At 55.0% G+C, this 107,524-nt stretch overlaps 2 protein-coding genes across 5 annotated transcripts; one reads left to right on the plus strand and one right to left on the minus strand.

Moving 5' to 3' along the window:
• The first annotated feature begins 15,325 nt into the window (after positions 1-15,325).
• CYTH3 (cytohesin 3) lies at positions 15,326-45,905 on the plus strand. Of its 2 annotated transcripts, XM_055135339.1 has the most exons (13): positions 15,326-15,481; positions 36,325-36,407; positions 37,100-37,164; positions 37,281-37,347; positions 40,674-40,792; positions 41,694-41,774; positions 41,886-41,998; positions 42,066-42,214; positions 42,316-42,427; positions 43,107-43,183; positions 43,263-43,334; positions 43,443-43,597; positions 43,957-45,905. In XM_055135339.1, the coding sequence occupies exons 1-13, from the start codon at positions 15,439-15,441 to the stop codon at positions 44,027-44,029; spliced, it is 1,209 nt and encodes a 402-aa protein (XP_054991314.1). In that variant the 5' UTR covers positions 15,326-15,438; the 3' UTR covers positions 44,030-45,905. The 2 variants fall into 2 exon arrangements, with proteins under 2 accessions (XP_054991314.1, XP_054991315.1); XM_055135340.1 differs by lacking the exon at positions 15,326-15,481 and having other exon boundaries at positions 36,327-36,407; positions 37,102-37,164.
• Positions 45,906-45,985: 80 nt separating this feature from the next.
• On the minus strand, positions 45,986-84,465 carry USP42 (ubiquitin specific peptidase 42). 3 transcript variants are annotated; one of them, XM_055135327.1, is made up of 19 exons: positions 84,321-84,465; positions 83,091-83,180; positions 80,074-80,323; positions 75,399-75,599; positions 66,874-66,984; positions 63,387-63,489; positions 62,373-62,440; positions 61,691-61,761; positions 59,905-59,987; positions 57,760-57,871; positions 56,957-57,097; positions 56,688-56,788; positions 55,918-56,071; positions 54,014-54,712; positions 53,829-53,923; positions 49,369-50,706; positions 47,872-48,098; positions 47,226-47,268; positions 45,986-46,970 (listed from the first exon to the last, which is right to left on the minus strand). In XM_055135327.1, the coding sequence occupies exons 3-18, from the start codon at positions 80,312-80,314 to the stop codon at positions 47,261-47,263; spliced, it is 3,753 nt and encodes a 1,250-aa protein (XP_054991302.1). In that variant the 5' UTR covers positions 80,315-80,323; positions 83,091-83,180; positions 84,321-84,465; the 3' UTR covers positions 45,986-46,970; positions 47,226-47,260. The 3 variants fall into 3 exon arrangements, with proteins under 3 accessions (XP_054991302.1, XP_054991299.1, XP_054991301.1); XM_055135324.1 differs by having other exon boundaries at positions 47,872-48,152; positions 84,321-84,464; XM_055135326.1 differs by lacking the exon at positions 83,091-83,180 and having other exon boundaries at positions 47,872-48,152; positions 84,321-84,461.
• Positions 84,466-107,524: the final 23,059 nt, after the last annotated feature.

Raw genomic sequence — 107,524 nt, forward strand, 5'->3', positions numbered from 1 at the left:
CACGCCCATATCTGGAGCTTGTCTCTCAGGGACATTCTTTCTCCTTGAATTCCTTGGTGTGACACCTAGCAGACTCTGTGCTCTTTCTAACGTCACAAAATCTCACCTAATGAGCCACAGTCACTTTTTTATTATTGTTATTTGTTTGGTTTTTGGGTCACACCTGGCAATGCTCAGGACTTACTCTTGGTTCTTCACTCAGGGATCACTCCTGGCGGGGCTCGGGGGCCATATGGGGTCCCGGGGAATGTAACCTGGGCTGGCTGCATGCAAGGCAAGTGCCCTCCCCGCTGTCCTATCGCTCCAGCCCCGCCGCTGTCCCTTCTGTTAGCTCCTGGTCCCGACTGCAGCGCCGGGATCGAAGGCCGCCTCCGGTGCCGGAGTCCGAGCTCGCCCCGTGGAGCCCTCTCCAGGCCGAAATAGTTTCTTAGCGTTCCAAGGAGTCCAGCGCCATAAAATACACATCGGAAAGAACTGTTGAACATTTTTGATGAGGGGCCAGAAAGCTAGCTCAAGGGGCTGGGTGCATGTTTGACTACAGAAGGCCTGGGTTCAGCCCGGGGCACTGCCAGGTGTGGCCCATAAATTAAAAGGTTTGTGGGGTGTGTGTGTGTGTGTGTGTGTGTGTGTGTGTGTGTGTGTGTATGTGAACGTGTGTGTTTATGTGTGTCTGTGTCTGTGTGTTTTGAGACACACCCAGTGGTGCTTGAGGCTTACTCCCTTAAAAACATTTTTTGGGGTCACACCTGTTTGTGCTCAGGGATCACTCCTGGGGCTCTGGGGAACTCTATGTGGTGCTGGGAATCGAACCCGGGTCAGCGCGTCCGAGGCAAGCAGTCTACCTGCTGTACTATCTTCCCAGCCCCTCCAACAATTTTAGATGAAAGCAGGTTTTTTTTCTTCCTATTATTTTAGTGAAGCAAGATAGTTTTTACTGAATGAAACTAGGATATGAGAAGAGAGAAGGAGGGAGAGGAAATACGTGTTTAGAGCAGAACATGGGCTTCTCCAGAGAAGCTTCTCCAGAGGGGCCGGGCGGGGAGCGGGGCTGGAGAGACAGTACAGTAGAGGGGGTGTTTGCCTTGCACACGGCCGACCCGTTTTTTTTTTTTTTTTTCTTTTTGTGTCACACCTGGCGACGCACAGGGGTTACTCCTGGCTCTGCACTCAGGAATTACTCCTGGCGGTGCTCAGGGGACCATATGGGATGCTGGGGATCGAACCCAGGTCAGCCGCATGCAAGGTAAACCCATACCCACTGTGCTATCGCTCCAGCCCCCGACCCGGGTTTGATCCCATACGGTCCCCCAAGCACCGCCAGGAGTAATTTCTGAATGCAGAACCAGGAGTAGCCCCTGAGCATTGCTGGGTGTGGCCCCAAAAGCAAGTAAGTAAATAAATAAATAAAAATTTAAAAAATAATAATAAAAACAAAGCTCCCGGAAGAGAGCTATGCAGAATCTTGCATGGCAGAGCCTAGCAAGCTACCCGTGGCGTATTCCATATGCTAAAAACAGTAACAACAATGGGCCTCATTCCCCTGACCCCGAATGCAACAGAGATGAATGAAACATTACTGGCGCCTGCTCGAGCAAATCGATGGGCAGCAGGATGACAGTGATACAGCGAATAATAAGAGGCGGGGAGCGAGGCTCTGGCCTGCAGGTTTACAGGCGACGGTGGCCTGGCCATGCGGGAACCTTCTGGCCTGCGGTCTTGGTTTTCCTCTCTCCTCCTCCCTTGGCCACTGTTGGTGCCACCATAGAGGTCCCACATGTGACCCCCCCGACCCTTCAGAGTTCTCGCTTGTTCCGTTCGCCCCTCGCCTCCCCGCGCCCTTCCTCCTCTGGCCCCTCTGCCGCGTCCTCACACTCATGAGCTCGCACGTCCCCCCATGCTCACCCTCCCCCCTTCTCGTCTGTGTGGTGGTGGCATTACTGGGCCCCTCGCACCCCAGCCTCGCAGGGCGGTGGTGGGTTTCTGCTCTGTCGAGGGCGCCCCTCTTAGTGCTGGGTGTGACCCCCAAACAAAAACAAAAAGAAGAAACAATCGGGCGGGCACAGCACAGCCCCCGAAGCTTCATCCTCTGGAGAAATTCGAACTCGGGGGAAATGAGAACCAGCCCTTCGCCTGCCTGACCCCAGGCCGCGGCCCTGAGCCTGGACAGAAGTGTGAGAGCACTTGGGGCCTTTTTTTGGAGGGGAGGGAGGCACACCCAGTGATGCTCAGGGCTTACTCTTGGCTCTGCATCAGGATCACTCCTGGCAGTGCTTGGGGGGCAACATGGGGTGCTGGGGATCAAACTTGGGTGAGTGTGTGCAAGGCAAATCCCCCCCCCCATTGTCTGATCGACCCGGCCCCTCTGGGGGCCTTTTATGCCCCTCTGGAAACAGAACAGTAGTTTGTTTACTTTGCCAGTCCGAGTCCCCCTGCCTGATGGTGCTGAGAACCCTGGGTACTGGCCTGTCCTTGAGTCAGACCCTGCTTGCACGGTGGAGGGCGAGTGTCCTTCCCTGTACTTCCTGGCTGCATCCGAAGCTGCTGGCTAGAGGCCTCAGGGTCCTGCCCCAGAGGCTACCCAAACCGCTGCCCTGCCCAGAGTCCCTTCCTAAGTGCCAAGCAAGATAGAACTCAGGTAAGACAGAAGGGAAGAAACTCTGAATTTCTGGCAGATCCTCCCAAAGCCCGTTGTTGCTCGGTTTTGGTGGCTCCTGGGCCTCGTGACGCTCCACCACACCAGGAATCAGAAATCCTCAGGGCTCAACCTCACCCCTCTGTGAGAGGCAGTGAAACGTCTATTAAATTAAGGGAATCAAAAGTCTTCCTAGGGGCTGGAGCCATAGCACAGCGGGTAGGGCGTTTGCCTTGCACTCGGCCGACCCGGGTTCGATCCCCAGCACCCCATATGGTTCCCTGAGCACCGCCAGGAGTAATTCCTGAGTGCAGAGCCAGGAGTAACCCCTGTGCATTGCTGGGTGTGACCCAAAAAGCAAAAAAAGAAAAAAAAAGTCTTCCTAGGGGCCAGAGAGAGAGTACAGTGTGTAGGGCACTTGCCTTGCCTGCGGCCGACCTGGGTTCAATCTCCGGCACCCCATATGGACTGAGTCCTGCCAGGAGTGACCCCTGAGCACCACTGGGTGTACTCCCACTCCCAGTCATCTTTGGGGTTTGGAGAAACAGCTCAAAGCACTGGAGCAGCAACTTAGCATGCCGGGGTCCGGGTTCCAACCCTGGTACTGCACGGTACTGCACCTTTGAATGGCCTCCAGCACAAAGACGGGTGTAGCCTTGGACATCACAAGGTGTGGCCCCCAAACAAAAACCAATAAGAAAGTCTTTTGTCCTGTAGCTATGACATTTTTTTTTCCCCTCTGAAGTTTTGCATTAAACACGGCTCTGGGAGCTGGGTCAGCCTTCCGAGGTAAGGTTCTTGTATGAAGCTGAAAATTCTTCTGTTGAAAGGCACTTCCTTCTGCTGTGTTATCACCTTCCTGGTTTTGTCTGCTCTCACCCAGATTGCCGCCGTATTTCTTGGCCCCTCTCATGTTCTTATGAAAATCTCAAACACAGACCCTTTGTTCGAAGGCGCAGGTCCCCAGTGCTCTGACGTGCTGGGCGTCCGACAAAGAATGTTTTGCTGCGAAAAATATTCCAATGTCTCTCGGCCGACTGTATCACGCTCTGGTTCTCAGATCATGGTGGCATATTTTATTTAGAGAGCATTTTGGTTTCTTGAAGCTCATCTTAGGAGACATTTGGTTTTTGCCAAGAATGTGCCTGCTCCCTTACACATCCGCGATATTTATAACATTCATAAAAGGAGTTATTAGCAAGAGCAAAAATGTGGCTGTGTGTCTTCCAAGTTGTCGGGGAGTTGAGGGAAGGGGCATGGACTCAGCCCAGCCTGCTGGCCGGTCGGGAGCTGGACAAGCCAGTGCTGCAGTCCCAGTAATTTTGTTCTTCGAGGGCGAGTTTGTAATTTGTGTGCATTGGTGGGTGTTTGTTCTTTTTTTTTTTCTTTTTGGGTCACACCCAGCGATGCTCAGGGGTTGCTCCTGGCTCTGTGCTTAGGAATCACTCCTGGCGGTGCTTGGGAGACCCTATGGGATGCTGGGGATCGAACCCGGGTTGGCTTCGTGCAAGGCAAACACCCTCCCCACTGTGCTGTTGCTCCTGCGCGGTTGTTTGTTTAGCTTTGGTTCTCGTCTTGGTGGGGCTACACCCAGCGCTGTTTTAGGGCTCACCCCTGCCCTGTGTTGGGGCCCATCTGGGGTGCCCCGTGCAAAGCAACTGCCCTACCTGCTGGCCTGTCTCTCTGGCCACTGATTTAATTTTTTTTTTTGTTATGTTTCCCCTGCTCTGGTTTGGGGGCTACTCCGGCAGTGCCCAGGAGGCCAAACAGTGGCCCTCAGGCCTCCACATGCAAAGCACCGCCCAGACCTTTGAGCCGGGTCTGGCCAGAGGAAAACTGCAGAAATTGTGGACGAGCCTGTTTTAATTACATTAATCAGCATTGTTGATCTGGAAAGTGCTCAGCGAGTCGGGCTGTGGGGCGTCACCTCCCAGCCCTCCTCAGCACAGCTGCTTGTGCCTGGCACAGCATGGGCCACTCCAGTGGTGTTTGGGGGCCCCTGAGGTACTCGGGGACCCAACCCAAGGTCTCTCACCTGCAGAGCATGTGCCTTCGAGCCCTCCCCCAGCCCGAGCGCTGAAATGAAAGGGGAGGGCGCTTGCGTGTGTGCGGTGGCCAGGACCCATCCGCTCCCTGAGCCCGGCAGAGTGGTGCTGAGTGCGGGCCAAGCGTTACCCCTGAGAACTGCCAGGTGTGGCCCCAAAATCAAAAAAAAGAAAAAAAGAAGATAAAAATAAAGATGATCTTTCGATGCCGGGGTGCCTGCTTTGGGCTGAGGTGCACAGGCTCCAGTGGTGGTGCTCGCTGGGTGGGCTCCGTGCTCACAGTGCTCATCAGCGATCAACCTTCCTAGCTGTGGTGCCAGAAACTGTTTTTCAGCTGTGCTTGCTAGGAGCTGCGCCCTTTTGGTGGTGCTTACACACACCTGGCTGTGGTGTGCTGGGGTTCACAGACCGCGGAGCTGCCAGTATTGAACTTGGCACATGTGGAGTGCCAGGGGCTCAAACTCATGACCATATGCTCAGAAGGTAGAAGCTCTAAACCCCATGCTCTTTCCTAAAACCCACATCAGTGCTGGGGGGTGGGTTCGGAGAAGGGAAAGTTCCAGGTGAAAGGGTGTGACCCTGACCAGCTTCTTGGTATTCTGTGACTGTCCTCTGTCATGTGAGGCTGACGGTCTCTGCTCCAGGGAACCCTCCCTGTTTTCCGTTTTGCTGATTGAGTTTCTGGTGAGATTGGCTTTTTGTCCACACTTATGTGACTTTTATTAGCATCATTGTCGTAATGGTTTCCCTTGGTTAGTACAGTATTTTCTAATTTTTTTTTTGGTGCCACACCCGGCGATGCTCCAGGGTTACTCCTGGCTCTGCACTAAGGAGTCACTCTTTCGGGTGCTCAGGGGACCACGCGGGATGGCAGGGATCTCACCGAGGTCAGTCATGTATAAGACAAATGCCAGGGGCTAGAGCGATAGCACAGCGGGTAGGGCGTTTGCCTTGCACGTGGCCGACCCGGGTTCGAATCCCAGCATCCCATATGGTCCCCTGAGCACCGCCAGGGGTAATTCCTGAGTGAAGAGCCAGGAGTAACCCCTGTGCATCGCCAGGTGTGACCCAAAAACAAACAAACAAAAAAAAAAGACAAATGCCATATCCGCGGTACTATTTCTTCAGCTCCGGAGTATTGTCTAAATTAAATCCCAGAGGAGGAGCTGGTAGTCCATAGCACATAGGATTACTCTGGGGATACTGATTTCCCACCTAGAAAATGTTGGAATGGGGGCCAGAAGGAAATCCAGTGGTCAATGCACATGCTTTCTGTACGGCAGACCTGAGTTTGATCGCTGGCACCACCTGGTCTCCTGAGCGCCGCTGGGTGCTCTGGTTTCCCTGGCACCGCAGGCCACCAGTAGCCCTGACCTCTGGCCTGTGCTCTGGACCATCAGCCTGATTGGGGAGAGGTTCCCGGGCCTCCTGGGGAAAAAGAAAACAACAGCCTGGGGATGGATGATGAGCTGGTTGGACTTAGGTCGGAAGCGTCCCTCGCTGGCCGGTGCTGGCCCTGTGGCCGCGTGCTGCTGGGCCTTTCCCTTTTCCTCCCCGGGGCTGGCCCCCATCGCTGGCCTCTTCGCCCGGATTCTGTTTTGGTTTTGTTTGGGGGCCACATATGGTGGTACTCCTGGCTCTGTAAGAGGAGCAAGACCTGCATCACATGTTGTGCGACTCTGGGAAGACACAGAGGGGGCTGCCGGGAGCAGAGGGGAGCCTAAGGGGCAGGGGGCTCCTTTCGGGGGGCTGGCTGGCCGCTGCCCAGCACAGTGAGTGGCTGCGTGCCTGAGTTGCTCACTCTCACACTGTGCTCTGTGGTGCCAGGGGCCAAACCCAGGGCCTCCCGGGTGTGAGGAGAGGGCTAGAGGCTCCTGGTCCCCCACGGGCCCGGGATGAGGAGGCCAGCAGGCCCAGGGCTCTGGACATGGCATCGGCCTCCCTGAGCCACCTCTGGAGGAGAACAGACTGTCTTCAGGATCGGGGTGAAGAGGGGCCGGAGCCCAGGCACAGCAGGGATCGCGCTGGCCGTGCACACGGCTGACCTAGGCTCGTTCCCCGGCACCCCACATGGTCCCCAAGAAGTGACCCCTAGAGTCGCGCAACATGTGATGCAGGTCTTGCTCCTCTTACAGAGCGAATGTCCCAGGCCCCTCTGCAAAGCACATCAGCCCCTTGTTCCTTTTTATAGCTGAAGCACAAGTGAAGCACAAGTGCATGTGTGGGCACATGTAGACACACATACACACAGAGGCACAGACATACTCAGACACACAGAGACACGTGCACACACAGACAGACACAGAGACAGACACACACACGGACACACAGAGACATGTACACACACATACACAGACACACATACAGAGATATACACAGACAGACACGCAGATACACACAGATACACACAGACACATAGATACACACAAAGACACACAGACACACACAGAGACATACACAGACATACATAGACAGAGAGACACAGAGACATACACAGACATACACACATAGAGACACACATATACAGACACAGTCTCAGACACAGAGACACACAGAGCCATGTACACGCATACACACATGCATACACAGACACACACATACACGCACAGACAGACACAGAGACACACATAGATACACACAGACACATAGACACATACATGCACAGACCCAGACACACAAACATACAGACATGCACACACAGACACATGGCATGCACACGCACACACACGCACATACAAACACACAGACACACGTATGCACACACACGCCAAACTGGCTGTGGACGGGCCTTCGGGATATCCTGGTTTCAGTGGCGTCCCATTCTTTGTTGTTGTTGTTTGTTTTGGGGCCACACTTGGTGGTCCTCAGGGCTTCCTCCTGGCTCTGTGCTCAGGGGTCACACTTGGCAGGGTCCTGGGTTGCCAGAGATGGAAGACAGCCCGACACCGTGTAAGCCGGTGCCCTGCCCGCCTGCTGCTGCCCTGCCCAAGCTGCCTTCCTCTCTTGGGGTCCCCCCTAGTGATCCGGGCCCCTCCCCTGGTCAGTGATTGGCCCCCAGATGCAGTGCTGCATGGGGGCCCCACCAAGCCACCCTGTGGCGCTGTGGGACTCATTGCAGGTCTGCACCCAGCCCCCCAGCACCTCCCTGGACCCCGTTTCCCCCACCTGGTTAGGTCCTGTCTACTGAGGGCGGGAGAACTGCGTCCCTTGGTCATTCTGCTGAATGATTTTGGGGGCCACCCCTGGCAGTGCTCAGGGCTTATTCCCAGCTCTTCACTCAGAGGTCACTCCTGGTGGGGCTCAGGGGACCGTGTGGGATGTTGGGAATCAAACCCGCATGGCCACATGCAGGGCAGATGCCCTCCTGCCCCTTGGGCCCCTCGGATCACTGTTTCTGGAATGGGCCAGTCCACCCCGTCCCTCATGTCAGCTCCGGAGTCTCTCTGGCACGGCGTCAGGGGAGGAGCGGAGGAGCAGAGACACAGTCCTGGGTGCAGGCGCTTGCCTTGCTTGCAGCCAACTGGGTGCCCTGAGTCCATCAGGAGTGAGCCCTGAGCACAGAGCCAGGAGTAAGTCCTGAGAAAAGGCAGAAGTGAGCCCTGAGCATGCCCAGGAGTGAGCCCTGAGCACAGAGTCAGGAGTCAGCCTTGAGCACAGAATCAGGAGTCAGCCCTGAGCACAGAGCTGGGAGTCAGCCCTGAGTACTGCTGGGTGTGGCCCACCCTCAGGTGACTCTGGCTGTGGGTTCTGGACAGGGCAGTGGGCTGAAGGGCGAGGGTGGACAGGTCCCGGCAGAGTAGCCAGCAGGTCCTGGCGGGGGGCGAAGCTGCATAGCAGTGCCCGAACCCTTTTTATGTATTTGCTTTTGGCAACACCTGGTGGGTGTTCAAGGGTCACACCCCGGGTGCTGGGATTCGAATCATCATCGCCACCCGACAGCACTGTAACCTCTATTCTCTTGCTCTGGCCCCAAACTGCATACTTGAAAGTGGTTAAAAAAATTCCACAAATTCCTGGATGTTTATTTTGCTACAAAATATTCACACAAGGAGTAAAATCAACCCTTTGAAATGGTGGTTTGGCCACAGAAAGAGCATTTGTGATGGGGGGGCCACTCTCCTCTCATGAGCCCCCAAACATTTTCATCACCCTGGAGGGAAACTGAGACCCTTCAAGCCATCCGTGCTCCGCCCTGGCCTGCTCTCTGCCCTCCGCCTGACACTGTGGCCCAGCGAGTGTGTTTGGGGCTGCGTCGGCTCTGCGCTTGGGGACAGCCCTGTCTGGTTTTCCTCTGGTCAGGGCAGGCGTGTCCCCTCCTCGGTCCTTGTGACTCACTCGGCCTCCCGGTGGGGTGTGAGGGTTTGGGGCCCGCCCTGGTGCGGGAGGGGCCCCGGGGCTGGCAGCTGCCCTTCCTGCCCCGAGACCCTGCTGGGCAGCATGTGTCAGAGTCCTGTGGGAGGCAGGGTGCAATTAGGGAGACCAGGAAGGGCCAGGCTGGCTGGGGCTCCAAGGCCCAGGTCTCTGCCCCTCCTCAGGCCTGTGCCGGGGTGGGGAGGCGGGGTAGGCCGGCGCTTCCCGAAGGCTGCAGCGGCCTCAGCTCTGCCCGGTCATACCCCAGGCTCGGTGCTGCTGGGGGACCCTGTGGCACTGCCAGGGTCAGGGTCTCTGGGCCATCTCTCTGGCCCGGGGGTCCCCATATTCTTTATTTTGTTTTGTTCTGTTTTGGGCCACTCCCAGCAGTGCTCAGGGCTGACTCCTGGCTCTGCACTCAGGAATCACTCCTGGCAGCTCAGGGTTCCAGGGATGGAACCCAGGTCTCCTTGCATGCAAGGCAAGCGCCCTCCCCGCTGTGCGGTCGCTCCTGCTCCTATTTATTTGTTTATGTTTGAGCCACACCTGGCGATGCTCTGGGCTGACTCCTGACTCTGTGCTCAGGGATCACCCCTAGTGGGTTTGGGGATCGGACCCGGGTCAGTCTCCTGCAAGGCAAGTGCCCGCCCTGCTGCCTTATTACTCCGCCCCTAGACGCCTGTTTTACGGTGACTTTGAGTCCTTGGTGGATTTACTGGCTGCCTGGGCCTGACCAGGCACCTGCGTCATGGGGAAGGAAACGCCCCTCCCCCTCAGCTGTCACTCCCCGCCTGACCCCGGAGAGCCCATCCTGGTGTGAACTTGGACCCCGCATCAGGGGAGGGGGCCTGGGCAGGGCCTTCCTAGTAGCCCCAGGACACTGGGATGCTTCCCCCGCCCCGTCTGTGTTTCCACAGTCTTGGGGTGCCTTCGTGAGCGAATGAAGCGCCCCCCCCCGCCCCGTCCTGCCGTGTGGTCCCCCTGCCCGTGCTGGTGCTGTTGGCCCCAGGACCCCCGGTCTCGGAGAGAAAAGGGTGGGTGGGGTGCTGTGCTGGGCGCTGGGTGCATGTGGGATGCCTGGGTGTAAGACCAGCCCCGCATGGACCTTGACACTGAGCCAGAAAAGTAGCCCCAGCACCACCGGGGGTGGCCCCAAAACAGAAGGAAAAAAAAAAGGAACGAGGCCAGGCACAGCCTGATTCCCGACGGCTTTGCTGCTGTGTTTGTGCTCCGGCCGGAGGAGCAGTGCTGGGGGTCCCAGCGCCCGCTGCCCCAGCCCCCGCCTGCCTGGCAGAGCCAGGGAGAATCTGGCTTGCACTGAGACAGTCTTGTCCTTGCTCCCAGTGCCATCTGGAGCTCATCGTTCTTGCGCAAGCCTGCCTGGGAGGGACCCCCGCCAACCCCCTGTTCAGGTACCCCCCCCAGCAGACTCCAGAGAGACTGGGTTCCCAGGGCTGCAGTGGCAGATCACCCCGATGGCGTCGGAAACCTCCAAATCTGAAGCCAGAGTCCTGGTCCAGGTGGTAGCTGGATGCCTCTGTGGGACACCCCTCCTCCTCCGTCCCTCCCCCCACCCCCCCTGCCTAAGGGGCCCAGCCTGTCTCCTGGCAACTGCAGAGACCCTACTTCTGGGGGAGATAGCTCAGGGGGCTTATTTGCCGCTTTGGTTGCTACTGATACCACTTAGATCCCTGAGCCCTGGTACCGCTGGGTCTCTGGAGCATCACTGGGCACAGCCATGGGGGCCCCTAACATCACCGGGTACAATCCTCGAGGCCCCCCAGCACTCCCAGGGATCCCCGGAACCTTGCATTGGATCCAGTTGGCTGAGAACTCAGGACAGGGCTCCAACCTCTGAGCACCCCTTTATTATTATGAAATAAAATGAAAACAGAGACATGTACACAGCACTTCCACTGTCCGTATTCTCAAGACTTTCCCTCCTGTTTTGTTTTGGGGTCACACCTGGCGATGCTCAGGGCTGACTCCTGGCTCTGCACTTAGAAATCACTGCTAGCCATGCTGGGCGGAATGGGGGAATTTGGGGTGCTGGGGGTGGAACCAGGGTAGCCCCCTCCCCTGCTCTGCCTCCAGCCCCCTTTTCCTTCTTTCCCTTCACTCTCTCCTGTGCCTCGTCCGCTGTGGAATTCTTTGGTTTATCGCGCGGGGATTCACTCTGCTTCTCGACTCTGCAGGTTCGTGTCACTGGCAGGTGGGGGACATTTCAGACTTTGGGCAGGGTCCCCTTTGCCCTCCTCTGCCCCTGGACACAGGCAGGTCAGCTCTCTGGCAGGGCGTGCTGTGCACCCTCTGAGTGAGAGGGGATGGCGTCTGTCTGCCTCGGGCTCGTGGGCCCCTTTTGGCATGGAGCCTCCTTCTGTTCCTAAAAGCTCTGACGCCACGTGCCCTGCTCGCTTCTCCTTCGAAGCCGCCAATCCCGGCCTGTGAGATCCTTCGGCTCGGTAGAAAGTGCTCGGAGGCCCTGTGCTCAGTGGCGTTTGCAGAGGCCCTCCTGCCTTTCCCCTGACACTGCGGGTGTCCTTCCCTTGCCCACCCCATGTGATGCCCCTCTCCTGAACCTCTGGAGTCGTTCTGCGGTGCAGTATTGGCATTTGCCTGTCTCACCTGCAGCAAAGTTGGGCACTGTCTCCGGTTCCTGCCAGGTGAGTACAAACCCAGCTTCTTGGGGCCCGAGTGATAGTACAGTGGGTTTAATCCCTGACTTCCCATAGGGTCCCCCGAGCACTGCCAGGAGTGGTTCCTAAGCGCAGAGCCAGGACTTATCCCTGAGCACAGCTGGGTGTGACCCAAAAAGTCAAAAAACACCCCCAACCCCCCAAAACCCAAACCCAGCTTCTGGCTGTGGCACCATGGGCTGGGGGAGCGCACCTCGTCTGTGTGTGGGGGACGGCTCAGCTCCCCTCCATGTCTGCTGCCACACCTGTGGAGAGGGCTTGGGTGTTCATTCTGCTCTCCAGCTGTCACCACTGATGGGACAGGGGGCGGGTACTGCTGTGGGGGACAAAGTCCTCCTGGACGAGTGGGGGTTGGGATGTGTCTGAAACTGTCCCTTGGTGCTAAGATGCTAAGAGCGCACTTTCTTCTATTTTTTAGTTTCTGGGCCATGTCCAGCAGTGCTCAGGGCTCACTCCTGTAGGGCCTCGGGGTACTGGGGATTGGACTCGGGGTAGTCACGTGCAAAGCAAGCACCCTAAGCACTGCACTATTGCTCTGGGCCCTCACATTTTCCTTCCAGAGGCCCCTACCCCTGAAGTTTGCCATTGTCACCCACCCACTGTCCTTTTCATGGCCCCTCTCCTTTTCTCATGGCCTTGATCAAAATCTGGGGCAGTGCCTGTCCCTGGGTCAATTTGAAAAGACCCTTAAGTAAAAAATGAAAAACAAATTTGTTTTTGTTTTTGGGTCATATCCAGCAGTGTTGAAGCATTACTCATTGCTCTGCACTCAGGGATCACTCTGGCAGCGCTCAGGGGACCCTATGGGGTGCCAGGGATCGAACCTGGGTCGGCTGCATACAAGGCAAACACCCTGCTGGCTGTGCTATCGCTCCAGTCCCTCGACATTTCTTTGTTTTGTTTTTAGTAGGTCAGGGACATACTGAACAAATGAAGACCCAGATAAAATAGTATTGGCTCTTAGTACTGAGACAGCTTGTGGGCTGACCACGGAGTCTCACTGCTAGGCCTGGTCCACTGATGAGTACAGGCTCGTGTGACGGAGACGTGTGCAGGGCCCCTCAGCCTCAGAGCAGCGGCACCAGGCCGGGATGATGTTAGTTGTGCGGGATGCAGGGGGGAGCCAGCTGCAGCCGAGGATCAAAGGGCAGAGGCCGCTGCAGAGGCGCGGTGGGGGCGGGTGCCCTGGACCCTGCCGCAGCCCAGTGAAAGCTAATCTAGCACAGATCATCTGTAGCCCAGTGAGATGACTTCCTTCCTTGATAAAATTAGATTTGGGAAAACATGACTTTCCTTTCAGGACGGGGAGCTGACAGCGAGCTGGCCGGCCCCTAGCTGACACTGTGCATTCGAGTTGCTCCCACAGGCGGGTCTGGAGGCCCCCAGCTCTCTGGGGGAGCTAGGGGATGGGGCCTCAGGGTCTGGGGCCCTCTGGGCTGAAGGGGAGACGTGCCACCTGTCTCTCAGCTGCCTCTCCCGGCTCTCTGGGGAGCAATACACAAAGCGGGTGTCTATGCGGTGTGTGTTTGTTCTTGATTTGTCTGCAGGGTTTCTGCCACAGGCTGAGAAGTGGGTGTCCACGTTTCTGTACCCCCTAATTTCTTGGTCCAGCAGCAGTGAAGACTATGGGTTGCTCCTTCGATGGAAGGAATTCCAGTGACAGTCCTGGTCTGAATGAGGCGACGAGGCACCAAAAATACACGGGCTAGAACAGCAAACACCCCAGGAAAGTTCTCAAGAATGACATTTCTTTTTCTTTTATTTTTTTTGCAGGGTGTGTGGGGGCTGACTCCTGGCACTGTGCTCAGTGATCACTCCTGGCAGGGCTCAGAGGACCATATGGGATGCTGGGGATTGAACCGGATCAGGCCGTGTGCAAGGCAAACGCCCTCCCCACTGTGCTATCGTCTGGCCCCACAAGAGTGACATTCCACTCAACCTCAGTGCTGGCGGCGTTGTCACAGTGCTTTGAGGATCTGGGAGGGAGGGGGTTGGTGTCTATCGTTTTAGTGTCGGACCCCCAGCACCCGAGACAGGCCCTGATCTAACAGCGTCTGCCTCTGTCCTGTCCTCTAACCCTGCCCCAGGGCCTGAACCAAGGTTTTGGATTTATTTTTATCACTTATAAAATCATCAACATCAACATCCAAGTAAACACACACCAGCTAGACAGAGCCAGAACCCATCCTGATGGACCAGGCCAGTTCATGTCCCGCTGTGGCAGGCCAGTCCTTGTGGGAGCAGAGATAAATTACTCTGGTGGCATGAGAGGGGCTGGGAGGCATACCCCCAACATGTGAGTTTCCCCCACAAGGCTTTTGAGTCTCCCAGCTCACGGTTCAGGTGCAGGGGTGCTGTCCTGAAGCCTTCAGCTCTGCCCTCGATCCCTCCAGATATTTGCAGTTTGTGTCAAAATAGAGGCCTAGACTAAAGTGTTGGGGGAGATAGAATCTATAGCCTGCAAATAACTAGGCTTGCTTTGTCCGGGCGGAAATGAGTTTAGGAGGAAAAGCCAAAGCCCCCTCAGGGTGAGTCTAATACCTGTGGAATCCGAAGTGAAGGCTCAGAAGCCTCAGAGCTGCATCTGCGCTCAGAGCTCGGTGCCAACATCACCACGTACAGAATATGCCACCATCTTTCCCAGCACCTTTCTCAGTAAGATGCTGTTATCGCGTGCTGACCAGACACAGAACCCACGTCAGGAAGCAGGGCCTGTGGTCTGGGACTCAGATCTCCCAGAGGTCCCTGTTGGCTACATGCGTGCAACATGGGACCTGCCATCCAGGAGCTGCACCGCACCCCCCCCACCCGCCCTCTTCCTTGAGACTCAACCCCAGGGTTGGGTGTTTATTGCTGGAAATTACGAGGAGGTCAAACTCTTTGGAGTCACCCCACAACCTTTGGCAGCGAGGTGAAACGCATCTGCCGTGATAGATGACAGCGGAAGAGCCTTTTGATTCAATAGGCCTTCGGCAAATAGAAAACAGTTGCTGGAAAATTATATTAGAGATGAATAATCTCCTCCATTACAATGTTTCCTTTTCTTTAATGCAATTTGGTTCCAGCCAAATGAACAGAAAGGCCTGGGTGGGGCCTGGCGGTCGGTGGTGGGGGGTGTTACTGGAAGCAGCGGGGTGAGAAGTCTGGGGTGGGCACGGGAGGAGGCCCGCGCCCAGGGCCCCGGCCGTGCCCACGGGAAATTGAATTCCGGGCCCCGCCTGCCCCGTGAATCCAGGGCAGCTGGCAGCCGTCCAGCGCGGGCATGTGAGGCCAGGCGAGGCCGGCCAGGCCGGCCGACCGCCCCAGGTGTGTGGCTGGGGCTCCGCTGCATCCGTCGGGGCGCGGCGCGCGGGCCGGAGGAAGCGGCGATTCTCGGGGTGCGGGGGACCCGACTCGGGAGCGACCCAAGCCCGGGGCGCACGTGCCGGCAGCGCGCTCGCGTCTGGGGGTCGCAGCGACCGGGTGCGGCCCCCGCGGACCCAGCGCACTCCGGCCCCGCCCGGCGCAGGCGGCGGCCTGGGGCGGGGCCCGCGGCGGCCCCGCCCACCCCACGCGGGGCGGGGCCCGGACACGTGACGCGCGCCCCGCCCGGCGGCGGCGGAGGCCCCGGGCCCGAGCCGCGCGCGCTGCAGGAGCCGCGGCGCTCGGTGCTCCCGGCCGCGGCGCTCGGTGCTCCCCGCCGGCCCCGGGCTGCCGGCCGCGGCGCGACCCCGACATGGACGACGGCGGCGGCGGCGAGGGCGGCGAGGGCGGCGGCGGTGAGTGCGGCCGGAGGTGTGGCCGGTCCCGCGGCGGCCTGGGGCGGAGGGTCGCGGGCGGCGCCGGACCCGAGCGGGCAGCTGGCGGCGGGCTCCGGGGTCTCGGGCGGCCCGGGTGGGCTCCGCGGGCTCCGGCACGCCGGGGCCGGCCGACCCCGCCCGGTCTCCGAGCGCGTCCACGCCCTCCGCGGCCCCGCGGGTGGGCGACCTTCCCTGGGGTGCGGCGGGCGAAGTTGGCCCCGCGGGCTGGTCCGGGCGGCCGCGGGCAGGACCCGAGGAGGGTCTCTGGGCAGCAGATCGGGGCTGGGGGCACCCGGCGAGGGTCTCTGGGCAGCGGGTCGCGGCTGGGGGGTCGCGGTCCCGGGGCCGAGGGTCGGGCGGGTGCGGCGCCCCCAGCCCGGCTGGGCAGGGGCCGGGGAGACAGGGCCCCCCGAAGTTGAGGCTCCGCGCTCTCGCCCTCTCCTTTTTGCTGACAGTCCGAATCAGACCCCCTTGAAATAAGGAGCGATTTTGGGGGAAAAAAATCTTAATTACAGGCTGCGAGAGCAGCTGCCTGTCGGCGGCGGCCTCGGGCGGGCGAGTGGCTGTCGGAGGCGCCTCTGGAATCTAAGTGCAGGGCCGGGCCGGACCCAGCGCCCCGCCGGCCTGCGCCCTCCGTGGCCGTGGCCGTGGTGAATTGGCCGGTCCCAGTGGGCCAGGGGGTGAGGTCGCGGGGGGCGTGCTGTTGGTGAAGGGGCGCAGCCGGCGCTGTAGTGTGTGTATGTGTGTGTGTGTGTGCGCGCGCGTGCATGTGTGTGCATGTGTGTATGTGTGCGCGTGTGTCTGTCAGACCCAGGGGTGCGGGCACTGGATTCTCAGGGACACCCGCCTTCGGCTGGCACAGCCCGGGCCCTCCCGCCGCTGCACTTTTTTCTTTTCTTTCTGCAAGTAGGGACAATGGACGGTGGCTGGGTTCAGTGCTGGGCGCTGGGGCTAGGGTGCTGGTTGGGCAGTTTTGTTTGGGAGTTGCTTCCTGCTTTTCTCTCTGGGGTGGATGTGGGAGACTCCAAGGCGAACCCAGGTCTGGAGAGAGCAGAGAGGCGGCCAGTGTTCCCCGGCGCATCAACAAAGGCGGAGATGAAGGAGCAAAAGTCTTGGAACTTTCTTTGAGCTATTAATATCTCTTCTGGGAATGGTTTTGAAATGTGTCTTCTGAGGGCAGATGTGCACTGCACGTCTGTAGAGAACATGGGAAACGCGGTGCCTGGCCCAGGGGGTGGGAGGGGAATTATGCTACAGCCCTTAAAGGGGAATTCTCCGACCTCTGGGAGCGGGTCCTGAGAACAGCAGGTGTGGCCCCTCCAGAACCAGACAGAAACGCAAACAGATCATTCTTCTTCTTCTTCTTCTTCTTCTTTTTTTTGTCACACCTGGCAATGTTCAGAGATTGTTCCTGGCTCTGCACTCAGGAATCATGCTTGGACCCTATGGGATGCTGGGGATCGAACCCGGGTCTGCCGTGTGCAAGGCAAACACGCTACCCATTGTACTATCACTCTGGCCCCCAAACACATTATTCTTAAACTTTATGATCCAAACAGTGAAGAACTCTTTGGATAGTGAGAAATAATGTGGTTTTCACTTAGTCTCTTTCTCTTCTTTCTTCCTGCGGGTGTTGGGAATAATCCAGCCCAGGGCTTTACCCACTCGAGCTCACGCTGCAGCAGAGCCACTCCCTGAGGTTTTCTTTTTGTGTGTTAAATTGTTTTCCTTTTGGGCTACACTGGTGGTGCTCAGGGCTTACCCCTGGCTCTGCCCTCAGGAATCACTGCTGGTTTGGGGGACCATCCGGAGTGCCGGGCTGCATGTAAGACCAGTGCCCTCCCTGCTGTCCTGTCACGCTGACAGCCGGGTCTTTTCTTAGTTTATGGAATGATTGTGTGTTGATGTAAAATTGAAAAGAAGAAAAGAAGAAAATCTTTAAAAACTGTTCTGGGCTGGGAGGTCAGAGCGAGAGTCCAGTGGGTAGGGCATTTGCTTTGTATGCAGACAACGTGGGTATCCCCAGCATCCCATATGGTCCCCTGAACACCCCAGGAGTAATTCCTAAGTGCAGGGGCAGGTGTAACCCCTGTCATCCCGTTGCTCATTGATTTGCTCGAGCGGGCACCAGTAATGTCTCCATTTTGAGACTTGTTACTGTTTTTGGCATATCGAATACACCACAGGTAGCTTGCCAGGCTCTGCCGTGCAGGCAAGATACTCTTGGGAGCTTGCTGGGCTCTCCGAGAGGGGCAGAGGGTAACCCCTGAGCACTGTCAAAAAATAAAAACAAACAAGCAAACAAAAAAAACACAACCCTAAAAACTGTTTCAGGCCAGGCGATAGCACGGAAAGCAGAGTGCTGCCCTGCACGCCTGCCAGTGACCCCCTGGCATCTCTGGTGACCTCCATAACTAAACCAAGTAAAATAATAAAAACGCCCTACCGTGAAGAGGTATGATTTTTTTAAATTAAATTAAATTTTTTTTGAGGTATGATTTTTTTTTTCTTTTGGTCTTTGGGCCCCACATGTCATGCTCAGGGCTTTTTCCCAGTTCAAGGATTGTTCCTCATGGGGCTCAGGGGACCATATGGGGGGCTGGGGATCATACCCGAATTTATCAGTGTCTATATATAAAACACCCAGCGTTGCCCAGGGCTTACTCCTGGCTCTGCACTCAGGAATCTCTCCTGGCAGTGCTTGGGGGATCATAAGGAGTGCCGGGGATCGAACCCAGGTCAGCTGCGTGCAAGGCCCTCCCCACTGTCCTAGCACTCCAGCCCCTCTCACTGTATAAATATTGTTGTGCAGGGCAAGTGTCTTAACTTCCCTATTAACAATCCAGCCCCATGGTTGCTTTTGTGTATGTTGGGGGGGGGCGGAGGGGTCTCCCTAGCAGTGGTGGTGGCCACCAGGGCCGCACTGCCGTGCTCGGGAGCCATGTGGGACCGGGGGGCCCCAGGCCAAGTGCCCGCCTGCCGCTCTCTCCCCAGGCTGGCTGGGACTGTGAAGGTCGATTAAAATCCTCCCTGGCGTCTGTGCCGGGGATCGGACCCGCAACTGCACTGAGCATGTGCTCTGCCACTGAGGCACAGGCCCGGCCAAAAGCTTCTTCCCTGGCGTGTAGAATACACTTATAAATATGTTTGGCAGCCGTAGAGTTTTATTTTTAAATAAATTAAATCCTTTCTCCATTTTGAAGCTAGTCGTTATGCAATGATCGGTGTCTCAGTTTGACGTGCTCGTGCTGAGCTCCTGGCCGTTTGTCCGTCACCCTGCGGTTGTGGTGGGAGCAGCGGGCCTCCTGGTGTGAAGCCCGAGCTCTCCCTGGCCGTCACCCACTCCCCTTGAGACAGACTTCCTACACGGGGGAGTGGGGTGTCGGGCCAGAATGATAGGACAGCGGGAGGGCGCTTGCTTGCCTGTCACACATCCAGTCCAGGTTTGATCCTTGGCATCCCTGAGCACCACCAGGGGGGGATTCCTGAATGCAGAGACAGGAGGAACCCCTAAGCCTTGCCAGGTGTATCTGAAACAGTCCCCTCAAAGAAAGGGGGGTCTCAGAGAGATAAGGCAGGTGCTTGCTGTATGGAGCCAATCTTGGTGGATCTGGCACCACCAAGAGGGACTCCTGAGTATGTAGTCTGTGGCGGGGAGTAGCCCTGAGCACCTCCAGGTGAGGCCCGATCCCTGCCCCCTAAGAACTAGCTTTGTGCTGGGGCTCTGTGGCAGTGTGCGTACCTCCTCGGGGACCCCGGGATCCGTGCCTGGCACCGTGCCATCCCCCCGAGTGGTCCCCGCCACAAGTACCCGCTGGGTGTGGCCTGGCCACCCCCACCTCGGACGGAAACGCTTTGCATTAAAGCTCCTGTTTCTAGCCCCGGCCTTTGAGACGGGGTGACCGGTGGCCAGCTGTGAAGCATAACTTTTTGGGTGTATTTTTAGAGCTGAGTCCCGAACTTTGGAGTGGAAGTGGCCGTGAGTTTCAGCTTGTTTACAAGACACAGTAAATAATCTGTTGGAGCAGGAGTTACAGCGGAGGCCGGAGATAACGGAGCAGCTCTTCGTGCTCGGCAGCTGGGGCGCGGCCAGGGCGCTGCAGCACGGGGGAGGGTGTTTGCTCCCCGTGCACCCGTAGTGGTTCCTGAGTGCAGAGCCAGGGGACGCTGCTGGCTGTGCTCCTCAATGCTGGCGCTGCTCGGGGGAGGCTGGGGAGCACCTGGGAGTGTTCCCCCAGCACCTCTCAACAGGGTTTGAAGACGGTTCTTACTGGGGGTTCTGGGTTCGGGCCTTTCTCGATCCTCCCAGGCTCAGCAGAGGGAGCACTGGCAGCGGGGGCCCATGGCTGCCCTCTCTGGGCGCTGCCCCCCACGTCGTACCCCTGCTTGGTGGGTGAGCGTCTGTCCGGCCACAGCTACCCAGTCACCCTCTGTCTCCCCGTGCTCTGCTGGGCGCGTGTCTGTTCCCTGCTGGGGGGGTGGGATGGTGCCCCTCAGTATGTGTTGGGCCGAGCCTTCCCCGCCAAGCTCCTGCACCTCCCTCTGCAGTCTGAACCTTCTGTGGCCCCAGGCGCCCCTTGGCCTGACTTCCAGGCGCGGTCCCCTCTCCACCCGTGCTTCTGAAGGCAGCCGCACTGCCGCCACCTTCCCTCAGCCCTGGCTTCTCGCAGGGACTCAGGTCACAGTGCAAATGGCTACTTTTTAAAAAATTTAAAAGTTAACAATTTGGGTTATTCCTGGCAGTGCTTGGGGGACCACATGGGATGCTGGGAATAGAACCCCAGTCAGCCGTGTCAAGTCAGTCTTAAGGAAATGGGGCTTTTAAAACCGCGAGGGTGTGAGTACTTGGACGCCATTTTCTGGGAGGGGATCTTTTGAGCGCTGGCCACCCGTCTGTCCATCCCTGTGGGCGCCAGCTCTGCCCAGGCCTCAGTGGAAGGTGTGTGACCTTGGCCGGGTGGGCCCAGGGGTGCTGGGAGTGAGGGGGGTGTTGCGGTAAGGGATCGGGGTCCCTAGAGGGCTTGTTCAGTCACAGCAAACAGAAGGTGCCTGCATGCTGCTGCCCTGCTTGGTCCTTGTTTGGGTTTGGTCTGGGCCACACAGGTACCGCTCAGGGCTGACTCTGCCTCTGCTCCCAGGGCACCGTGTGTGGGGCCAGGATCACCTTCACCCTTGTTCAGTCTATCCAGCCTCCTTAAAGAGACTGAGGAAGCCCGCGTGAGAGTGGGATTCTCCGAAGGCTGGACCAGCCCGAGTTCCCTGGCTGAGGGGAGAGGAACGAGCCCGCAACGCTTTTAGGGCAGCACTCTCGCTTTCTCAGACATGAGGAAAGTTGATTCCGGCTGCTCCATGCTGCTTCCACCTTGAGGAAACCAGAGGGCTGGGGAGGAAACACCCTTTTTTGCATTTGTTTTTAGGTTTTGTTTTTTTTTGGGGGGGGTCACACCTGGCGATGCACAGGGGTTGCTCCTGGTTCTGCATTCAGGAATTACTCCTGGCGGTGCTCGGGGGACCATATGGACCATATGGGATGCTGGGAATCGAACTCTGGTCGGCCACGTGCAAGGCAAACGGCCTACCCGCTGTACTATCACTCCAGCCCCTGGGTTTGTTTTTAGGGTCACACCTAAAAACTCTGGTGCTTGGGGATCACTTTTTGTTTCTTTTTGGGTCACACCCAGTGATGCTCAGGGGTTACTCCTGGCTCATATACTCAGGAATTACTCCTGGTGGTGCTGGGGGACCCTATGGGATGCCGGGGGTCGAACCTGGGTCGGCTGTGTGCAAGGCAAATGCCCTCCCTACTATGCTATCGCTCCAGTCCCTCAGGGATCACTCTTTTTTTTTTGGGGGGGGGTCACACCCAGGGATGCTCTAGGGTTACTCCTGGCTCTGCACTCAGGAATTACTCCTGGCGGTGCTCAGGGGACCATATGGGATGCTGGGAATCGAACTCAGATCAGCCGCGTGCAAGGCAAACGCCCTCCCGGCTGTGCTACTGCTCCAGCCCCTCAGGGATCACTCTTGACGGTGTTTGGGGCAACAGAAAAGTAAAGAAGGGAAGCATGTGGGCTGCCCCCAACCACCCCAGTGGGGTGTGGGCCCATGAGGCTGTGCGTGTGCGTTTGAGGGAGTCGGGCGTGGGGTGCTCAGGCTGCAAGGGACAGAGAGGCCTAGAGCGCCGGAGGCGGGTGGGGTGGGGGGAGTCAGGAAGGCCAGGAAGGGGCTGAGGGGTCCTGGCCCGGCGGCCTCCCAGCCACGGGACGCCACGGGGAGTGGAGATGGAGCCTGTGTTCTCGGACGCTGAGCCCCCTGCCCCTGGCGGGGCTTCCTCCTGCCCCGGGCCCCCCTCCCCATCTTCCTGCCCCGCCTGCACCTGCCCTCCCTGCCTGTGTTCTCACCTTAGGGTGCGGGGCTGGGGGTATGAGGCTGAGGGCGGGTGGCCCTGTGCTGGGGCTGCCCCCTTGGCCTGCCGGCCCCTCTCCCTGCCCTGCCCTGCCCGGGCCGGTGGCACTTGCTGGCCCAGCTGTTTCCCACAGTCCATTGGTCTCTCTTACCTGCTTCACTTGGATTTTACATTGTTGTCACAGGTGGGGGCCGAAGTGGGCTCCTGGGGCCGCAGGGGGGCTGCGGGTGGACAGTGGGCTTCCCTCTCCGCTGACTCGGAGCCCCCGGAGCGCCGACACGTGCTGCCAGCACCATGGGGGGCCAGGCTCCCCGAAACCAAGTGGGCTTGGCCACGGCGTGGCCGAGGAAGTGGGCCTGTGGGCACGGGGTGATGGCTGGGTGTCTGGCTGGCTGGAGTGAGAAGGGGGGGCCCTGGGAGGTGCGGTCGGGGAGACTTGTGAGGGTTTATTCATTTTCTGGGCAGGGGGCACTCTGCGCTCTGCCTGGCCTGTTCCCATCTGCGTCCATCTGTGTGACATGTCCCAGGTGTCTGCGGCCAGAGAAATTGGCAGGCAGAAGGTCTGGCTCTGGCCTTGCCCATCCCGTGCACCCCTCCACTTTCTTCTCTCCGACCTATGCCGGCCGTTTCTCGCCAGGTTCCGCTCAGCCCGCCCGTCTGGCAGGTTCTGCGTCTGGGCCGTTTGTCCTCTCAGCATTCTCTGTGCTGTGAGGAAACAGTTTTGTTTTGGGGCCACACCTGCAGTGCTCAGGGATGACTCCTCTCTCTGTGCTCAGGGGCCATATGGGGTACTGGGGATCGAACCTGGGTCCACCACGTGCAGAGCACGTGCCCTCCCCACTGTTCTCCCACCCTGGCCCCAAGGATGGGGCTCTTGAGCCCCAGCTTTAGTCCTTGTGCCACTGTGGCACCACAGGGTGTGGCCCCCTCACCCTTAGGAGACAGCTCTTGGGGGCCTTGCTGAAAGCTGGGGTGTTCCCCAGGGCCTCCTTGCCAGCCCCTAGAAGGCTTTCGTGTCCTGCTGCCGAGGCCCCGTCTTGGCTTGTGTCTGTGACCTCCGGTGTCTCCTGAGCGTCAGCGAGTGTCTCGGGGAAGGGGGAGCCTCGGAGCTCGTCCCCGCTGCCTGCTTCCTGCCTGGCCCTTGGCAGAGGTGCTCTGCAGCGCAGAGCCCGACTGGGCTGTGAGGTGGAACTTTTTCACCCCCAGCTATTCCGAGGCGATGATGGGAAAGGAGGGGGCTGCAGGTCTCCGGGGGCTGGTGCTTGGAGATGCACCTGGAGGCAGCGGGCAGGGGTGAGGGGGAGCGGGGAGTGGGGAAGGAGGCTTGGCCTCTGGGGCCCAGGAAGAACAGGCCACGGTCAGGGGCCCTGCGGGTGGCACTCGGGCAGGCTGGCAGAGCAGGCCATGCGGAGCAGGGGATCAGACTCAGGGTCTCATGCGCCAGGCCTGGGCCCGGCCCCACTGAAAAGCCAGGAGAGAAATGGAAGGGGAAAGAGGTTTCCTCCTGCTCCCTCGGAAGCCGCTTCAGGTCTGCGGCACGTGAGCTGAGTGCTCCTTCCTGGTCACTGGTCTGTCCGACTCTTGGCTGGCAGGACAAGCGAGGACAGACCTGGGTGCGTGGGCAGGAGTCACTGGGGGATCTGCCTCCCAGAACCCCGGGAGCAGGGGACAGGAACTGCCCGGCCCCTCCCTGGCCCTCTGGAGTCCGCAGCCGCTTTTCAGCCTTTTTCGACGGCTCCTGTGCTCTGGACGGAGGCCGCCGGCCTGCCTGTGCAGCGCCTGTTTCCCCGCCGCCCTGCTCAGGTCCAGATGTTTGGCAGCGCCAGGCAGCGCCAGGCCGCGCCTTCCTGCGGCCCTGACTCACTGCATGGGAACCTGCGCGCTGGCGTTTACCCTGGACGGCGGCGCTTCCTCTCCCGTGGACAGCCTGAGGGACACGCGCTGGCGATGGGTCCCTGCAGGCAGCACAGGGCCGAGCTAGCTGGTCGCTAGGAAGTTGAAAACAATCTTGTTTTCATTTTCAAGTGAACATCTGGGTTGCATTTACTCTGCTACATTCTGGAGCTTCTTTCAAACCACAGTTTGGTAACGTGGGGGTCCAGAGGGACGGGGCTGTGTCTGCAGCTGCCTCGGCTGGGGTGGCCCAGAGACCGCCAGCGATGGCCAATGTTTCTTTCTTTCTTTTTATAGAATGTAACTTTTTTTTTTCAAAATATAACTTTTGAAGCAATCCCTTGAATATATTTATTTGTCAGTGGCTTCAGGGGCCACATCAGGCCCTTGGCAGGGGTTGCTCTGGTGCTGTGGGGGTCATTGGCCGTGCTGGGGGCCCAGTCACCCCCATGTGCAGCCTGTGCCCCAGCCCTCTGAGGGGTCTCCTGGCCTTTGAAGAAAGAATTTACTGTGTTTGGGGACACTCTTAGGGCTGACTCCTGGCTCTGTCTCAGAGATCACTCCCACCGGGGCCCCGGGGGCCAGATGGGGTGCCGGAGATGGGATCCAGGTCAGCTGCGTGCAAGGGACGCACCCTCCCCTCTGGACTAATGCTCCGACCATAACCTCTTTAATTAATTAATTAATTAATTTATTGCTTTTTGGGTCACACCCAGCGATGCTCAGGGGTCACTCCTGGCTCTGCACTCAGGAATTACTCCTGGTGGTGCTTGAGGGACCATATGGGATGCTGGGAATGGAACCCGGGTCGACTGCGTGCAAGGCAAACGCCCTCCCCACTGTGCTGTCGCTCCAGCCCCAACCCTTGATTTTAAACCAAGAATGTCGATGCTGGGGGTGTGGGGACCGGCCTGACAGGCGTTGTCTGTTGCCTCAGAGGCTGTAGCCATCACGCTCACTCCCTGGAAGGACCCGGGGGTCCAGATACAGGTCCACGGACCGGGTCCTTTTTGGACATGAGCTGTGTCACTGTGTAGGGGATGGCAGTGCTCGGAGAAGCCGGCCAGCGTGAAGCAGCCCCTTTGCCATGGGGGGTGCCCTTGGCACTGCCCCCAATGTGTGGGCGGGCTGGCTGGGGCTGCTGGTGGGCGCCCTGCCCCCGCCCTCCTTGCCCTCTTCTGGCCTTGCAGGACACTGAATGGCCTCCTTGTTTATTACCATCGGGGGTGCCGGCAGCTGGGCTCTGGGTCAGCTCAGGCAGCTTGGTCCTGGGGTCCCACCTGGGGGCAGAGGCTCTGGGGGACAGGTGGAAGGGGACCGTCCTGGTCTGAAAGCAGAGCAGCTGCATTTGGTGACCCCGACGGCTCTGGGCGAGCATCTCCTCTTCCCGCAGAGTCCGGGAGAGGCGGGGTGGGGGGAGCCAGTTGTCCCCTTTGGGGCTTCATGACGCTCTGTCCGTGGTTGCAGTGGACCCACAGCTGGGGCAGGCCTGGCACTGCACACTTTCCCACGCTGGCCCCGGTCATCAGCGGCTGCCTTTCCTGCACAGAGGTCGCGGGGGTGGGGGGGTGGGTCACGATGCTCTTGGGCCTCCCACTGCCCAGAGGCCTGGCTCGTGGTTGCTCAGGCGCCTCCGTCCCCCAGGGCATGTTTGGTCTATGCTCCCGCTCCTGTGAGTGTGGGGCCGAGTCCCCTGCCAGCAGCCGGCTCCGTCTCCTCACAAGTGTCCGGGTCGGGCTGGACCTGCAGAGCATGGCTCAGCCCCCTGCCCCCCAGTCTAGAATGAGGGAGATGTGCGCCTGCCCTCTGCCCGGCCCTGCTGCTCCGTCCCCGGCCGGCGCTGGCTTCTGTAAGCGTCTCCTAGTGCCACCAAGCCTGGCTGGGGACGCAGCCAAGGGCCCGCTCGGGGACTCCCATCTGCTCCGTCCCTCTCCTCTGGGCTGAGGTTGGGGTGTAGGACGGGCCCTGGGACAGTCCCTCGCTTTGGAGAGGCCTTGGAGGGGGCCAGGAGTGGATGTTGGGTAACTGGCTCCTCACCCCGCAGTTAAGTCGGGTCTCAGTTGGGGGCCAAGGGGTCTGTGTACTGCACGGCCGCACGGGACCCCTACCCTGGGCTTTGGTGTCAGGGCGGGAGGGTGTTTGCCTCAGTGTTGGGGGCGGGGCAGGGGGTATCTGTCCTCAGTGTCAAGGCGGGGGGTGTTTGTCCTCAGTGTCAGGGGGTGGGGGGCTGTCTGTCCTCAATGTCAGGATGGACATTGAGCTGGACTCTGGGCCCCTCTGCCCTTTCTCTGGGGACCCATGGTGGGGTGGGCCGGTGCCCTGGGCCTGTGGGGGTGCCGCAGAGTGGAGGGCATTTCTGGTCATTGTCTGTGAGACCCCAGGCCCACACCGGCTCATGGAAGTAGGGCCCGTGTCTCACCAGGACCCCTCGGGTCTGTCTGGGCCCCCTGGAGCCCCTGGGTCACCATGTTGCTTGGGACTCCAGCGTCTCGTCTCTGCAAAGGACTTTATTCTGTGGAGATTGTGTTTGTTTTTGCTTTGGGGCTCACTCGTGGCCCGGTTCTGGGGCTTCTGTGACAATGGTCCAGCCTGGATCTCCCTTTGGCATGACCCCAGTGACCCACTGACATTTAGAACTCCTCAGCAACTGGCAAGCCCATTTCTTTGTTTTGTCGGTTTGGGGTCACTTCCGCCCTGCGCTTTTGGGGGGGGCATGCTCGATTGGCCCATGAGGTTCCCTCCGGTATTATGTGGCTCCGCAGCGGGCAGCCCCGGTGTGGGGTGGCGGGGGCCTTCCAGGGCGGTGCCTGGCTGGCGTGTTCGCTTTGCTGCACACCCGTGAATGTGGCCTGTTGGCTCCGGTCCCACTTGCTGTTCTACTTCTCAGGGGGGTGCCCGGGAGCCTGGCGCCACCTGAAGCCTGTCAGGCCGCCTACTGTGGAGGCTGAGGGCGTCCGGCTCCGCAGAACCCGGTGCCTGGCTCCTGTCCTCACGCAGGGCTGGACCGGGAGCCGAGGCTCGCGCTGAAACGTTCCCTGAGACAGATGGATCTCCGGCCTGGCCAGCAGATACCGGTGCCGGGGGTTCCGGCGGGGACTGAGCCTTCCTCTCCTCCACGGGCCAAAGCCCCGGGGTCCCAGGGTGCATAAGGCCGTGCTCTGCCCTGCACCCTGCCATCGCCCGCCCAGGTTGGCTCTCAGGCCCCTGCCACCAGGGCTGACTGTTGATGCTGGGACTTCCGGTGATGGCCTCACACACGCATTGTTTGGCGTTTCGAGAAAGGAAAGGGCAGGGTGGGAAAAAGAAAATGACACTCCGCACGCCAGAAGGCATTTGAGACAGCCTCGGCTGCTCGCCGTGACTCACCCTTCCAGCATGGCGTGTCCCCTGGGCTCTGTGTGTATGCGTGTGTGCGCGCATACATGTGTGTGGTGTGCATATGTGCGCTTGTATGTGGCCATGTGAGCTGGGGGATAGGGAGGCCCTCTGGTGGTGTGAGCTGGAGATGGGGGTGAGGAGGGGTCGCTCTGTTCGGCTCTCTTCAGCCCTGCAGTCCTGGTGTCTGGTCATGCATCCATGCGTGCCTGTCCCTGGCTGCTGGCCCTGCCGCATGCATGTCCTCTGACTGGCTCTCTGAGGATCCGGGAGCCCGTCGTCGTCCTGCGGCGGGACCGGAAGCCCTGTGGCTTTCCCATCCTCGTGTGTCTCCCACGGTTTGTCTTCCTCTTTCCTGGCTCAGATTCCCTCTAATTGCAGCCAGGCATCCCGTCTGGGCCCGCGTGGGTGCGGCTCCGGCCCCCGGGCCCTCCTCAGATGGGGTTTCACGGCAGCTTTCCCGGGATCCCCTGGCGCTATTTTTAGGCTTCCTGGTCTGACACCCGGAACTGGCGTGGGGCTCTGTGGCAGGGGCACGCGTGTGGCTTTGGGGGCGGCTTCTTCCCATGGTGCCAAGGAGGGCGCACACAGCTCAGAGGTCCATTGCATTGCTATGTTATTGGTTCACGGGGGTCTTCCCAGCGTTGCTCAGGGCTCGGGATCCACTCCCAGTGGGCACTGCATGCTCCCGGTCATCCTGTTCTTGGACTTGGTGCTGCTGCCTGGAACTGGGGGGCCTGGGGACACGGGGACTAACTGTGCCAGGCACGGAATCCACTCGGCCTCACCGTCATTCCCCAGAGCCAATCCTGGCCTGGGCAGTGGGGTCGAGGCTCTCAGCTGCCCCGGCTGGGCGTGGAGGGAAGGAGCCGCCTGTTCTTTCAGAGGCCAAGGCTCAGGGTCCTGCCAGTCCCCTGAGGATGCTGTAGCCCTGGAGCTGAGCCACTGTCACTCCCTCCTGCCGCTGGAGTGTGCCGATGGCCTGAGCAGAAGCCACCCTGGGCCCACTGTCCGCCCTGGACCCTCTTTCACGACAGCCGTGCCTGCAGGGCCCGTGTGAGGGGCCGACACCAGGGGCTTCGCTTGCCACTGGCCCGTGGCTGCATCTCTGGCATCTCTGGCCTGTGGGTCTTGCTGGCACGGAGAGATGGCGGGTTTGGGCAGGACGGTTGCCCCCGTGCTATGGCAGCTCCTGCCCCCTGTCTGTGGCTGCTCTGCTTCCGCCGAGGTTCTCAGGGAGTCGGACCCACTGGTCCTTGTCAGGAGCCCCCAGCACGCTGTGGGAGGAGGGCACACGGCCCCTGAACCCCTAGATCCCAGCTGTGAGTGGTCCCCCATTCCTGCCACAGAAGCACCCTTGGGGAAGGGACAGAGCTGGACAAACTTACGGACAGAGCGCGGTTGGCGGCGGGGGGAGGGAGGCAAGTGCTCTCTGCCGAGCCCAGAATCTCCTGGCACTGGGTCCAGCATCAGAGGCCCGTCCCTGTCACTGGGGTGACAGGAAAGAGGTGACAAGCCATGTCATGGCGCCACGTGGACGAGGAGACCCCAGGGCTGGCGTTGGCCCTGAGCCCTGCTCAAGGACATGCTGTTTGCTGCCCTGCGTGTGGAGTGGGGGCAGAGCAACCCCGGGTTCTGGGGGGATGGCCCCCTGGGTAGAGCCTTTGTGGCCGGAGGTCGCCCCTCTGGGGTGGGCTGAACTGGATGGGGGCGGAGCCACTTGGGATCTGTGGGGGCAGAGAAGGACATTGCCCGGAAGTGGGGCCACCCTGGCGTGGGAGGTGCTACCCCCACCCCCGGCATCCGCTCGCTGCCTTCCAGCTGGAGCCCGAGAAGCGGCCAAGCCTAAGGAGAGCCAGCTGCTCCGCCCCGCCCCGCCCCCGTCCCCGTCCCGACTTGTTCCCATCCCCATCCCCAGCCCCGGGACCTTAGTTCTGCTCAGCCCGACAGGGAAAGTGGCCTCACAGCACTGATAAGGGAGACCGCAGAGTCCACCCGGCTCCCACATGCGGCCTGTGGGCCATCCCTGGGGCCAGGTCCCATGGCCAGACCCCGTGGACACAGACAGGCTCTGCAGGTCGAGACAGCATCTGTGGACAGGCCCACGAGCGCTCCTCGGACTGTGCTGGGGTGGGCCGAGGACACACCAAGAGGAGGCTTGGGGAGCCCCCCGGGGCTGGAACCCCGCAGACTTCTGGCCCGTGGGATGCAGATGGGCAGGACAGGTCAGCTCTGTGCTCTTGGGGGTGCTCCGGAGACGGCCTTGCTCCCCCTGCAGGGGTCGGTGCCCCTGTAGAGATGCAGGGAGTTGGGCCATGCTGTCATACCTGTGGGGAGAGGACCCTAGTCAGAGGTTCTGGGAGAGAACACGGGGACCCGGGTGGGTGTCGGGCCCGGACCTGTGGCCAGGTGGTTCTGTAGGGGCCACAGTTGGGCTAGCACTGCCCGGCCCTCTGAGCGCCCTTGGCACCCACTGTCTGTGCCTCCTCTGGGCGTGCTGGGCTTCACCTACCCCTGTGCGCGGTTTCTTTTTTGGGTTTGAGGCCACATCTCAAGCCTTCTTGGCTCTGCACTCAGGGATCACTCCTGGGGAGCTTGGGGGGGGGGGCCCTGTGGGATGCTGGGGATGGAACCCGGGTTGGCCGTGTGCCAGGCAGATGCCCTCTCTGTGGTGCATTGGTTCGGCCCACCAGCGTGGCTGGAGTGGGTTGGAATAATCCTGGTGTAGGGAGGTTCCTTTTAAAGCCCTGAGGTTGGAACTGTTCATGCGATGTTGAACTTAGGGGTGATTTGGTCACCCCCCAAGTCTCGTGAGTGATCCCCAAGAGTACGGGCGCGCAGAAGGTGAGTTGGTGGCCGCCGCTGCCACTCTCGTTAGTCCGTCACCAGGTGGAAGCTGCTGGAACCGTGAGAGGAGGATGTGGGTGGATGTGGGTGTCGCTGCTACCAGGAGGAAAACAAAACCTGAACTTGATCCTGGATCAGGTTGGGGCAGGGGCAGGGGCAGGGCTGGGGGAGGAGTGGAGTGAGGCTGAGTTCAGTCTCCGTGGGCAGTGCTGAGTGGGACTGGGATCCCGATTAAGCAAGCCGAACCCGGGGCTTACAGTCTCCTTGTTGGGCCTCAGGAAGCCACATGCTCCCCCACCTTCCTGTCCGGACAGGTTCTCCTTGGGGCAGTGCTCGGACATTTTTGTGTGTGTGCTGTTTTTTGCTCTTTGGTTTACACCCAGTGATGCTCAGGGGTCACTCTTGGCTTTTGCACAGGAATTACTCCTGGCGTTGCTCGGGGACCATATGGGATGCAGGAACTTGAACCCAGGTCGGCCATGTGAAGAGAAATGCCCTCTCTGCTGTATTATCGCCCCAGCCCCAGTGCTCAGACTTTTAGACACAGAGATGAGGGGATGCAGCATTCCCAGACCTTATATTGTCTGGTGGGAGCAGAGCGGGGCCTGGTCCCTGACACATGCCCAGACCTGTGATCCCCACAGGCCCCTGAGGTCCCTGCCACTCCTAGATCTGTCACCAGGGGGCGCTGCTGAACTGGCCAGGGGCAGCCTGTGGGGCGGGGCTGGCGGGGCGGTGTCCTCATGTCCCCTCCTCCTGCAGCCAGAGGTGCTGCCCAGTGTCATTCAGCACAGTCTCGGGAGCTGGCCCAGGCGGCCAGTCGCCTCCTTCTTGGGCGTCTTGTTCATTTCCGGCCCTGGATCTTTGGAGTTTATCCCCTGGGTGTCAGAGTCCACGTAGTCCAGAGGCCACATAGTCCAGGCCAGGTAAGCGCCACCAGGGCTCCGAGCTCCACCCTCCTCGTGCCGTGTGTGGCCTCCGCGGCCCACAGGGACCAGCCGCTCCTGGGTGTCCGGGCGGCCTCTCCCGCTTCTGCCTGCGTTTTCCAGCCTCTCTTGTTTGCCTGGTCACCTGTGATCCTCAAGACCGCCGTCCAGGACCTGGGGTGGGGCTGGGGAGCCTCTCCCTGGGGTGGCCAAGCACCCGTGAGGTGCTCCTGGCCTGTCTGGCTTTTTTTTTTGCTTTTTGGGTCACACCCGGCGACGCACAGGTGTAACTCCTGGCTAATGCACTCAGGAATTACTCTTTGTGGTGCTCAGGGACTATATGGGATGCTGGGAATTGAACCCGGGTTGGCTGCGTGCAAGGCAAACGCCCTACCTGCTGTGCTATCACTCCAGCCCCTGTTTTTTTTTTTTTTCCATACCTGGCAGTGCTCAGGGCTTACCCCTGGCTTGGTACTCAGGAATCACTCCTGGCAGTGCTTGGGGGACACTACGGGGTGCCAGGTATTGATCCTGGATTGGTCACTTGCAAGGCAAACGCCCTCCTGGCTGTGCTGTTTCTGGCCCCCCGCCTAAGTCCTGAGCCCGGTTGCAGTGCTGTATTCCTGGGCAGCGTCTCTGTTGGGGTGAGGCTGATCGCGCCGCCTTCACGTGGTCCTGGGAATGAAGGAGCTGTTTCCGTGGGTTTCCAGTGCCTCTTCAGTTTTCCGAGATGACGCTGTCCCCTGGCTCTGCTGGATGTGTCCACCACCCAGACAGCGTCCAGGCTGCGGTGGGGAGGCGTTTCGTGGTGTGGCCCCCTCAGCTCCTCCCCTCCCCTTTTCTTGTGAGCACCGTAGAGTGTCTGTCCAAAGAGCCTGCGGGCGGAGACAGGCCTGGAGCCCCCCAGGCCTTGCTGCAACTACCAAAGGGCTTCAGCGGCTGGGAATCGGGTGGTCTTCCCTTCCCGCCCCAGGGGCCAGCAGTTCAGCCACTTGTCTGTGAGCTCCTGCCTTAGCCCTGGGTCTGAGTGACACAAGAGACTGGCCTCCTGGTCAGTGGAGCAGCCTTGCCCGTGGGGAGGGGCCCCTGGTTCTCCTGGACACGCCCCAAGTGGGCTGCTCCAGAGACACATGGTAGCTCTGGTCAGGGGTCCAGCCCTGGCCCTTGGCTGGAGGGTGTCCCAGGAGGTGAGGGGAGGGGCTCGTGACTCCTTCCTGTGTGGGGGGAGAATGTGCACGCATACTTCCACCCACACAGGGGGAGGAAAGTGGGGGCCTACTGCCTTCCCCTCCCCTCGCCTCTCCTTTCCCCTGTCCCTCCATCCTTTGCCCTGTTACCTTGGAAAGTGAACATCCCCAAGTTGCCAATCCCATGGGCCAATTTGCACAGACATGGACGGGACGTTCGGGTTGGCTGGTGTGAGACAGGGTTGTGTGGGCACGAGGGTTGGAGAGTTGGGGGCAAGACCCGGCCAGTGGCTCGCTCAGCTGCCCTGGGCCAGCACTCTGAACGTGCCCTGTCCCCCCCCCCCCCACACACACACAGGGTTGCTGGTGGCTTCGGGCTGAGGATCTCCAGACAGCCTCAGTCCCGCCTGAACCTTCTCACTCACTCACGCTGTGCTCAGTGGTGGTGGGGCCCGTGCACAGGTGCTGGGTACCCAGGGGCCTGGCCGGCCTGGCCTCTGATTGCCCCCGCACGGCCAGCAGCCTGAGACCTCTGTCTTTGTGTGACACCGAGACTCTGGGTGGCCTGTGGGTCAGTGGCCATGTTCTCTGCCGTCTCCGCTGCCCTTGCTGAAACTCAGTGCTGGGTGGGGAAGCTCCAGGGGCCACTGCCGGAGCTTCCCACTGTGCGCGTGCGTGCATGTGTGTGCAAGTATGCCTGTGTGCATGCATGTGCATGTGCCGTGTGTGCATGCATGTGTATGTGCCATGTGTGCATGTGGGTGGGTATGTGCGCGCACATGTGTGTGTGCATGCGTATGTGCATGCGTACGCATGTGTCTGTGTGTATTAGAGAGACAGAGACAGAGAGAGAGCAAGGGCACGAGCACACGTGGCCTTACAGCAAAGTGCCCTTTTTTTCAGGGGGCTGCAGCACGGCTGATTTTATTTTCATACAAAGGTACTCCTGTGGCAGGTGCGATGGGGCGGCAGAGAGGGCACTGACCTTGCACGGTCTGCTCGGGTTCCACCAGGTACCCCGGAGCCTCACCAGGAGTAGCCTTGAGCACTGCCGGGTGTGCCACTAAAGGAAAAATCAGCTAAAAACTTTGAGAAAATTATGCGGAGGAAAATCCCATCACCTGTCGCCTGCGCACATCTCTGGTTGGGTTTCTGTACCTAATGCTTTGTGTTCTGTCTGGGGGCTGCACCCGTCAGTGCTCGGGGCTGGTTTCAGGCTCAGTGCTCAGGAGTGGCCCCAACAGTGCTCAGGGGCCCTTCCATGGTGCCGGGATCGAAACAGGCCGGTGGGTGCCCTGTGCTCTCTGCACCATGGCGCTTGCTTTGGTTGTTAAAGCAATTAGAATTGAGATTTCCCTTCCCCGTTGTTCTCATCGTCCTCGCTCCAGGGCCTGGGGCGCACCGGGGCTGAGCCTTGGTCGGCTGTTGCGCTGCCCCCACCTGCTCTCTTGCTCAGGCCCCTGTTGTTACGGTTGTGGGGGGGCCACACTCCATGATGCTCAGGACTTGCTCTTGTCTCTGCGCTCAAGAATCATTCCTGGCAGTGCTTGGGGACCATGTGGGTTACCAGGGATGGAACCCGGGTCAAGCGCCCTTCATACTGTTGCTCCAGCCCCACCATTAGCAGTTTTGCTGTATAGTGACGCCTGCTGCACCCCCAGAGTGCCCAGATTGCCCCCTTGCCCAGGGCCTCCAGCCGCCTCCTCCCTCCCCGCCCCTCAGCTCTAGCTTCTTAGTGAAGATGGGGACAGTGATGGCAAGACTCGGGCTGCTCGGGTGTGGCCGCCTCGCTCCCTGCTTCCCCTGCCTTCCCCAGTGCCCGAGCCCACCTCCTGTCCCCATCCCTTGGTGCTTTGGCTGGACAGCTGGGGGACAGCTGTTTTCTCACTGGCCATGGAGTGCATGCAGGCTCCGGCCAGCTCCAAGGGAGGGCGGCCTGTTGCCCACGAGAGCGTCTCCTGTGGGGCCTTTGCCCACGCCGAGGGAAGGGCTGATGGGCACTCCTCCACACACAGGCCACGAGGGTTGAGGCAGAAAGTCCCTCCCCAGCATCCAGGGTTCCCTGTGCTCCCGACCAAGCCCTTGAGCCTTTCCACCTCGGCCTCGCCCAGCCCTGGAGGTGACAAGCCTGACCCCTTGTGCCCCCGTCACTTGGTGCCTGTCGATGGGTCCTTGGTGACAAACTCTCTGGAGGCACTGGGCGGCAGCACCCGGGGCCCCCCTCACAGTATGGGGTGCTCTGAGGCAAGTGCTCTGCCTGGAGGCCAGTGCTCTGGGAGCAGCCTGGCCTGTGCGCAGGGCAGCAGGGGTGCGGGCGTTAGGCCACTTCATGCCATGGCTGCAGGGGGCTCCTTGGGCCCCCCACGGCTTTCTCCCTCCCCATAACCACAGTTCCCACCAGCTCTGCAGTGAGTCACTCCCCCCAGGAACGTTTCTGGGGTTTTGGGGTCACACTTGGTGGTGCTCAGAGGCTGTCAGCTCAGTGCTCAGAGTGCCCAGCCCTGCTGCCCTGGCCTGGATCTCAGAGGACTCACGGCAAGCACCCCCCGAGCTTGGGCCTGTCTCGCTGCTCTCCGTGGCTGGGCAGGTCCCACTGTTGGCCCCGAGCTGAGGGGAGCGAGGAGTCGGCTGTGGGGGCGGGGGGTGCCTGTGAAACGCTGTCGCTGCAGTGTGAAGTGTGGCAGCTTCCAGAACAGTAAAAATAGAGTGCCCACGTGGTCGCCAGCTCCCTCCCTCAGCCTGTGCCCGGAGAGGCCAGCGTCTGTCCCGGCCAGCGGGCACATGAGGTTGGTGGGGCCCATCAGCTCTGTGTCTGGTCAGCATGTATCCAGTCAGCTTTGTGTCTGAGTCAGTTCTGTGTCCACTCAGCTCTGTGTCCACTCAGCTCTGTGTCTGGTCAGCCTGTGTCCTGCCAGCCTGTGTCCAGTCAGCCTTTGCCCAGTCAGGCTGTGTCTGGGTTGTCTCTGTGTCCAGTTAGCTCTGTGTCTGGTCAGCTCTATCCAGTCAGCTGTGTGTCCAGGTCAGCTTTATGTCCAGTGAGCTTTGTGTCCACTCAGTTCTGTGTCCGGCTGGCTCTGTGTCCACTCGGCTCTGTGTCCACTCAGCTCTGTGTCTGGGTCAGCCATGTCCTGTCAGCTCTGTGTCCAGTCAGCTCTGTGTTCAGGTCAGCTCTCTGTCTGGTCAGCTCTGTGTCCACTCAGCTCTCTGTCCGGGTCAGCTCTGTCCAATCAGCTCTGTGTCTGGTCGGTTCTATGTCTGGTCGACTGTGTCCAGTTGGCTCTGTGTCCATTCAACTCTGTGTTCAGTTGCTCATTTTCGGTCATCTGTGTCCAGTCGACTCAGTGCGGTCAGCCGTGTCTAGTCAGTTCTGTGTCTGGGTCAGCTCTATGTCCGATCAGCCCTGTTCAGTTGGCTGTATCCAGTTGCTCTCTTTTCGGTCATCTGTGTCCAGTCAGCTCTGCCTGGTCAGGTCTGTGGTCAGCTCTGTGTCCACGGCCTCGGGGGAACAGAGTTGTGTAAGTGCTGGTGCAGGAGTCGGCCCCTCACGCGGAGTTGGGGTTTGAGGGTATGGAAGGAGCCTGAGGAGGGAGCCCGCTGGGGACTCTCGTCCTGGCCGACCTGCACGTTGGCTGTATCTGGGCACATGGGAAATGCATGCACTGTCGCTGAGTGAGGACACGGTAGCCTTGCCTGGGCAGCGCTGCCAGCACCGAGACCGCGGGTGGTGTGAGGCAATCCTGGTGTTGGTGTGCGTAGCCGCCGTCACCCTGCAGACAGGGTGAGGCTGCGGGGCTCGCAGGGGCAGTAGGTCGAGGCCGCATCTCAGCCGCCGAGCCGGCCCCTGGCTCTGGGAGAGCACCCGTGAGGTGATGTCAGGGCTTCTTCAGAATCCATGAGTGGGCGAGATGGTTGGAGAAGGACAGACAGACAGCATTCTCTGCTTAGTGTCGTTTGGTGGTGGGAGAAATCCCAGCGATGTTGAAGCAAGTGGGCCTGTGGGTCTGCGCTGGGGTCCACAATGTCGCCACAGCCCCAGACCCTGGACCCTGAGCCTTCTCCGACCCGCCACTTCCTGTGTGCCCAGAGCCCAGGTCTGTGGGCTGACACTCGCTGGAGAGACGCCATGCGCTCCATCTAGAACATTCTGTGGCTGCGCCAGCCTGGCTCACAGGTCACCTTTTCTTCCAGTGCCCGAAGACCTGTCATTAGAAGAGAGAGAAGAACTTTTGGACATTCGTCGGAGGAAAAAGGAGCTTATTGATGACATTGAGGTAAGAGGGGCGCGCATTCTTGCTCTGGTCTGAAGGCCTGCACATGTGTGTGTGTGCGCACACACACATGTGTGCATGTGTATGCATGTGCCTGCATGTGTGCATGTATATATATGTGCATGAATGCGTGTGTGCGCACATGTGCCTATCATGCATATGTGTGTGCGTGTGCGCGTGTGCCATGTGCAGAGGCACCTGAGTCACAGAATGGAGAAGATGAGTGTCTGTGGACATTTTCGGGGACCTAGACCCCCGCTCTGTGGTCCCGGCACCTTCCTTGCAGGAGCTGTTCAAGTTGTGAAGGCGCTTCACTGACCACACTGGGCAGTATCACCCCAGGCCTCATGTCCTGGAGCAGGTGTCCAGACAGGTGGTCACTCCTTCCTCGGCAGGCCCCAGGGCCTCGGGTTTCCTGGCCTGCCCGCGTGGAGCCTTGGGGGAAATGCGTTGGACGGAGCGGCCCAGAGGGGGCCTGAGATATGGGGCCTGGTTTCCCTGCCTGACTCTGGCCAGGAGCGTGGGGCCGGCTTGGCACCTGCTCCGTGCTGGGGGACCGACATGGGGACATGGGCAGTCCGCCCTGCTTGGGGTGCCACTCCCTCTGGCAGCTCCTGTGGCTCCCGAGGGTGCCTGCGGCTTCCTCATGGCCCCTCCCTGCTGACGAGCCCTGAGCTCACGTGCTTCTCCCCCAGAGACTGAAGTACGAGATTGCGGAGGTGATGACGGAGATCGACAACCTGACTTCGGTGGAGGAGAGGTACAAGAGGGCAGAGGGCAGAGGGCACAGGGCTGGTGCTTGTCGGGGGTGGGAACGCTGCAGCCTTGCTGTCCTGTGAGCATGGAGGTGACAGTCCCGTTCACTTCACTGCACAGTAAAACATCCCAGAGGAACAAGCAGATCGCCATGGGCAGGAAGAAGTTCAACATGGACCCCAAAAAGGTAGGACGGTGCGGGGGTCACTGCTGGGGGTTGGTGGCTGGGCCTTTGGCCCTGGGCCCTCACTCCTGAGGTCATGTCAGGCTTTGTGAGTCAGGACTGTCCCTTTGAGTGGCCCCATGGTCCCCGGTGGTAGCCGGGCTGGGGCCTGCTGGGCATCGCTCTTCTTGGGTGGGGACAGCGGAGTGGGTCCAGGTTCGCTTTCTGGATTTCCTGGTCAGGGGGCCCTTGAGGACAAGTCAGAGGAGCCAGAGGCAGAAGCACCCACAGAGCTGGGGGAACCCGTGCTTGGAGGCACTGGCCAGACTGATGCGGGTTCCAGACACATGCACGCATCCCCCACAGACACACACAGACACACACACAGAGATACACACCACACACAGACATATACCCCCACAGACACACCACAGACACACACATCATAGACACCCCCCCATAGACACACACAGACACAGATACACAGACACACACCATAGACACACACCACATAGACACACACAGATACAGACACACACACAGACACACAGACACACAGAGACATGTATACTCCCCCCTACACAGACACATACACAGACACCTCCCTACAGACACACACGTATGCACGCATACCCTACACACACACACACACACACTTCCCCCCCACACACTACACACACACTTCCCCCACACACACTACACACACGTACTCCCCCCCACACTATACACATAGACACACACACACATACCCCCACAGACACACCTCACACACACAGACACACACCATGCTTCTGCCAGGCCTTTGGGGAGCCCCAAGTGTGCGTCTGCAGCTGGGTTGGGTTCAGATTCCTTCTGGATCTTCCATGGCTCAGTGCCACCCCATGACCTTGGGAAGAGTGGACAGTCGGGCCCAGGGCCTGTCCGTGCCCACCCCACCGCCCAGTGCCGAGTGCTGGGAGCATCCTCGGCCCCCTCATTCTCGCAGCATGAGTGCCTACTTGCCCCCCTCAACCCCCCGCTGCTGCTCGACTGTCAGGTGCGGGTTGTGCTGGGCCCTCCTCCCCATGTTTGCGGCCCTGCCCCTTGTGGCTATGCTGTCGCCGTCCTTGGGGTCCCAGCGGCAATCTCAGCGCTCACTCTGGGTGGTACCTGCAGGCCCTGTGTCGTGCTGGGAATCTGCCTTTCCTGCCACCCTCTCGCTCTGGCCACCAAAATTTTGGTCTTTGAGCTCAGTGACCTTTGGCCCCTCGAAGCATGGTGCTCGGGAGTCGCTCCCAGAGGTGCTGGGGGCCCTGCGCCTGCTGCTCTGGCTGGAACCTCGCATTGAGGCTCGGAACCCCTAAGGCCGCTCTAGGGTGGTTCTCCGGATTCCAATCTGCTGCAGAGCTTTGGGGTGTCCCCGACTCCAGCCCCCACGCAGGTTCCCCGAGGACTGCCAGGGAGCACAGGAACATTCTTTAGAACCTTCTAGGGCTTCCATTCCCACTCCTGTGTCAAGGCTGGGGACAGTGAGTCCAGGACACACCGTATCCGCAAACCCCCACCCTGTGAGTGGTGTGTTGGCGGACGGACGGACGGACAGACGGATGACAGACAGACGGGCGAAGGAGGCTCCGCAGACTGTTTGCGTTCCTCGCCCTTCAGTGATGCCTAAAATATCCCTGCTGGTTTTGCCCGGCAGCGTCCTTGCCGTTCTGTCGCTGATCAGAGCAGATGGCACCTGCCGTCAGCACGTGCATCCGCATGCGGGTGGCGGAGGCGCCTGTCTTGGCGCAGGCGGTGGCTTCACCCCCGCAGGGAGCCACCCCACTCCCTGAAGTGATCTGGGCTGCATGGCAGGGTTCTGCGCGTGCATGCATGATGCGTCCGTGTGTATGCTAGTGTGTGGTGTGTGTGCATGCATGCATGACGATGCATGATGTGTATGTGTGCACCTAAAGGGCACCTGTCCCATCTGACTCCCCTCTCACGACCCCCACATACCTGCTTGAGTTTGGGGACACCCTGTGAGCGAGTCGAGTCTTACACCCGCTTTCCCAGCATGCGCTCAGCAGACCTGCCTGGGAAACTGAGGCACCATGCCATGGGTCCTGCAGCCTCCAGGGCATCTCGGGCAGCTGACCTCTTGGTCAGGAACTCGGGGCTCCCCTGCCCGGCTTCCCAGGCAAGCAGTTTGCCTCAGGGCTTAAACACCAGCCGCCCCCCACACCCCCCGAACTCAGGGTCCAGGCTGGCACCGGGCGAGGGCGCTGCTGTGTCGTGGGCAGAGCTGTCTGCGTGTGGCCACGAGTCCAGGTGGCCGCACCCACTGCGGTTTCTTCCAGAAATAGACAGATTAGGGCCGTCAGACTCTTCGCTTGGGGGAGGACGTTTCCACTGATAGTCCAATATCCGGCGTGTGGGTTTCAGTTGGACCGTGTGAATTCACAAATTCAGACGTGCCTACTCCGCACGCGCCCTGCTGGCCATCAGCGCCGCCCCCTGCTGTCCAGGCTCCTTCCAGTTCTGCCTTCTTTGAGAATGTTCCAGAAGCACTCGTCACCTTCCTAGGGTGGATCTTCCCAGTCTGAGGGAATTGCCCTGCAGTCGCCCGTGGGTGTTCCCATGTTTGGGAGGAAACAGGACGGTTTAGAGGGTCGGGTCTGGATTCCCTCCCCAGGCCCACTGCGCCTCCGGCCGGACTGCCCACGCCTGAGGCCAGGTGGTCTCTCTGGGTAGGGCTGTTGGCTGCCCCTGGAAGTCTTCTGGGGGCTTCGATTGTGGGCAGTCTGGAGAGCCCCCCAACAGCTACCAGCACGGGCTCTCTGCAGGGGTGGGTGGCCAAGGGGGTCAGGCCGGTGCCTCTCTCACAGGATGGCTGTCAGGGCTCCAGTGGTCGGACCTGCAGCCCAGGTCAGAGGAAGGTCATTGTCAGAAGCCAGTGACTCCTCAGCGCCTCCCTGTAGACTTATGGCTGCCGTGGCCTGTGTCCAGGGCGGACCCTCTGCCCAGTGCGCCGTGTGGGAGGCCAGGAAGATGGTTCTTGGGTGAAGGCTGGGGAGGGCGTCGGCTCCCACACTGACCTGGGGGAGCCTGCCCTGAGGAGGAGTGCCGCGTGGCGGTGGGGTCTGGGACAGACCCCGAGACCCATAATTGCCCTGGTGTGGGGGGCCTGGGGTAGAACTTGAGACCCCTAACTCCCCTGCTGTTTGTGGGGGCGGTCTGGGGCAGACCCCGAAACCCCTAACTGTCCTGGTGTGTGTGGGAGTACTTGGGGGTGGACCCCAGACCCATAACTGCCCTGGTGTGTGTGGGGAATCTTGGGGACGGACCCTGAGACCCCCTAACTGCCTTCCCTGCCCACCTTCCAGGGGATCCAGTTCCTCATCGAGAATGACCTGCTGCAGACGGCCCCTGAGGACGTGGCCCAGTTCCTGTACAAAGGGGAAGGTCTCAACAAGACGGCCATCGGGGGCTACCTGGGGGAGAGGTGGGCAGGGCCTTGGGCTGGGGCATGGCCCCCCTGTTCCGGGAAACCCCGTCACCCCTCGTGATGCTGTACCTAGAACCCATCCCAAGCACTTCCGGGCTAGTGGGGCTGCGTGGGGTCCGGCAGAGGGACACTTGGCTCCCTTCCTGGGAGGGGCGTGTGCAGCTGCCCTGCCCCAGCCGTCAGAAGTGGAGAGGGCCTGAAGTTGGCGCCCCGCAGGGGGGCTGAGCCGGGCACCGGGCAAACCGAGAGGGGAGCAATGGCGGTCTTGGTGCAAACAGGGGTGCAGGGAGACTGGGGAACTTCTCTGTTCTCATATCGGTCTGGTTTGTGGAGGCCACTGTCACGTCCCAGCTGGTCCCTGCAGTGACCCTGACACTGTCTGCGCACTGGTCCTGGAGTCCAGCCTGCGGGGCGGAGGGTGTGGGTGCGGGATATGTGAATGTGTGTGAGTGGGCGCGGGGTGTGTGTGTGGGTGGGTGTGAATGGGCGTGGGGTGTGTGAATGTGTGTGAGTGGGCGCGGGGTGTGTGTGTGTCTGTGGGTGTGAATGGGCGTGGGGTGTGTGAATGCGTGTGTGAGTGGGCGCGGGGTGTGTATGGGGGGGTGTGAATGGGCATGGGGTGTGAGTGTGTGTGTGAGTGGATGAGGGGGGTATGAGTGCGTGAGTGTGTATGTGTGTGTAAGTGGCGTGGGGTGTGTGTGCGTGTGGATGTGAATGGGCCTGGGGTCTGTGTGCATGTGTGTGAGCGGACGAGGGGGGTGTGCGTGCATGTGTGTGTGTGGTGTGGTTGTGTGTGCATGTGTGTGTGTGTAGTGTGATGGGTGCGGAGTGTGTGCGTGTGTGTACGCCTCTGAGCGTCTGTCTCGGAGCTGACAGACCCTCCTTCCGTCCCTCTCAGGGACGAGTTCAACATTAAGGTGCTTCAGGCCTTCGTGGAGCTGCACGAATTCGCCGACCTGAACCTCGTCCAAGCTCTGAGGTGAGGGGGCTGGGGACCCCCCTACGCTCAGATGGAGCGTGGCAGCCTGGGGGCGGGAAGGAGGTCTCTGCGCACCTTCTGCCCAGCCCCCCACCGGCCCGCGTCCCGCAGACAGTTCCTGTGGAGCTTCCGGCTGCCTGGGGAGGCGCAGAAGATCGACCGCATGATGGAGACCTTCGCTGCCCGCTACTGCCTGTGCAACCCCGGGGTCTTCCAGTCCACAGGTGAGTGCCGCCCCCACGCCCGGCCCGCGCCCCCCTCCCCCGCCGCTGACGCCCCGCCCACCCGCAGACACGTGCTACGTGCTGTCGTTCGCCATCATCATGCTGAACACGAGCCTCCACAACCACAACGTGCGCGACAAGCCCACGGCCGAGCGCTTCGTCACCATGAACCGCGGCATCAACGAGGGCGGGGACCTCCCCGAGGAGCTGCTGCGGGTGAGCGGCGCGGTGGCCCCGTCCCTGGCCGCCCTCTCCCTGCCGCGGTCCCCGGCGTTCCCCCACGCACCCTCGCTTCCTCCCTCCCTCCCAAATTTCAGAATTTGTACGAGAGCATCAAGAATGAGCCGTTCAAGATCCCGGAGGACGACGGCAACGACCTGACGCACACCTTCTTCAACCCCGACCGCGAGGGCTGGCTGCTGAAGCTGGGTGAGGGCGCCCGGGCGCCTCCGGGAGGCGGGGCCGGCCGCCGGGCCCTCCCGCCCTTCCTGCAGCCCGTGTCTCCCCGCTGGCCCTTGGCCCAGTGTGCCCCCACGCTGACCCACGTCCCGTGTGCCCGGGACCCCAAGTGTGCCGCGGGATTGGGATTTGTTTGTTTTATTCTGAAAGTTCCGTCAGAATGTGGTCCTAGGCTCAGCGCCTCCCTGCCTGAGGCGTTTCCCTTTCTCTTCCACTTTCCAATAAACCTTTTCTCTATTTTGATTTCTGGCCCCCCGCGCGGCGGTGCTCAGGATCACTGCGGAGGGCTTGGGGGACACTGTGGGGTGCCCGAGACCAAACCTGGGCTGGCCACAGGCAAGGGAAGAGCTGCACCATGGATCCCGCCCCAGCTTTTTCCGTTTATAAAAATAAAATGGACGGTGCACTGCCGGGCGCGCCTGGCAGGACGGAGGTGGCTGCATGCCCTGCCGCCAGCCCTGGCCAGGGCGCACACACGCCATCCAGCTCAGTTCTCGCCTCCCTAAGCCGGTCTGGACCCCCGTGTGAGCTGGCCCCCTGGGCTCCCTGCACCCCCTTGACAGTTGGGGGGCCCGGACCGTGCCGAGTGCCTCCCCGAAGGAAGGGCTGCGGAGGCCCGGCCGGCTCAGCCCGAGCTCCTCTCCCGCAGGCGGGCGCGTGAAGACGTGGAAGCGGCGGTGGTTCATCCTCACTGACAACTGCCTCTACTACTTCGAGTACACCACGGTGTGTGGCGGGGCGGGTGGGCGCCATGGGGCCGAGGGGGCCTGCACGGGGCCGCGGACTGAGGCGCTTTTCTCTTTAGGACAAGGAGCCCCGGGGCATCATCCCACTGGAGAACCTCAGTATCCGGGAGGTGGAAGACCCCCGAAAGCCCGTAAGCAGGCGGCCCCTTCCACCCTTGCCGGTCTCCCCGCCTCCCAGGGAGGAGCGCGGGCCAAACCCCTTTCCCGGTGCAGGGTGACACCTTTTCTGTACACTCCAGAACTGCTTCGAGCTGTACAATCCAAGCCACAAAGGGCAGGTGATCAAAGCCTGTAAGACCGAGGCGGATGGGCGCGTGGTGGAGGGTAATCACGTGGTGTACCGCATCTCCGCCCCCAGCCCGGAGGAGAAGGACGAGTGGATGAAATCCATCAGGTGTGAGACCGCTAGGCGTGCGCATGTGCTGATTCCATGCGTCGAGTGCAGGGGTGCGCGTGTGGGCTGTGCGCGTGTGGGCTGTGCGCATTGGGTGCAGGGCTGCGTGCGCGTACAGGACTCGCGTTGGGTGCAGGGGTGCGTGCGTGCCGGCTGCCTGGGTTGGGTGCAGAGGTGCGTGGATGTGCCAGCTGCGTGCATTGGGTGCAGGGGTGGGTGTGCGTGCTAGCCCCGTGCGTTAGGTGCAGGCATCGTGTGTTGGGTACAGGGGTGCGTGCGTGTGCCGGCGCTTTCCTTGCGGGTGGGAGGAGCTTGGGGGTTGGGTTCCACCTCCGTAATTTGTGATCTCTGTTGGCCAGAGCGAGTATCAGTCGCGACCCCTTCTACGACATGTTGGCAACAAGGAAAAGGAGAATTGCCAACAAAAAATAGCATTCCCGGCCTGGACGGGTCAAATGGCAACCAAAGCCCCACAGCAAAAAGTGACTGCAGCGCCCTCCTGGGGCCGACGGGGACCACGACAGGAGCCACGACGGGGGCCATGACGGGGGCCCACGTATGCCTCTTCCAGAAGGTTCCGGGAGGCAAGAGCCCCGCTGCGCGCTAGGGTCCTGGGGAGCGGGCACCAGGGCCGCCGTGCCCAGACTTGACCTCCTGTCCACTGCGCGTGAGGAGGGGGCCGCCCGGCCCTTCTAGAAGCTTCCCCTGGTGCAGCACCCGCACGGGGCCGGGAAGGGATGCAAGCCGGCCGCGTGTGCGCGGGGACCACCTCGGCCCGGCGCGGGGGACCCTTCTAGAAGCCGCAGCTTCACGTCGCCACAGGAAAGGAAGTTTTTTATTCAGAATTTTTTTCTCAGATATATAGGATTATACCTTTTATATGCTTTTTATATTCTGAAATTATAATGAAAATACTTTCTAACAGTAGTATTTTTAGAACGGCAGCTATAAATTTAATTCCGGACACGCGCTCACTGTGCGCTGCGGCGGTGCCCACGTGTCGGCCTGGCCCGCGCCCCGGGTTCGGCGAGGGCGTGCATCGCGCCCCCTGGCGCCGCGCGGCGGAACAGCAGCCTCTGCTGCAGATTCTTCTGGCCAAACGTCAGGATTAGCCCGACCCGACAGCACCGTCCCCCCCCCCCCCCGCCCCCTAGCCTGCCCGGTGCTGCAGAGTGGACGTAGCTGGAAAGGGGCCATCTTTGGGGGGTCCTGCCCCGTGAGTGGGGAGGCGCAGGCTGGGGCGGCCATGAGGCACTCAGGGTCCCTTTCCTGTGGGGCACAGCCCGGCGCACGGGTGCTTGCACGTTTGCCAAAGGGAGGGAGGCCCCGGGCTGCTCGGCTCAAGGGAGCCCATGCAGGGCCAGGCCGACCCGCCGTGAGGTGCCTCTGGCTGCTTTCCTGGGAGCTTTATTCCGCCCCTGGCCCCTTACCCAGGTGGGCTCCGGGCGGGCTCTTCCCACAGAGCCGCCCGGCGCCACCTTGGAGTTGGGGGCTTTCCCCTCTGGAACCCCCGGGCAGAACGTCACGTTGACGCGCCCAGGGCTGGGCCCCTCTCTGCAGCAGATCCCCTTTCCGGCTCATTCCAAGCTTTCAAGCTTAAGGACTGCACTGATACCTCGAATTCTACTGTCCAGTTTTTAAGAAAGACGGTCAGCCGCAGGATGCCTGACCGGCTATATGCAACTCCGCCTCCAGCCTTCCAGGGACACCCCTCGGCACCCCTCTCTTCTCTACCCAGGTAGGCCCCGGGGATGCAGGGCTTCTGGTGCACGGTCTGGGTCAGTCCCAGAGACGATGCAGATGGCCACGGTGCTCACACGTTCCCTGCCATCGAGTCTTCCGTGATGCCACTGACTCCTGGTTTTGTTGTGACAGTATTAACATGACAGGCACACAGCCATCTCCCCCCCCCCCCCCAACGGCCCATGGGGTTTGTCACTGCCCTAGTGCTCTTGTCCGGCCACGTCTAAGCTCACTGCTCCATTCCTGACCCAACAAGCCCCGGAAATGGGGGTTAATGGGCGCCCCCTCCCAGGGAGCACCCAGAGGTCACATGGTGGTTTCTCATTGTCTTATTCCTAGAAAACCTTTTTACTTCCAGTAAGTCTAGTTTCCGTGTAAATAGAGTGTACATAGAGAGTGATTTCTGGGGAGTGTTATTCATGTATATATGCCCATAACTTGCATGACGGAATATCCTATATCTATTGCTATTTTATTGTAAAGTGAAGTCAGAGCGGAGGGCGTATGGCTGTCAAACTGCAAATACTGTGCTCATGAAATAAAAATCATATGCGTTGTTAAAGAACCAAGGCTCAAGCAGTCTTGCTTGGAAACAGCGCGTGGGTCCAGGAAGGGCTGGGGAGCAGCAGGAAGGAAGGACACAGGTGCATTTGCTGCCATTTATATTCTAGAGAAATTTTACATGCCGTCTATTTACAGTGGGGCAAGTGCTTTTTTAATCTTTAAAAAAACAAAGATCAAACTTTAGACATCTCTGAACAACACAAACTGTATAAACCATACAGATTATTCAGATACAAACTGTATCAAATACAGTTTTCCCCACTCCATCTCCTGATGCAGGACCCGTGAATATAAGTGTATCACAGTTTGATAGCATATCATATTAAAAATAAAATCACAGTATGATTCTGTCTGGAACTAGAAACTGACAACTCAGACTCCGATATCATAGTCAAGACAAGAGACGCCGTATAAAAGTGTTATGTAATAAAAACATACTGTAGGCTTTACAAAGAATGTCGGGATTATACATTCATAATGTAAATACTCATCATAACTGGTAAATTGATTGGAATAGTTCCACAAAGTTCAAAAACAGAACTTGTCTATAAAATACATCTTCAAATCTTGAATACAACTAAAATATGAAGCAAATTAGTTGCTAGTATCAGACATTACAGAAAACAGATTGCTCTCAAAAGTCTAGTTGAGAGCATGTGAATCTTTAAATAAGTCTTTAAATTAAATCTACACACTGTCAGTTTGTTTGTACTTTTAGTCATTCCATGCTTTGCCGGTCGGGCTGGCACCGGCTGTCTCACTGGGAGGACATGGAATTGGCGGGATCAACCTGAGTCTGTGATTAAGCAGCATTGAGGTGTCCTAGTCCAGGGCGTCACTCAGTGGGATTCTATACACGGACTTTACAACGGTCAGCAGTTGTAGAAAGTGTTCATCCATTTGGAATAAGGGCAATTAAGAAAAGGTAAAAACTAAAAAAAAAGTTCTCCATGGTAAAATCTGTACAGTATTTACTAAAGAAGCACCACGCAGATTTGAACAAAGTTATTTTCTATATTTATAATTTAAGCTGGGTTGGGGATGGCTTCTGTTGAACGTGTTGAACCTGAAAAGCAAGAGGGGCCGCATTAGTGCCCCAGTGCGGGGGTCCTGTGGGACCCGAGAGACATGGCCGGGCTCTCCCCCAGCCTGCTGCCTCCCCACTCAGGCCTAGCCGCCACGCCCCGTCACCTAAGCAGGCCCGACACGGAGGCAGATGAGCGGGGCGCCCCTTCTCCCAGACAGTGCCTGCACCCCCCCGAACGCCTTGTGTGTCCCTCTGTGTAGCTAGCCATAGAACAGGCAGTAGGAAACAGCTTACCATAACTAGTGAAAATTTTGTTTGAGGCCAAGTTTTCAGTCACCTGGAAAGTAAAAGATGAGGAAAGAGGTTTTAACGCAGGTTCTGCATGTGGGCAGGGCCGGGTGCTGCCTGTGGTGCTCGCCTCAGGAGAGCGCTGCCTCTCCCCTCCGAGTCTTACTGGAAACCGTGGAGTGGGGGCAGGACTGCCTGGGCCCCTCCCCAGACTGAAGCTCTCCTGGGGACCCTGCCTAGGACGCACCCACTTCCTCAGGCCCTCGCCTTGTTACCTGCCCCCGGGGCTGGGCAGGCCTAGAGCAGTGGGTGTCGAGGCCCCCCACACCCCTCTTCTCCGGAGATGCAGCAGCCTCAGCGGGTCCTGCTCAGCCTGACTCCTCGCCTGGTCCCCAGGGGCCAGGAGACTGGGGAGCAGCCCCTCCTGTGGCCCCCAGGGCAGGGCGACGGAACTCTCGCAGAAGTGGAGCCACACAGTCTGGTGCAGCCTGACGCCCCTAAATCCAGGCCACACTGAGTTTGGCCCTTTCTCAAAGTGCTCCAGTTTAAGGACAGAGAAGCCGCTGGGAAACCACAGGCCAGTGCTGGCGGCCAGTTCTGTGGGAGCAGGGCCCATCCCCGGGCTCCCCAACTCCCACCTCTGCCCTCTTACCCTGGCCACACTCGGACAGAGGACACCTGTCGGCCCTGCTCTCCAGCCGGAAGTGTTTGGTTTTCTCGAGGGCCAGGCCGTCAGCAGGGGGGAGCCCGTCCTCAGTTCTCCGGAAGAGGTGGGTGGGCTTGGGGCCGGAGGCCTGAGGGGGGTGCAGTCCCGAGCTCTGAGCAAAGTCCCCTGATCTCCTGGAGTGTCGCTTCTTTTTCTTCTTCTTCTTCTTGTGTCTGTGGAGGTCCGCGTCCGAGTAAGCGCCCGAGAGGTCGGAGTCTGGGGGGTGCCTGCAGGGGGAGTGGCCGGGGCTCAGACTGGAGAGGAAGTGGGTGCCAATCCCCATGGTAGGCCCTGGACCCACTGAGAATCTCGGGCCTGGGGGGCTGCCCGCTGCCTCAGGCTTAAGGGGAGCAGCTTGGGGCCCCATAATTGCATGCTGAGTCACACACAGCCCTCTGTGGCACCCAGGTCTTCTCAGACCAAATAGTGGGCAGGACTGGATGCGAGGGTGCAGGACTGGCCTGTCTCTGATCCCCAGCACCCCCACAAAGGCAGCAAAAGCAAACCTTCAATTAGATTTTGAACTGAGAATAGACAAAACAAGCAAAGACCAATGCCACCACTGTGTTACTGAATGTTGCATAGGTGAAGCTTGATTCATATTAGAACATTCAAGTCTGAGGTATCTTAGGGGATGGAACGATAGTCAGCAGGCAGGACGCTTGCCTTGCACAAGCTGGCCCTGGTTCAGTCCCTGACACCCCATTTGGTCCCCGGAGCACTGTCAGGAGTGATTCCTGAGTGCAGAGCCCGGAGTCAGCCCTGAGTATCACTGGGTGTGGCCAAGAAACTAGGGCATCTTGGCTCACATTATTCTAGACCCTGAGATTTGTATTATTTTGTGAACAGTCAGAAAGAAAATGGAATATAGAATGTATTCAATTGAAGACAATTCAGTAAATAAGCTACAACGTTTTGTTTGTTACGGGAAAGTTTTTTGGATCACACTGGCAGTGTGCGGTGTTACTCTTGGCAATGCTCAGCGGCCATATGGGATGCTGGCCAGTAAGAGGCTGGCCAAGCTGTCGTCGCTTCATTAGCTACGACTTCTGTGTGGAGGGAAAGGCCAATATGGCTGAGATGCCAAGGAGACCAGGCGGGGGCCTGACCAGGTGCGCCTGGGCAGCGCCCAAGAGGCGATGCTTTCAGCAGCTGTGTCATCAAGCACGTGGGAGCCTATGAGATGAGACACAGTCTTGAAACGGCTATAGTTTGCACATATGTAAAAGGAGTGCAATTGCCAAACTCAAAGAAAACCAAATCAGGGGCCGAAACCCCAGTACATCAGGGAGGGCGCTTGTCCTGCCCACAGCTGGCCCAGATTGGATCCTCAGCCTCCCATGTGGCCCCCTGAGCACTGCTGGGTGTGCACCCCAAACCAGAAAAACCAAAACCCTCATCCGAGCCTGGAGTCACCCCGTGGCCGGGCCCCGCCCACCTCACCTGGAGTCTCGGGCCCGGTGCTTGTCTTTGGATTTCTTTTTCTTCTTTGACTTTTTGTGCTTCTTCGCTTTGGGCTCTTCCAAAGGGCCCTTGGGTGCACTCCTCCAGGCGGGCTTTCCCCCATGCCCGTCCACGTTCTCGACGCTGTCGTGTCTCCGTTTCCGTGGCTTCGTGTTCTCCGGTCCACGGAAACGGCCTGAGAGGTCACAGCCGCCTTCGGCTCCAAGTGCCGTTTTCTCGTGGGAGTACTTCTCGGGGTACAGGGGGAGGCTGTGGGCCGGGCCGTGGTGCCGCTCCTTCTCGTAGGCCTTCCTGCCTTTGTAGTAGTCATAGGGCCGGCTGTGGTCGCGGGCCCCGGGGAAGGCCTTCCAGTCGCGTGCCTCCCGCGGCAGGTACAGGGCCGAGCGGCTGTGGTAGTGCCTGCACTTGCCCCACCGCGCCTGCTCGGGGTAGTACTTCTCCCGGCCCCACGCGTGTTCGCTCTCCGAGTGGTGGTGGCGGCTCCACTCCTGCTGGTGGCCGTACCTGCCCAGGGAGCGCCGCTCGCCCGGGCTGCCCCTGTCGCCATGGCTCCCGCTGCAGTGCTCGCGCCGGTGGCACTCCTGCTTGGCCCGCTCCCGCTCAGACAGGTGCCGCTTTTTGTGGTAATGGTCCTCCGTTTTGCTCCGGCTTTCCCGTGTGCGCTCCCCGCTGGAAGAAGCGTCTCTTCGGTTCCGGTAGTGGCCTCGGTCCACCTTCCGGAGGCTGCTGATCTTCTCCTTGCCTGGCGAGGGGCCCGGGACTCTGTGCCCCCCCTTGCTTTCCTCACCAGCCTCGCCGGGACTCGCTGACGGGCCCCCTTCCGTGGGGCCTTCCGCGGCCTTGTCTGCGGGCACTGCGGGCAGCCCCTCGGCGGCTGCTCCCACGTCCCGGCTGATGTGAACCAAGAGTTCGTGGGTGCCGTCGACCTCGGGGCGAGCCGAGGGGGCCGGGCTCAGCTCTCCCGCGGTGCTGCCTGGGGCTGGGGGCCGCTGTGGGCTGGCTGTGTCCGGGGAGGCCCTGCCCTGCTCCTCCGCAGTGCTCCCGGGGTCACCTGTGGGTGGGAGCTGACCGGCCTCGCAGACGGCTCTGTCGGCCTCCCCAGGGCTGGCGCAGGCCAGAGACTCGGCAGGCACGGCGGCCACGTTCTCGGACGCTTCTTTGGTGGAGGGGGCGCTGGGGTCGCAGGGCAGCAGAGCCGCCTTCAGGTGGCTGAGACCAGAGGCCGCCTCGGGGAGCTGCTGGCACGCGGGAGGAGGGCTGCCAGCCTCAAGGTCTGCGTAGGGGCCCCCCAGTGGGCTTTCTTCTGCTGGCGCGGGGCTGCAACGGCACCAGAGAGAAACCTGTCAGCCGGCGCTTGTGGCCAGTGGCCTCAGCCCCCCGCCAAGCCATGCCCACCTGCCTCTCTTTCGCGCCCACACCCACCATAGCACCCAACAGAGCCACCGGCTGTGGGTACGCACACACTTAGGTATTCGGGACCTCATGGAGCCCTTAGCCTTGGTGGGCAAACCTGATGGGGCAGTGCCCGGGCCTCGGCAGGGGGCCGTGGGCGGTGCCAGATTTGTACACTCCCACAGCCACGGCCAGTGCCCTGCCCTCCGTGCCAACTCTGGCCTTCATTCCAATAACTAAGTCACGTCCAAAAATTCAAATGAGCCTAAAGAACTTAGGAATTAAATTAATTCTTTAAAAATGTTAAATGATGACTTGAGACCCTTAGCTTTTCCTCTCGGTGCCTTTACTCCAGATTCCTCTTGTAACTCCAAAAAGACCCAGGTCACTTAAGACACGCTGAGGAATCTCTGAGGCTTTGGGAAAGTCTCAGCAGTGAGTGAACTTTGCCCCTGATTGCTGCAAAGCTTCTGCAGTGTGTTCACAGGCTTAACCAAAGCTGCCGGGACAGAGTCCAGAGCCACAGTGAACCCTAAGCTCTGAGCTGGCCAGTCGTGGCGACTATCGGGGTGGGGATAACAGTGGCACAGGAGAGCAGAGTTGGGGGACATGCAGTGGCCATGGAGAGCAGAGATGGGGGGACACGCAGTGGCTGTGGGACAGCAGGGACGGGGACACGTGGCCTCTTGGGAGAGCAGGACAGGGACACGCGGCCCCTGTGGGATAGCAGAGAGCACAGGCCAGCATGATGCTGAGGGTGGGGCTGCCTGGCCCCAGGACTGGCCCAGCCGTGGAGCACTTGCCTCGCGTGTCTGAAGCCCAGGGGTGTGTCCGAGGCACAGACAGGCAGAAAGGCGGGGCAGGGAAGCAGCGGGCATCCACCGCACTCACTCTGCCCCCTCTGAATCCGCACTGAATCAGTGCAGCATCTGCAAGAGCCATTGTGAAAGGGGGTGCAGATGGGGCTGCCGCAGAGGGCAGGGGACGGGGATGGCAGTGCTACAGCCTGCAGCCATGTGGCGAAATCTGTCACCCCCGTCTTCACACTCACTCACTCTTTCAAAATCACGACTGGGCACGCAGTGGCACGGAGCCTATCTGTGCTCTGGTCTTCCCTCCGCCGTGCCATCACTCCCTCTGCTCGTGCTTATTGGCGCGGCCGGCACACGGCCCTGACCCTGATAGACCAGGCAAAGCTCCACCAAAAACTCGGATCAGAGCCAGGAGACAGCAAAGAATCCGACCCCATGACTAAGGGGATCGGTCTGGGGGTGCTCGAGGCCCACGAGTCAGTGGGCGTAACAGGCCACACCGAATCCCAAGTGAAAGCCACAGGCTGCGTGGCCAAGGCCGTCGCCCGAGCGGCAGAGCTCGTGCCTTGCAGAGACAGGCTGAGGACTTGATCCCTGGAACCACCAGGTGTAAACCCCAAGGTCTTGGTTTTGTTCTTGGGCCATACCTGGCAGTGCTCGGGGAGCACTCCTGGCGAGGCTCGGAGAAACATAGGCGGTGCGGGGGTCAAGCCTGGGTCAGGAGTGTGCAGGCAAGGTGTCGCTGGTCCAAAGCCCCATTTTTAAAAACAAAAATCTCATGATCATACCAAGAGATGCTGAAAAAGCATTTGACAAGATTCTAATTATGATAAACCATACCAATAACCGGGGCCGAGAAGCAGTGCCACACGTTGAGCCCGAGTGCCTCTGGAAGTGGCCCTGCAGGCTCCCGAGCACTGAGTGGCTGAGAATCGCTGCAACACCCTCTAACCCACCCCGTCTCCTGAGCACCACCTGGGAGTCCAAAAACAGAAATGGCGGGGAGGGAGAGTGCCTATGACAAAATCAGTCAAAGGGATGTACCCATCCCGACAAAGGTCGGGCCTGTGATGCCCCAGGCTGCGGCCCTAGGTCGGAAATGGAGAACCGGGAATGAGATGCGATGACTGACTTGGGCCGGAGCCAGAGGACAGCAGGGAGGTGCTGCCCCGCCCATAGCCACCCCGGGTCTCATCCCTGGACAACACAGGGTCTCTTGGAGCCAACCCTGAGCACAGAGCCGGGAGCAAGCTGGGATGCCCAAAAACAAACGCTCCATCAGTGCCTTCCAATGATTTTGGGAGTGCCAACCAGAAATAGGAAAAAAATTAAGGTATCCAGATGGAAAATAAGAACTGTTGCTATATGTGGCTGACATAAAGGCTCCCCCAAAACTACTAGAAGTTGCAAATAAAAAAATTATCGAAAGAAACGAATCAGGAGTCAGGGAATCGGGCTGGAGCGATAGCACAGCGGGTAGGGCATTTGCCTTGCACGCGGCCGACCCAGGTTCGATTCCCAGCATCCCATGTGGTCCTCTGAGCACCACCGGGGTAATTGCTAAGTGCAGAGCCAGGAGTAACCCCTGTGCATCGCTGGGTGTGACCCAAAAAGCAAAAAAAAAAAAAAAAAAAAGCAAAAAAAAAATGAATCAATAAACACGATTGTAATTCTATACCCAATAAATTAGAGGAAATAAAAATCAGGGGGGGAAATCCCACTCACAATTTTATCAAGAAGAATAAACATGGGGCCAGAGCAATAGTACAGTTGGTAGGGCATTTGCCTTGCACATGGCCAACCTGAGTTCAATTCCCGGCATCCTATATGGTCCACCCAAGCACCACCAGGAGTAATTCCTGAGTGCAGAGCCAGGAGTAACCCAACCATAACTGGGTGTGACTCCCCCCCCAAAATAATATGTTACTAAACTAATAACAACTGTAAAAAAAAAATAAAAAAGAATAACTAAACCTTCTAGGGGCTGGAATGATAATACAGTGGTAGGAGATTTGCCTTGCATGCGGCTGACCTGGGTTCCATCCCTAGCATCCCATATGGTCCCCTGAGCACCATCAGGAGTTACTCCTGAGCACAGAGCCAGGAGTAAGGCCTGAGTATGGCTTGACATGGCCGCAAAACCAAAACCAAAACAGTTGTAAGACTTCCAGAGAGAGGCGCCCTGAGCCTTTGCTGTCCCGTCACGCAGGTGTGTGGGGATTCATTCTCATTTACCTTGATTCCTCTGCCGAGCCTTTCGCTTTGTTGCTGAGTTTGAAGGTCTCTAAGATCTTATCTTCCGGGAGAGGCGGCAACGGAGCGGGCATCAGCTGCAACAGAGACGATGGCGTTCTGCTCAGGGCTCCTGACTGCCAGCCAGGCAGGCGCCAGCCCCCAGCCCACCCGGCCCTGCTCCTCACCTTTCCAGGTAAACCATTTGCCTTAGCGAAGGGATTTTCTGTATGCAGCGGGGGCTGCCCTTGGCCTGTGGCGCCGTCCAATGAGGGCCCGTGTGCCGTGGGCTCGCCGTCTGCGCCGTCAGCACCGTTCAGCGCCGCAGGTTCTCGAAGCAGCTCGTGAGGAGCAGTCTCGCCACCTGCCGTGCCCTGTGTCACCCCCAGGCCGTTCTCCCTGCCGAGACCCTTGGCCTCCTCGTCAGACTCCTCAGATGACTCGGCCCCATAGGGGACCAGGACACTGGCGTGCAGCCTGGCCTTGCCGTTCACCACTGGTGCGGCGCAGGGCTCGCTCGGGGCGGGCGGCTTCGTGGCCTTGCTGGATGCCGCGGGGGCAGCGGTGCTCGAGGTAGACTGTATTGCAGAGGGGTTGGTGACGGTGGAGGATGGGGCGGGCTTGGCCGGGGTCTCCAGGGGGCTGCTCAGGAGGCCGGGCTGAGGTGGGCCTGGGCGCACAGGTAACTTGTTGTGAATACTGATGGTGATCTTCTGCTTCTTGGGGTGCTCTGGGAGAACCGAGGGCCTGCTGACCGACCAGTTCGGAACGGAAGTTGGAGCACCCACGGGAGCGGCCCGGTTGACGCTGGAATTCCCGTTAGGGCTCGACAGGGAGCTGCTGGGCGTCTCCTTAAGTGGGCCCGTCCCGTTCAGGTGCGGTGGGTTCTGGAAGGAGGAGCGGGTGGTGAAGGCCCTGCCACGTGGGCACCGGTCCCCTCTTACACCACCCTCCTGCCATAGGGCAACTAACCAATAAACAGGGGTGACTGGCTCTGTCACTACCCCAAAACTAAATAACTAAATTCTTTTTTTTTTTTTTTTTGCTTTTTTGGGTCGCACCTGGCGATGCACAGGGATTACTCCTGGCTCTGCACTCAGGAACCACCCCTGACAATGCTCAGGGGACCATATGGGATGCTGGGATTCAAACCCGGGTCAGCCGCGTGCAAGGCAAATGCCCTACCCGCTGTGCTATCGCTCCAGCCAAAACTAAATTCTTTTGAGTGCTTTGGGGCCACGTGTTAGTACTTGGGGCTCTGTGCTCTGGATTTACACTTGGCGGGGCTTGGGGAGGGTCGCCTGGGAGTTGGTGAGCAAACTCTGACGTGACGTGCTGCTCAGGCCGAACTAGCATCTCTCTACTTCCATCGGAAAGGAAGGAGAGAGCCACTGGGCAGAGCCTGGGATGTCCTCTGGGGAGGGCTGGGGTGGGGGTGGGGAGTGGTTCCCAGGATGTCAGCTCCAGGGGAAAGGGGGCCCCATGGGCAAAAATGGGAGAGGGTGCCAGGCCCTCATGCCTAGCCCTCCTGTCCCAGCTCTCCATCTCTATCTCCAGAAGCCCCTGCCCCACTGCTGGCCTTTCCTGGCGGTCTTGGGTGGGACCTGGGTGACAGTCGCCTTGCATTTGGCCTTCTCAGTATCTCCTGTTACATGTAACGGCCGCCATCTTGCCACCAGGTCTCAGTAAAAACCAACAAAGAAACCCCGGGAAAAACCAGTAAGCTGCTCCTCCCAGCATGCATGCTCCCACACCTTTTGACCCGGCACATCAGAACCCCTGGGGTGCCGGGCTCCCGGCTACCCGGCCCCGCACTGACAGGAGCCCGCTGCACTCAGACAGGCGGCTCTGCCGGGACCAGGCCCTGGGCTCAGCATACTGCGGGAGCAGGAACCCTAGTCCTGGTGAAAGGGGTCCTTGTGCCCAGGGTGACTCGAGTTGATGACACTTCTCCGTCAGACTGAGACTTCACACCAGTGCTCACAGCCAGGCATGGGCACAGCCGTTCCTGCCCTGGGGGGTGTTGGGGTCGGGAGACATGGGGCGCGACGGGCGGCACCAAGTGTCCCTGCTCCCGTCACTGTCCCCTCACCTTGATCATGTGCGAAGGCAGCTGCGGACCAATGAACCCGGCCGTGGCCTGCTTGCTGCTGACCACACGCTGGCTGATGACCGGTCGGGGCGAGGACTGGCCGGGGCTGTGGGGGGAGTGAGTGAGCTCACCTCCATTCTTCACATCATGTGACCTGGGGACAGAGACACGGCATGCAGGTTACCAGGATGATAGCAGAAGGGCAGAGCCAGCCCGGGGCCTCGCACACTGGGAGCTCGTCCCTGTCTGCGGCGATGGCACTCCCAGCTCCGGACATGGCCGTTACAGAGCCTACAGTGTCCCGCAGCCGCCCTGCCAAGGGCTTCCCAGCTCCAGTGAGGGGCTGCAGCTTGCTCGTCCTCCGTCTGCTCGGGCCTGCTCTGTCCTCAGAGACCCTGAACCGCAGGCTGCAGCCTGTGGATACCCCCCTCCCCAGGTCCTGCTGGCACTGCTGGGGGACTTCTCTGGTGATTCTTCATTTTCAGCCTGTGACAGCTGAGTGCCCCAGGTGCAGCCAGAACCGGGTGCAGCCAGAATGCAGCGGGACGGGAGGAAGGGCTGTGGCCGAGCAGGGGGCTGGGGCCTTCGCCCTCCCCTCAGTTCTCTGCCCCCTTCCCCATGTGTGTTCTTGCTACGAAAGGCTGGCAGGAAACCCAGCCAGCAGAATCCACACGTGGCTCTATCACCGAGGTGCTACCCTGTACATAGAATGGTCGATGAGCGGAGGGACAGTGGCAGGACCAGTGTCTGCAAACGTTTCCCAACAGTACCTGATATAGAACAGGACATATGCTTGCTGGCTGAGTACCGATCTGATGTCACTGGTGGAGACGATGGAGTCATTCATCTGATACCAGAGGCCATTGCTTGCCTAGAGAGTCAGTTGAAGATATATCAGAAGGGAGAACAATCCAGAGAAACGGAAGCAAAGTGAACTTTCACATTCTAAGAGCAAGTCCCCACCCCTCACCCCCGCCCCGGAGGCAGCGCTGCTGTCCAGGGCTGCAGTGGTGAGTGACAAGAGAACCTTGCAGCTTACTTTGATGTAGCAGAAGTAGTGGCCAGCGTGGCAGTTAAAGCCCGTGTGTACCAGTACTGCGTACAGGACATAAATGATGGGCTCCCCATTTGGCTGCGACATGTACGGTCGGATGTCCAGGTACTCGGGGTATTTCACATCCTAAGGAGAAGTGAGACAGGGAGGAAGAGCATCCTGAGAGCGCGGCCGACCCCGAGCAGCAGTGAGGGACCTGCAGAGCTTCCCGCTGTGCGGTCTGGAGTCAGTTCCAGGGCAAGCTGGCGTGTCCCTGCACCTCACGCCCATGCAGCCCCGTTTCCTCTCCCCCTACACAGAGGGCCGTTTGCACAGCGGGGCAGGCACCTCGTACACCACACGCTGGGCCCTTATTTTAAGGGGTGCTCAGGAGAGAGGCAGGGTGCAGTGCTCGGGGGCAGACTCAGGGCTCACCCGGGAGAGGCCTGTGCTCCCGGCCCCGGCTGTTAGAACCAGGGCCTGGGAGAGGGATCAAGGGCTGCAGCAGAACCTGTGTGTGGGGGGGGGCAACTGCACAGGCTGCTGAGGCAGAAGGCCTCTCTGGACGCAGCCTCACGTCCCCTCCCTGAGCACGAAGCAGAGACTGACTCGAGCCTCTCCAGGACATTCAGCAGCTGGGGGCTGAGGAAGCAGCGGCATCAGCACGCGCCCCCTGCAGCCTCCCAGGACGCCCTCTAGCACCAGGTGCTACGAGAAACTCGGGTAAAACCACGGTACAACTTGGTCCTCTGGGCTCTTATTAACTGCTACTGGAAAGGTGCGACATGAAAGCTTAGTATTGACGCTACCTTAGCAATTTTTCCACCAGTAAAATTGGCAAAGCGTTTCAGAGAAAGTGTGAGGACATTGGAGGACCTATGTATGGTGAACCTCTTGGAAGCTGGAACCATCTTCTTACACCTTAAAATGAACAGAAACAGGAGTAAGAGGCTTAGAAGCATGAGGTAATCTTTGTGTGTGCAGGTCTGTTGGTTCCTTTTGTTTGTGTTTAGGCTTTCCGACCCCGAGTCATTCTAACTGAAGGTTTTTTTTTATTATTATTATTTTTCTTTTTGGGTCACACCCGGCGATGCACAGGGGTTACTCCTGGCTCTGCACTCAGGAATTACTCCTGGCGGTGCTCAGGGGACCATATGGGATGCTGGGAATCGAATCCCGGTCGGCCACTTGCAAGGCAAACGCCGTACCTGCTGTGCTATTGCTCCAGCCCCTAACTGAAGTTTCTAAAGAAGGCCACTCGGGCCACGGATGCAGCTCCATGGTGGAGACCAGGCTGGGCGTGTGGGCCCTGGTCTAACCCCCCAGCACACACACATGGATGCTCCACAACAAACCCCATCTTTGTTCTTTTTGTTTTGTTTTGTGTTTGGACTTCATTCAGGGCTTACTGCAGGCTCTATATTCAAGTCTCACTCCTGGTGGGCTCAGGGGACAGTCTGTGGTGCTGGGGACAGGATGTGGGCCAGCCGTGTACCTCACTGCTGTACAATCTCTCTAGTCCCCTAACACCACCCTTTCAAATCAGAGAAACTATTAAAACTTTAGGGGGAAATTGCTCAATTAGCAGAAAAAGAGGATGCTAGGGAGACTGAAATGCCAAGCCCCATAGGTCACTGACAATTTTTAAATTAGGTTAATCAACATTTCTCTCACTTAAGAACAAACCAAAACTAAGGTCTACATGTTGGTCCAGTTCTGCAAGAGTCAAGTCCGACCCAATAGCACCACAGGAAGCCCGGGACCTCCGGGACTAACTCTGGCTCGGGGAGCCCCGAAACCAAGCAAGGGACAGACGTTTCACAGGGCTGAGCTCAGGTGGCGCATGGGGGAGACTCAGCCCCCAGTACTGGTTTCTGGAGACCACCAGGAGTGGCCCCCAAGCTAGGTAGGGCCCACAAACCAATATAGTCACATATATGTATAATTTATAATGATATGCACATTATATGTAATTACAAGAATATAATGAGTATAAATAATAAAAGATTATGAGACATATGTGTATTAAAAACTTTTTCCTATGCAATATTCTATATGGCGACAGACCTGGGGAACCAGACTAGAAAAGGAAAATCTACTTAAAATAGGTGAAACAGCACTTCTTTTTCTGAGGGGGGCCACTCTCAGCAGTGCTCAGGGTTAGTCCAATCACTCCTGGCAGCTTGGGGGACCATATGTGGTGTTGGGGATCGAAATAGGGTTGGCCACATGCAGGACAAGTGCCCTACTCACTGTCCTACCACTATCTCCAGAAGCTCTTATAAGGGCTCTTTCGGGGGTCAAAGATAGAGTGAAGCAGGTAAGGCGTTTCCCATCCCAGGCTCCATCCCCCTACTTTCCCCTGAACCCCACCAGGAGTAAGCCCTGAGTATAGCCAGAAGTGGCCCCAAATCCCAAATTAAATAAAACAGACTTCTGTCTCAACGTTAGGGGCCAGAGTGACAGTACAGCAGGCAGGGCTCTTGCCTTACACACAGCTGACCCAGGTTTGATCCCCAGCCTCCCAGGAGAGAGCCCTAAACACTGCCGGGTGTGGTCCAAAACCAAAACCAAACCAAAAATCAACATCATGAAGCAACATCATAAACAAAAAGAGCAGGTTCGACCCAGAGTCCTGGAGAGGCACATTCGAGAGATCTCTAAGGGTCTGGAGAAAGCGGCCCCACTCCAGCAGCACTCTTGAGTGACGCTGCTGGCCCCCTCCCCTCCCACCTCAGCCGTGTGGTGTCAGGGAGATGCTCCCACTCCCCCTCTGTGACGAAGCACCAAGTCCCTGTGGGTACGGAGGGCTCCGCATTAAGGAGCAGGAGCATTTAGGTCCATGGAGAACCAAGACCCAAGCACCCTCCCAGATGAGGCAGGAGATGAGGGTCACTGCCACACTCCAGCCTCCCACCCTGCAGCCCCCTCGGGCCCGCAGCCCCCCGTCCTACTTGCTGCACTTGTACGAATTCTCTCCGTCCAGCTGCTCTGGCTTCACAAACTGCTCCAGCGCCTTGTTCACACTCTGAGCGGCCTGGGAGAGAAGACGGGCAAGGCGGATGAGCACTCAGTGCCATGTGCCATGCCAGCATTATGGATAAGCGCAAGAACGGATTTTTACACAGAATACAACGTCCTACTGTGTTCACATTTACATGCATACACACCGAGTCACTTTCCCAACCTTTGAATTAAAAACCCAGGAGACGAGGGGCTGGAGGCAAGCACAGAGGAAACGCTGCCGCCTGGCAAGCAGGCAGCCCTGGCCCCATCCCTGGCACCACACAAGCACTGCTGGGTGGGGCCCAAACCTCTCCAACCACCCAGACAAAATGTCCAGCAGACCAAAGAGAACCAAGGCATGTCAGGTTCCTTGAAACATGATTATAATGTGCAGGGACCCGGAAACAGACTGAGTATCATCTGGAAGGATGCAGATCTGTAAACTGGTGAAACCACAGCTCACCACACAGCCACGGCACACACACATGCGTGCAAGGCCTACGCAGGACCCTATGGAAACAAAGTGGCCAAACAGACAAAAAGTGAAATTGATTTTGTAAACCTAAATGATACTATAGGAACTGCCTATATCACTGTTCCACTGTTTCTTCTTTTTAAAATAAAGTCTGTTATTACACTTGTGATCAGAAAAAAAAAAATACGTGGGCCAGAGAGAGAGCTCAAGAAGCCAAGCGTCTGCCCTGCACATAGAAGCCTGGGGTCGGTTTGGGGTCGGTCTCCAAGAGCACAAGTGCTCAAGCACCTCCAGGAGCAAGTCCGGAGCACAGAGCCAGGAGTGCCCCTTTCCCCAAGTAAAATCAAGACAAAAAACAACTGAGAACAACAAAACATTGGAAAATATAAGAACAAAGGTTTCTAAAGAAGGGGCCGGAGAGAGAGCATAGTGGGCAGGGCAGTTGCCAGGGAGCCCAGTGCAGTGCCGGGACTGAGGCTGAGCGTTGCTGGGTGTGGCCCAAATACCAGAGGGGAAAAATAAAGTTTCTAAAGAAAAAGCATCTAAGACTGATTCCTATAGCCAGAATCTAATTTTATTAAGGTCATGAAAAGGAAGCTTAAAGATTGTGCTGAGATATTTTATGGTGGCTAAACAAGCACTTCTTTCTTTTTGGGAGTTTTTTTTTTGCTTTTCTGGGTTTCACCTGGTGATGCACAGGGGTTACTCCTGGCTCTGCACTCAGGAATTACTCCTGGCGGTGCTCAGGGGACCATATGGGATGCTGGGAATCAAACCCAGGTCGGCCGCGTGCAAGGCAAACGCCCTCCCCGCTGTGCTATTGCTCCAGCCCCACAAGCACTTTTCTATTTATGTTGTTTTCTGGGGCCACACCCAACTCGGATGTTGCTGAGATGGCCCCTAGCGTGGCTTAGGGGGCCCTCTGGGGTGCGGGGATGGAGCCCGGTGAGCCACACGCAAGGCCAGCATCCCACCTGCATCCCGCCTGCCGCACCATTACTCGTCCCGCAGCACTGGAGAGTCTCGGGGTCAGGAATGTGCTCATTCAGGCCTCGTGTGACCTGGGTCCTGGGTCTGAGCCCAGCTCACCACCCTTCCTACCATGCCTAGTGCGAGCCCCACAATCTTAAACAGTTTTAGATAAAAAATAAAAATTTCCAATTCATGTTCTCCAACAAGTATATTCTAAACTACAAAATATGATCATATAAAATATGGATGATTCTTCAAACTTTAGCCCAAACAATCATCAAACTCACCTTTATCTCCAATGTTATGTCAAGGTACGGATCAAACGTATCTGAAACACCTTTGCAATTTAAACATTTGACTGTAATAAAAATAAAATGCAAAGATAAGCAAAATGCAGTCACTGTGGCAGCCCGACTAATGAAAATGACAAATACAAAATTACTGCTATCAGATTAAAAATAAAATTAAAACAAGGTACATTCTGCTCATATTGTATTGGGGAAAATATTAATAGTACACAGTGTTGGTGCAAGGTCATAAATTTGGCCCCACACACTGCTGGCAGGAATGTACGCTGGGATGGCCAGGTGGAAAGACAACACAGCAGAACAGCAGGACCCACTTTGATTCAGAAACTCTAAATACTTGCCCATATATATCAGAACATAAAGGAAAGTTACAGAATGTTCACTGAGGAACTGATGGCAATAAAAACAAACCAGAAAGCCCCCGAAGAGCCACCAGTTGAGAACTAAACTCAAAGGCCTATGGCCACCGAAAACCTGGGTGTGGAAATGCTAAAAGACTTCAAGTTTGAGGACGTGGACAGCATGTGGCCAGGACAACTTGATGGACAGAGGCACCCTAGGCAGGAGCCCTGGAGGGGAGGCCTGGAGAGCAGGGCCCCTGGCCATGCCGACCTTGAACCACACACCCTCTCACGTCATTAAGTGGGAAACCCACATTTACCTCTCGATCGCAGGTATCCACCAAATATCTGACAGACGAGTGTGGTAGCCTGGGTGTGTCTGTCTAACCTGAAAGACAGGCAAGCAGTGATAAGAGTCCAGCAGGAGTCAGGATGTTACGGACGCCAAATGCCTGCACGTCTCAAGGAATTTGCCCGGCACAGCCCCCGATAAAAGGCGCCCGAGTCTTACCCAGAGCAGGGAGTGAGGTGTCGGGGCAGTGGGGCAGTAGGCGGGGGTGTGGCCTGCAGCCGGAAGCGAGAGGAGGGGGAGAGGGCTGCATGGCTGGGCACACCTGGGAGTGCCAGAGCCTGCCCGATGCCCCTGCACTGCAGCAGGGCAGGCAGCAAGCAGGCCGGGGTAGGGAGACTGACCATCCATGTCGGGATGGCAGGAGGGTCAGGTCTGGTTATGTCTGCTTCCCGGATCTTCCTCTTAAGTTTGCATTTAGATTTTAGGGAAGAAATCTCAGGAAGTGTGAACTGACCAGGAGGAAGATTCAGGGAACAGAGATCTCAGAGAACAGAGATCTCGGAGGCTACTGGATGGAGAGAAGGCCAGGCATGGTCAGAAAGAAGATGGTCAGCTCCAAGTCTGGGGACAGGTGCTGACCTCGTGGTACCTAGATAATGAACAGGGTCATTCTATTCAACCTTCTTTGCAACCATGTTTGTAAGAATGTTGAGGGGAAAACAGCCAACCAACACAGAGCAAAATCCCACCTTGCAAGGATCCGGTGTCGCTCTCCAGCTATCTGCTTAAGTTAGCACTGACAGACCTAGCCCACAATGTCAAGTGAGGTCTAACTGTACTCAGGAACTAAACAATATCAACAGCATGTTTGTATCTATTTCTCTGACATCTACGATGAAATTCAAACGGCTAGACCATGTGAGGTTTTCCTCACTTTCAAATAATGCTGATCATTATTTGAAAAGAATGCCCGTCCAAAGCAGTGGGCGACGCGCAGCCAGGCCTGCAGGCTCCCTGTCCCGACCGGAGCCCCCGTGCTTACTTGTTGCTGCCGTTCAGGCAGGCTTTCTGCATAGCATCGACAGTGTACTGCAGGAATTCATGGGCATCTTCTTGGTTTCCAAAGCGGAAGTGCCTGGCTATCCCTGTAAAGACAACACTTTGTTACAGTGAGTGAGTCCAAGCCGCACCTCGGGCCACAGGGACGCTAGAACATGCCCGCTCTAGACGAAACAGCACTCAGACAAATGAGCTCCAGAACAGCCAGAACTGGGCTCTGGAGGTGACCAGGTGCCTACAGAGGCGCAGTCCCTGTGAGAGACAGAACAGCCTTGACTCTAAATTACACTGGAGTGGTTCCAAGGGCTGGATTTAATGCCTCAATAATATGCTCAACACATCTGAAATCTGGAGCTAGATTCCTCAGGACAACCCATGCAGATATAAATGCCCGAATCTCAATCATATCCAGACTGCCTGGGGATCATTCTCTGACACAGTATAACTTCCCCTTGTTCTGTTTTGTTGCCAAACCTGGCTGTGCTCAGGAGCTACTCCCTGGATCTGAACCCGGGCCTCATGCCTCCAAAGCCTGCTGTCCACCTTGCTCTCTCCAGCCCCCATTTTCTCTTCTTTCCTTGCTGGCAGTGCCCAGGATGGAGCCCGCGGCCACACACATCCAAGGTAAGCATCCTGCCTGGGCTCCTTCCCTGGCCCTCAGCACATCTTGTTTTAGTGTGGTAGGTTGGTATTTGGGATCAGATCTGGTGGTTCTTAGGAATTACTCCTGGCTCTGTGTCCAGGGATCACTCCTGCTGGGGCTTGGAGGACCATCTGTGGTGCCAGAGATGGAGCCCGGGTCAGCTGCATGCAAACAAGTGCCCTGCCATACTATTGCTCCAGCCCACAGCCCTACTCTGAATGGAATAAATGGTTTCAAGAGAAATGACATAAACACACAGAAATAAAATCTCCCTATCTCTTCTGGAAAAGTGCGTGTTCTCAGTTACCTCTTTTCCACTCTCCGCACATCTCTAAAGTTCTTTGAATAAAAAATATTTTGCTGGGGGCTTAAGCGATAGCACAGCAGGTAGGGTGTTTGCCTTGCATGCGGCCGACCCGGGTTTGATTCCCAGCATCCCATATGGTCCCCTGAGCACCGCCAGGGTAATTCCTGAGTGCAGAGCCAGGAGTAATCCCTGAGCATCGCCAGTGTGACCCAAAAAGCAAATGTACATATATATATATATATATATACATATGTATATATATATATATATATATATATGTATGTATGTTTTGCTTTGGGGCCGGAGCAATAGGAGAGTATGTAAGGCATTTGCCTTGCACATGGCAAACCTGGTTTCAATCCCTGGCACCTATCATGGTCCCCTGAACCTGCCAGGAGTGATCCTTAAGTGCAGAGCCAGGAGTCAGCCCTGAGTACCACCAAGTGTGGCCCAAAGACAAAAAACCATACTATTGCTTCACACACACGTAGTAAAATATTGTAATAACATACAAAAAATATGGTAAATATTTGCATATGTATAAATTTCAGCTTGAATCACTTGAAATCACCAATATTTTAATTATTCAGATCTAGAAACATGGCAGTATTATGATTCAACTGAATATAAGTGCTTGTTCATATGCATATGCAAACACTGAGCAAAGACATTTTCTTGAAGACCATCTGAGTTAGTAATCCCAGGCGGGGGAGATGCTCAAAGCCCTGGATGCATTCACTGCTGGGGACCATTCAGTGGGAATGACCCAACTCTGAGCTGGGTGTAGCGTGAGCACCACCAGCTGTGGCTCAAAAGCAAAAGATAAAGGAAAGGGGGAAAAATTAATCATATCCACAGTATTTAAAATTAATTATGGGGCTGGAACGATAGCACAGCAGGTAGGGCGTTTGCCTTGCATGCAGCTGACCCGGGTTCGATTCCCAGCATCCCATATGGTCCTCCGAGCACTTCCAGGAGTAATTCCTGAGTGCATGAGCCAGGAGTAACCCCTGTGCATCGCCGGGTGTGACCCAAAAAGCAAAATAATAATAATAATAATAATTAAATAAATTAATACCAGCTAAATTTTGCTAGAATCCAACAGTTTGAGTATGGGTTTTTTGTTTGTTTTTTTGTTTGACCAACCCAGTGGTGCTCAGGGCTTACTTCTGGCTCAGTGCTCAGGAATCACTTCTAGAGGGCCTGGGGGACCCTATGGGGTGCTGGGGGTGACCTATGTGCAAGACAAGTGCCCAACCTACGCTGTACTATTGCTGCGGCAGAGCCAGAGTGATAGTACAGTAGGTAAAGCATTTGCCTTGCATGCATACAACTCAGTTTCGATCCCAAGCACCACACAAGATCTCCAAAGCCCCACCCGGAGTGATCCATGAGTGCAGAGCCAGGAGCAAGCCCACAGCACCTCTGGGTGGGACCCTCTCAAAAAAGAAACAAGATTTCCAGCAGAGATAAGTCTCAAATATTAAAACATATGCCCTGGATGTACAAGTTTCTGGAATCAATCTCTGGCATTTTGTGGTCCCCTGAAGGTGTGACTATCTTCATCACAAAAAAAAAAAAAAAACACAACAAAAAAACAAAACCCTCACCACCACACACATACACACAAAAAAAAACAAACCCAAAATTCTTGCATTGTCTACTATAGTCTGCTAATAATGCCGAGGGCCAATATAACACCTCTTTAATCTTTAGCAGCTTTTTAAGCAAAAGGATTATAGTTTGTCACTCTATAATTATCCACCACTATAATTACCCAGCTAGATACCAGATTGAGGACATTTTTTTGCATGCGTTTTTTCATTTCAACTTCGTTCATTAAGATGATGCAGTTCATTGCAAACCACATGCAAAACATGTGTAAGAAAATTTCATGCAACATAACAGGATTACTACAATAGGAAATACTTTAAGTAATTTAAAACAGTACTAATTTTTCTTCAAGAGTATACTTAACTTTATTTTGGTAATTCCTGCTACTATGTATTCATTCACTGGCCTGAAACCAATTCAAGGCTATTTAAAGAAACCCGTGGGACAATATTGAAAGTTACTATTACTTGGTACACAAATTCAGTGTGGTAGGGGAGGGGTGACCGGGCCAGGGAGAGCGGTGGCGCTTGGGGGAACCCCGACCTAGAGTGAGCCCCACGCCAGCAGCGCCCCTGGAGCCTGCTGTCCTCAGGCCCAGACAGGCAGCCGTCACAGCCCGTCCAGCGCTGCTCATCAGTTACCAGTTATGTGACTAATAAATTGAGATTCAGAAAAAAGTTAATTGATTATGTGAAACTTACGTCTTTTCTATTATATGGTCATTGTGCTTTATGTTTCAAACTGTACACAGTAAATGTTTTCCTAAAAATTGATTATTAATCAAAGACATAAGCACTTAGGATAAGCTGCTTCTGTAGGACACAAGGGGCTCATCTTTTACCAGGTGGGCCATTAAGATCAATTAGCTAATAAATGCTCACGTAAACTCCTATCGCTGGTACTTACGCCGCATCTCATTAATGACGAACATGGGTTTGATAACGTCCCCGGGATTACTGAGTGCCTGGGTGATGTGCGCCTGCATTGTACACATCATGCAGAATCCTTCTGCATGGCCTGAAAGAGAACAGATGACAATTCTCCGAATTAGTTGTCTGTATGTCACCAAGAGAGAGCACATGCCTGAAGCAAGAGGACGGGCACCGTGCTGGCCACTCAACCCTGGACTTCTGTTTACTTTTAATTTTGCTAATAGACCCAAAAGATGAGTCCGCAGTGCATGCGCTTTCCGGGCAGGAGATGGGGGCAGAGCTAGCAATCTGCATGGTGCCAAGAGGTGTCAGTGGCTCACCCGAGCCGTGCTCTGTTTCACGCCAAAGCCTAGACTCGTGACCATTCTGTGGGAAAAGACACTTCCCCTTGTATTTCCCTGCTTCTGACAGGAAGAGATGCTCCCAGGAATCTACAAAAGGATAGCAGCTAAAGTGCTTGCTTTGCACACACCTGACCTGAGTCCAAGCCCGGCACCCCATGTGGTGCTCTGAGCCCCATCAGGAGTGATCCCAGGGTGCAGGGCTAGGAGGAAGCCCTGAGCACTGCCAGGTGTGGCCAAAAACAAACAAACAAAGATCGCTGAGACGCTGCCTGCCCAGCCCCTGCCAGAGAAGGTTCTCCTGGGCTTCCTGGTCAGTCACAGAAACAGGGATTCCAAGGCCAGAGAGGTGGCTCCTGACAATAGCCTTGCATAGCCTTGCATAGCGGAGGCAAGGGCTTGACTCCCAGAACCACATCATCCACTGAGCTGCCCCCAACACGGCCTAGTGTGGTTCCCCCCAACCCCACCTGAAAAGAGAATTCCAACGCTAACGTCACAGCACTACCTGCAGGAAAGCAAAAAAAAAGCATACCCAGATGTGTGCAAGACACTTTCTACAGGCACACATGGTAAGAAGGAATTCCTCAAAGAAAACCATCACTCTCGCTAATGACCTAAGGATGGAGTGGGAGGTGGAGGCGACACGGGAACTAAGAGCAGGCCTGGTTCAGCACCAGAAGACTCTCAGCCAGTTCCTGCTGTCAAAGGAAGAACGAAGACGGCACCAAAAAGACTGGGAAAGTTAAAACAAGTCTTTCCAGAGACACTGGGTATAGCGGGAAAAGCACAGTGAATCATGACCAGGAGACTCAATCTCAGAGAGAAGCTGAAGACAAAGTAATAGCAAAGATGCAAATGGAAGAGAAGGAAAAAGACAAGAAAAAATGAAGAAAGTCTAGAACAAAACAATTCCACTGGAAGGTGATTTTTTTCCCCTTTTTTGGGTCATGCCCAGTGATTCTCAGTGGTTACTCCTGGCCCTGCACTCATAAATTACTCCTGATGATACTCGGGGGACCATATGGGGTGCAGAGAATAGAACCTGGGACAGCTGCATACAAGGCAAACACCCTCCCTGCCATACTATCACTCCAGCCCTCTCCACTGCAAGGTCAAGTGGGCCAGGACAGCCGAGGGAACAGAGTCCAGGGTCAGGCCAGCATTGACACCGGGCACACTGGCTGGTGAGGGTGTAGGCTGGAATGACGGACCCATGAAACATAGGGTTGAGGTTTTTTTGGGTTTTGTTTGGTTTTGGGGCCAAACCAGGCAGTGCTCAGGACTTACTCCTGGCTCAGTGCTTAGGCATCATTCCTGACGAGCTAGGGGAACCATGTAAGATACACCACGTATTGAATCTGGTTGGTCGTGTGCAAGGCAAATGCCCTCCCCGCTGTCCTATCGCTGAACTTTAAATATGATTAACAATATTGTAAATCTCGGGAATCAGAGAGATAGTACAGCAGGAAAAGTGTTTGCCTTGCACTCGGTCAATGGATTCAAACCCAGGCACCCCATATGGCCCCATGAGCCCTGCCAGGAGGGATTCTTGAGCACAGAGCCAGGAAAAACTCCTAAATCCTGCCGGGTGTGGCCTAACAACAAAAGCAAAATGGGAGTGCCGGAGAGACAGAACAGTGGGTAAGGTGCTTGCCCTGTGTGCATCTGACCTGGATTCCATCCGATACCCAATACGGTCCCAGCACACTGCCAGGAGCGATCCCTGAGCACAGAGGCAGGAGCAAGCCCTGAGCACAGTTGGATGTGACCCAAAAACAAAACAAAAATATTGTAAATCTAGTACAACCCACATTGTGCTAGAACCAACCATAGATGTCCAAAAAGCTCAGAATGTACACATTTCTTTCTTCAAAATTACCTATATTAAGACAAATCAAGGTTATAGGGCGTTTGCCTTGCATACAGCCAACTCAGATTCGATCCCTGGCATCCCATATGGTCCCCTGATCACTGCCAGAAGTAATTGCAGAGTGCAGAGCCAAAAGTAACCCCTGACATCAACGGGTGTGACCAAAAAAGCCAATAAATAAATAATTAAGGCAAAACAAGGTGAAATGACCAAAACTCAATACGAAACAGTGAACTGGCTGGGGGCAAGTCCCTTTCACCAAGCTTCTGAGGAGAAACTAGACTAGGAAAGAGTGAAATGGAAGTTTCATTCTACTAAAGAAAAAAATGACAGCCAAGAATTCTTTACCCACCCAAATCAACATCATTCAAATATGACTTTTATAGGAATTTTTTCAAAAAGGCAATCATGTCTGGCCACCAGGCCCAAAGACCACGAATCTCAAGCAAGGGGACCAGTAGCAGAACAAGTGCTGGGAGAGACGGCGATCAGAGGGGAGGGACGCAGAGCCTGTGTGCGGGGGACACGTCTGGACGGCAGCAAAGACTGTGTTTAGATGCGTGTGATACAGTGACAGGCCGAGCACATGCCCCGTACGTGCCAAGTCCTGAGTCTGATCCCTGAGACCACGGGCTTCTTGCCTCCTGGGTGTGGCCCAGTGCCCCCAACCACTGAGCTAAGATTCAAGTGTCTGGTTTACACCACCATATCCAGAATCGCCAGGTGGCGCAGGCACCTCCTATGAGGAAAATAACTTTTTTAAAAAAGTATGATATGAGGGAGTTGGAGGGACAATACAGCTGGGAGGGCACTTGCCTGGCAGCAGCTGACCCAGGTTTATCCCCGGCATCACATATGGTCCCACAAGCACCCCAGGAGTAATTCCAAGTGCAGAGCCAGGAGTAACCCCTGAATGTTGTGGGCAGTGCCTTCAAAATGACAACAACAAAAACTATAAAACGATGGTGGGGTAATGGTAACCACAAAATTAAACTCTGGAGGAGAAAATGTTTTTTTGTTTGTTTGTTTGCTTTTTTGGGTCACATCCAGTAATACACAGGGGTTACTCCTGGCTCTGCACTCAGGAATTACTCCTGGCGGTGCTCGGGGGACCATATGGGATGCTGGGATTCGAACCCGGGTCGGCTGTATGCAAGGCAAACGCCCTACCTGCTGTGCTATTGCTCCAGCCCCTGGAGGAGAAAATTTTACAGGAAAAAAAAAAGAATAAAAGAATCACCAAGGGCGGGCCAGAGAAAGGGCTCAAGGGACTAGGGCACAGTCATGCTTTGTGTGCCAGAACTCAGGTCCCATCGCCAGCACCATGATTCCCTGGGTACCGCCAGAAACCACCCTGGAGCACTGCACCAGGAGTAGCCCCTAAACACTGCAGGGTGCACCCAACCCCTCAAAAAAAGAATCACCAGGGAAAGTGATCTATAAGACAGAAGCAAACAGGGAGAGGGGACACAGACACCCCCCCACACACATGAAAACATTAAACGAAGCCACTGGAAAGATGGACTGAACAGATATGCAGAGAAGCTTCCACTCCAAAGAGGACTCTCTGCTCTCCTGAGGCGCGCAGAATGCTCATGGACAGAGCAGAGCTGGGATACGCGCCTCCCGCTGCGAAGGGGCGGGATGTGACAAGGGTAGAGCACAGGCCATGGATAGGTGAGGCCCGGGCTTCACTCTCCAGCATGACATGGGCCCCCAAATACTGTTTTGACCCTGATGACCTCCCCCCACCACCAAATATTACCAGGAAAGGCCCTGATGGCCTGCCCTTATTTATTTTGCTTTTTGGGTCTTACCTGGCGATGCTCTGGGGTTACTCCTGGCTCTGCACTCAGGAATTACTCCTGATGGTGCTCGGGGGACCGTATGGGATGCTGGGGATCGAATCCAGGTCAGCCGTGTGCAAGGCACACACCCTCCCTGCTTTACTATCACTCCGGCCCCTGCCTGCCCTTATTTTTAAAGAAAAGACAAAAATCTTACTAGGTTCATCAAAGAGAAAATTGATAAGAAATCATCAGAAGCACGGGCTGGAAAGCGAGCAGAAGAGGCTGAGCGCAGGCTCTGCGGGCCACAGTGTCCCCAGTACTGCCTGGTCCTCCATGCTTGGGAATGACCCCAAGCACAAGCAGGGTTGGGCCCCAAACAAAAAGGAAATGAAATCAGAAATAAGAGTTCAAGGCCAGAGAGGTAGTACAGTGGGTAGGGCTCCCACCTGGCATGCAGCTGGCCCGGGCAGAATCCCCAGGATCCCATAGCATACCCCACACCGACCAGGAGTGACCTCTTAGTACAGAGCCACGAGTAACCCCCAAGCACTGCCAGGTGTGCCCCTCCAAAAAACAGAAAACAAAGCAAAAAGGGCCCAGAGAGAGAGTGCAGTAAGGGATGTGCCATGCATGTGGCAGACCCAAGTTCAATCCCCAACACCACTATGGTGGCCCCTGAGCTCCTCCAGGAGTGACCTGGGAGCACAACAGGGTGTGGCTCCAAAGCAAAACAAAAAATTACAAGTATAAGAAAGAAAGTTACAACAGAAAACTGATACAAAGAATCATAAAACACCTGATACAAAGAACCCTAAAACACTGCTATCCACACAGAGATGCAAACTGCGCAGCCTAGAGGAAAGGACATGTTTCTGTAATCATACACCCCTCCAACACGGAGCCCAGATGGAAGAGAAAGCTTGGAGCATCCTAAGCAACAGTAGCCAAAGCCCCTAAGGGTAGGAGCACAAGAGCCGCAGCCCTTGGCTCCACAGGCCGGAGCAAGAGTGCCCAAGGCCCCACAGGGCCCCAGCCACCAGGAGCCCGCACACAGCACAGGGCAGGGAGCGGCCTGAGGGCCCTGAGCACCACCCGCGGAACAAAGAGAAGCGACAAAGTCCAGCAGGGCCCAGAACACTGATGACTAAGTACTGGAAACCGTCTGAAGAATAATACCCATCTTGTTCAAACGCTTCTGAATTATCAGAGATAGAAAAACATTTCCGAACTCGGTCTATGAAGCCAGAATTATCAACCGACCAGAGTTGAACCCCCAGCACCACATGTGGCCCTTGGAACCCGCCAGGAATGATCCCTCAGGAGTGAATCTTGAGTGCAGCCAGGGTAACCCTGGGCAGTGCTGAAGGTAACAAAAGAGGTGGGGGGGAGAAAAAAAATGAAATGAGTTCAATAACATGTCAGGATACAGGGCCAGAGAGATAGTACAGTGGGTAGAGCGCTTGCCTTACACGTGTCAAACCCAGGCTCAATCCCCGGCACCTCATATGGTTCCCTGAGCCCCACCAGGAGTGACCCCTGAGCACAGAGCCAGGAGTCAGCTCTGAGTACCACAGAATGGAGCCCAAACAACCCCCTAAAAAGGTGCCAGGAAACATAAACCAACACATAAACTACTGTATTTTCAGATGCAAACTATGAGTTGGAAGAGGAGAAATTGAGAGAACAATCCCATTCATAACAACAGCCCAAACAGCAAGGGAAACAGTAGCAAGATTAAGAAGCAGGGGGGCTGGAGCAATAGCACAGCGGGTAGGGCGTTTGCCTTGCACTCGGCCGACCCCCCCGGGTTCGATTCCCAGCATCCCATATGGTCCCCTGAGCACCGCCAGGGGTAATTCCTGAGTGCAGAGCCAGGAGCAACCCCTGTGCATCGCCGGGTGTGACCCAAAAAGCAAAAAAAAAAAAAAAAGATTAAGAAGCAGGACATCACTGCTTCTTAATTAGGGAAATGCATGTCAAAAGGGCAGCGAGGGTCCAGAGAGGGTAGGGCTTGTTCTGCAGGCGGCCAACCCAGGTTCAGTCCCTGGCATCCCATGCCAGAAGTGATGCCTGAGCACAGGGGGGGTGGTAGGGGAGGACGGCGGCGTGACGAAAAACCACCCAACCGGTCTCTGTCAACAGATGGGGGATGGGGAAGGGGGGCCCCCCAACACCCCGGCAACCATGATAGATATGTGTGACCTGCATGGGTAATCCTAAACTGTCTGGGTGACTGAAAGAAAGCAGGCAATAGGAGAATGTGCACCGTATAATTCCACCTAAGTAATATTCTACAAAACATAAGCCAAAGTCACCTAGTGTGGACAGAAAGTGTATCAGTGGTGGTCGAAGCAGAGGGACGAGAGTGATTTCTAAAGAGCTCTGGCAAATTTCAAAGGAAGGATCAATATAATCACTTTGTTTCTTGGGCCACACCAGGATGTGTTCAGGGCTTACTCCTGGCTCTACACTCAATCACTCTTGGCAGGATCAGGGAATCACACAGGGTGCTGGGGATTGAACCTGGGTCGGCGCATGCAGGACAAATGCACTACTCTGTACTATCGTTCCAGCCCCAATATATTCACTTTCTTAAGTGTAACTGTTTCATAAGTGTACACAAATGTCAGAATGAATCACATTGTATATTTTAAATAAGTACAATTTATGGTATATCAATCAGGCTGGAAAAACAGAAACTGCCAATGGCGTAAGCTAGGCCCCTAATTCTGAACAGTGGCGCATCTGAATATTTTTGATTTGATTTTTGTTTTGTTCCTGGGCCACACTGGCCAGGCTCAGGGTTTACTTCTGAGTGATCGATCCTCAGGGATCACTCATAAGGGGTTTGAGGGACCATACATGCCACAGAAGATTGAACCAGGACTGCCACATGCAAGGCCAGCACCTTCCTCAAGTACTCATCTCCACCCCAATGGACTTCTCATCTTGCCATCCAGGTGCTACTGCTGTTTCTACTCACACCCTCCTCTCATTAAGCACAGAAGTGAGAAAAAGCTGTCTGTCGGGGCTGAGTCACGGGCTCAGAAAGGGAGAGAATATTGAAAACTACTTTTTTGTTTGTTTATTTTTTGGGGTTATACCTGGTGATGCTCAGGGGTTACTCCTGGCTCTGCACTTCAGGAATTACTCCTGGTGGTGTTTGGGGGACAATATGGGATGCTGGGGATCAAAGCTGGGTCAGCCACATGCAAGGCAAACGCCCTCCCCACTGTACTATTGCTCCAGTCCCTATAATTTAAAACTACTAGACATAAAAATAAATACCTCTAGGCAGAGAGATTCTAAGTAATTTTCCTGTTTTCTTTAAAATTCCTACTTTCCAAATTTTTTATAGGTATTATTTTCTTTCTGGGGAGAGTTTTATAGGAACCATAGTAAATTATCCATTAAATAAACAACTATTCAAAAATAAAACATGAGGCTGGTAATTACTAAATAGCATCTGAACACACATACATATGCACACATGCATGTATGCGCACGAGCGCGCGCGCGCACACACACACACACACACACAAAACCATTAATGACTCTTTCAATTGAAAACAGCTCTTTCTGCTGAAGGGAAAGTCCTTGATGGTTTTCCAGAGATGGGCCAGCAAGGCCCGCAGCCCCGGGAGGAGTCCAGCCACGGGGGCTACAAGGAGAGGCAGAGGGTTTTTTATTTTTCCTTTTTTTGGGTCACACCCAGCGATGCACAGGGGTTACTCCTGGCTCTGCACTCAGGAATTACTCCTGGCAGTGCTTGGGAAACCATATGGGGTGCTGGGAATTAAACCTGAGTTGGCCACGTAGAAGGTAAACGCCCTCCCCACTGTACTGTCACTCCGGCCCTTGGCAGAGGTTTTTGGTTTTTTTTTTTTAACTTTTCTCTTTTGGTATTTGGGTCAAAGTGGCGGTTCCCAGGGCTTACTCCTGGCTGTGTGCTCAGGGCGCACTTCTAGCCGGGCTCAGGGGACATATAGTGTGCAAAGCCAGCACACTCCCCATGTACTACCTCTCCAACCTCTGGGGCAGGAGCTCTTCATCCAGCGAGGCCCAAGACACTGGCCGGCAGCACCCGTCATTTCAGGGACCGTAGAAAGTCAGGAAGGGAGCTCAGAAATGCCAGATGCTGACAAAACATTTCTAAATAACTTCACAAATCGACTCAGGTACAAAACTGTATTGTTGATCTGTGGTCACGTCCTGTGTTGCTGAGGGTTTATTTTGGCTCTGCAGTCAGGAATCACTTCTGGGGATGCCGGGGACCGAACTCAGCAAGCGCCTGCCCCGGTGTACTACTCTAGCCCCTGAGGTATCAATTTCTTTTGTATGAGACTTGAATATAATTCCTCAGAGTCTGACTGCTGATTCAAAAGGATACACAAACTTCTCCATGATCCTAACAATCTTGGCTTAAGTCTTCTCTTTCGGCTCAAAGGGAAGGGGAAGGGGAGTGGTCGGCAGCCGCCGAGTGTGGGGCACTTACAGGTCTTGGAGTGTTCGTGCGAGAGCATGTAGTTGGCGAGGGGTGGCGTGTACGTCAGACACTGCAAGGCTGCATTGGCGAAGCAGGTATTGCCCAGGTTCTGGAGCCCGGCTCCGACTCTGTGGGTTTGCTGCCACTTAAGACAAATCTTCTCAGATGGGAAAAGAACTTTCTGTGGAGGAGCAATGCCATCACCTAGGGCTAGAGAAAGATGACAAGAGTTAAAAAAGAAAACCCGTGCATGTTTTTGAGGCTGACCTGCAACTCATCCAACGTGAATCTGATCAGAGCCCTAAAGATGATCACTAGAGGGGCTGGAGCGATAGCACAACGGGGGTAGGGTGTTTGCCTTGCATGCGGCCGACCTGGGTTTGATTCCCAGCATATCATATGGTCCTCTGAGCACCGCCAGGGGTAATTCCTGAGTGCAGAGCCAGGAGTAACTGCTGTGCATTGCTGGATGTGAGCCCCCCCCCCAAAAAAAAAAAGATGATCACTAGAGACCAGAGCGGGCAAGAAGGACAAGGCAGGACCCAGAAGGTGGGGTGCTAAGCCATCAGCTTCCCTGTTAAACAGACACAAGGACAAAAAGGTTCCAAGATGAAAGACACTTCAGGGTGTGCAGAAGAGTGCGCAGGGTGTGCAGGCGTGCTGTGGCGTGGCGGACATACCCTGCTCAGGACTGACCTCAGTTCCTCGTGGTGGTCTGAGCACCACCGGAGTGACCACCCCCACCCCCCAACACAAAGCCAGGTCTAGCCCCCTGAGCACTGCCAGACACGGTCAGGAAAATAAGTAAAAGATGCTATGTTTTTAACTTTTAGAATCCTTTGGTGATACAGAGATGTGGTGTATGTATATATCTAAATCATAAGATCCAAACGATAACTAAACTTAAGCATGTGTCTGCTGGGCCGGAGACTGAATGCTTGTGGTGGGCACTTGTGTTGCGGCTGACCCGGGTTCCATCCTGAGCACCACATATGGTCCCCTGAGCTCTACCAGGCGTGGCCCTAGTGTCCCTGGGGCAGAGTAATAGTAGAGCAGGTAGAGTGCCTGTTTGGCTCACAGTCCACCCAGGCTTCATCCGGCATCCCATCCAGTCCCTCACCCTCTCAGGAGGGATTCCTGCGTGCAAAGCTAGGACTAATCCTGAACATCGCTGGGTATGGCCCCCAAAAACAAAACAAATAGTCAAACCAAAAAATATCCCTGTGAAAAATGCAGGCTGTGAGATGGGGGCAGGAGGAAAGGGGACACTGGTGATGAGGTCCATGTTGGAACTCAACTGTGAATAACTCTGTAACCCACAATGTCTTTATAAGAAACAGAAAAGAAAGAAAAGCTTTTAAATAAAATGTAACAGAAAAAAACTTATTAATTCTTCAGCTAAACACCAAAACACTCATAAATGAACTCTGAAGTCATGGATTTTGGGAGTGGGGCACTAAGGAGCAAACAGGTAGAGACCACGGTCAGTGCGTGTGTGCTTGTATGTATGTATGAGTGTGTGCATATGTGCGTACACGCATATGAGAGTACACAGTACCAGATGGCAGGATTCACTGTCAAACTGTCGCCTTCATATCTCCCCTGTGCTGCTGGGACACACCTTTCCCCTACACCCCAAAAAAGGTTTGAAAAGAAAGAACACGCTCAAGAGAATGTATAGAAGCCAGTCCCTTCACCCAACACACATGCTTCTCCTGTGTGTGAACCCCACTCAGAGCCCTGCCATAAACTCCCTCCCTGCCCTTACATGCCATAAAAGCACCACACATGGGCCAGGGCGACAGTACAGCGGGAAGGGCATTTGCCTTGCATGTGACTGACCCAGGTTTAATCAATATGGTTTCCCAAGCACCGCCAGGAGTAATTCCTAAGCGCAGAGTCATGAGTAACCCCTGAGCATTGCTGGGGTGACCCAAAAAGAAAAAAAAAAGAGCACCACACTGAAGGGCCAGGAGGGTGTCACCCCTCTGCCATAGTGAGAAAACGGGCTTAAGGTTCAGGCTGTGGTGCCACCAGACACACTCCTAAGCACTGACCCTATGGTCTCAAGGACTTTTCCAGAGGGGCTGGAGAGATAGGACAGGGGTAAGTCACCTGCTCTGCAAGTAGCACCCTTGGTTCCATCCTGAGCACCCCATATAGTCCCCCAAGTACCACCAGGAGTGATCCCTAAGCATGGATCCAGGAGTAAGCCCTAAAAACCACTGGAAATGGCCCTATAACTCAAAAAATAGTTATAAAAAAGGTTCCTATTTTAATATGTATAAACTAGTGACGCTTATGCCAACAGAATTCAGGTGAAGCTCAACAACCACTTATTGGAGCCAGGGTGATAGTACAGCAGATGGAGCATCTGCCTGTGAGCAGGCAACCCGGGTTCGAACCCCGGCATCCTACAGGGTCCCCCAAGTATTGCCAAGAGTGATTCCTAAGTGCAGAGACAAGAGTAAACCCTAAGCATCCCTAGGGTGTGGTCCCAAAAAGAAAAAAAATAAAATAAAGAAAGAAACTAGTTATTTTGGAAAGTTCCAAATCAGGGTTTGCAGCGATAGTACAGTGGTAAGGCATTTCCCTGCATGTGGCTGACCTAAGTTCAATCCCTGGCACCCCAGATGGTCCCCTAAGTCCCACCAGGTAAGCCTGAGCAGGAGTAAGTCCTGAGCACCGCCAGGTGGGACCCTAAAACCAAAAAAAAAAAAAAAAAAAAAGGAAAGGAAAAGAAAAGTTCCAAATCATCCATGATTTTCTACTTAGCTGATATCAATGAGTATTTAATGTGAAAAAGGGTGCTTACATCTGGTGGAAAACAAGAGTGTAAAACCGGAACAAGGGCAACGAGTTTGTCAGTAGGGGGGACAAGAGCCCTGGAAAGTTCCCGTGGGGAACTCGCACCCAGCCCAGTGAGGCCTGGCGAGGACTCACCCTCAATGGTTAACAGTCAAGTGGTTTGTGCAGTCAGCAAAGCATGCACTCCCCACATCACAGCCACCCGACCCTGGCTTCCTCTGCTCTGCTCCAAGCAGGAGCTAACTCCATCCACCCTGGCTTCTCAAAGCCTCAGGATCCACATCTCAGAAGTACCCAGGAAAAGTGGCAAAGGCTGGGCTGGGAATGGCTTTGTGGGCTGGAGCGGTTCAAGACCCAGCACCACAAGGTCCCCAAGCTCATCCCCGAGTGCACCTCCACCACACAAAATGTCCGTGGTTTTTCTTGGCCACACCTGGAAATGCTCAGGGCTTACTCCTGGCTGTCTGGCTTACTCAGGAATCACTCTCAGTGGGATGCCAAGGAATGAACCTGGGTCAGCCATGTGCAAAGCGAGTGCCCTACCCACTGTACTATCCTTCTGCCCTCAGTGGCTTATTTTATCTGGGTGACTTGTAACAAATGTTACTGCTTTGATAGTTTCTTAAAATAAATTTTTGCATTTTGGGTCATATCCGGCAAAGCACAGGGGTTACTCCTGGCTTTGCACTCATGAATTACTCCTGGCAATGCTCAGAGGATCATATAGGATGCTAGAAATCAAACCCGGATTGGCCGCGTGCAAGGTAAATGCTCCAGCCCCCATCAGCCATCTTTCAACTAGCTATATAACTACAGATGATCTTAAATGGGCAAATAAAAAAACTACAACAGCAAACACTCACAAAAAAACTAGGTTGGAGAGAGAGTACAGCAGGCAGGTGCTTGCCTCGAGGTTAGGCTGCCAAACAAGCTTTATCCCTGACACCACACATGGTTCCCTGAGCATCCGAAGAATTAATCCCTGATTTTCACAGAGCCAAAAGTTAGCTCTGGGTATGGCAGGATGTGTCCCCAAGCAAAATCAACCCAAGCAGCATTCCTTGGGTCACAGAGATGGTGAGGTGGTTGAGGCACTTGCATGAGGCAGACCGTGGTTTGGTTCCAAGGACCACACGGTCCCTTCAAGCACAGCTAAACAAACCCTGGCCCCTCACAAAAAACACTGATCATAAGATAACCACCTGCAGGGCCAGAGAGATAGCTCCACAGGCTAAGTGCATGTTCTGCATGTGGCAAGCCCTGATTCGATCCCTGGCACTTCATGTTGTCCTCCGGCACTGCCAGGAGTGATCCCTGAGTGCAGAGCCAGGATAACCCCTGAGCATTACCGGATATGCCCTCCCCCCCAAAAAAAATCAGGAGACATACGGCAGGGGCGATATACAGAGGGTAGGGCATGTGCCTTGCACCTGCTGACCTGGGTTCAATTCCTGGCACCACATAGGGTACCCCCAACCCCATTAGGAGTGATTATGATCTCCAAGTGCAGAGCGAGAAGTAAGCCCTGAGAACCACTGGGTGTTAAGCCAAAAACAAAAAACAAAAACAAAAAAGGCCAGGAGGATAGTTGAGTGTGTCTTGGAAGATCATCTGCCTTGCATGTGTGAGTTCCTCAACTTAATCCCTGAAGCCAAGGTGGGGAGAGGGGATCAGAAAATACAGAAAACTACAAACTTTAGAGTAACTAGAAGACACCATGGTGATATTAATCGCCAAGATGCAGCAACAGAAGCTCATGAAACACTGTTGATGCCGCTGGTCACTCAGATGGCACCTCGTGTTGCAGAGAAGCCCTCGGAGGAACCGCAGACAGGAGTTCCTGCAGTAAGTCTGTCTCTTATGAAGTCTTACATACCTTGATCCTTCTGTGGTGATGGCTTTGATTTATCGGGTACAGATGAACTGGAATAAACTACAGCACCAGGTACTGGTCCTAAAGCAAGTGTGTGATTTGAGACATCATTTAAGGAAGACACAGCACCCCAGCTGGCAGAGCCTGCATCCATGTCTCCAGGTGAGACAGCCTCAGAACTGCCAGGCTGATTCTGATAGGCTGAGGGGTCTGAAGATTCAGAAGCTTTGTCAACTATGGTCATTGTTCAACTCTGCAAAAGACGGAAAGCACACATTTGTTCGGGAAGGTGAGAAAAGGAATTGGCTCGATATTATTGTCAGATTCTCAAGATCATTCTAGTCATTCATATTTTCAAGCAGTGACCCAAAATAAAACCAAGAGTGTTTTCTAACACTTTGCAATAATTTTATTACAAAACCTTCAGTGAGGTATTTGCTATAAACTTCTCATTCTATGTCAAGCCCACTATCAAATACTTTAGTTTTTACACTGGTACATTGATTAATATTGCCCCTCTAGTTCTAAGCAACTAGAATGTTAAAGCACTCAGATTCTGATTTTCTTTCTTTTTTTTTTTTTTTTTTGCTTTTTGGGTCACACTCAGCAATGCACAGGGGTTACTCCTGGCTCATGCACTCAGGAATTACTCCTGGTGGTGCTTGGGTGACCATATGGGATGCTGGGAATCGAACCCGGGTCGGCCGCGTACAAGGCAAACGCCCTACCCGCTGTGCTATCTCTCCAGCCCCCTCAGATTCTGATTTTCAACTCATACATAATTCCTTAGAGAGAATTTATCTTTAATTTTGAGTAAAAAGTGCAAAAAATGACATTAAACTTTCTTCTCCTATTGGAAGTTTCATCTCTGAAGTGCGCTTCTCTGAATGGGCACATTTCTGCGGTTTTTCAAATGAAAGTACTAAGCGGTTACTGGCATCAAATGAACATACATGTTCTAAAAGTACTTAATTATAAGTTTCTCGAAATCCTTTCCTAAACTCTTAGAAGGCTCACTAACTGAGCATTTTCACATGCTAGGCATTTCAATCTGACCCACTCTACCTTTATTCCCATAATGGACCTACGGGAAGAGATCAAAGGACTCGCGGGACCTGCTCAAGGGCCAGCCGGAGCGGCCATGCTGGCCCCATCAGAGTCCTCTGAGGAATGTGTCCAAAACCGCCCATGACTGTGGCTGGGCCACCTCCTCGAATACAGTTGGCCTGGGTTTATCCCCAGCATCCCATGTGCTCCCTGCCCCTAAATTACTCAGTGCCCACCACGTGGAGAAGCCACTGTGTCAGGGAAGCTCCAAGGCATGCCCACACACCCTGACACTTCTTGGCACCAGCTGACCTGGCAACGCTCCGCACAGTCCTAACCCCACTCCACATGCTGTCCCTGAGCTCTGATGCTTCTGGAATTCCGCCTTCTTCCATTCCTTCTACCTCCGACCAGTCTCCATTCCCACCGCTCAATTTAAATCCATTTCTGCAAAGAACTGAAGTGGCATGAAAGGTCATGCCAACCCTTTGCAAGCCCTCTGCAAGTAGGAGCCCCGAACCTGGTACCTGGCACTGCAAGCCCCCTACAGAACACTACCAGAGCACTGAGCAAAGAGTAGCTCCCAAGCAGAAGCCGGTATGTTCCCAAAGTCAGTCAGTCTGTCTCTCTCACACACAATTCATTCATACTTCTGGATCCTTTCCTAGACAACCCTTGCATCCGCTGAGCCCCTGGTCTCCATGCAGTCCGGCAGCCCTTCCACTTGTTGCTCTGCAGGATCCACCACCTGGCCAGGAGAAGCTTTCCCTACAGGCCTCAGCAGCTGGAGGGAGGAAGGAATTCTGGAGCTACAAAGGAACTTGGGTTTACTTTTAGGACCAATTTTTATATAGTCTCTCATTGGGTCCTTAGACAATTATCCATTAGGAATAACCTAAAAGGTGCTGCATTTAAAAAAATCTTTTTCAATTTAGTAAAAACACTGCTGGCACTGCATGCTCACATGTTTCATTTTGGGGGTGACACCCGCTATGCTCAGGGGACCATATAGTGTGCTAGGGATTGTTCAAGGCAAGCGTCCTCCCCACCATACTCTCTCTTCAAAAACGAAAGCTTTCGTTTGGGAAGAAAGCTTGAGCCATATTACCCAAATAAAGTTTATACTTCCCTCCTCTGATAGTCAAGAGAAAACACAGCACCCCAGCTGGGGGAGGATAAAAGGATAGAAACCCACCAAAATAGAGGAATAAGGAACCGTTAAAGGCTTCAGGGTAACCTTAAATCACAAAAACCTGATTTTCCCAAAATAAACATTCTTTCAGGACAATCATTAACAACTGACCAAATAAAACCATTTAACTGGTTCCAGTTACCTTTTTGGGGGGTGGGGGAGAGAATCTTAAGTGGAAAAAATAACAAGATACAGTATTAAAGTTTGGGAAAACAACCCAAAAAACCCATTCTTCATCTCTATAATCAAACCACTGAGTGTGCTTTATTTGCTTCCCCACCCCCAACCCCCCAGTGCCGGGATCAAACCTAGCTCGGACCACATCTCACCTGCATCCCTGCGTGGGCTCAGGACGCACCCAGGACCTAACTGCATTTGGAGAGAGACAGTGACCCGGAGGTCACAGCGTCACAGCGCTGTCTCTTCTCTCAGGCGTCTAAACAGCACTGTTGTTAACCTCGGGGCAGTTAGCCAAATACTTCAATGTAAATTAAAACTCCTTTCAACATCTTCTGGTGATATGTGGAAAAGTTACAAAAGCACGTTCAAAAAAGAAAGAACCCCAGCAGGGAAATCAGGGTTGGCTGGCTGTGCGTGGAGGAATGAGATGAACTGAGTTGACAAATGTCTCCTTTGCTTCAAGTACAATCTTTCATTCAAAAGTCTGAACACTCTCAGTCCCTCACACGGTGTCTCCCCCGAGACCAAACGCCGCACCGCACCGCACCATTCTTTTTCATATTTAGAAGAAAATCACTAAACACTGTGGTACTCCACATACCTTGAGGTTAAAAATAGCAAAACAAGTAAAAAAGTGTTACACTCTTTCTTCTTTATAAACAATGTAATCCGCGTTCTTGTAGCATCGCCACTTGGAAGAGAAAAAAAAGAAAAAGAAAAAGAAAGCCTTGAAAAAGAGACCACCTTTAAAAACAGAGGAAAAAAAACCAAAAAGACACTCCGTTGACTTTCGGGACTTTCAGAGCGGCCCAAACCACACCACCTGGGCTCCAACCTTTGCGGACCCGGGCGGCCCACTCCAATGACAGGGAAGAGAAAGTGAAACTGATCCCAAATAAAAACAATTAAGCGAAACTGATTATTCTTCTCCTCGGGTGCGCTTTGAATGAGCGCCGCGGGCAGGAGCGCGCCGCCGCCGCTCTGGAACTCGCGGCCCGGCCCCCAGGCCCGCGCGGCGCCCCCCGAGAGGGACCGCTCCCCGGGTCTTCTCTCTCCGCCCCCGGCGTGTCCCCCGTCCGCAGTCGGCCCCGCGGCCTCCCGGGCATGAAAGGGCCATTCAACAAAAGTCACCGCGCCGCATTCATGAGCGCGGGGTGAAAGTCCCCGATCGGAAAACTTCGCCCGCGCCCGCCCGCGCCCCCGCCCCCCGGCCCGGGACCCCGGCCACCGCGCCCGCCGCCCCCCGGCCGCGCCCCCCGGCCCGCCCCACCTCAGGCAGGTACGCCGCTCGGGCCCCGGCGCCGGCGGCCGGCGTGGGCGCTCGGACAGCGGGCGACGCGGCCGGGGGCGGGGGCCGGGCCCGCGCGGGCGCCCGGGGGGCTCCGGGGGGCGGGCGCGGCGGCCACGCGGGGGGCGGCGGGCACCGCGGCCCGGCACACGCCCACCCGGGCCGTCCCGGAGCCGCCCGGCCGGCCCGGCCCGCGGCCCGAGGGGGCGGGCGGGGGCCGGTGGGGGCGGGAGGCCGGTGTCCATGGCAACCCGGGGGGTCCGGCCTCCCCGCGCCGCCCCGCGCGCGCGCCGCCCGGCCGCCGCGGCCGCCGCCCCCTCCCCAGCGGCCTGGCCGGGCCGGGCGGGCGGCGGCGGGCCCCGGGCGCCGCGGGGTCCCCGGGCGGCCCCGGGCTGCGGAGGGGGCGGCGGGCGGGGGGCCGCGCCGGCCCCCGCCGGGCCGCGCCGGCTGCGGGGCGGCCGGGCCGGCGGCGGCCGAGGCGGGCGCGGCGCTCGGCGGGGCCCCGGCCGGCCGGCGGCGGGCGGGAGGGAGGCGGGCGCTTACCTGAGCCGGCTCGGCGCTCGCTCCATCCCCTTCGGCCGCCGCCGCCGCCGCCGCCGCCGCCGCCGCACACAGCCCAGCCGCCCGGCGGGGGACAATGACGTGCCTCCATCCGGGCACCCCCGCCGCCGCCTCCGGGTCAGCGCCGCGCCCGCAGCGCCCCGCCGGGCCGCCAGGGGGCGCGCCAGGGCCGCGCCCGCACGCGCCGCCGCCCAGGGGCCGTCGCGCAGAGGCGCGGGCGCAGCTAACGGGCCGGGCCCGCGCGGGAGGGGCCGGCGTCCCAGCGCCGCGGGCTCGGGCGGGCGCGCGCGTCACTGGAGCGCCGGGCGCCGACGCAAGCCGCGCGCTGATTGGCCGGGCCGTGGGGCCGAGGCCCCGCCCCGCCGGGCGCGCGGGCCGCGCCGCGTGTCTGCGCTCCAGCTGCTCCGGGCGCCTCCTCGGCCGCGCCGGGCCCGGGCCGGGTTCGGGAGCGCGGAGCATCTTCCTCCGGACCCGGCCTGCGCCCGGCTGGCCTCCGCCGGAGTGTCCGGCTCGCCAGCGTCCGTGAGCGTCTCCGGGGCGGCAGAAGGGCGCTGGCCGTGCCGTCTCCACTGCGGGCCGCCGGGAGAGCGGGTTTGAACCGCAGCGGCACCGCCACCCTCTCTCGTCCCGCTCAGAGGCCCCGCGGGCTTAAGGACCGCCCGCCGTCCCGCCCGCACGCTCCCAGCGGTCCACTGCCGCTGACCCCTTCTTCGGGACTCCGGAAAGGGCCTGCCTTGCCCAAGGGTTCCCCGCGAGGACCAACAGCCGCATCCGTCAGAGCCACCTGAGCATCGGACTCTTTCAAAACGCTGTGGCATCTAATGTCACATGCTGTTGACCAAATGTCCCCGCTTTTACTTATTTTTTTTTCGGGGGGGGGTTGTGCGGTTGCGGGGAGAGCCACCGCGTGCGGTTCAGGAACTACTCTGGGTTTGGTGCTCAGGGTCCGTTCCAGGCAGTGTTGGCAGAGGGGCGGGAGGGTGGTGTCCATGCCGTGCGGAGAATCAAATCCAGGTCTCCCGCATTCAGGGAATGTGCTTAGCCCGTGGAGCTCTCTCCGCCCCGTTCGGTCGCTTGGGCAGAAAAGGGAATTATAAACAAAACTTGGCCCAGCGGGAGGTGGCCGAGTGGTCAAGCGCTTGCCTTGCGTGCATGAGCCCTGAGTTGGACCCCCAGCATCACACCAAACCCCACCTGTTCCCTGGAGTTCTCCCCCCTAGCAATCCCGCAAGCTGCGCTCAGACCGTTGGGTTTGAGGGTGGAGGAGAAGCAAAACAGAACCAGAAATGCCTGGTTCTTCCGCACAGGGCTCCATCCTCGTGAGTGCGGCTTGTCCAAGACTGGGCTCTGCCCCCCGCGGGGAACAGCCGCGCGCCCCTGAGCTAAACGGCCTTCAGGAAGTCAGCGGATTCCTGGGGCTCTACCTCTCCCCAGGCGAGCGTAATCATAGAGCAGAAGACTGGCCACATAAACTGGCTTTTCCTCGCCCTCGGGGCACTTAGGGAGCCTGAGTGGGTGTGTCCGTGCCCCTCCCACTGTCCCAGCACCCGGGGCGCGCCCCGCCCCCAGCCCCCACTCCAACGGTCGGTCGTGAGTAGCCAAGAGTAGCTGAGCCTGATAACTCCCAGCTGCCCCCTTGCTTCAGACAGCTGTGGGCTGGCGGGGATGCCCTTGACGCCTTCTCACCGGGAAGGACCCGGGCTACCGTTGGGACCAGCTTGGTGCTCCTGACCGGCCTCGACGTGGACCCAAGGCCCCGCGTGGCACCGGCAGCAAAGTGCCTGTTCAGTGCGACCCAGCGCCTGGGTGACAGGGACAGCGAAATAATAAAAGAGCTGGGGAATCACAGCGGCATCGTTACGTCTGGGGGGTGGGTGTGCCTGGAAGAACTCCGGAAGAGTCTGAACAGGCCCCAGGGCACAGGTGGGCAGTGTGGAAGCTCCCACCTGGGAACCGGACGGGAAAAGGAGTCCCCATTGCGTCCTCCTAGGAATCCTTTTGGCTTGTCTCTTTTGCTCTGGGGGCGGTGCAGCCAGGGCTATTCAGGGATCACTCCTGGCAGTGCCGGGAGGCCCTGTGTGGTGCTGCAGATTAAACCAGGGTCAGCCACGCGCGAGGCCCTACCCACTGGGGGTGTCTCTCCTCCCAGCTGTGAGCAGAGCTGCACTGCAGGCCAGGCCCTCGCTGATCTTGGAGGTTTGGGGCGTTTCGCCGGGGCAGGTCTTCACACAGTTGGCCTCTGCTGGGGCGGAGCTCGCTCAGGATTGACCCCGCCCGCGGGCCTGTTACTATGGAGCTTCTGATCCAATCTGGTGGCCCGCAGTGCTACCCGCACAGGGCCAGTGCGGGTCAGAGCCCCACCGCTGGATATCTCCTCTCACCACAGCCTCCTGTATCAGAGGAGGGTCGGGGTGCAGGGTTTGCTGTGTGCACCCGTACTTGCTCCTCCACGGTAAATTTCTATAGTTCGGAAATCTAAATTGCAACCTGTTGCCCCAAAACGGGGTTTCTTACTTTGGGGCGGGCTTTCCTGCCTGGAGAGTCTGCCCCCGCCTTGCTCTGCAAGTATTTATCTATTTATTTATTTTGAGGTGGTGGTGGTGGTGGTTTGGGCCCAGGACTTGCTTCTGCCCCTGGTGGGGCTCAAGGGACCGCATATGGTGCTGGTGACCTACCCTGCCCCTGCCCTGGCTGCTGTACCAACTCCAGCACCTGGAAGCTTTGTTAATTGGGCTTCCAGACCAGAAGCTGCTTCAGTCCAAATTTTGGGACAGATTTGCTATGTTTGTAGATAGTGGGGAAAAAAAAACAGTCCTTCCTGCCCAGGTTTCCGGGCCTCATTCCACTAATTCCAGATCTTTCCTCTCAGTGGAGAGCAGGGGGCGGACACACCAGGGGTTTCTCCCAGCATGGTATTCGGGGAACCATGTGGAACTGGATCTTCAACCCAGGCCTCCAGCGTGAGAAGCTCCCTGAACTATCTCTTCTCTCAGTCCCAAAGTTTTTAAGGTTTAATAAAGCACAATTTATTGTGTTTTCTTCTGGTTTTGATTTTTGGTGTTCTATGAGAAACCAATGCCGGGAAGCAAATGTGTGCTTACTTGTGGCTATATTCCACAGTCGATATTCCAAGGGACCACAGGTGAAAAATGCATAAATGGGGGGGCCGGAGCAGTAATACAGGGGGTAGGGCATTTGCCTTGCACATGGCCGACCTGGGTTCGATCCCTGGCATCTCATATGATCCCCCAAGCCCTGTTAGGAATAATTCCTAAGTGTAGAGTCAGGAGTAACCCCTGAGCATTGCTGAGTGTGACCCAAAAAGAAAAAAAAAGCATAAATGGGCAGTTATGGCACAAGATTAGGGGGTCAACTTCTAGGATGGGGGTGCAGGAAGAAAACATTGGAAAGAGATTGTGAAACACCTGGCACACTGAGCACTGTCACAGGAGCAGTTCCTAAGCACAGAGGAAAAGACTGAGATTCAAAACAGAGAGAGACCAGTGCCAAATTATCTTGTGAACAAATAAAAACCTGCTCCTGTGTTTTCTCCTCGGAGCTATGTGGTTTTAGCTCTACTTGTGTTGTTTGTTTTGTTTTCGAGGCCACACCTGGTGGTGCTCAGGGCTTACTCCTGGCTCTGCACTCAGGGATCACCCCTGGGAAAGCAAGTGCCTTTCCTGCTGTATGGACCCTATGGTGTCCACCGGGTCAGATTTTACCAAGTGCCTTTTCTGTATACATTGACATGATTGTGAGGTTGGAGTTGTTTGTTTATTTCTCTCTTCAACCTACTTACGCGGCTTATTACACTGACAAATTGGTCCAATATTGAACCATACTGCATTCACTCACTGACCTCACAAATGAGAAAAAATATTACGTGGGGCCAAAGTGATAACACGGCAGCGAGGGCTCTTGCCTTATTCATGGCCAACCCAGGTTAGATACCCAGCACCCTATATGGTCTCCCGAGCACACCAGGAGTAACCTGTGAGCCCAGAACCAGGAGGAAGTCCTGAGCACCACTGGGTGTGCCACAAAAAAACAAAAACAAAAACTTACAACTTCGGGCCAGATAGTACAGCAGGTAAGCAGCTGACCGGACACCAGCACCCTGTAGGTTCCCCTGAGCTGCACCAGGAGTGATCCCTGAACACAGTTGGGTGGAGCCCAAAAGAACAATAAAAAAAGTACAACTTTAATGGGGGTAAGGTCTTAAGAAAAATCCCTGAAGTTCTATTATATTTTAAATAATAAGTTAGTGAAAGAAATAGATTTTTAAAGTGTAAAGGAGGGGCTGGAAGCTGTCTTCACCGCGGCAACTGGGAGGAGGGCGGGTGAGACCCCTCCCCGCCCCAAGAGAGCCCCGGCAGCCGAAAACCTCCAGTATTCAATCGCCACCTTGCTCACGGCCGCTCTCCACAGGCTTGGACGAGCCTCACCCATGAGGAATCTGCTGTAGAATCATTCTAAATTTTAGAATCCCTGGAGCACGCGGCTGCTATTGTGGTCACGCGACCTCTTGTAATCTACAGCACTGATGTACCAAGAGCAGCACGTCTGAGGGCGTAATGGCCCCAGGATGAAATACAATAATCTCCACACACTTTCCTCTAAGGAAACTTTATTGGACCATCTTTTAGCAGATTATTCATAACAAGCACTATAAAATTCATTGTTTCGGTTCTGCTTTGGGGGGGCACGGTTTGGGACGTGGGGTGGAAACATTTGAAATATGGTGGTGCGAAGTGCAATGGTGGTGGTATTGGTGTTCGAATATTAAGTGTAATGAATTTTTGTGAACAACTTTGTAAAAATAAAATAATTTTTTTTTTTAAAAAAAGAAGGGGCCAGAGTGATAGTACTGAGCAGGGCGGGCACTTGCCTTGCACGCAGCCAGCCTGGGTTCAAGTCCTGGCACCACATGGTCCTCCAAGCCCCACCAGGAGTGATCCCTGAGCGCAGAGCCGGGAGAAAGCCCTGAGCACAGCCAGGCGTGACCCAAAAAGCAAACAAGAAAGAGGAAGAGGTTAGGGAGATGGCTCAAAGGTGAGGCGGGTGCGTTGGCTTCAAGAGCCCAGTTCAGACCCTGCCACAGCCAGTAGCAACCCCCAAGAACTGTGACGGGAGAGACACTCAGATACTGCTGGGTGTGGCCAAAGGTAAGTTGGGAAAGTCATGTTAATAATTAATTGAAAATACATGATTGTCAGTATTTCCCTGGATCAAATAAAAAGATTTATACTGGGGCCAGAGCAATAGTACAGTGGATAGGGCATCTGCCTGCATACAGCCAACCCAGGTTTGATCCTCGGCATCCCATATGGTCTCTCAAGCCCCACCAGAAATGGTTCCTGAGCATTGCTTGCCCCCCCCACCAAAATACTTGTATTTTCCTATATACAGGAAATTAATTGTACTTGAAAGAATTTTAAAGTATAGCCCCCTTTAAAAATTTTTCTGGAAGTATTTGCGAAGGATTGGCATTAATTCTTCTAAAATATATGTTAAAAAAATAAAATATATGTTAGAGCACCCATATTGATAGTACAGTGGGTAGGGGCTTTGCTTTGCATGCAACTGACCCAGATTGAATCCCTGACATCCCATATGGTCCCCCAAACACCACCAGGAGTAATTCCTGAGTGCAGAGCCAGGAATAACCCCTGAGCACACAGCTGGAAGTAACCCTCAAAAAGCAGCAGCACCACATGTGGCCCCAAAACCAAAACCAAAGAATTATGTGCACAGGAAACCACCAATAACGGTATTGTAAATCACAGAACCGTAACAAAAAAATTTTTTAAGTAGAGCTACACAACTACCCCATGTGATGAAGGAAAGGCCTTCGACACCATACAACACAGTACGTAATTTAAAAAATACTCTCAAAAAACTACTCTCAACTCAGATTTAGTAATAAAGCACGTTTGTAGATAGAAAACCTGACCTGACCATTGATATGAGACTGATTTCTTTTTTTTTTTTTCTTTTTGGGTCACTCCTGGCGATGCACAGGGGTTACTCCTGGCTTTGCATTCAGGAATTACTCCTGGCGGTGTTCAGGGAACCATATGGGATGCTGGGAATCGAACCCGGGTTGGCCGCATGCAAGGCAAACGCCCTACCCGCTGTGCTATTGCTCCAGCCCCTGATTTCTTTTTTTGACCCTCTGCCACTGCTGTGCTTGGGCTAGTCTGCATAGCTGCAATCTTCCTCAACATTTTTTCTTCTTCCAAAAATTTTAATCTATGCTGCTTGTATAAACACTTAAGTGAGACAGTGCTGGAGAGAGTACTACAGGTAGGGTACTTGCCTTCACTGCTCAGTCCCTCGCACCCCATGGCCCAGAGTAAGCCCTTAATAACATCTGGCTCCCAAAAAACAACAAAGGAAGAAATGCAACGGAGTAAATATTATTAGTATCTAGAGTGTGATGTTTTTGCTATAGTTTTAGTTTTCAGTTAAAACTGAAAACTGAAAATTAAAAATAGAGCTCTAATTTTAAATTTTTATTTTATTTTATTATTATTATTAATTTATTTATTTATTGGCTTTTTTGGTCACACCCGGCGATGCTCAGGGCTGACTCCTGGCTCTGCACTCAGGAATCACTCCTGGCAGTGCTCGGGGGACCATATGGGATGCTGGGAATCGAACCCGGGTCAGCCGCATGCAAGGCAAACGCCCTACCCACTGTACTATCGCTCCAGCCCCAAATTTTTATTTTATTTTATTTTTTTGTTTATCTTTTTGGGTCACACCTGGCAATGGTCAATGGTGTGCAAGGCAAACACGCCACCCACTGTACTATCTCTCCGCAGGGCCCCCTCCACTGCCCCCCCCCACCCCGTTAATGGTTCTGTTATAGCACCAAGTGTCCTTACAAAGCCCCACATGGGACTGGAGCAATTGCCTTGCATGAAGCTGACCAGGGTTCAATCTCCAGCAACCCATATGGTCCCCTGAACACCGCTAGAAATCATTCCTGAGTGCAGAGCCAGGAATAAGCCCTGAGCACTGCTGGGTGTGCCCCCCAAAAAAAAGAGAAAAAAATCAAATCAAAATCCCTACCACAGAGCTGAAGAGAGAGGCCAATGGGCTTTGTGTGTGGAGCCCCTAGTTCCATCCCAGTATCACATGGTCCCTAAACAGATTCAGAAAGCAATCTGGTCATCAGGTATGGCCCCAAAACGAACAGACAAAAAAACCCAAACACACAAGGTCCCTGCCACCATGCCTACTTTGCAATCGTAGTGCCACACAGAATTGGTGAAATCAGTTTAAATGTCATGTTTACATGAGTTCTCAGTCCCCCACAGCAGAATAGTATTTACTGTAACAATGCTTGTTAACGAAGAATTTAGCCCTTGACTCTGCAGTTGAACACACAGCTAGCGAAAAGCGAGTAAAATTGCTTATTTTTTCTATCACTTGTTTGATTATCATGTTTGTGGTTCTGGGAGTGGAACCCAGGCCCTCCCTCCCTGCCCATACATGGAGCCTCAAGCGAACAACACTGAGGTTTTCTGCTTCCTTTGCAGTTAGTTTCGGGAGCTTGTCTGTTTCTAGCAGTTTGCTCATTCATAATATTCCTGTAGAACTCTTTCTTGGGGTGAAGTCCCCATTTTAATTTCTTTTTTTCATTGTTGTTTTGTTTTGGGGTCACACCTAGTGATGCTCAGGGGTTACTCCTGGACCTGAACTCAGGAATTCCTCCTGGTGGTGCTTGGGGACCCTATGGGATGCTGGGGACCTAAACTTGGCCAACCTCTTGCAAGACAAATGCCCTCCCTGCTGTACTATTGCTCTACCCCCCCACTTTAAATTTCTGGCTCTATTAATGGGCCTTTTTTTTCTGAGTTAATCTAAGTAAAAGCTTACCAGATTTATTAATCTTTAAAAAAAACCTAACTTCTGGTTTCATCGACTTCCTCTCTTCCCTTTCATTTTACTACTCTAAACTTTAGTTGATTTATTTTTTGATTTTTGGTTTTGGGCCACATCCAGCGACTGTACTTCAGGGCTCAGGGCTCACTTCTGAGGGGGCTCAGGGAAACATTTGTGGTGCTGGGTGCTGGGGACCAGGATTTAGAATATTGGAGCCCTGAAATGGAGTGCTGTCCTTGGGCAGATCTCCTAGAAAAATTCCCCCAGGAGGACACGCTTCACATCTGTTTATGTTCAACTAAACCCATACTTACGTTTATACTTAACTAAACTTTTTTATATTAATATTTGACCAACACCCTCAGATATGTAAATGTCTAATCCAACTAAAGAATGATTGTCTTCTAATATTTACTGGCTCCAAGCAATAAACACAGCAAGCTGAAGACCGTCGGAGCTCCCAGTCCAAGAAGCTGCCAGCCCCTGACCCTGTGCTCCTCGAAGTGACCCTGCCTTGGGTCTGTTCACCGGGGCTGGTCCCCAGCAGCTATGGGTCGGACCCAAGTGGGCCGTGTGCTTGGGAACAATGTGGAGTGCCAAGGATAGAACCCAGGCCTCCTGCATGCAAAGCAGTTCTGGCCTGTTAAACTTTTTTCCAGCCGCACAGTACATTTTCAAGAGTGAATAGATAAGAGTAAGTCACAAAATATATTAGAAAATACTTTGAGAGGGGTCAGAGTGATAGTACAGAGAGTAGAGCATGCAGCCGACCTAAGTTCAATCCTCAGCATCCCATGTGACCTCCCTGGCACTACCAGGAGTAATTTCTGAATTCAGAGCCAGGAGTAACCCCTGAGTATCACCAGGTATGACCCTCCCCTCAAAGAAGCCCCCCCCCCAAATACTTTGAGATAAAAGCAACATTTCTTTAATAAGGGCTGGGGAGAGTTCTAGGGCTGAGCAAATGTTGGCAGACAGGTTAGGTCTTGGCACTGCCAATTGGCCAGCACCACCAGGAACAACCCTGGAACACAGAGCCAGGAGTAACCCTGAGCAACACAGGTGTGACCCCAAACAAAAGTGTACTGTTTAATTTTTGTGTCTTTTTTTTCTTTTTTTGGGTTGTATCTGGTGATGCTCAGGGATTACTCCTGGCTCTGCACTCAGGAATTACTTCTGGTGGTGCTCAGAGGACCATATGGGATGCTGGGGATTGAACCCGGGTCGGCTGCCTGCAAGGCAAATGCCCTACCTGCTGTGCTATCACTCCAGTCCCTAACTTTTGTGTTTTATCCTTTTACATTTGGTTGGTTTTGTTTTGGAGCCACCCCAATTATACTCAGGGGTCACTTCTGGCTCTGCACTCAAATGGCTCCCAGGGGTGCTCAGAGGATCATAAAGGATGCCAGAGATCAAACTCAGATTCGTCAAGTGCAAGCACCCCACCCGCTGTCCTATTCCTCCCACCCAACACTTTGCCCATTTTCTAGCTTTCCTAGTTTCCCTGCACTGTATTCTTAACAGATGCTTTTTCTGATTGCATCCTGCCAAGAGTGTTGCAGCTTGTTTTATGGCCCAGTGTGTGTGTTGGGGGGGCGTGCTGGCCTGCCTGTGGTCCAGCAAGGGGGGGCATGCTGGCCTGCCTGTGGTCCAACATCGGGGGGGGCATGCTGGCCCATCTGTGGTCCAGTGAGGGGGAGGGGGCGTGCTGACTTGCCTGTGGTCCAGTGAGGGGGGGTGCGTGCTGGCCTGCCTCTGGTCCAGAGGGGGTGTGTGTGGTGACTTACCGTACAATCTCCTCTCCTAACTCCCCTCATTGCTCCAGTGACAGCTGGGACTGGGGCCTCCAGATGTTTCTCCGTTCATCTTGGTAGCTGTTCTGACGCTCTTTTGTTAGGTGGAGATGTGGTTTTTGTTGGTGGTGGTTGTTGTTATCGGTTGGTTGGTTTGGGTTTGGGAGGGCCACACTCAGCAGTGCCCAGAGACTCCTCCTGGCGTCCTGGCCCTGTGCTCAGGGGAGCAAAGCAGTGTTGGAGGGACTGGGACAAGCACCTCACCCCCTGTGCTATGTCTCCAGCCTTTGTTCATTGTTTCCGGTGTTTGTATTGCAGTGCTCACATACGCCAGGCAAGTGCTCTAGCACCAAGGTGTACTGTTGACTGGGTGTGGATTTGTTTATAATTATTGTAACTTCTCAATGGATTGCTCCTTTCCTCAATGTGTAATGCAACAATTCCTACTTTACAGGCTGAAGCTACAGTACAGCAGGGAGGAAACAGTCTTGCACACAGCGACCTGCATTTGATCCTTGGACCCACTGTCTATTAAGCACCCCCAGGAGTAATGCCTGAGTGCAGAGCCAGGAGAAACCACTGAGCATCACTAGGCATGGCAAAAAGACAAACAAAAAAAAAAAAACAATTCTTACTTAACATCTAACTTATATATTATAAATTAGCCAACTCGCTTTGCCTACTCTAATCATGTATCTCTCCAGCCTCTCTTTGTGTCTTGAAATGTAAAAATAAGTTGGGGCTGGAGAGAGAGCACAGCAGGTAGGCACTTGCCTTGCACGCAGCAGATCCAGAGTCAGGGGAGATTCCTGAGTGCAGAGCCAGGAGTAAGTCCTGAGCACCACCAGGTGTGGCACCAAACCCAATCTGAGTAAATAAACAAGTAAATAAAAACCATGTGCCCTCAATTGTTCTCTTTGTGTTAAGAAGAATAGCTTAAGAAATGTTCTGAGGGGAATAAAAAGAAAGAAAAATGTCTGAGCAGAGACTCTCAGCACACAAGAAGGGAAATAGAAAATAATGAATGAGGATCAGCTCGCTCTCCAGCCCGTGTTCCCCCTAAAACCGTCTCTATGTTCCTTTGCTGCCCTGTTCTCTCCTGAATACATCATCCCTCTTTCTCTCCTACTCACATAATTTTTTTTTATTTTATTGAATCACCGTGAGATACAGTTATAAAGCTTCATGTTTGAGTTTCAGTCTTACAATGATCAAACACCCATCCCTCCACCAGTGCACATTTTCTACCACCAATGTCCCCAGTATCCTCTTCCCCATCCCAACCCTCCCCCTGCCTCTATGGCAGACAATTTCCCCCATATTCTCTACTTTTGGGCATTATGGTTTGCAATATAGACACTGAGAGGCTATCACGTTTGGCCCTTTATCTACCTTCAGCACACATCTCCCATCCCAAACAATCCCTCCAACCCTCAATGACTTACTTAGTGATCCCTTCTCTGTCCCAGCTGCCTTCTCCCCCAGCTCATGAGGCAGGCTTCACATCTTTCTTTTTGCTTGTTTGTTTTTGGGTCACACCCAGCAGTGCTCAGGGGTTACTCTTGGCTCTGCACTCAGGAATCACTCTTGGCGGTGCTTGGGAACCATATGGGGTGCTGAGGATGAAATCCAGGTCAGCCGCGGGCAAGGCAAATGCTCTGTTCAGTATTTTATTGCTCCATGTGCAATAAAATAAGTTTCATCCTTCTAAATAAGTTTCAATAAAAGCTATGTTGCTTCACTTTAAAGAGAGAGAGAGAGAAACAGAAATAACTGTCCAAACTGAAATGAATCACGTGATCGCACATAACTGACACGGGCTTGCCGGTTGGGGAGCCTGGCTGAGTAATGAATAGACACCATGTGTCCCCAAATTAGACTCAAGCTGTGAGGAAATTGATTTCAAAGGATTTCTTTCATGAATGTAATAAATTGCTTGTAGGGTAAATATATAATACCTTTTAATTAAGTTACAAGTATAACATGATGAATCTCAAGAGGGTTCCCCCTAGAAAGTAGTAAAAAAAAAAATGATGTTTGAAATGCTTTGTAGGCAATAAACAGCATTAAATTATAAATCCAGTTATATGCTGAGTCTTTTCCACCTCCACAGAGTTCTCATTCGCAGCTTTCCAAGGAACATCGACTGAGCCTAGAGAGGGTATTCAGACAGGGATGAGAGACGGGGGGGGGGGGGGGGGGGGGGGAGGGGGGAGGGAGGGAGAGAAGGAGGGAGAGAGGGAGGGTGAGAAGGGAGAGAGGGGGAGAGAGAAGAGAGAGAAGGCTATCTCTCTCAGATATCTGCAGTTTGAGGCAGCTGATGGAATAGCTGTGAGCGGAGGGTCTTATCCAGGAAGAGAGGGTGGACCCTTACTTAGAGCTGGGCCCTTGCCGAGGAATGAAGCCTCAGGTGGGTGAGAGCTCCAGGGCTGAGTGCCTGGTCTACATCCGGAGGCCTGGGTTTGATTCCCAGTACCACAGGACTGCCAGCCCCCATTCCCGGCACTGACAGAAGTGACCCCTGAGCCAGGAGTAACACCTCAGCACCTCCTGGTTATGTCCCCCCCCAAAAAAAAATAAAATGAGGCGGATTGGATGAAATAGGACAGTGGGTAATGTATTCGCCTTGTGTGCATCCAACCTGGGTTTGACCCTGGACACCCCTCATGGTCCCATCTGAGCACAGAAGTGACCCTGAGCTCAGAGCCAGGAGTAACCCCTGAGCATCGCCAGGTGTGGCTCAAAAACAAAATGAAACAAGGTCCTTGGAGTGGGTCTTAATCCGAGGACGGTCTTGGGAAAAGGGTCCTGGGTACCTAGGTGCACAGTGCAGGGAATTAGCTGCCGGGCTGACCTCCACCCCAGGCCGGAATGACCAGGTTCTCCAGTGACAGAGGAGCAGAGTCACACAGCCCTAAGGCACAAGTCACAGCAGGTCGGGTGACCTGTGGGCTGGGCAGGGGAGTGTTCTGACAGGAGGAAATTCACGTTTGTTTTGTTTCGTTGTTTTGTTTTGTTTTATTTGCTTTTTGGGTCACATCTTGTGATACTCAGGGGTTACTCCTGGCTCTGCACTCAGGAATTACCTGTGCTCAGGGAACCATATGGGATGCTGGGAATTGAACCCAGATTTGGCCGCATGCAAGGCAAATGCCCTGCCAGCTGTGCTATCTCTCCAGCCCGTTTTGTTCCGTTTTGTTTTGCCTTTTGGGCCTCCTGTTCTCTGGGACCTCACGGTGCCCAGGGTCCACTCTGGGCCTCCCTCATGCAAAAAAAAAAAAAAGAAAAAGAAAAGAAAAATCTCCTCAACTCAATCATGTTTATTTTAAATTGTATGTAGTGAGTTATGTGTTTGTTTTTGTTCCACACCCACTCTGCTCTGGGATGACTCCTGGCTCTGTGCTCAGAGGTCATTCCTGGTGGGTTCCTGGGGCCATATGCAGTGCTGGGGACGAACCTGGGCTGGCCACACACAAAGCAAGTGCCTTATCCCTCTGCTACCCCTCTGGCCTCATGTCGTCATGTTTTGACCATTTAAGAGTGGTCGGGAGAGGAGGATGAGTACAGGGGTGAAGCCCCTCGATTTACATACAGCTGGGCGGAGCCTTGGAGAGGGCCAGGGGAACCCCTGAGCTCCTCTGGGTGTGGCCTAGGCCCTGCCACACACCCACCCAACCTTACCCTCTCCAAGTAAAAACTCTCTGTTTGGGGCTGCTGCTGTGGCTCAGAAGTAGAGCATTTGCCTTGTACGTGTGAGGTCCCGTGTACAATTTCTAAGCAAGCTAGTTGGCAGAACATCAAGCTTTCTTCCTTCTCGGAGAAGGAGGGGTCTGGGCCACTTTCGACTGTGCGCAGGACTTACTCCTGGCTCTGGGGTCATGAATCACTCCTGGCAGGGCTGGGGGGCGGGGAACACCACATGGGGTGTCAGGGATATGGTATATTCCGCCCCACAGTCCCTTCCTTTCTTGGTGGCAGGGGTGGGGCAGGCAGGAGACCTACAGCTGGTGATGCTCAGGGATTACTCCTGGTTCTGCTCTTAAGAATAATTCCTGGCAGTCCTGGGGGACCACATGGGATGGAGCCCTGCTGTACTATCGCTCTGCCCTCCCTTTTTTTAGGTCCCCAATTCCTAGTGATAGTGAAGGACTTTACAAACAACGCCTACCAGTTACCCCAAGTCTGTAGACGCAGCCCTGCCCCACCTACTCTCAGGGTTACACACAAATTAATATTTCCTCTGGCCCAAATCTGCTGGCCTGGGCCACCATCTTGTCCCAGGCCTGCTGGAATGTTTCTGGCCTGTTTACTTGGAACCATTCACTTCCCTTGCCTGCCTTCCCAGGGAAAGGTCTAGAAGGTTCCGGTTCAATGTTCCTTCCCTCCACTCTCTGGCTCTTGGCCCAAATCTGGTGCCCTCTGGGAGACCATTTCCAGTCTGCCCCCATCACTGGCTCTCCTTTTCTCCTGTCCTGCCCAGATCCGCCCCCCTGGGTTCAGGTAGCATGGAAAAAGGAAGCCAAGACACAGCTCACCAGGGTAAGTGGGAAAACACAAAACAACATGTGTCCTGAGAAAATCTTTCTGGTGAGGGAGATGCTGATGGCGGACAGGTGAGGGGACGCTTAGTTTCTGGGGTCAGTGGGCAAAGAAGAATCCAGTTGCTAGGAGCAAAAGGGAAAAGAGGAGGGCACCTGAGAGAATGCTCGGACCGCCTCTAGGTGGGAGCTTGCTCAGGGTTCTCTCCCCTGGTGTGGCTGGCTCCCTCCCTTGCCAGGCTGACACAGGGACCATGAGTATAGTTCTTTCCTGCAGAAGGAAGTCTATTGCTTTTTTTATTCTGTTTTGTTTTGGTTTGGGGCCACACCTGGTGGTGCTTGGGGCTTCTTCCCGGCTCTGTGCTCAGGGATCATTCCTGAGCGTGGGAACTCTGTGGGGTGCTGGGAATGAGTGCAAGGCAAGTGCCCTCCCAACTCTATTGTCCAGGTGCCCCCGCCAGTGTTTCAAACTCCCTCTCCCATATTCCACGGTCCTTTCCTGTCTCTTCAGCCCTCAGTCCTCAGTTCTGTCAATCACATCTCAGGGTTGTTTGCATTAGGGATTGTCTAATCCCTTTCTTCTTTCTTTTTTGTTCTTGTTTGCTGGCCATATCCCACTGAGCTCAAGGCTTCCTCCTGGCTCTGTGCATAGGCAGCGCTCCTGGTGGGCTCAAGGGATCTTATGGGATGTCGGAGTTTGAATCCAATCATCAGTGTGCAAGGCAAGTGGCCTGCTGTACTATTGCTCTGGTCCCTCCGATCCCGCTCTTTGTTTCTCCATACTCCATATATGAGAGAGATTATCTGGTATTTATCTCTTAGTTAGATGTTGCTGCTTTTTTTTTTTAAGTAAATAGATTTTATTTAGAGGTTTCTGAGGGAAGGAGGAAAGGATAAGTAGAGAGAGAACAGTAAGAATAATGCGCTCAAGAGAGAACGCGGGCTTCTCCAAGGGTGGAGGAAGCCTCTACACATAATCGAGCTTTAGACACAAAGGTATGAAAGCATGAAAGTACACATCTCAAGAGGGGAGATGCGGGCAACACATGTGCTCGGGCGACACATGTGCTCGGCCACGTGGGCGCAAGCAGCACATGGGCTCAGGCAGCATATGCGCCAGCTGTTGCTGTTGTTTTGGGGGCCATGTCCTGCTCAGGGTTGCTTCTGGCTTGGTGCTCGAGGGTTACTCCTGTGTTCTTGTGGAACCATATATGGTGCTGGGGATTGAGTCAATGTTGGCCGCATGCAAGAAAAGTGTCTTATTCCTGTATTATGCATGTAAGGCCACTCCCAGGCCACCGATGCATGTAAGTTACTAGCATGATGCTCTAGAGTGTCAGAATCAAAGGAAACATTACCCACAGGGTGTGCTTTATCATTCCCCACAGAATTTACCTCTTCTCAGGTCATGACAGTTTTCTGTTGCTAAAGTGATGGTTTTGTTTTAGCTTTTACTTGATTCATCTTAGGCTAGCCTGTAGAAGACATACATGTGAAAAGAAATGCACTAGGGTCAGAGCGATAGTACAGCAGGTAGGATGTTGCCTGGCATGCAGCGACCTTGGTTCAATTCTCAGCATCATATAGAGTCTCCAGAGCCTGCCAGGAGTGATCCCTGAGTGAGGAGCCAGGAGTAAGCCCCAAACTTCGACTGGTATGTCCCCCAAACAAACAAACAAAAAAACAAACAAAATCTCAGCAGAGCCAACTTATAGAGTCAGCTCTAGGATCTCTGGGCAGTAAAATCTGTTCTTTTGGCTCCCAGAATAGTTCTTTATTTAGCAATTGGGAATAGGAAGATACTAAGTAATGGAATTAATGATGCTGATCTTTTTCCATCAATATGTCCTTGTTTCTACTAAGAATCTTCTTTAAAGAGTCCAGCTGACTCATTGAAATGGAGACAGTACTTCTCTGAGCAGCAGAGTTCTTCACTTATGCGTGTAACTGAAGAACTTTGTTTCTATGCTTCCAGAGAACCAGTGCAGGATCCCTCAAGGACCACCTGGACCACCTTCCAGTGTCAGAGAGGGGCGGGTGGGGTATAAGGAGATCTCAGGAAGGTGCGCAGCAAGAGCCAGCAAAAATCCTGGGTGCGTGGGACAGTGTGGAAGCATCAGAACAGTGGCTGACTGGCAGGGTCTGCTGATACAGCTTGGGACAGGTGCACTAAACAAGCAGCTCTCTGGTCTGGAGACTGTCCTTTAAGGTCTCCTGAGCCAACAAGGAGTGATCACTGAGCACAAAGTCAGGAATAAGCCCTGAGCACTGCCGAGTTTGACTCCCACAACAAAACAAAACTCCCTGTTTCCAAATATTTCTTACTAGTTCCTAACTATTCATCATTCATTTTTGCAAATCCACGAGCTCCCAGAAAGAATCAGCCTCATAGGATAAAGGTGAAAACACTGCAGAGACATAGGCAGTGTTTAAGGCATGTGTCTTGCATCCTACCAACCCCAGTTCAATTCCTAGCACTGTATATGGTCCCCTGAGCACACCAAAGAAGAGCACTGAACACAGAGCCAGGAATAGTGCCTGAGCACCACAGTTTGGCCCCCAAACAAAAACTAAAACAAAAGTGAAAACATCAGCTTGCAACACAGTGGGTCATGAGGACTAAGGCCACTGAAAGCTCCTTTGGACCAAGTGCCTCTCCTTCACGATGCTTATGCCACAGTTCACCAACATCTACAAACGGCTTGGCAGCTGGGTACCAGTACTTTATCTTATAGTTAGGAAGGTGAGGTTGTGTAATGCTTCATGTTTCAGTACAAATCCACACATTTATTGAAGATCCCAAAATATTTATTTCTTTTTGTTGTTGATTTTTGGGTTGCACCAGGCTGACTCTGGGTCTTTCCTAATTGTGCTCAGGAGTGACCCCTGGTGGTCTCAGTGGGCTACACGTGGTAGTGGACTACACATGAGGTTTGACCCCAGGTCAGCCACAAGGAAGGTGCTTTAAATCTTGTACTATCTTGGGGTGGGGGGAGGGAAAGGGCTGGATCGATAGCACAGCAGTAGGGCGTTCGCCTTTCATGCTGTCGACCCGTGTTCAATTCCTTCGCTCCTTTCAGAGAGCCCGGCAAGCGTGTGGGTGCGATATGCCAAAAACGGTAACAGTAAATCTCACAATGAGAGATGTTACTGGTGCCAGCTCGAACAAATCAATGAGCAACGTGATGACAGTGACAGTGACAATCTTTGGGCTGAAGCAATAATACAGTGGGTAAGTTGTTTGCCTTGCACACAGCTGACTCAGGTTCATTCCCTGGTACCCCGTATGGTCTCCTGAACCAACCAGGAGTGATCTCTGAGTACAGAGCCAGGAGTAAGTCTTGAGCACTGCTGAGTTTGACCCCCACAACAAAACAAAACAAATTCCCTGTATCCAATATTTTTTGCTGATTCCTAACTACTCCATCATTTTCTCTGAATAAAGTAGAATTACCTGGGAATGTGGCCCAGTGGTGGAGCACATGTCTTTCATGTGTGAGGCCCTGTGTGTGATCTTAAGCACAGGGAAAAAAAAAAAAGAACTGAGATACCAGGAAACTAGGGGGAAAACTATAAGATAACTGTACCTGCTTTAAGAGGACCAGATGAGCAACGCGGCCCGGAAAATGCTCCAGACCCGAATTGGGGCCAGCAACACCGGAGAGCCGGATGGAGGAGGTGCAGCCAGCACACCTTCTCCAGATGGAGCCCTGGCAACACTGAGCAGCAACTAACACGGCTCTGGGATCCGGGACTGGGACACATCCGAGCTGCACGACCTTTTCTAAAACCTGAAAACATACAATCTTTAAATGGAAAATTAATTATCAAATGCTTCCTTAGTAGGGCTATCTTGTTCGGGGGTATAACTCCCACAACAATAGTGAGTTGTGTATTGAAATATGGAACGTGATCAAGGTAAAGAAAAAATGAAGTGAAATTCAGTTATACAGTTGGGGTGGGGGGCGGGGGCCGGGGGTATACTGGGGATTTTGGTGGTGGAATATGGGCACTGGTGAAGGGATCATGTTTGAATACGGTATAACTGAGACATAAACCTGAGAACTTTGTAACTTTCCACATGGTGATAAAAAAAAAAAAGAAAAGAATCCCCAAACACAGAGCCAAGTGTAGCACTGGAACACCACTGGATGCGGCCTCCAAAAATTCCAAAAATTATGTTGGTAAGGATAGAGTTAACGAAATACTCGAATAAATTAAGGATGAGAATATAAATTAACACACTGTTAACATTTCATCCAAAATTTTTTTTTTTTTTTTTTGCTTTTTGGGTCACACCCGGCAATGCACAGGGGTCATTCCTGGCTCATGCACTCAGGAATTAGTCCTGGCGGTGCTCAGGGGACCATATGGGGTGCTGGGATTCGAACCCGGGTCGGCCGTGTGCAAGGCAAACGCCCTACCCGCTGTGCTATCACTCCAGCCCCTCATCCAAAATTTTACTTTTACAAACTTAAACTGTGGAAGTTATAGGTTACAAAACAATTTATGTAATATTGTATATGATAATAAAGGTTTGAGAGAAAATAAAAATAAGAGGACCAGAAATCTGAAAAACTGAGGAGGAAAAGCAAATGCAGAAAAAAGCACAAAATAGCATAAAATAGCACAAACAATCCCCAAATAACTAATAAGTTGTATTTTCCCTAGGAACATGTGTAAAAGCTTACATAAATATATGAACTATGTTACATATGTTCATAAACACTTATGTATCCACACGTACACATGCTCGTATGTATTTACAGATAACATGTGAGAGGCATACAGAAATGTACAAACAAATATATACTAGGGGCTTGTTTTACTACTTGTATATATATGTTTACATAGCATATATATGTTTATACATAGACATAAACGATCCCACAGGAAATATAAAATAGTACTCGGAGTTTGTGCTTTTCAATGTCTATTGTTCTGCAACGCGTGTGTGCTTAAGTGCTTCTATTTGTGTGTCTGTGCGTCCCTTGCCCAGGTGTTGCATCCACAAGCCCCGCCCCTAGCCCCGCCCCGGCCCCGCCCCCAGCGGCGCCGACTGCTGCTTCAGGACCATTCTAGCAGGGCGTGAGCGCAGTGGTGCGCCTGCGCCGGACCAGCCTATCATTTCTCCAGGAAGGGTGAATGGGCGGGACATTGGTAGAACCCGCCCCTGAGAGCAGCGCGCGAGCAGCCGCCGCGCTTCTTCCGCCTGAGAGGCACCACTTCCGGGTTCGTTGCGAGCTCTTGGGTCGCATGCAGGATGCTGGCGCCTGCTACGTCGGATTGGGGGCGACTGAGCGAGGGCGGGCACAGGCACTGCCGACACCGCCAGCCAAGGGGTCGAACCCACTAATCTGTGATGGAGAGGCTCGAGGGATTTGGGTGGATTTAGGGTAAAATGGATCTTGATCCCAGTATTTAGAAATGGGAATTGTGGTCAGAAAATGTGCAATGTCTGTTTTCATTCTTTTTGGGTTTTGGGCCACACCTCGTGATGCGGCTCCTGGCTCTATGCTTAGGGATCACTCCTAGTGGGCTTCGGAGACTGTATGGGGTGCCGGGAATTGAGTCTAGGTAGGCAGCATGGAAAGCAGACACGTTACCCGCTGTACTATCACTCCTGCCCCAGAAAATATGCAATATCTTTGTAGCAAAATAAATTTTAGGGGCTGGAGCGATAGTACAGTGTGTAAAGTTGGTGATTGCGTGGGTTTGATTGCCTAGGGTCCCCCCAAATCCTTCCAGGAGCGATCTCTGAGCACACAGCCAGGAGTAAAGACCTGAGCACTGCTGGTTGTGGCCCAGAACCTAATAAATAAAGTTGAATGAGAGGTGAAGGTATAGGTATAAGGATTATGAAGATAAAAGCATTAAAATATTGGGGCTGTACTTGATGGAAAACAATATGGACATTCCTCAAAAAACTAGAAATAGAATTCCCATTTGACACAGCAACACCACCTTTGGAAATGTACCCTGGGGACCCTAAAATGCACAACAGAAATTCCATCTGCGCTGCTATGTTTATTGCAGCACTATTCACAATAGCCAGAATCTACAAACAACGTAAGTGCCTGAGAACACAACTTGATAGAGAAACTATGGTATGTCTACATAATGGAATACTACACAGCTGTTAGGAAAATATAGTCATGAAATCTGCTTATAAATGGATGAATATGTATCATGCTGAGTGAAATGAGTCAGAAGAAGAGGGACAGATATACAATGATCAACTCATTGATATGAAAAAACAGTACGAGGCTAATACCCAGGGAAAACGGGCCAGGAGGACTCGTCAATCGTTGGAAGCTTGCCCCAAGTGTGTGGGGGGCAAAGGGCAGTTAGGATAGAGAAGGGGGCCAGTATGACAATAATAGATAATAGTTTGAAATGATCACCCTGGATAAGAACTGAGTGTTGAAAGTAGGTAAATGGATATACATGATAATCCATCAGCGGGAGAGAGAGAGAGAGTGCCTGTCAGAGAGGCAGGGGTGCGGTGTGGGAGGGAAACTAGGAACATTATGGTGGTAAATGCACTGCCCAGGGCATTATATGACTGAAACCCAATCATGAACATCCTTATAACTGTGTATCTCATGTGATTCAATTTAAAAATGGGGGCAGGGCGCTGGAGCAATAGCACAGAAGGTAGGGCATTTGCCTTGCATGCGGCCAACCTGGGTTCGATTCCCAGCATCCCATATGGTCCCCCGAGCACCACCAGGAGTAATTCCTGAGTGCATGAGCCAGGAGTAATCCCTGTGCATTGCCGATGTGATGCAAAAAGCAAATATATATATATATATATATATATGTATATATATATGGGACAACTTATGACATTACCCCACCTCCCCCCAAAATACTGGGACTGGAGAGCTAATAGACTGTGGAAAGTGATGCCCTGCACACAGCCAACCTGGTTGAATCCCTGATCACTGCTGCATGTGGCCCAAACCCCCCAAAAATGATATGTAACATTATTATTATTATTTGGGTTTGGGATCATACCCAGTGATGCTCCGGGGTTATTCCTGGCTCTGCACTCAGGAATCACTCCTGGTGGTGCTTAGGGGACTATGTGGGATGCTGGGGATCAAACCTGAGTTGCCACGTGCAAGGCAAATGCCTTCCCCACTGTACTATTGTTTTGGTCCCGTATGTGACTTTATTAGGGATTTCAAAAGAGAAGTAATTTAGCGAACAGGATACTAAATGTCAAAGAGTTTAAAAAATGAATTAATCTTTAAATATATTACCTTGGGCAGAATCTGAGGGCTATTTTTGAAACATTATTAAATATTTTAAATATGTGTCCTATCTTTTTTTTTTTTTTTTTGGTTTCTGGGTCACACCCAGCGATGCACAGGGGTTACTCCTGGCTCTTCACTCAGGAATTACTCCTGGCGGTGCTCAGGGGACCATATGGGATGCTGGGATTAGAACCCGGGTCAGCCGCGTGCAAGGTAAACGCCCTACCCGCTGTGCTATGGCTCCAGACCCCAATGTGTCCTATCTTTGGAATATTTTGTAACATAGTCTTATAAAATTCTTATGTAAACTATGTTACTTTACATACTCTAGCTTTTACTACAAGGTCATTTTTTTGGTGGAGGGAAGTGAACACCGGTGATGGAATTGGTGTTTGCACATTGTATGCCTGAAACTCAGCTGTGAGTAGCTTTGTAAATCACAATGCCTTAATTTGAAATTTATTTATTGTTTGTTTGGGGCCACACCTGGTGATGCTCAGGAGTTACTCCTGGCTCTGTAGCACTGTTGTCCCGTTGTTCATCGATTTGCTCGAGTGGGCACCAGTAACATCTCCATTGTGAGACTTGTTGTTACTGTTTTTGGCATATCGAATACACCACAGGTAGCTTGCCAGGCTCTGCCGTGTGTGGGCAGGATACTCTTAGTAGCTTGCCGGGCTCTCTGAGAGAGATGGAGGAATCAGACCTGGGTTGGCCGCATGCAAGGCAAACGTCCTACCCGCTGTGCTATCGCTCCACTCCTGGTTCTGCACTCAAGAATTGCAACTGACTCTGAGGACCATATGGGATGCTGGGAATCAAACCTGTGGCAGCAGTAGGAAACTGGCCGTGCACACAGTCAGCCTGGGTTTAATCCCTGTCCTGGGTTTAATCCCATATGGTCCCTGGAACCCCTCCAGGAGTAAATCTAGCACCTCTGGGTGTGACTCTAAAACAAAAAGGGGGGTGCACAGAAAGCTCCGTGGACTGAGGACTTGCTTTATGTGCAGGAGCTCCCTGTTCAATCCCCAGCACAACACGATGCCCCACAAACACTGAAGCAGGAGTAGCCCCTGAGCACTACTGCTGTGACCACAAAACAAATTAAGTTTATAAAACATAAGACAACGGGATTGAGGTGCCAGCAGAAAGAAGTCCAGGGATTGGAAGGAAGTAATGCACTCTGATTGTCTGCTGGCCTAAGGGGTCCCAGAAATGGCCTGGGGCCAGGCTCCCTTCTGTATTGCACTTCCCCTCGGAAAGTCAAGGGACACAGAGGCACTTCTGCTTACCTTGATGGCCTTTGTTGCTCTGGGCTTCCCCAGCCTGGGGTTAGCACCATCTATTAAGTCCAGGTCCTAATCCTGCTGACCCTGAAGCATTGCCTGGCACCCAACCAGAGAGCAGAGTTTTGGCAAGAAACTGCTGAGGGCTTCCTCACCCTGCAGAGAGTTGTGGAATAGTATTTGCTGACTGTTGAGTAAAAGATTTTCCCCAAGTGGGCTGGAGGGATAGCACAGCAGGGAGGGCATTTGCCTTGCAAGTGGCCAACCGGGTTCAATTCCCAGCATCCCATATGGTCCCCTGAGCACCGCCAGGAGTAATTCCTGTGTGTATGAGACAGGAGCAACCCCTGTGCATCTCCAGGCATGACCCAAAAAGAAAAAAGAATTTCCCCAAAGATTGGCACACAATTTATT

The sequence above is a fragment of the Sorex araneus genome, chromosome 4 (genome assembly GCF_027595985.1).
Source record: "Sorex araneus isolate mSorAra2 chromosome 4, mSorAra2.pri, whole genome shotgun sequence".
NCBI classification, from domain to species: Eukaryota; Metazoa; Chordata; class Mammalia; order Eulipotyphla; family Soricidae; genus Sorex; species Sorex araneus.

Excerpts from the sequence above, each read along its gene's own strand:
- CYTH3 (XM_055135339.1), top strand. The coding sequence starts at position 15,439 with ATGGACGACGGCGGCGGCGGCGAGGGCGGCGAGGGCGGCGGCG. Across the intron at positions 41,775-41,885 it reads AACCTCGTCCAAGCTCTGAG|ACAGTTCCTGTGGAGCTTCC; the intron begins GTGAGGGGGCTG and ends CGCGTCCCGCAG. Across the intron at positions 43,598-43,956 it reads GAGTGGATGAAATCCATCAG|AGCGAGTATCAGTCGCGACC; the intron begins GTGTGAGACCGC and ends TCTGTTGGCCAG.
- USP42 (XM_055135324.1), bottom strand. The coding sequence starts at position 80,314 with ATGACCATAGTTGACAAAGCTTCTGAATCTTCAGACCCCTCAGCCTAT. Across the intron at positions 57,872-59,904 it reads AATTCGTACAAGTGCAGCAA|GTGTAAGAAGATGGTTCCAG; the intron begins GTAGGACGGGGG and ends GTTCATTTTAAG. Across the intron at positions 54,713-55,917 it reads TGCCTTCGCACATGATCAAG|AACCCACCGCACCTGAACGG; the intron begins GTGAGGGGACAG and ends TCCTCCTTCCAG.